Below are 140097 nucleotides of genomic sequence, written 5' to 3' on the forward strand. Positions count from 1 at the left end.
GTTCCCTGACCTCTGGGCCTTTACTGCCTGCATCTGTGGAGTGGAAGTGGTGACCACAGTCCTTCTTGGCTCACAGTCCCCCCGAAGGAGGTCATCAGAAATCGGTGGTGTGCCCTCCTCTGATGCAAGGACACACGGTCCCCTCCACTGGGAGCTGACGGAGGCTCTGGTGGGGGTGAGGGTTTGCTTCATCTTGCTCTGAGAGGCACAATGGGTTTTGGGACAGACAGGGTCCAGCCTGTTTGTGGGGCCTTCCAGGTCCCAGAGCTAAACAAGTCCGGGGTGGACAGTGGTCTGGAATGGTTCCCTCCGAGGGGGGGGCAACCCTGCCCCAGAGGGCGGGATGTAGACGTGGGGGAACCGCTCAGCTCTGCTGCGGCTGCCCCAGGAAGCAAGAGCTTCATCGCAGCAAGCCCGAGCCCGCAGCTGCACAGGAGGAGCGCTTCAAGGTTGAGTCCCTGGCGGTGGCGAAGAGGAAGTGAGCCGCCTGCAGCTGGGGCAGCAGGTGCCTGGGGCCCTCCGTGGCCGCACTCGGCTGGGATGACGGCGGGGTTTGTTTGTTTTGGAAGAGTCTGCACTTCTCTGGGCCAGCCCCCACACTGGCCCTTGTTCCCTCCCTGAGGATGGCCTCTGGGGCTCTAGCGGGTCTCCCGCTGCCCACTGTACTCTCCACGAGGTGATCCTCCCCTGGCCCCTGGCCCCCGGCCCCCCCCCCCCCCCCCCATGGCACCCAGGTGCCTGCAGGGACGGAGCGGCATGGAAGGACACACATAGCACTGAGACGGGGCAAGAACCTGGAACATGAGGCCCTGCTCCACTGCTCGGTGCTGCCCATCTGTGCACTTACCCCTGGCTGTGTACCGGGGATTCAGGACACCAGGCTGGGGAGCCCTCGGTCCTTGTGCAGGGAGAGTTGCTGCACAACTCAGGATGTCATCTCAGAACAAGACTGCCATAGACACAAAACCCAGCTGGCAGGCCAGGGTGCACAGATGGTGGGAGGTCACTGAAGGTGTGTGTGGGGGGACGCCCCAGCCGTCCAGGGTGACTGCTCTCAGCAGTGCAGAGAGCAGTGTGGGAGGCAAGACATGGACGCTCGCTGCATCTAGGTAAGAAAGGACAGCTGGGAGCTGGGGAGGCTCCTGGGGTCGTCACGTGGTGTGACAAGGGGTATACGGCCACGGAGACATCACCAGGAGACCAAATTCTAGAAACGTGGGGTCAGGGGGTGCGCTCATGGGCCCAGAGGGCATCTGGGGGAGGAAAGGGATCAGGCAAGAGCCAAGGGAGGGTTTCTCGGAGGTCCTCAAGCATGGCCAGCCCGGGACCGGCATGGCCAAGGGGTGAGGAAGGCAGAATCCAGCCTGCCATTCCAGGGCGGGGGCTGAGAGCACATGCTGGATAGAGCTCATAGGTTCAGCGGTGGCCGGAGGTGCATCAGAGTTGGAGAAGCGTTTCCTTTGGGAGGGAAGCAAGCGTTTGGCGCATGGCGGGTGGGGGGAGAGCGGCAAGGTAGGAGGGGTTGGGGGTGCAGGCAGGTCCCTAGGAAGAAGCTCCTCTGGTCAGCTGCTCGGCATAGGGGTGATGGCCGGCCCTGGAGGGGAGTGGCAGTGCGGCGCTGAAGCCACTTTCTTGTCAAAAAGCAGGCTTCCCCCACCTAATTCTGAATGTTTAAGAGAAAGATCATCATTGCTTCAGACCCACTCGGGGGTGTCCGGATCCGCCTGCCCCGTTTTGCCCACGTCTCCAACTAGACGTGGCTCGGCTCAGGGTGGAGGCAAGGTTGGGGCTCGGATTAGCCGGGGGGACCCGGGGCTTCTCTGGACACGTCTGCCCGTCTCTGAGGTGCAGGGGAGTGATGCTGTCCCTCCTTAGCCGGTGCCCCTGGGGCCCTGACTGGGGGGGCCTGGCAGGCCCTATAGTTTTGAGTGGGTCAGATCTGGGCGCACGCCTGTCCGAGGGCTCGGAAGGACAGTGAGTGGATCACAAGCTGACCGAGACTGGGCAGGTTGGAGCGCTCTGGCCTCAGCCACGGGAGTGTCAGTGTCCAGACCCAGGCAGGGTTCTCTGTGTCTCCCCACCATCCAGGGCACCGGCTCATGGCAGGAAGGAGCAGCTGCTGGCCAGGGGTGGGCAGCCCGTGTACTCGCCCAAGCCGGGGTGGTCTAAGTCCCCACGGTTTGTGTACGCAGGGAGGCCAGGTGCCTGGCCGCTGGGGGGTCCGGTGGTTCTCACGCACACACAGTGGGGCTCCTTGGCTCCTGGCTTGTACAGCTTCCGGGGGACCCCGACCCAGTCTCTGCTCACACCTCCACTGAGGACAGAACAAAGATGACGGCTTAGCAGAAGGAACTCGTGAGTCTCTGGGGGTGGTGAGCGGGGGAGGTCACCTGGCATTTTCCCAAGGCGGGGGTCTACGGTGTGCGTCCCCTGACCTTCCGTCTCTCCTGACTTCTTCCAGTGTCCCCTGCCGTGGGCAGAGTCTGCCACCCTGTCCTGGCGCTCCCAGGCCCTGCCCTGTGCCTTCTTAGGCCCCACACTGCTAACACCTGGGGAAGGCTCACCCCCGCTGGCCTGTGAGCGGCACCCTAGTGCCTCTCGCCCTCCCTCCCTCCCCCTCCCTCCACACCCAGTCCTGTCTGAACTCAGGCCTCCTTTGTCGCTTCCGCTTCCGCAGGGAGGTAAAACAACAGACGGGGCTAAGGCAGAGGGACAGGGTGGGCTCACTGGGACAGGGACGGCAGTGACGCCAGAGGGGGCCACCGAGCCTGGCAGACAGGCCCTCGGGTGGGCAGGCCAGGTTCCTTGAGCCCCTTTGTGGAGAGCAGGCCCTGTCTCTTCAGAACCGGAGAGAAACTTTCCTCCCGACCCTTCGGGCCTGCTCCCTGAGCTAGAGTGGAGAAAGCAGGACGGATCCAGGGCCTGGCCTGGGGAGAGCCGGCAGCTCCGGCTGTTGGTTCTTATCGCACAAGGGACCCACCTCCAGGAGAGCAAGGGGGCTCCGCATGGATGTGCACAGCTTACACCTCAGGGAGGCGCTCCCCGGCCCCTCTCGGGGAGCGCTGGGCTCGCACTTGAGGCCCTTCAAGCTTGCTGTGTGGGCCAGGGGGCCGGGGCCCTTCTTCTGCACCAAAGTTAAGGGGCCCAAAGGGCTTGATGATTCGGGCAGAAAACACTGGTTACTCCTTCAGCTCCCCAACAAGCCTGGACTAATCCCTGGGGCATCTGCCCTAACTGAGCTCCACTCGCAGATCTCTGCGGGAAAGGGCTTCTCGGAGACACTCGGCAGTTGCCGTGTTTCTAGAACATGGCTCGGGGCATCGAGCCAAGGCCAGCTCTGCCTCCTTGTCCCCTTGTGCCGCAGGCAGCCCCGATCTGTGTGGACCAGGAGTGACAGAGGCCTTGGATGGGTCACCAGGCCAAAGTGAGCTGCTCTACTTGGACCTTCTCATCCCCAGGCCGGGTCTCTGGGCAGTTCAAGCAAACCACACACACACCCGGGTTCCCCCCCAACCTCTCCTGGTTGTCAGGGACCCCAGAAGCCTTAGACACCGAGGCACTGTTAAGACCCGCTCCCCAGAGCACCTGTGCTCTGGAAGAGCCCACCTGGGTGGGCAGCTGGGCTATGGCATCACCGAGCCGGATAGGACAAGCCGCACAGATGCCTGCATACCTCTCAGGGGAGCACCAGAGCCGGCCACCCCTCCTGGAGCTCCACTCGGCGTTGCACGGTGGGAACGTCTGCTTCTCCTCCAGCGCCCGCCGGCTCGCCTCTGTGCCTCGGGAGATCATGGCCTCCACGTGGCTCAGTGCGGGGGTGGGGAGGCCATCCTCTCCATAGAACTTTCCTGTCACCCTTCCTGTAGGGATGGGAGAGCTGAGGTCAGGGTCACGGAGGGAGGGACACAGCACCTCACCCCCATGGTGAGGCCCAAGCTCCCAGGGTTTCGGGCTCCAGACTGAGAACCCTCGATGTCTGACAAGACCCTGCAGAGGTGGGCCTCCAGGTGCAGGCTCCCCCACATGGGGGCCTCCAACCCTTCCCATGTGCAGATGGCGCTTTCCCCGGGGGGCAGAGCTGCACGTGACTCCTTCCTCAGTGCTCCACGGTGCTGGAAGCACGCGAGACATGTTGCATTGACACACAAGGGACCGGCTCCTTGCGTCCAGGGCTCTGCTCACCCACCGTCCACTCCGGCAGGCCTCTCTGGGGTCTGCTCTAAAGGGGCCACAAAGCACCCCCACAACACTACTCAGTCCGTTTTACTTACACACAGCCCTATCTGGAATTGTGTGGCCGGTTTACTTGTTCACGAGTCTATTCCCCACCCCCAGCAAGGCCCCAGCGTTCAAAATAGCCCAGTGCAGAGCACTCGTGTTCCACACTTGTTAAGCCACACAGGGGGGATCAGGGCGCTAGCCCCAGCCTGTAGCCCGAATCGGTCTAGCAGAAACCTCCTCCCCGGAGGATCTGTATGTGCCTGGCGACAAAACGGTCATGCTAGGTTTTAGCCATGAGACCCACAGAGAGGCAGGAGTCCTAGAGGCAACAGAGAAAGAGCTGGAGAAGCCATGTCCTGAGAACGGGGTCAACCACTGGCAAGGGCTCCCAACCAACACCGTATCCAGAACACAGAGACTCATCTGCCTCCCATGTGCCTGAGGCTGGGTTCCGGCTGCCGAGTAGCCCTCCTGTCCTCACCATCGTGTGCGCGGGTAGTAAGCCCCCTCCCCCGACGGGGCTCTTCCAGGCCCGTGCAATCCTGCCCCCACCTGCCTCCTGCAGAACGAGCCCACAACTGTAGGACCCGCCCTCAGCTCCTCCCGGGTCCGGTCCCCATCGATCATCCATGGCAGGCATTCAAGTGCACGCCGACCCCGGTCCACAGCCCTCCCCTGACCACCTGCCTGCACGCATGCTAACCCTGACCAACCACGGCAGAGCTCCCCAAACGCCAGGAAGACATGCCTGGTCGGGCCGCCTGTGCCCACTCTCAGGGCTGTATTCTTATTCTCTGTGTTAGGAGTCCCTTTCCTTATTAACCTGGCAGTATTTCAAGCAACCTCCCGGGGAAAAGGGAGAAGCCAGCCTCCTGGAGGTCCCCAGAGTGCCCAGTCCCTCCAGTGCGCACGTGGCTGTGGCTCCAGAAATGACCTGGGACAGTCGGCTGGAAACACAGAAGGGGGTGTGCAGGCCGGGAGGACAGGAGCCAACCGAGTGTGTGCGCTGGGGACACACAGAGGACCGTGGAGGTTCTGGGCAGCTGGATGTGGAGGGAGCAGAGTAGCTGTACAAAGGCCAAGGTTCTCAGAAATGGAACCCAGGTGGTCAAGACACAGCAGCCGTCAGAGGCATTAGGGGCAGAGGAAGAGCATGTCCCACTGAGACCGCGGGGCTGGTGAGGGGCACTGACGATGCCCAGGAAGTCAGCCGCGACCACCTGGGCTCCAGAGAGGAAGAGGACCCAACAGCCTGATTTTAGGTGTTGACAAAGCACTCTAGTGTTTAGACTCTACCATGTCTTTAGGACACTGTGAGGTGTCTGTTTGGAACGTGACCCTGTCCCTGCTTACTCCTTGCTGGTGACCCACGTAGTGCTGGGCACAACTAGTTCAACGAATGTTTGGGAGGCCGCTCCTTCAGAATGGACACAGACTTAAGGCTGGGCTCCTGACAGGGCTAAATAAAACAGTGTTTATCAAAACCACCCACAAATGTAGGCTTCAAGCCTTCCTGACTGGGTGTGGAAGCCCGATGCCTGGGACCCAGCCAGGCTCCTGGAGCTGCTTGTCTGAGATGCTGCAGGCAACCCCTGGCCTGGGTGCCACAGAGGCCAAAGCAAACAGCCGGGCCATCTTCTCCCGAAATCACGAGGGAGGGAAACAAGTGTCCCGGACACTGCCTAGTGTAGACTCACGGCCACACTAACAACCAGAGTTTAAGGGGAAAATGCCATGGGTATTGTGTGGGTTTTAAACCTTGGTCCAATCTCCAAAGAACTCTAAGTCTTTTAAAAGACTGCAAAACCGGGCACCTGGGTGGCTCCGTCATTCGTTGAACATCTTCCTTTGTCTCAGGTCATGATCCCAAGGTCCTGGGATCGAGCCTGTATCAGGCTCCCTGCTCCACAGGAGCCTACTTCCTCCTCTCCTACTCCCCTGCTTGTGTTCCCTCTCTGGCTGTGTCTCTCTGTCAAATAAATACAATCCTTAAAAAACAAAAACAAAAACAAAAACAAAAACACCTATGAGACAACTGAATGGAATCTATGGAAATGACCCGTGGGATTACCTACCAACGAATTTGTAATTCTTCTCGTAGAATGAAAGCCAATTTTGAAGGGTCAGCACCTCCGAAAACGACAAGTCAGCTACGTCGTCCACCAGGCCCGCTTCGGAGTAGTCCCCAGTCACAAACGCCCTGGATGCGTCTCGGCCTGCAGGTGACAGGTTTCCAAACAGATGACCCTGTTGGTCACAGGCACCATACCAACTCAAGAGCCCATTTTCTGAGAAACATGTGGGAGCCCATACTCCCAATCTCCAAAAACAGCTACCCCCCTTGCTGGCGCAGATGCTCCTGGATCTGCAACATGCTGTGGTGCTTACCCCCGGCGTCGTGGCCACTCAGCAGTGCTTGGCACAGCTGATCATGCCCGCTTCCACGACACAACGCTCCTGGCCTCCCCCTCCCTCGTGGGCATGTCTTCTACAGCTTTCGGGCTCGATTCTTGCCCACCTCCCCTGCTCTAACTGTGCCCCCCCCAACAACAATCTCCTGTTCCAAAACCACCTCTAGGCCTGCGGTCGCCAGGTTGGTATCTTCGGTTCAGACTTCTGAGCTCCAGAGTGGTATGTCCCATCATCTATTCAACATCACCTAGATGTTCCACAAACGGGATGTTCACCCTCCACTAATCAGCACCCCAGCCCCAGGAAACCTGCATGTCTCTTAGAATTTCATAGCTCAGGAACTATCAACCAGATACTCAGTTCAGAAATGCAGTCTGCGACAGGGACACCTCCTTTAGCCCTCAGATCCCAGCAGTCCCCGAGTCCTTCAGGTTCCTAAGTAGCCACATCAGTCTGCCTTTCCGCATCTGCCACGAAGCAGGCCCGGCCCGCCACTGTCCCTCATCCAAACTACTACAGTAAACCCTAGTGGCTCTCCGTACGCTCTCTCCATACAACGTGGAGATTGGTATTTTAAACATGAACTGATGTCATTCTCTTGCTGAAAAATCCTCAGTGCCTTCCTCTGGCGCTGGAATGATGTCCAGATCCCTCAGCGGGCTACTCAGGGCCCTACAGCACTGGCCAGCAGCCTTGCCTTGCCATGTCAAGGGGGAGAGAGTGTCACCTGAAAAATGTCTATGTGCTATCTGGTGTGCCTTGAGCTTCCCTACTGAGCTGAAACCCAGGGTCACTTGATAGAATGGAGCGCTGAGTCCAATCAGAAGTTCCAAATTGTTCCCATTTCAAAATGTCTGAGCATCTCAATATTTCCTATAGAAATGGGGCCCTTGAAACACTACGCAGCAAGGAGAACTCTTATAATGATGGTGTCTAGAGCCAACAATGATGACAGCCATTTACGGCCAATAGCCAAGAGCTAATACTGGCTTTGTGACTCAGCAAGCACTGGACAGATGGGTGTGTGGCCAGTGGCGGCACAGGGCTTATAGTGAGGTCCTGCCAAGGTCAGATCAGACCTGATCTGAATGATCACAGCAGAAATGCTAGCCAATTCTTTTGGGCTGGAAAAAAAAATGTATCTAAAATCTGTATTTTCATTAACAATATGTATTTTTTACAGTTAGGAAAATCTTTTATGTGCTTACTCAGATTTACATATCTGATAAAAAAGATATTCCCTGACAGCTGGATAAATGGGTCAGTGATAATATTAACCACACGCTGTGCTCCTCTCCCTCCTCCACTCTTACGTTAGTGCCTCCCGTAACAGAAGTATTTCTTCCTCGTAACACCTGTCACAAAAATACTTCATTGGCTGTTGATGTCATAACTATGCACAGTCGGCCTTTTCTACTGGTCTGCAAGTTTTATCACGGCAGAGCACACACCGACACAGGACTGATTCCCCGGTGTCCGGCGGTGCTTCCTCTTTAGTAATTGTCAGTGAGGACCGGCTGAATGAAACCCATGCACTGACAGCCAGTCTTCAGTATGTCCATTCTCACTAATTACTTTCAATAATTCAAATGGGCAAAGAATAGTGTTTCCAACCAATGGTGCTTGGAGAACTGGGCAGCGACATGCAGAGAATGAAAACAGACCCCCACCTCACAACATATATAAAATTAACTCAAACAGATTAATGACATGAATGTATGAGCTCAACCGGTAAAACCCTTATTAGAAAACACAAGTGTAAATGTGTGTGCCCTTTGGTTAGGTGACGGTTTCTTAGCTAGGACACCAAAAACACAAGCTAACAAAGAAAAAAAATAAACTCGACCAAAATTTTAAAATTTTGTGCATTAAAGCACACTATAAAGAAAGGGAAAAGATAACCTACAGCAGGGAAGAAAATATTCACAAACCAGGGATCTGGTCAAGGTCAGTATCCAGAGTATATAAAGAACTCTCACAGCTCAATAATAAAAAGACAACCCAGCGAAAAAGTGGAAAAGGATTTGAACAGATATCTCTTCAAGGAAGACACACAGATGGTCAACAAGCACATCAAAAGATGCTCCAGGTCACAGCTATAAGGGAAACGCAAGTAATCAAAACCACAATGGGCTACTACACCAAACCCATTAAATGATATAATCGAAGACAGTTTGGCAAGAATGTGGAGACACTGAAACTCTACTACACTGATGGTGGGAGTACAGCCACATTAGGTAATAATTCGGCAGTGTCTCAAAAAGTGAAACCCAAGAGTTGCTACATGAAAACTGAAAACAGGCGTCCAAACAGAAATGTGCACACATGTTCACAGCAGAGTTTTCGTAGCAGGCGAAAAATGGAAATAGCTCAGATGTCCAGCAAATGGTGATGAAATATACAAAACGTGGCATACGCACGCATACAATGGAACATGACCTGGCCATAAAGCGGAACGCAGGACCGACCGGTGACTATACAGCCCCGATGAACTTTGCAAACGCCGCTAAGCGCAGGAAGCCAGACATGCGTGTGATTCTCCAAACAGGCAGATCATCACAACAGAGGGAAGCAGACAGTGGTTGCCAGGGGCTGGGGGTCGGGGCAGGGGTCAGAGGGAGTGGACAGTGACTGGTGATGGATATAGGGTTTCTTTCAGGGGTGACAGAAACTCGTGGAATTAGATGGGGCTGATGTTTGCACAACCTTCTGACTACATGGAGACATCCAGAATTATACGCTTTAAAAGGGTGGGTTCTACGTTGTGTGAATTACACCTTAACAGACCATGATCCAGACACCGGCAGCTGGAATGCACCTCTCTGCCTCCCTGCTGGGCTGTGCGGGTGGTGGGAGCATGGTCTTCTGGACCCTTAGCACCTGGCCAAAGACGGGTGGTGGCGGGGTCAGGACGTGGATGTTGAGTGAATGACGGGCACAGACAAACTTGGCAGACACTAGAGCGTGGCGCAAAGAGCAGTGACCCCGGGAATGAAAGGGCTCCCGCTCCCGCTTGTGCACCCTGCCACACAGCTGCAACTGGCCCTGACAGGGAGCGAGCCCTGACCCCAGGCCCAGCTCCCAGCTAGATCAGTGTGCCGCTGGGGTCAGTTCCTTCCTTGCTGGGCCGTATGAGGAGCCTGGCAGCATGGGCTGACCGGAATTCCTTCTCTGTCCAAATTCTCCCTGGAGCCAGGTGGTGCCTCGTATTTAGGGGACAGAGGCAGCGTCCCAACACCAACCCCCACCCCGGCTGGTGGTCCTGGTCCAGAGCTTATCAGCGAATCAGGTCCGACGCCGGCGGCGGGAGGACACGGACAGGAGACCTTCCACCGACCAGCGCTCCGGGCCTGCCACGCGCGCAGCTTCCCGGATCTGAGCGCCTGCAGGGGCGACCAGCCCCTCTCTGGCTCGGGCCTCAGCATCTCCAGTGGACACGAGAGCGTCCGTCTTAAAGCAAGGGCGAGTCCCACCCAGGGCACCGGTTTTTGGGGAGACCTGGGGAGCGCTAAAGGAAGGTGACTTGGGACAGGCACATCCTCGAGAGACGACTGGGGACGGGAGCAGGCTTCGGAGGGCGGGGACGCGGCGTCCTTCCCGGCGGCGCCCGAACCCCGCGGGGCGGCCCCAGCGGCAGGCGGGGAGGCCCGTCTCTCCAGCCGACGTCGCGGAGGGCGCTCGGGAAAAGCAGGGTGGGGCGAGGCGCGCCGGGCTGGCGAGACCCCGGAGGGCCCGAGGCGCGGAGCGGGGCCCCTCTCAGCCCGAGGGCCGGCCCGCTGGTACCTGCGAAGCCGCTATAGTGGGCCCCAGGCTCGTAATGCCTCCGGCCGGAGGACACATCGTAGACGCGGCCCAGCAACGCCAGGTAGAGGCCCGGGTCCCCGGGGCCGCCGCGGTAGCGGGCCAGCTCCTCGGGGACGAAGAGGCGAAGGCCAGCGCGGCCGCTCCACCAGCCCAGCCACCGGGCCGCCGCGGCCGCGGCCGCCGCGGCCGCGGCCAGGCCTAGCAGGAGCCCACGCCCGCCGCGCCGCAGCATTCGCACGGCAGACGGCCTCCGCGCCACCACTGCCAAGACAGCGGCGACGCAGGCGTGACGTTCCCGGCCGACGTCACCGGCGCGACGGCGTCGCGCCCCTGTCTGCGCCCCCCAGGGGACAAGGGGGGACTGAAGGGACACCTGCTTAGAAGAAAGACCACTCTCCGGGTCCATTCCCTGGCTTCGATTTTTTTCAGCGTAGGGAGTGAACGTGGAGAGACACCGAGTCTGCGACCGGCGAAGGCCCGGTCACGCCGGTTCCCGCCCCCAACAAAGATGGCGGCACAGGGGGCGGTCAGATGACGTAGACGTTAGGACCGACTGGACCTCTGGGAACTCGGGGTCCCACCCGCCGCCGCAGCCCTCCTCCCTCGCTGTCTTACGGCATTTGCCTGAGTCGGCCTGACGGCGCCTTTGCGACGCCAGTCCTCGCTTGACGGAGAGGAAGCCGGAAGTCGCCGCCGCCGTCGTCCCCTCCCCGTCCCCGCCCGCCGGGTGCAGCCGGAGGTTGACAGGTCGAGGCGGGGAGGCGGCGGCGGCGGCACAGCCGGACGCCCGACACGGAGACTCCATGGGGAACGCTCCGAGTCACAGCAGTGAAGACGAAGGGGCTGCCGCCGGGGGCGAGGGCTGGGGCCCGCACCAGAGCTGGGCGGCCGACTCGGGCACGGTCGCCGGCTCGGGCCCCGCGGCTCCGGCGCTGCCCCCCACCGCTGCGCTGCTGGAGCCGGCTCGACTGCGAGAGGCGGCGGCGGCGCTGCGGCCCGCTCCGCCCTGCGAGTCTCTGGTGTCCAGGCACCACGGCGCGCTGCTGCGCTGGCTGGAGGAGCGGCTGGGCCGCGGCGAGGAGTCCGTCACCCTGGAGCAGTTCCGGGAGCTGCTGGAGGCTCGCGGCGCCGGCTGCTCGGGCGAGCAGTTCGAGGAGGTGAGGACCGGCCGGCGACGGCGGGGCGGGGGCGGGGCGGTGTCTCTCGACGGGCGGGGCGGAACCCCGCGGGGTGCGCGGGCTCTGAGGACTGGAGCTTGCGGTGCTCGCGTCCTCTACTCCGCCGGACACGGCTGCGAGTCTCTACCCTCTCCTGGGGGTGCGGAAAGCCTAGACGGGGCCGTCCTTGGTTTGAGGAACTCGACAAGCCCTGGAGTCTTCGCAGGTCGTTGCAGTGCCGACGTTTGTGCTGCTGCCCCACGCGGCCCCGGCGGCCCGCGGGATCTTCCTTGTCGGGCTCCGGGGCGGAGGCCTAGGGATCGAGGGAGTGGCGGTGGAAGCCACTGTGTTGTACCGGCGGGAGGATTGTCCAGAGCGCCCTCTGAATCGGGCGTGGGCGCCCAGCGAGCGTGGGAGCAGGACAACCGGGCCTGGAGAGCTCGCCTTCTGAAACCCATTCTCACTACCCCGAAACTACCATTTCCAAAGTACACACTTGTTTCTGGGTAGTCCAGGAGCCGTGTTTTAGACTCATGGAAACCTCCGTGTAACCTGAAGCTGACGGGCAGGTGTCACCCGTCCTGCTAGGACTTGTAATGACCGAGGTTTGGGCACAGTCATTAGCATCATCTCTGTTGCATCATGAGCAGCAAATTGATATGGAAACAAAATATTCTTTTCTCAGAAGGGATGTTAGGAATTATGTGTACCTTTCATTTTACAGTGAAAAGAGAACTGCTCCAGGGTCTCCCACTGACTCGTTGGCAGCCCAAGCCCTAGCACTCTGCTCTCTTGGTTTGTTTGCTTCTTTGTCTTAGGTCCCACCGCCTCCTTCTTGGGAACCCATTTCTTTAACTCCACAGTGTTACAGCACATAGATGCTTAATTTGTGGGAGTGAGTAAGCCACGTAGAGTCTTCAGCGTCCGTGAAGGGTGCACTGAAGGTGCTTGTAATGCCATTAGAAAGTGATGTGCGCTTTACAAACAGAGGCTTTTAAAATATTTTAAGAATGTTTTTTGCATATAAATAGGGTTTGTATGTTTCTTATATTTTCTTTAAAAAGATACCGGTAAGACATCCCAGTTCTTGAAAATGGGGTCATACTCGTTAGTGAAGGGTCTCCATATGTATTTTTTCTTAATTCCAAGAGTCCGTGTAATACTTTCGTCTCTAGCTCTACATGTATTGAGAGAAAATGAAGTTGTGCTGGGAAGAGCTGTGTAGATCTGTTGAAGGAGTTGGCACGTTTCAGAATTGTCCAGAAGGCAATGGCGGGAACAGTATTTACATTGGAAATGTCTGACAGAAATAGAGCTACAAGCAGAGTTGACAGGAGTCCCATAATGTAAGGCCAGGAGTCCGTTTTAACAGTGTTTTATTTATTCACTTACAGAGAGAGGGAGAGTGAGAGAGCACAAGCAGAGCGGAGGGGCAGAGGGAGAAGCAGACTCCCCTCCGAGCAGGGAGACCTATGCAGGGCTCAATCCTGGGACCCTGAGATCATGATCTGAGCCAGAGTCAGACGCTTAACCCACTGTGCCACCCAAGCACCCAAGGCCAAGAAGTCCTTAAGGTGTGGTCCAGAAATCATGCGGGGTCTATGATATTGTTCATTGAGCAAATATTTGTTGGGCACACACTGATTACCGGGCACTTGGATGACAGTGGACAAAGCAGAGTCTTACTCTTAAATGGTGTGTCGTACTGAAGGGGACTCACGCGAACCCAGCAGTTATAGGCGTAGTGAGTATCAGCCAAAGGAAGGTGTAAGGAAAAATATAACAAGAGTATTTAACCTCACCTAGGAAGTCAAGGGAGACTTACCTGGAAAGTCGCATTTCAGCTCAGATCCAAAGAGTGATAGATAACATGGGAGGAGCAGAGGGTTAGCAGGGAGAGAAAATCTCACGCACATGTCCAAGTCCAGAGAGCAGAGAATTTGGAAGAAAGGTGTGATGTATTAGGCTTAGACAAAACTGCTGCAAGGGACAGAAAGGTCAGTGCATCAGTGGTTTAAATGGTAAACAAGCTTGGGGTGCCTGCCTTCAGCTCGGGTCGTGATCCCAGAATCCTGGGATGCAGTCCCACATCGGGCTCCCTGCTCAGCGGAGGAGCCTCCTTCTCTCTCTCCCGTTCCCCCTGCTTGTGTTCCCTCTCTCACTATTTCTCTCTGTCAAATAAATAAAATTTAAAAAAATAGTAAACCAGGGGCACCTGGGTGGCTCAGTGGGTTAATAATAAAGCCTCTGCCTTCGGCTCAGGTCATGATCCCAGGGTCCTGGGATCGAGCCCCGCATCGGGCTCTCTGCTCCGTGGAGAGCCTGCATCCTCCTCTCTCTCTCTCTGCCTGCCTCTCTGCCTGCTTGTGATCTCTGTCTGTCAAATTAAAAAAAAAAAAAATAGTAAACCAGCTTCTGGGTGCCTGGGGGGCTCAGTTGGTTAAGCGACTGCCTTCAGCTCGGGTCATGATCCCAGTGTCCTGCTTCTCCCTCTCAGTGTGCCTGCCTCTCCGCCCGCCTATGCTCTCTTTGTCAGGTAAATCAATAAGATCTTCAGAAGAAATAGTAAACAGCTTCTTATGAAAAAGTCCAGGTGGGCGGTCCAGGTTTGACGTGGCCTTCAGTCGTTCCCCTGGGGACCTGGCTCCATCGTTCTTGTGCTGTCCTCCTCCACAGGCGCTTTCCACCGAGTGACTGGAATGATTCCTTCAGCTGTCGCTTTGTGCATTACAGCCTCAGGAGAAGGAAATGGGAGGAGAGGGCCACACTGCCTTTCTTTCTTTCTTTTTTTTAAGATTTTATTTATTTGACACAGAGAGAGAGATCACAAGCAGGCAGAGAGGCAGGCAGAGAGAGAGGGGGAAACAGGCTCTCAGCTGAGCAGAGAGCCCGATGCGGGACTCGATCCCAGGACCCTGAGACCATGACCCGAGCCCAAGGCAGAGGCTTAACCCACTGAACCACCCAGGCGCCCCCACACCGCCTTTCTTAAGGGCAGAGCTCACCTCCCGTTGGCACAAGCCCGGCCACAGGGCCCCACTGAGCTGCAAGGGAAGCAGGGAACAACTTTTATTCCATGGCCATGGATTTAGCTGAGAAACAAGGTTGTGGTTACTGAGAAAGAGGAGAACAGATACCCGGTTCCAATTAGTGGTGTGACACACGTGGCTAGACCCCAGAACTCAAAGGAAGAGAGTGAAGCTGGAGGAGTGGGCACGAGTCAGGTCCTGGGGAGGCCTTGCAGCCTCTGTCATCTAGGAGTTTGCAAACCGGAGCTTTAAGCCAGATCCATGGTGCTGTGGCTGCCTTCTAGGGAGCCGGTTGGAGAGGGGCTAGCAGGGTCCAAGCAGGTCAGTTAGGAAGCTATTATGACAGTTTAGGTAAGAGACTGGATGGCTTGGGCTGGGGTGGTGGCAGCTAAAATGGCACCAACAATTTTTTTTAAGATTTTATTTTTTATTTTTTTTAAAGATTTTATTTATTTATTTGAGAGAGAGACAGTGAGAGAGAACATGAGCGAGGAGAAGGTCAGAGGGAGAAGCAGACTCTCTGTGGAGCTGGGAGCCTGATGTGGGACTCGATCCCGGGACTCCAGGATCATGACCTGAGCCAAAGGCAGCCGTCCAACCAACTGAGTCACCCAGGCGCCCCAAGATTTTATTTTTTAATTTGACAGATCACAAGTAGGCAGAGAGGCAGGCAGAGAGAGGGGGGGAGGCAGGCTCCCCGCCTAGCAGAGAGCCCGATGCGAGGCTCGATCCCAGGATCCCGGGATCATGACCTCAGCTGAAGACAGAGGCCTTAACCCACTGAGCCACCCAGGGGCCCTGGCACCAACAATTTTGAGAGTGATTTAGGAAGTAAAATAAGCAGTCCTTGAGACTTATGTGTGAGTAGAGAATTATAAGGGGAAAGGAATTGAGGATGGCTCCAACATTACTGGAAAGGTGATAGGGCTGATTATTGAGAATAGAAACTTTTTTAGGCAGGGAAGATCTGGAGAGACCAGATTTGGTCTGGTTTGGCTCTGGTTTGGCTATGCTGAGCTTAGTGTGTCCATGGGCAGCGACGTGGGGGTGTCGCAGACAGGGAGTCCGAGAGAACACTGCTTGAGATACAGTCATCTGTTCGCTGGGGTTCCGTGAGAAAGTAGCCCATCGGTTCTTCCCACTGTGAAGTGTGTGTGTGTGCTCCGTGAGAACTTGAGTCCCTTAGAGCTAGTCCGTGGACTGTTGAACATTGTTAAATCCGAGGTCGTGCAGCCACCATGACTAAAGAGATAGGTGGGAAGAGAAACCTGAGTGGTTGTCCCTTCCCCGCTGTGAAACACAGAGTCATCGTAGTCACACGTGTGGCAGAAACAAACCTTAAGGACTCAGAAGCCCAGCAGTAAGACCTGGTGACTTGGGAAAGTTGCAAGTTTGTATTTTCCTTCTGTAAAAATCCCTGGGGCCACCTAGAGGTGTGTCATAGGGTCTTAAGTACCCATACACTGAACTCACGAAATACATGCTGGGAGTTTTCTTCACACCTGCAGGGCTGTCTCCCCTCACTCTCTACAGTGTGTGCGGAGACTTGGTGTCTAGTGATTCGGGCCAGCTGTGCAAGGCTGGTGGGTGACCCCAGCTCCACAGTGAGGACGAGACTGAAGGCTCTGTAGAGTTCAGGGACTCAAATAGGATGGGAAAGTGAGTTCTGGTGCCAACACTCTAGCGGAGTCCTCTGACTCCAGGCCTTCCTCCTCTAGGGACCTGGTTCTCTGGGATTCTTTTTACTTAGTCTCATTTTTTTTTTTTTTTTTTTGTCTCAATTCTTTAATTTTCCTCTGCATGCTAAGGGAGACCTAGCAAGAATAATTCCAGTTTGAGAAAAAGCATTGTGTATTTTTCTTGAAGCCTGTTCCCCTTTAGTAGACCTGGTGTGGAAACGGTTAGGGGTGTGGCCTAGTACTAAAGTCTGGTGACCTGCCCTTGCTGCTGGTTAGCACTTGTTAGCTGAAAAGAGCAGGTCTGTCTCCACGTGAAGGCTTAGCCAGGGTTTAAAAAGCCATTTGGAAGAACTCGCAGTGGTTGTCCTATCTGTAAGCATGGAGAAATTATACGGGGAAATGTCCAAGAAGATAAGCATTAGCCATGGTTATGATTCTGTGCTCTAAAACAAGTGTGCCCTTGGATGTAAGTAAGCGGACATTTCTGTGTCTTAGTTAATTTTAATATAAGCTTGTGATGATGTGTTGTGATACTTTAAGTTTAAGGGTATAAGGGAGATGTTAATAAAACGCCTTCATAGTAGCAACTAAAACGACGATGTGTGTTTTTCCCTCCTTTCATTTTATGGTCCCCGGCGGTATACAGTATGACTATAATGCTAAGTGTTTCCAAGTTTCATATGCTGGTTCTTGGGCTCCAGATCCGTGTTGCCATCCATGTCCCCACGGCCATCTTGCCTTCATGTTCCCATGACTTAGTAGCTTGAGGTGGTACCCTAAAGAATTGCTGGACTTGTACTGTAGATCAAAGTCTGAAGCTTTATCATTTTATAGTGGAACATACCTTCTCTTCTGCTAGGTGTGGTCCATGGGGAAGGACTCTGGTTTGATCATAGGGAGCAGAATCTACTTGACCTTTATGCAGATGGGGAATAGAGTTAAAGTTAAATCCCTATCTGACAGCAGAGATTAGAGATTCCGTGTTTGTACTCTCAGTACGCTATGCCTCCAGAGACGTGTAGAGTCTTGGGCAGGAAAAGGTGCTGAACACGGGATGATGGCAGATGGCTTTCAGATGGGAATTTGAGAGAACTAGGTCTTCTTTTATTAATTTGCCGTACTGGCTCTGGTGCTTTGTCTGTGAAACTCACTGGGCTGCGCAGTGCGAGGGCAGGACCATCCCTGTCCCTTGCCCTCTTGCCTCCGCGCGGCTGTGTCTCCGGGCCAGGCCAGGCCAGCGCTCCGCCGCAGGGCCCGCAGGTTGGGTGAGCAGCCTGAGGACAGTCTCGTTCTCATTCTCCGGCCTTGTGCCCCATATCCAGTCTGCAACCGTGGAGGAGTAGGGGATTTTTTGATGTTTGAGGGAACAGTTAAATAGAGTTTTAGGAAAACTAGAAAAGGGTTTTAGTGTTTGGTTCAGAGGAAATTTAGAGGAAAAACACCATTTGTCATTATCGTGTCAAAGGTTTTAATCCTCTGGTTTAGAATGGCTCTGAGCCCAAGAACTATGCAAATAGAATTATGCGGATGTAATTCTCCACTCCTTGAAGACAGAGCCTGAGAGACTCCTGTCTGTGCAGTAAGGATAAAGCAGGTGCAGACATTGCTTGCCCGCAGCCCAGGGCCTTCAGAGACTCCCCAGTGCCTGAAGGACAAATACATATTCCTCAGAAGGGCCTAGAACCCCCGGGCTGGCCAGTCTCCCTGTCTAACCTCCTCTGCCTCTGTTTCCCTGTTCAAGCCCTGTGCCCACGCCAATGGGACACCTGCCTTGTCCTGTGTGTGGACCTTGTTTCTCTCAGTTCTTCAAGATTCCCTGCCTTGGCACCATCACCTGGTCAGGACCAAACCTTTCTCGTGCCGTGATTCTGAATAACTGGGTTTGGGCCCTCGTTGCCTGTTCTGTACACATCGCTTGGCACGTAGAGCGCACCACCTGATCTTGTCCTGCCCTTTGGCTGTGAGGCCCCCTGCCCAGCTGCCTGCTCTGCTCTGGCCCAGCAAGCGATGGCTGTGGATGGCGATGAGGCGGTGGGGGAGAGAAGGACTCTGGGTGAATTGGGGGTTATTTTGACCCTGTGTACTTCGCTGTGTCGGGGATGATGGTATTGGCTTCTTGTGGGGAAGAAGAGCTATAGAGGAAAGGCCACAGCCTTGTTTTACCTTTCCCTGATTTCCAACACACTGCTTCATCACGCACTGTCTTACTGTAGAAACTTCATTGGCTCCCCATTGCTTTTAGAATCAAACGGGAGGCTAAGCTTTAGGTCTGTGTAACTTTCCACTCTCAGCTCCTGGAGCATTTTAGCTGACTGAGCCCATTCGCAGTTTCTCCTGCACACGGGAATTTTGTCCTTGCCTCCCTTTGCCCCTGTAGCCCTTTGCTTCACCCTAAGCCCATTTCACTTTCAGGGACCGCAGGGGAGCCTTTAACAGTAGCATGGAGTTTGGGAAAGACTTCACCAAACCAGGGCCTGAGAGGCTAGAAGAATTTGCCAGGCAGAGGAAGGAGGGGATGCAGTGGAAAGGTGTAACACAGGAGCGCCTGGGGGGCTCCATCGTTTGAGCATCTGACTCTTGCTTTCGGTTCAGGTTGTGATTCCCACAGGGTCATGAGATCGAGCCCTGTGTGGGGCTCTGTGCTCAGTGTGGAGCCTGCTTGGGATTCTCTCTCTTCTCCTCCTCCCTCTGCCCCTCCTCCCCCCAGCCTGCTCACGTGTGTGCTCTCGCAGTGCAGACAAATTGGGGTGAAAGAGTGTGGCCGACTTTGGGAGTGCTGCTCCTTTGGGCTCTAGTCTACCATCTGAGTTGGGAAGGACCTTAGTAAGCATTGCATGCAGCCTCTCCCCTCCCGTTGCCCAGGAAAGGAGTCCCTTCTGTAATACCCTGGACAGCTCCCTGTTTCATAAGTCCTCCTGTCCCACTGTTCCTCTTTAGCCTGAGTTTCAGACTTGGGCTCTGGGGTCAGACTGTGCACAGGAAAATCTGGGTTCCACCATCTGCAGGCTGTGTGATTAGTCACACAGCTGCTCTGCGCCCCAGCCGTCCCCCAGGAAGGGTGAACATGGTGCTAGTCGTCACCTTGTACAGTTAGCATGAGGAGTCAAGGAACTCGTCCACGTGGAAGCCCTAGAACAGCGCCTGGCACGCCCCTCCTGCCCTGGGTGGTGTTCTTCTCTGTTCTAGCTCTGTGCCAGGAGTGTTCACTCTGTCTCCTGACAGCCCTTCCAGTGCTTGGACACCATGCAGCGTGGTCTCACAGATGGGTAAACTGAGACCTTAAGTAGAGAGGCAAAACTCTGGGCCAGCAAGTGGTAGAGCTGCGACCCGATCCAGACCTCTCACACGGCTTGTTTCTCCCAGGTTGAACCAGGGTGCAGCCTTTGTAGGAAGCCCGATGCGTGCGTTCTGCTGCTCTGTGCCCCGTTCTGGTTTGTGAGGGGTTTGGTACGTTCTCATGTGTACCATGGTCTTGATCCTACACGTGGTTAAGGACATTAAGTTGGAATGGTCTGAGCGCCATCCCGTGTTACGCTGCTTCTCTCGCATGCCGCGGCCAAGGGCCTGCCCTTGGGCGATGCTTCAGTGGTTACGGCATGGGTGGCGAGGCACGCAAATGGGCATGTTGGCGGAGGCCTGAGGCGGAGAAGAGGAGGGAGATGCAGCACAGAAGGTTGCTGCAGTCTCCGTGGAGGTGGTGTCAGCTCCGTGGAGATGGGCGGCCGTGCTCTGTTTCCAGAGAGCAGGAAGTCGACTTGCTTCCCTTTGCACAGTTAAGGCCAGACCTACTGTACGTAGTTGGGTTTGAGGCCCCCCTCCCCCCCCAGGCTGCAGAGCTGCAAACTGTTGGGACTCTCTTTAGTGAGGGCTACCTTGCATATTAAACATGAAACAGAAAAGAATGCAATAGAAGATGTCAGGGTACATTGTATCTAGTAAGAGAAAGTTTTACATTGTTTCAGGAGGCATGTTAGCATTATAGGCCCTGGGGCATGGCATGAAATATATTTCTTTTTCTTTTGTTTTGTTTTATTTTATTTTTGACAGAGAGAGCCGGCATGCTCTACACACAAGAGCCGGGGCTGTGGCAGAGGGAGAGGGAGAAGTGGGTTCCTCCCTGGGGCGGGATCCCAGGACCCTGGGATCAGGACCTGAGCAGAAGGCAGATACTTAACTGACTGAACCATGCCCCCAAAATGTATTTCTTTCTTTCTTTTTTTTAAAAAAAGATTTTATTTATTTATTTGAGTGACAGAGATAGTGAGATAGAGCGCAAACAGAGGAGAGGGGGAGGGTCAGAGGAAGAAGCAGGCTCCCTACGGAGCAGAGAGCCCAACTTGGGGTGACATTGGGCAACATGGGGCTTGATCCCAGAACCGCCGGGATTGGGACCTGTGCCAAAGGCAGATGCTTAACCACCTGAGTCACCCAGGCGCCCCCTTGAAATGTATTTCTTACAGTAGCTCAGCCAGTGACACTTGAGACACACTGCTCTGGGGTTATGTCAAACTGGAGGGTCCCAGAGGGGACAGCCAGCATGGGAATGATACTAAAGCCATAGTGGAGTGAGAACTGGTTGAGGGAGACTCGGGGCCTGTTGCCCGTGTTCAGTGATCCGTGGGCTGTTCTGGGGCACAGGGATCGGATGTGTTCTGAAGGGCCCCACAGGTGGTGACACTAGGGAGGCGCATTTCCATTCATTATATAGAGAAGAGAGTTCTTGCTGTCAGAACTGGTCAGAAGACATGAGCTTCCCATCACCAGTGTGTGTCACAGAGACACCGGAGAAGGAGTAAAGGCCTGTATGTGAAGAGATTGGTAGGTCCATTCCAGTTTGAGGGTTTAAGTAGATCTGGAATGATCAGTCTTTTCCAGTGGCCTCCTGGTACCCTTGCTAGGCAATGGGAGCCCCTCAGCCTGATGGGCCAGGCTCTCTGTCCTCTGGCTTCCACAGCCCTGCCTCCTGCTGCACCAGGAATGAGAGTCCGTGCGGTCTTGCCTGCTCTCTGTGTCCAGGCTTACATTCCGGCCCCTCTTCCTATGATGGCTGCCTCGTCTGCACACGCTCACAGATTCCTAGTTACTCGTCAAAACTCAGTGCAAGGGTGGTTTTTCTCAGGGCCACATTCCCCGAGTATCCCAGTCCTTTTTGGGCTTCTGGCCTCTGGAGCGTCTGTCAGCTTGTGGCACAGTGGCGCATGGTGTAGGATCCCAAGTCATACCACGATCACATCCTGATACCATGATTTACGGCTGCCAGCCTTGTGACCTCGAACAACATCCTTCGCCTCTCTGTTCCTCACTGGTAGAAGGGTAGCACCTACCTCGAGGGTCGCTGAGGAGAATACGAGTTGCTGCTCCCGGTGTGCGGCTTAGAGCTCTGCCTGGGGCTTGGTCTGTTAGCCACCCGGGTTGTTTATGCTCTAGCTGTGTTGTGGGGATGAGCACACGTCACATTGCTGCTGTTGGTTTGCAGATCTCTTTTCCAAGGCTGTGAGCATTTCGGAGGGCAAGGATGTGCCCTGTCGGTTTTCCCACGCATGGAGCCAGGCTCAGCTTCAGGGGCACAGTGTCCGCCTGTCAGAGAGGACTGAGTGTGCGCAGGAGCAGACCAGACTCCAGGAAGTCCTGCGAAATACACCAGCTGTTAAGTGTTGGATTTGAAAACCGGTACATTTCTTTAAGGACAATTTCCAGGCATCGGGAAATGATGTACTTATTTGGTGAAGCTATTAGCAATGCTGTTCTGATTTTTTTTGTTACACAGTATGTCTTTCTTTTTCTTTGTTTAAAAATTCTTTTTATTATATTCAGTAATTACTGACAGATCAATAGATTTTTTTTTTACAATTTTTAATGTACTTAGTTTTTTTTTTTTGTTGTTTGTTTGTTTGTTTTTATAAAGATTTCACCTATTTGAGAGAGGGAATAAGTGGCGAGGAGCAGAGGGGCAAGTGGACTTACTACTGAGCAGGGGGCCCAATGTGGGGCTGGACCCCAGGACCCTGAAATCATGACCCGAGCTGAAGGCAGAGGCTCAACTGAGCCACCTAGGTGCCCCCTTAGTGTAATTTAACTTAATTTAATGCTTTCTTTGAGACACAGAGAGAGAGAGAGAGACTGGGTGAAAGGAGGGGTAGGGTAGAGGGAGAGAGAGAATCTTTTTTTTTTTTTAAAGATTTTACTTATTTATTTGACAGAGAACACAAGTAGGCAGAGAGGCAAGCAGAGAGAGAGAGAGAGAAGCAGGCTCTGCACTGAGCAGAGAGCCCGATGCGGGGCTCAATCCCAGGACTCTGGGATCATGACCTGGGCTGAAGGCAGAGGCTTTAACCCGCTGAGCCACCCAGGCGCCCCGAGAGAGAGAATCTTAAACACACTCCATGCTGAGTGCAAAGCCTGATGTGGGGCTCAGTCACATGACTGAGATCATGACCTGAGCCAAAATCAAGAGTTGGATGCTTAACCGACTGAGCCCCATACGCGCCCCTCTGCTTGGCATTCTCCCTCTCCCCCTCTTCCCACTTGTCCCCTCTGTCTCTAAATAAATAGGTAAATCTTAAAAACAACAACAGCAGGGGCACCTGGGTAGCTCAGTGGGTTTAGCTCTGCTTTCAGCTCAGGTCATGATCTCAGGGTCCTGGGATCGAGCCCCACATTGGGCTCTCTGCTCGGGGGGTGGGGTGGGGGGAGGGGAGCCTGTTTCCTCCTCTCTTTCTGCCTGCTTCTCTGCCTACTTGTGATCTCTGTCAAATAAATATATAAATCCTTAAAAACAAAAACAAGAAACAACAACAACAGTAAGCCACCATGGGGCCATCCTATAGCTCCCCTCTGCAGCCTGCTGTTCTGTCTGTGGTCCTCACCCTTCTGTGTGGGTTCACTTTGGTCTCCTCTAGCCCCCAGGCCACGTTCACATTTTCCCATCATCCCAGAAATCTTGTAGGGTTGATGTATTCACTGCGTGAGATGTTCCCTTAGACAGGAGGAAGTATTACGCTACTTAAAAATGTCATGAAGCCACTCATCCAGTCTGTCCTGTGCTTGAAGTGGGCCCTCAGAATTGTTGATTTTCCTCATCGCTCATATGGCACAGAGCCTGTGTGACGCATGCCGAAAGCCGTGGCCTGCAGGGATGCATCACCCTTGGCTGCTACAGCTGGCTCTGAAGCGGGTTTCCTGCGCATCCCTGGGTGACATGGGTACGTGGCTCCGTCAGTTTTCAGTCGCACGCCTCATCCGTCTCCTTCCTGCCACGGAAGGGGAGGCCTTCGCTGACCTTCGCCTTCCTGTCCGTGCCGGCGTGCGCATGTCTCCCGTTCCCCTGGCAGATCCTTTCATATTGGTGTGTTGGGGAGAACAGGCGTGCCTGTCTGTATGTGGCTGAGCTGTGCAGCACCCCACGACTGTGGCCCCTGTCTCGTACAGCGTTGTGTTTTCTCTGAGGTTGACGACTAAGCGGGTGCTGTTCTTGTGCGCGATCTTCTGTCACTAATGGCGACTGCCGGCTTCCGGCCCGAGCCTGCCTCTCTCGCAGCACACTGGCTCTGCTCAGGCCCACGGCAGCTCCGAGAGGCTCATCTCAAGAGCCCCCAACCAGCTTCGTTCTGGTCCTGGTGTTCTTCAGGTTGTCAGCATCTCCAGCAACCGGGACCTCATTCTCTCTCTCGGTTGGACCCCAGTCTTCCCCTTTCTTGGCACGTTCTGTGTTTGCGCAGCCGCAGCCTCCAGGAGCTTTCCGAGTAAGGGAGCGTTAACTGGCTCCTGTTCTGAGAGCCTCGCTGGGTGAGAATGTCTTTTCCACAACTGCGCAGTAGGTGGTGTTTTGACTGTGTGTTAACTTCTGGGTGAGAGAGAGAGTCCCCCCCAGGATGCTGAAGGCCCTGCTCCTGTCCCAGCTTCCCTTATAACTGCTGAATCAGCCCTGATTCCCGACCTCTGACATGGACGTTGTGTCTTCCCCGTGGAAGCAGGAACTTCTCTTTCCCCTCCCTCTTACAAAATCTGATCACAATGTGCTTTAGTCCCTGGGGGGGGGGGGGTGTTCAGCCTCTACGGTGTCAACAGTCATGTCCTTCAGCTGCACGAAATTATCTTGGATCTTAAGAATGGTTATTTCTCTCCCTCCCATTTCTGTGTTTCCTTCTCTACCACTCACAGTGTTTGGATATTGGATTTCTGGATTGGTCTCTTGGTGGTTTTCGTCTTGCCTTGCCTGGTTCCCATGACTTTGTCTTTGTGCTCTACTCTCTGGACACTCTAGTCAATTTATCTTCCCAAATCCGCTGAGAGATTTTCATTTTTCTGTGATATTTTAACTTTCAGGAGCTTACGAAAGTGTTCTGAATAGACTGTTTTCAGTAGGAGTCTCTTGGTCTTTCATGACAATGCAGGGTCCCTTTTTATTAGGCGGTGTTGGTGGCAGCTCCCCAACTTTGAATATACCCAAACCCACAAGGTTGTACACTTTAAAAGGGTCATTTTTATGGTATGTGAATTATATGTCAGTAAGTTGGTATTAAAAATAGCTTTTAGGGCGCCTGGGTGGCTCGGTGGTTTAAAGCCACTGTCTTCGGCTTGGGTCATGATCCCAGGGTCCTGGAATCGAGCCCTGTATCGGGCTCTCTGCTCAGCAGGGAGCTTGCTTCTCCCTCTCTCTCTGCCTGCCTTTCTGCCTGCTTGTGATCTCTATCAAATAAATAAATAAAATCTTTAAAAAAATAGCTTTAAAAATATTTCTCTGAAGATATGAACGATAATCTTTTTCACATTTACTTCTCCTTTAACTTTCTTTTCTCTAAGTTGCTGTTTCTGTGTTTCCTCTTAGACCTTTCCTCAAATGTCCAGTGGTCCAGGAAGGGGACCTAAAGAGTGGGCGCTCCCTGCATCTGGTTGGTGACACTGAGCCTTGGTGTATGGTGAAGAGGTTGGGCCCTTCCGTGGGGAGCCCTCTGGTACCTCTGATACTACTGTACCTCTGGTACAGTGTCTCCAGGTCTGTCCTCAGGGCCTTGTCTGGTGCCAGTCTCTTGCCTGGAGGGTTGGCATCTCTGTCCGGCTGCTAGCATTCTGGGAGCCCTGGAGCAGGGGCAGGTCTTCCAACCCTACCTCTGTGGGCTCTAGTGCAGGCTTTTCCTCGTCTGGAGACTGTACCACTCTCTCTGAGGAATCAACCCCCAGGCTATTGAGTGGAGGGAGGGTCTGTGGATGTCTTACGTTTGTTTGTTTGTTTAATGGAAAATTTTAAACATAAGAAAGTTGAGGTAAGCTTAGAATGATCTCTCACATTTCAGTTCCAGCGCGTACAATTCCAGGCCAATTTTATCTCATCTACCCCCCACCACTTTCTCCTCCAAATTATTGTTAGTGCTTTTTCAGGATTTGATTTATATATTTGTCAAGGAGAGAGACAGACAGACAGACAGGCAGACAGACAGCACAAGCAGAGGGAGCAGCAGGCGGAGGGAGAAGCAGGCTCCTGCCAAGCAGGGAGCCCAACGCAGGGCAAGAATCCCGGACCCCGGGATCGTGACCTGAGCCAAAGGCAGACACCTAACCGACTGAGCCATCTAGATGCCCTTAACATCTTTTTAAAAAGAAATTAATTAATTTTTATTTTTTCGCTCTAATTTCTGTCTCATGACCTTCATTTTCGCTGACCCTTCTCGGGACAGCCCATCCCAGGCATCTGTTCCTCACCCTGCAGGCCTGTGCTCTGGTGCCCGTCCTCACAGGCCGTGTCTTCTCTCTGCCATGGTCTGTGTCTGCTGACCCCTTCCATGTCATTTCCTTTGGGTGTGGAGTCAGACCCAGCCCAGCTTCCTGACTGGGCCTAATCAGAGAAGAACAGGGTGATAGTTTCCCTCCTTTTGAACGTTATTCTTTGAGTAGTGTAGCCTTTGGTCCTGTCATGGTTTTGGATAATCCTGTTGGGTTGAGGAAGTGCCAGGGGAATGCTGTGTCCTTCCCTCACATGTTGCCCGAAGCTCTGTCTGGCCGCCTGCACATCCAGCCCTGGCTCATGGACCTGAGCATAGGGGTTTGCCGTGTCCCTAACGAGCACTGTGTTTGGAGGTCTGTGCTGGAAATCGGGGTGCTCGTGTCAGTCCTGAAGCCTTAGTGGGACATCTCCATGCTCCACAAATGAGGGAAATCGGGAAAGGGCAGGCATTCTGGGGGAGAGGGAGGATTACTTCGAGAAGAGGGTTGGAGACTGCCAAAGTGCTCCCTGCTGAGGGGTGTCTGTGAGCGAGCAGGTCAGCAGGAAGACACAAACCGCTGCTGCCGGAGGTACTGGGATCTGGGTGATGCGGCAGGTGTCCCCCTGGTGAGGAGAGTCCTGTAGAACGTGAGGGGGCCGGCCTGGGGCGCAGGGGAGGCGGCCGGCACACGATTGAGAGCATTCTGATGCGCTTCCTGCGTATTGGCTGCTGTTCTGATGCCACTTGGTCCAGACGGCGGCTGTGAGTTTGGAGCCCTGTGCTCCATCTTTCCGATCAAGGCGCTCGGGCTTCTGGAGGTAGAGGGATGTGTGGATGGTCACACAGCTGCTTAGTGACAGACCGCGGTTCAGACCGAATCCCACTCTGTACCCGGTTCCCCAGGCAGCCCCGTGCCGGAGGGAGCAAGCTCGACTGCGCCCGGAGGGCAGACACAGTTGGGCTGGAGGCAAATTTCCTGTTAGGTCCGTGTCTGAGGAGTGTTTGGAAGGAAAAGCCCCACTCACCCCGAGCTGCTACCCCCAGCCGGGTCCCTGGTGCAAGCGCTCTGTCCACTCTGTCACCTGCTGGAAGACGCCATGCTGCTGGCTTTCCCAAGTTATTTGGGGGAAGGAGACTGACCTCCTGTGAGAGAGGCGAGGTGAAAAAATTGTGTGTGTGGAGTAGCAGTTGTGTGCTTGTGTTTGGCTTCTGCGAGCGCAGTGAGTCACTGTCCTGAATCTGTTCTCCAGATGCTGGGAACGGACCCCATGCCCTGCTCCCACCAGGCGCGGTTTGGGAGCAGCCGCGATCACGGCTCATCTCTTACGTTGCAGGCCTTTGCCCAGTTCGACGCAGAGGGCGATGGCACTGTGGACGCCGAGAGCATGCTGGAGGCCCTCAAGCATTCCAGCGGCGCTAACCTCCAGGGCGAGCTGAGCCACACCATCCGGCAGCTGCAGGCCTGCTCCCTTGTCCCAGGTAAGGCCGGAGCGCGCTCGCGTGGCCCGTGAGCTCTGCCGTCCTCCGGCTATAACTGTGCAGGGCGAGGGCCCCGTGCGGTGCGTGGGCTTCTCCCGCTGTCCCCAGAGGCACGTAAACCGACTCACTCCTGCGTCATCGTCTCCTTGCATCCCCAGTACCTTGACGCTTGGGCAGCTCTGCCATTTTCATGAACTTCTGTCGTGAGAGGGTCTCTCTGTTTCACTCCCTCAAGAGACTGTCCCTGGCCCCAGTTCTCTGTGCATCCTGAATTTGTCTTTTGCCTCATGCATCACTGTAATTAATTAATGACCCACTTGTCTGTAAATGTCTGTCTTTCCTCCTGTACTGTGTGCTCCGTGAGGACAGCGGCCTTGTCTTTCTGCCATGTCCTCACATGTTACACGTCTTTGATATATGGTAGGCACCCAGTGGGTTTTTTTGTTTGTTTGTTTCATTAGTCAGCTGTCACTCTGAAATTTAAGTGATAATACAAGTAGTGTACAAATTAAGCAATACTTCTACATTATATCTATGAAAAACTTGTGTTTTTGTCTGGTTTCTTCTGGGGACTCAGAAGACAGAATCCAAGTTAGATCATCCTCCTTTCTTGTCCGTTATGACTCGTTAGAAAACAAACAGAAAAGACTTCCCCCAAGTCTACAAGTGTGTCTGAGCTCCAGGAAAAGCCACTTCGCTGCTCCTCTCCCCTTTCAGGCTGGCTTACGGGCACCTTGGTTGCAGGAACGTGTGTTGTAGGTTATGATGGACCACGAGTTTAAAGAAATTGTTTTATCATGGTAAGCTGGGCTAGCCTGTCCCTAGGGACTGGTTTCCTTATCCCTCTTTCTAACTGAGATTGGGACTTGTCCTTTTGTCACCCCACTGTGCTGGCGTTCAGTGCTTGCTGGACTTGTGTGACCTCCCACGGGCAGAGTCTGTATTCTCATGGGCGTCCCGAGCACACGGGGTGCCATCAGCCATGCCTTCACGTGACAGTGGTGCTGCTGTGGGGTCTGCCAGTGGGAGGAGAGCTGTGTGAGGAGGCTGAGGGGTGCCACGGCTTCTGAGTCACGGGGACTTGGACCCGGTGTCTCCAGGCTGTGCTGGGGGTGCTTCCGGCACACGGCTTCTCCTCAGCCTCCTGTTCTGTCTTGAAAATCAATGTGAAGTCTCCTTCTCAAGTACAACCTGTTTGTTTCATGTGTAATTCCTCCTGGTGCTGCTTTGATGGGTGTCGGCTCTGTGGAAGTTCATCCCAGTGCACTTACGCTGCAGGTGCAGACCACGAGGGGAGTTTAAACAGAGAGACTTGGTGTGTTTGGTGTTTTCGTAGGGTTAGGTGGGTTAATGCCAGACCAAGGGCAGCTGGGAGAGCTCGTCTTGAACTTTGGGTGGGTCAGCACGGGCAGGAAGTGTTGAGCCCAGGGTCTGGGCAGTGGCCGAGGGCTGGACAGAGCAGGCAGACCCCAGGGAGCTGCCGTGGAGAGGACGTGGGGGCACCGGAGGAGCCCTGGGGGCAGAGCCTTGTGCCTTGTGAGATGCCCCCCGGGAAGTATGGTCAGGGCGGTGGCTGCGTCATCATTATCGTGTCTCCTGTAGCTTAGTTAAAAGCAGTGACACGTTGACTTCCTAATGGGATAAACTTGATTCCTAGTCCACCTAGTTGGTGTCTCAGTGCTTACACGTTTAAAGCTTGGATTGAAGCAAATGTAGTGTAAGTTTTCTAAAATTCCACTAAACTAAACTAAATTTTTTTTTTCAAGATTTTATTTTGAGGGGTGCCTGGGGGGCTCATTGCATTAAACCTGCTGCCTTCGGCTCAGGTCATGGTCTCAGGGTCCTGGGGTCAGGCCCTGATCGGGCTCTCTGCTCGGCGGGGAGCCAGCTTCCTCTTCTCTCTCTGCCTGCCTCTCTTCCTACTTGTGATCTCTGTCAAATTTTATTTTGAAGTAATCTCAACAACCCACCGTGGGGCTTGGACTCACAGTCCTTGGGTCAAGGGGCTCATGGTCCACCAAACGAGCCAGCCAGGTACCCCAAAATAAATGCTTAAATTGGGGTTACCACTGGCTCATTTCTTTTTTTGTCTTTTTTTCTTTTTTTTCCTTACATAGGCTCCGTGCCCAACATGGAGCCCAGTGTGGGACTTGAACTCATGACCCCGAGGTCAAGACCTGAGCTGAGATCCTCAGGAGTCAGCCACTTAAGTGACTGAGCCACCCAGACACACCAGCCACGGGTTCATTTCTTAAAACTTGTTTAGATTTTTAAATGATTAAAGCTGAGAATATCAGTGAAGATTCTTAATGGCTGCTTTTAATTCAGCCAATTCAGAGAGGCCACCAGGACGGGAGTGTGGAACACTGCTGTGGTGGGTTCCTGTAAACACCAGACATGGGTTTTGTCTTCCCAGGTTTCATCGACATCTTCTCAGAGTCCAAGGAGGGGCTGGGTGTGCACGCGTCCCTGATCCTGCGCTTCCTGCACCGCAACCGGCTCTCCGGCACAGCCGTGCCCTGCCCCATGCTGGACCACTGCGCCAACGTGTGTGCCATGAGGGCCTCTGTTCTCAAGGAGTCCTTGGACCAGCTGCTCCAGAGGGAGAAGGGTGCGTGCATGCGTGCGCTGGGGGCTCCTGAACACGGTCTGTGAGTTGTAGGAGCTAGCACTCTTCCTGCCTTTGGCTCTGGAAACTAGCCTGCCTGCCTGTCCTCCTTCCCTCCCTTCCTCCTCCCTCCTTCCTTCCCGCCTTCCTTCTCTCCTTCCGATTCCTTCCTTCCTTCCCACAACTGGCTTCTCTTCATTCTCTCAGATGTGACTTAGGGAGGCCTTCCCTCAGTACCCACCTAATTAACGCCCCCATTCCCCACTGTGGTCACCATCACCTTTGTAGGTTTAATGGTCTAAATGGCACTACTTGAAGTTGTAAAATTATGATTTCTCTATGTGTCTACCTTGTTCATGTCATTATCCTTAGCACTTGGAGCTGGGCCACATAGTAGGTACTCTGTGAGTCGTTGAGTCACTGAGGAAAGCCACTACACGCAGTGTGGACTCACTCAGAAGTCCGTGGAATATAGTTGAGTCCGGAAACAGACCCACGTGTGTGTGGGAGTAGAGTACCGGAGAGAGTCGGCGTAACAAATGGTGGAAAGGCGAATTAGTCAACAAGTGGGGTCAGGGCAACTGGCCAGCCATTTGGAGAGAAAAATAAAACCAGACTCTTATTAACCCATTCCATTCATGGAAACAAATTTCAGGTGGATTGGAAAGTCCCACTGTAAAGAGACTTGAAGTGTGGAAGAGAGTAGCCACACCCTGCCCAGCTCCTGGCACAGGGAACTCGCCAAGCAGGATGTGAGACTCAGAAACCATTGGATATGAAGAAGTTAGATTTTATGAAAGTTCTGTAGAACAGAAACTCAAAGCACAGTCAAAAGTCTAATGGTGTTCTAGGGAACAGAAATTTGTTTTCTAATGTGTGATGACAGACTGCATTCTTTGCTAACTCTGAGCTTGGGCACTTAATAACTCTCTGTGCCTTGGTTTTCTCATCTCTGGACTGAATTAGTACATTGAAGACGTCTAGAGACGTGCCCGGCTCACAGTACGCAGCACCTGTCACGAGCGTGTGTATGTGTCTTATAACCTACAAACCAGCGAGAAGGCTTGCAACCTGGCAGAAAGTAGATGAAGGTAGGACCGGGCCGCTCTCCAGAACACAAGTGGCCTACTAAGTCTCCCACATATTTAAAGAAATGCCCATTCAAACTGTAAGAAACCATTTTCTTCTCTTAGTGTGGCTTGCAAATATATCAGTGATTTAAGTATTTTCCCATAGAGCAACCCTCGGACACTTCTGCCTTATAAAGTTTCTTTGGAAGGAGATTTTAAGGAATATTTATTTTTCCAGGGCCAAACTATCAAGGGTATTTATGTTAGATATTTTAAATGACCTTTTTTTTCGCCTTTGTGAAAGAGATGTCACGTGATAGCATCTGGTTTCCCTGCAGAGAGTCCTGGAGAGCTAACCGGAAGCCCGGAGATGGATAAACTCAAGTCAGTAGCGAAGTGTTACGCTTACATAGAAACCTCGTCAAACCCTGCTGACATCGACAAGATGACAAATGGAGAAACGTCATCGTACTGGCAGTCGGATGGCAGTGCCCGCTCGCACTGGATCCGGTGGGTGCTAGCACAGGAGTTGTGCAGAGTGCGAGTGGCTCCTGCTTGCCCTCTCTTACCCCGACAGCATGCTCACAGATCACTCTGAATTTTAGAGTATTTTCTACTTAACTGCCTGGTTGTTTCTGTATTGTAAATGACTGTCTGTGGAGATGCTTTAAGAATCAAGCAAAAAGGGGGCGTCTGGGCGGCTCAGTGGGTTAGGCCTCTACCTTCAGCTCGGGTGGTGATCTCAGGGCCCTGGGATCGAGGCCCACATCAGGCTCTCTGCTCAGCAGGGAGCCTGCTTCCTCCTCTCTCTTTGTCTGCCTCTCTGCCTACTTGTGATCTCTGTAAATAAAATCTTAAAAAAAAAAAAAAGGCAAAAGGAATTGCATAAAATCATGCTACCTGGTTCGTGTATTCATAAACATGGATAATTTTTTTACTTGGCATTTTAAGGGAGAAATAGTATTTTTTTAAAAATTTTTATTTATTTATTTATTTTTTAAATAAACATATAATGTATTTTTATCCCCAGGGGTACAGGTCTGTGAATCGCCAGGTTTACACACTTCACAGTACTCACCATGGCACATACCCTTCCCAATGTCCATAACCCCACCCCTCTCTCCCGGCCCCCTTCCCCCAGCAACCCTCAGTTTGTTTTGTGAGATTAAGAGTTACTTATGGTTTGTCTCCCTCCCAATCCCATCTTGTTTCATTTCTTCTTCTCCTACCCCCTTAACCCCCCATGTTGCATCTCCACTTCTTCATATCAGGGAGATCATATGATAGTTGTCTTTCTCCCATTGACTTATTTCTTCGCTAAGCATGATACCCTCTAGTTCCATCCACGTTGTCGAAAAAGAAATTTCATTTCTTTTGATGGCTGCATAGTATTCCATTGTGTATATATACCACATCTTCTTGATCCATTCATCTGTTGATGGACATCTAGGTTCTTTCCATAGTTTGGCTATTGTGGACATTGCTGCTATAAAGTCGGGTGCACGTGTCCCTTCGGATCACTGTGTTTGTATCTTTAGGGTAAATACCCAGTAGTGCAATTGCTGGGTCATAGGGCAGTTCTATTTTCAACATTTTGAGGAACCTCCATGCTGTTTTCCAGAGTGGCTGCACCAGCTTGCATTCCCACCAACAGTGTAGGAGGGTTCCCCTTTCTCCACATCCTCGCCAGCATCTGTCATTTCCTGACTTGTTAATTTTAGCCATTCTGACTGGTATGAGGTGATAGCTCATTGAGGTTTTGATTTGTATTTCCCTGATGCCGAGTGATGTGGAGCACTTTTTCATGTGTCTGTTGGCCATCTGGATGTCTTCTTTGCAGAAGTATCTGTTCATGTCTTCTGCCCATTTCTTGATTGGATTATTTGTTCTTCGGGCGTTGAGTTTGCTAAGTTCTTTATGGATTTTGGACACTAGCCCTTTATCTGATATGTCGTTTGCAAATATCTTCTCCCATTCTGTCAGTTGTCTTTTGGTTTTGTTAACTGTTTCCTTTGCTGTGCAAAAGCTTTTGATCTTGATGAAATCCCAATAGTTCATTTTTGCCCTAAAAAATAGTATTTGACTGATATCTCATCATACTGATCTCAGATTTTTTTCACTAATTTCCCAGGAAGATTAATTACCACAGTGGGCAAGTACTTTTCTTGTGTCGGATGTGATTTTACTTCTTTTTTCTTTTTAAGATTTTATTCATTTATTTGACAGAGGGAGAGAGATCACAAGTAGCAGAGAGGCAGGCAGAGAGAGGAAGGGAAGCAGGCTCCCTGCTGAGCAGAGAGCCCGCTGTGGGGCTCAATCCCAGGACCCTGAGATCAATACCTGATCACGACCAGAGGCTTAACCCACTGAGCCACCCAGGTGCCCCAGAAGTGATTTTACTTCTTAAGGTCCTTTCTGTGCATGAAGAAAATCTGTCTGCTTCTGTCTTGACCAGTTTGGCAGAGGAGGAGGGAAGGGGATGGATGAGCAGGAACCCTGGGGTGGAGCCGGGGGCGGTGACCTGGTGATTCTGGAAGTTCTGAAGCTGCCTTCTACAGTTTCTCCGGCCTCTTGAGAGGACGGGCTAATTTCAGTTCGTAGAGATAGAAATAATTGTCTCGTTCTCTCATGGAGAGTATCTGTGACCTTTTGCCATCTAATTTATAGAAACTCAGTATATTGAGTTCTTTGGATGAGGTTTAGGATTTGCTTCTTGGAGGTACAGCGATTTTTTTAGGGTGTTCCTAGTATGCTTTCCTGCCTACTGATAGCTTAAAAGGAAATATAAGATTAACCTTGAACTGGAAGAAATTCAAGAGACAGAAAGGTTGGAAGGACTTTTCTAGTTGGCTGTTTTTAGGAGAGGTGGTCTTTGACGATATCAAATACAAGACCTTGGAGATGGGACTTGTGGATGCTGGCAGTTTCGATCTGTATAAACACTTGTCGTTTGTGCTCCCTGTGTTTTCCAGCTTAAAAATGAAGCCAGACGTTGTGCTTCGACACTTGTCCATAGCGGTGGCTGCCACTGACCAGAGCTACATGCCGCAGCAGGTGACAGTAGCCGTGGGGAGGAGTGCCAGTGATCTGCAGGACGTTCGCGACGTGCACATTCCCAGCAATGTCACCGGCTACGTGACACTGCTGGAGAACGCCAACATCAGTCAGCTCTGTGAGTCTACCACGAGGCAGCCTGCCTGCTGATCGGGGGGCTGGGGGGCAAGGAAGGGGCCCTTGTCAACGGGAAGGCCTCTGCAGTGGGGAGACTCTCAGGTTTCGTTTGGAGCTTGGATTTGCTTCTTGTCGTGCACATGGAGTAGCCATTATGTCATCGGTGCGCTGTTGTAGAAAGTTATGGAAACCCTTCTAAATTAAAAATACTCGATTCTTGTTTCCTTACTGGAAAATTAGAAAAATATAGATAAACAGAAACTATTCAGATTCCCACTACCCAGGGATTGTCACTGTGAATGTTAGTGTGGTCCTTCCAGATCTTTACTTGTTAGGGTGTGTGTGGGTACACATGCATGCATGCGCACACACACACACATCTTCAAATGTAGGGTTGTGCATACGTATTCACAAAATGTAATTTATTTGTATACGTATTTACAAAATGGTGAAATTCTTTCCATGCTATTTTGTAAATTTTTTAGCACGTTGTCACACCGTGTGTTGTTACACACCGTTGTTTAGCGATGTAAGAACTTGCCTCAACTTTAACCAGCCCTTTATTCCTGGACATTTAGCTTGTTTCCATTTTTGTACTATAATAACCTTACTTCACACCTGGCATTTTGGAAATAATCACAATTCTGTGATTTCCTTCCAGGCTTTTTTCATTCAGGGAGCTGGGATGCTTCATGTTTTGTCTCATTTCTCCTAATGCTTTCCTGGGCCAAAGGAAGTATTCTTACTTTGCTCAGAGGAACTGAGGCCTGGGGAAGTAGAGTCTTTGTGTCTCGTCCCTAGGCAAAACAGTGGTTCAGCTTTTGGAGTAGATGCTTTCTGTCTCACACTGTGACGCTCCTTTCTCTCAGTTGTGTCCTTTTTAGCTTGTCACCTTCTCCTCTCCAACCCAAATAAGACATTGTGACAGCTCTCACAAGTGAGTCATGCCTGTGTTGTCATCTCTTTGGACTTGATTATTAAAAGTAAATTCTCACCACAGCCGTGTGATAGCGACTCTTTAAATCGAAATTTCAGAACCTTAGCACAAATTCTAGAAATTTTCTTACCATGTATTGAATCAGAATTTAAAAAATGATCTTTGTGTTTAATTCTCAGGATGCATAAATTCCTATGAAACTTTGTGGTGGACAGGGTTAAGTCACCCCTAAGTTTACCTTCATTTCGTCGATGCTTTTCTGACAAGTCTATTGTATGCTAGCTGCATTGTACACGTTATTTATTTCTGGCATCAGAGTATATCTCAAAATTTTCTTTTCAAAATGTGAATTACTATTTTGCTTTTAGTTGGGAGCCTAGCATTTGCAGAACTGAAGACGTTAATCCAATACTGAATTTGTTGTTTGCGCTTGACAGATGTCCAGATTAACATAAAACGTTGTCTTAGCGATGGATGTGACACTAGAATTCATGGTCTGAGGGCTGTTGGCTTTCAGAGAGTTAAGAAGTCTGGGGTCTCGGTGTCAGATGCTTCTGCAATCTGGTACTGGTCTCTGCTGACCTCTCTGGTGACGGCGTCCATGGAGACAAACCCTGCCTTTGTCCAGACGGTGCTGCACAACACGCAGTAAGTCACTCTCTCTGCTTTCCCACCCGTCCAGGTGCCCTCACTGTTCTCTCCCCCTGCAGAGCCCCGGGTGCCCTGGTGTTTCCTATCTGTGCTTTTGCCTCTAGCCTGGGGAGAGGGTCATGCGTGTTGTTCTGCTCCCCCCCTCCCCGCGGGGGCACAGTTGCTTACGTTCAGGGAGCACTTTGGAGCAGGAACAACCCCTTCAGAAGCTGGGCATTACTTACCTCCCCCTGTTGTGAAGCAGACATGTAAGACTTAGCCCTGTGTTGCAGACGAGGGCTGTGACACTCCTGGCAGCACACCGCTGGGCTGGGCGGGGATGTGCCAGCGTGAACCCCGGCCCTGGAACTCCAGAAACTCAAGGAAACCTTCTCTAAGATACTCAGAAAATTCATTTGTAAATGTAGATCACCTTCAAAAATAAAAATTAAAAAAGCAAAAGTAAATTAAAATTTAAAAATAACATTAAAAAATTAAAATTAAATTAAAATTTAAATTATTAAAAAAATTAAAAATTTAAAAATAAGAAGCCTGACGGCAAAAAGTCCCAGTTGGAACAAACATGGCAGGAAGCAGTGATGTACAACTTTCAAAGCGAGGAAGTACCCGTACCGTGTTAAAGTTCGGTCACCGAGAGAGCGATTACCATAGTGGTCCTCTGGACGACTTCGAGAGTGAGTCCTTCAGCCAGAAGCTCTGCGGGCAGTACTACGTGGGAGGTCATGTTACTCCTTACTCTGTCTTGCTTCCTGCTTAAAAACTTTTTTCAAAAATCAACGAGAAACTTAGAGAAATACCACAAGTATGACGCAAACAACTCTCATTTCCTTCCGAGCCTGTTGACGGTATTCTGCACACCTGGTGCCCTGTTGTCCCAGAGACTCAAGGTGTATTTCCTGTCCGCAAGAAGTTCGCTGCAGCCAGCAGGGTCAGGAAGTTTTCAGTGATGCGCAGTGCCGCCTTCTGCTCCTTGGGTTCCGTTTGGGTCCTGTAAGCTGTCCCTGTAGCTGAAGGACCCAGGCCGTGCTTGGCATTTGCCCCGTCTGCTTAGTCTCCTTCAGTATAGACCAGTTCCTCTGTCTTTCTTGACCGTCAGGACTTTGACAGTTTGACATCTGAAAGTTACAGGGTTAGTTATCTTCAGGAATATCGTTCGGTTTCGGTTCATCTGATGTTGCCTGATGATTCGGTGTAGGTTTGTGTCTTTGGCAGGAGTATCACGGAAGCGATGGTCTGTTCTCCTGCACCCCATCGGGGGCGCAAGACGTTAGCCTGTCCTCTTACTAGTGCGGCTCGTGTCAGCTTTGATCCCTTGAAGCAAGGGGCGTCTGCCAGAGTTTCCACCGTAGTGGGTTTTTTTGTTGTGGCGATTAGTAAGTGTCTCGTGAGGAGGTGCTTCGAGACTGTAAGCGCCCTCTGCATTCTCAGACTTTGTATTGGTGTGGACTCATGATGCCGCGTTAGTCACGGGCTTGTAATGTCACAGTGTTGATGTGTAGTTGGCTCGGATTTGGCCAGTAGGAACCCCTTTGGTCTGGCTCTGTGTCCTTTTGACATGTCCTTGGCAATGTGGTACACTTCCTCACTTTCTTCGAGAACAACAAGATACTGCGGGCCACCTCGAACGCTCCCTGCCCCAGTCCTGGATCCCCTGCTGTCTCAGGGAGCCGCCGCCCCATTGGGCGGGGAATGGGAGCTCGACAGGAAACACACGGGCCCCTGGCTCCTCTCAGGCCTCCTGAGTAGACCCCACGGGAAAGGGCACCTTTGTCTATAAGTAGTGTGCACGTGTGTGTGTACATGACCCACATTCACACCCGTGGTCATTTCTGTGTCTGTGGTGCTGAGACTTCTAGGCTTTGGCCTGACCCTCCCACCTCTAATCCTGCACGACAGCATTGGACAGTGTTGGCAGACAGTGGCAGTGCTCATTCTCAGTTTCCTCTCTTTGTGTTTGAGCCTCCCTTCTCGGATAATGACAAAACTGCCGCCCATCCTCCCTACTTACCCATGTAACCCGCCTCCATCTCCCCTTCCCTTGCCTGGACACCCTCCACCCCGACTCCCGCAGTCACTGTGGCTGTCCTTGGGCATGTGCCCTGCTTGTTGGGTCCCCTTACTGAGTGCCAGGTGCCTTGCTCAGTGCTCACCTTCCCTGCCAGGCTGTCCCTTTGTTCCCATGCCTTTCTCATGCCCCTCGGTGCCCTCCCCTCAGACACACATGAGTGCCTGCCTTGTACAGCCCTCCTTTATGGACTGAATTCTCAGGAAGGGACGGAAGAAGAGCTTTCTACCTTAATTTTGTAAAGATAGGCCAAGTTTGTTGAGCAATGGATATGTTTAAAGTTTATATTTCTAAATGGTTATAATTATTAATCTGCAGTTATGTCTTCACTTCTAATATTTAAATATCAGGGATCTAAAACTACTGTAAGTTTTTTTGAAGAAAATCAATGAGGAAAAATAAAAAGAATATTATGAAACAAAAGTGTTGTATCAGTAAAAATAAGTCTGGTAAATTGCTGTGTGCTCACGTGCGTTGGGCCTCCCGGAGCAGCTGCCTTTCTGTGCGGCTGCGCGGGTCCTGGCAGAGTGGGGAGGTGCGTGAGAGGGAGAGGGTGACACCACGTTGGCCTTGCCACGTCTCTGTGTCGGGGTGAGAGGAGTACCGTTGAGGGGTTCTCATGACTGGTACCTGGAGTGGACTGCCGGCTGTAGTGCCTTGACTTCCTTTTGCATGCCTTCGTGTTGTTTGTGGTGTGCTCACTCAGGAGAACTTTCAGGGGATTCGGAGAGATCAGCGTAAGAGCAGGTGAGAGAAGAGAAGCCCTGAAGCAGACATTAAGGTAGAGAGGCAGGAAACGCAGGGAGGGGCAGAAGTCCTGACTGGTATTCCTGTTCAGGAGGGAAGAGAACCGATGGCCTGTCTTGAGGTGCCATGGATCTTAAGAGGGGACATGGACATGAGCTTCTTACTGGGCCAAACACTGCTCTGCCTCTAGGGTCACGTTTTCTAGGAACTCTGGGGTTTCTTTCTGTCAGGGATGTGTGTCTTCTGCCCACCCTGCATGAAATGAAGACGAGATCCCGAAGGCTGGACTAAGTCTCTGTGGAGGGAGGTGGGCTCTTAAAAGAGAGAGTAAATGAAAAAGAAGGAAACTCCACGGACTGACTTGGCACTGTGACTCCTGGGGGAGGGCCTGGTTTGACATCATGTCCCAGGCTCTCTGCGGGGACACTGTATTCATGAGGGACTGATCCCAGCAGGTGTCTGATGGTTTGGTGTTCATCGAGCAGTATTTTTTTTTTTTTTTTAAGATTTTTTTTTTTTTTTTTTTTTTTTGTCAGAGAGAGAGAGAGCGAGCACAGGCAGACAGAGTGGCAGGCAGAGTCAGAAGGAGAAGCAGGCTCCCTGCGGAGCAAGGAGCCCGATGTGGGACTCGATCCCAGGACGCTGGGATCATGACCTGAGCCGAAGGCAGCTGCTTAACCAACTGAGCCACCCAGGCGTCCCCATCAAGCAGTATTAAGTCAGGGTTTTGCCTGGTCGGTTCTGACTTTCTGTCTCACACTTGCAGGAAGGCACTGCAGCACATGCCTCCGCTCTCCCTCTCACCAGGATCTACAGATTTCTCTACTTTCCTGTCTCCCAACGTTCTAGAAGAAGTGGACAGCTTCCTCATACGGATAACTAGGTAAAGTCAAGGTTGATGAGATGGGGCTTGTAGGGGGTAGAGGGTCTATATGCTTGTTAAGTCTTTAAAAACATTTTTCTAAATCTTCTACAGATCAGCACTAAACATGGCTCATGTTTAGTGACTGAAGAGAAGGTGAAACCATGGTTCAGCCCTCTGAGCTCCATTATGTAGCCACACCACCTGACCTTAGGGGGCGAGTGGGGGGGTCCTCTGATGCAGCCGGAACAGGTGTCTCAGAGACCCCAGTGCAGAAGCTGTCGGCTTCCTGGGAGCCCCAGCCCGTGGCCTCTCCGGGCACCCGTGTGCCTCTCTGCATAGGGACAAGCCGTGGTCTGTGGGCCTTGGTGAGGCTCCTTAGTCCGGCTTGCCAGATGTGCTGCTTGCTGTGGCGACAGCTCTGTTCTGTGTCCACCGCGCCCCGTGTCGGGGCACAGGCCTGGTCCCGAGACCCCAGGACAGTGTCAGGAGTTTCAGTGCGATGTGTTTAATGAGCGACAGAAGAGTAGAGTCTGTCTGGCGCAGGTTGCTCCTGCCTGGGGGAGTGAGCCCTCGAGCCCCTGGCCCCCTGGCATTGTTAGCAGCAGGGCCTTACCATAGTGGCTCCTTCACTTGTGGCATCTGTGTTTGCTTTATAAAGCTAGGCTGGTTGAAACTGATGCTATTAGCGTTGTTTACTAGTTATAGGTTAATAATGGCGCAGAGGGGAGGATTTAATGTCCTCGTCCTCTGGGTTGATTTCGTTTTCCTGTAGGTTATCTTGAGGATTTTGAGCGAGTATTTGTGACCCAGGTAGAGAAAGCATCAGATAGGTGGATCTCACTAATGGTGGTCAGTTACGTGGGCGTGGGGCTGCCTGGATTTCCTCACGTCTTTAAGAAGTGAGACGTTCTTCCTCTTTGTTTCCAGCTGCTGCTCGACTCCTGAGGTGGAGCTAACCCTTCTGGCCTTTGCACTGGCAAGAGGAAGTGTTGCCAAAGTGCTGAGCTCTTTGTGCACCATCAGCGAGCACCTGGACACGCAGTACGATGCCTCGTCCCTCATCGCCTCCATGGCGTCTGTCAGGCAGAGCCTGCTGCTTAAATACGGTAAATGAGCGGGCGCGACAGATAGGCGCTGACACCGTCGCAAACCTGGCATCTTCTCACCTCCTCGGGCGGTTCGCACCAACCCCGTGATTCCGGGCCGAACATATCCTCTCCTCCAGGGGCCAGCAGGGAGAAGGGGGCTGTGGGCTCCTTGACGGCATTATCAGAAGAGGGCCTGAGTGTCCTCTAGGCTGTACTTCCAGGATTTGCTGGGCAGACCACGTGGGCTCTGTGGTCAGCCGGTCACCAGCCATCCTCAATGAGGTGCAGGTGCGTCTCTGCACAGCAGGAGGCTGGGAAGTTGGAGTCCCTCCTTTCTGGTTGGGGTGGGGGGGACCTGACCCAGACACGGCACTAAGATCCTGGTGTGAGACTGCTCCCTGTGCGGCCTGTGTGCCCAACCCCGCTTTCCTGCCTGGGCCCGGCCACCGTCCCCTTTGCACTTTCCTGCTGACTCAGGATGGGCCCCCAACCCTCGTCAGCTGGTATGTGAGCAACAACTCTTGTGCCATCCCGGCCTCTTGCGCCGACGTGTCTGTCCAGAGTACAGTACTGGGTCCTGTCTCCTTCTGCCCCCCTCCTCATAGGGGCAGACTGTGCTATTTCTGCCACGATATTGGTACCTTTGCCTAATACAACTTAATGATTCATTTTATGTTTAGTATTTAAGGTCAGGTAATTGACGTCTTATAAATCTAGTTTGCCCCCTAAATTTGAAAATGTCACTTTTTGGTGGGGTAGGGAGCTCATAACAGGCACAGCTGGTTGGGAGGGATCTGTGGTGTTTGGAAGATACCCTCCAGGAAAGTTATCAGTTCAGATGAGCAGCTGTTTGGGCAGGAATACTGGAGAGGGGAGGGACCGGGACGGAATGTTTGTACAGGCAGTGTTGTGGATTGGGTTATAGGTTAATGGGTATTCATTATAGTATCAGTAACATGAAGGAAGAAGGAAAAGCTTTCAAGTCGTTGTAGCAAATGGTACTTTCTAAAAATCTTGAAACTTTCAAAATTTATCTGCAGGTATATTAAAGAAACAAGACCTAAGACCTAAGATACTACATATATTTGAATGCAATTGTAAAAAAAAAAAAAAAAAACAACAAAAAAACCAAAAACGCAGCTGTAATAAAATTAGCTATTGGCTCCAGAACAGGGTTTCGGGGCTCCCTCTCCCAGACATGTTGAATGTGTGGTATCAGTCTGTCTTATAGTGTGTTTTGTTTCTGAGGAGTGGTTAGTCTGGAGTCCTCCGCTTGGACTCACGTAGGGACATAAAACTGCTTGGTCTCATCAGGAGAGCAGAGAAGGATGGTGCCTGCTTCTCTGTTTCAGCTGGAAGCTGGTGCGTTTCCCTTCGGCCGCGCTGCCCACCTGTTCTCCAGTCCCACGGACGTGCCTGATAGTTTTATTTTTCACGCTGCGCCACCTTAAGGCTCTCATTCTCTCTTCACTTTGACCAGGTAAACCTCTTCAGCTGATCCTTCAGGCCTGCGATGTCAAAGGGAAAGAAGAGAAGTCAGGCCCAGAAAACCTCCTGGTGGAGCCGTGGACCAGAGATGGTGAGTGGTCGGTCCATGTGCGTGCGGGGAGTGGGGAGGCCGTGGCATGCGGGGCCGTGGGCTGCACAGCAGGTCGGCCCGCATGGCTGTGGCTCTTGAATCATCTGCCCACTCTCCTTATCGCGGCCTTGTCCTCCACTGGGTGTCGGTCACCCCTAACGACTGCTGAGTGCTGGAGAGCTCTAGGTTCTGGAAAGTAAGGACTCTTCCTTTTGGAAGATAAAAAGTTATTGCTTTTATATTCAGATCATCTTTCCGTGGTGTTACCCTAAAGCATTAAGAAACGCAGCAGATCCGAGGCGGGATACTGCTGGAAAGGAGGGTATTTCTCTGCGGGACGCCTCTGGATCAGGCATGTCTGAAGAAACCTCCCTGCTCGCGGGCTGTTGGCATGGTAGCTGCCGAGGTGCTGTCCTGTGCAGTAGTGGGCCCTTTCCCTCATCGGGGGTCTGTCTCTTTCTCCTCCATCTTGCTGGCCGGCCAGTTTGTCTCCTGCACGCGCCGCCTTGCGCTCGCTGCCCTGCTTAGGACGTTGCCGATGCAGCCCAGGAAGGGGAGTCTTCTGGCCGTTACCGAGCGTTGGCCGGGCTTGCCCGGCCTTGGATTTGCTTTCTCCTTGGCCTTCCTCACAGCGGTGCAGGCCACATATGTTCTCGGTGGTCACCTCTTCTCTGTTGTGTCCCCTGCATTCGTGCTTCTCCCCGAGGCACCTCCTCTGCCTGCGTACCTCGCCTGCCGTGGACTGTCACGCAGGTCCCTCTTGCTGTGGTCCTCTCCACGCAGTGAAGCCTCCGTGGGGACGTTCCCTTCCCCGTGTCCCTCCCCTGTCCCACTGAGGACCGCTAAGGGCCATGCAGGCCACGCACTGCCCACCATGGCACAGGGCACACGGGGAGCTCTCTGCATGGGGAGGCTTCACGTTCCCCAAGTGCCGGGAGGTGCCCATTCTGGAGAGGCCACCGGCTGCCGAGGGAGCCCGCACTTGGCCCTCCGGAGTGCCGGCGGTCCTGTCCACTGCTTGCCAGGGATGCTGGTGCTGCCTGGAGACTGACGGCGTGCATTTGTCCAGTTCTGCAGCTCTGCGATAGGTTATTCTCTTCGCTGTCATTTTGAGAGAGTAAACTGGGGGGAATGGTACCCAAACAGATGGAGCGTGAGGGCATCCCAGGAGCCGCTGCATGTTTTTTATCAAGGATGGGAAGAGCCAGTTCTGTGCTTACCTTTCAGGCTTTGTGGGTTTATTTTCGCCTTTAGAGAACCTTTCGGGTGTGTGTTGGTGGCAGGGCTGCTGAAAGAGAGTCTGGTTCTCTTGAGGCCATTGTGGTTTAGCTGCTGCGAGCTGCGGGTCGGTGGCCACCCACGTATGCACACGTGGTCCCTGCCGAGCGGCCGGGTCCTGCCGCAGCTGCTCTGCCGTGAGTTTCTTGTGCATTTCGTGTTCTTGGTTTCGGTGACATGTTCTGCATGTTGCTGTGTGGAGGTTCCAGTTCAGACAGTTCTGCTGACAGAGTTTGGTGCATCGGACGCGGGCGTGGTCTTCCGGGCTCGCACGGACGGGCAGGTTGCAGGCGTTCCTGTCTCCAGGACAGCGGCATGGGCATGTGTGTGAGTTCTGTCACCTGAAGGGGCGCGGAAGAGAAAGGCAGCCTGGGTCTAGCAGCAGACCTCTTTGTGAGTTACTGAAGGATAATTAACAACAACAAAAGAGGAAAACCTTGACTTTCATACAAATGAAAGACGAATAGTTACACTTTTATTTATGTCGTTGATTCGTGAGGGCCCAGTAAGGTGTTACGAATAGTTCACGGGAGAATTCATAAGATACATACAGACCAACAAGAATGCCAGCAGGAGTCCACAGAGAGACATAAAACTGACCAACACTCGAGTGTGGTTCATGGAGCCATGAGATCGCTCACAAGCAATGAGCGCTGGAGGTAGCCCGCAGAGTGTGCCCACGGAACACCCATTTCAGAGTCTCGCACAGGCTTTCCTGACACTGTTCCAGAAGCCTCATCATCCCTCTGTCATGCTCCAGGCTTGTGTCCTCTGTCAGCAGTCGGGCATCAGGCACGGTTTTAGGAATGGCACAAAAAGATAACTGGTTGTCTGGTCTTATGTCTGTTCAAATTTAAGTCACAGTCTTTATCAACTGTGTTCTTGATCGTTAGAGCAGGGCTGCTGGTGTGGTTGAGGAGACCGTCCCTAGCCATGGTCTGTTACCTGGGCCTTGGCAGTGAGCTCGCACCTATGCAGAGGGGATATCTCTTTTTGCTTTTATGAAAATACCAGGCAGACTAGTTCCCCGCCACCACATGCAAAAGATCTGGTGTGCTTGGTTGGTCTTAGTTCTTCGGGTTATGACACATGGGTCGGCTGTCCTCACCTCAGTGTCTCCTTTTGCAGGGTTTCTTACAGAGACTGGGAAGACCAGAGCAAGTACCATTTTTTCTACAGGAACCGAATCTGCATTCCAAGTTACACAGATCAGAATTATGGTAATTCTCATACTCACTTCTTTAAGCAACGTTACTGCTATTTTTAAAGACAGGGTTCCATTTCAGAGTCTGTGTCCCTGGTTTGCATTGCATGTGTGGTGACTGTTCTGTGCCAGGCCTGTAGCAGAGGGCTGGGACACAGAGATGAGGAGATTGTTGTCCGGGGACGTGTGACTAGAAGGCACTGCTTCTTAGGAAGCAGTTCTTTTGTTTTCCCGACTTAATGAACTCAAAATATCATTTTGCTGGTTTGAATTTGCTTCAAGGTCTATGAATTTAACTGTATTACTTGGAAACACAGCTGCCACAGGAGTTTTGTACCTTCCGTGTTTTTAGGTTCGACGTGGTGGCATTGGTGCCCAGTGTGGGTTGGTGTTTGCCTATAACTCCTCTTCTGATAAATTCCATGCAGAAGAACACTTCAAGAGGTTTGAAAAATATGACAAATGGAAGCTTCAGGAATTCAGGCAATTTGTAAAAAGCAGGTAAGGAACAGAATCAAAATTTTTATAGTTAATAAGGCTATAAGCATTTTCTTATGGCAAAATATGCTCACGTCTCTATAGACAGGTGCCCCTTGCCTATCCCCAGTGGCCATGAGGAATCACTGATTCCTGGCAACACCCATGAATATGTGTTTTAAGATCTGCCCCAAGCTCCCTCCTCCTAAGCATGCTTTCACTGGAGGTATTTTAAGCATCTATTCTGCATGGGGCCTGATGCTCGCCACAGAAGAGATGCAGGGAACAAGTGGGTACAGTCGCTGCTCTGTGGCGCTCACTGTCTACTCAGACCAGCAATGTCACAGAGTGGTTAGCACTGGGCAAGGGTCGGGGCTCGGGGAGGAAAGACCCTGGAGGGAATGTTGTTTGGGTTAAGAGCTAAGGAGGGTGTTCAGTTAAAGGGGAGATCCTGAGTAGAGAGCACAGCAGACCTGAGCCCTCGTAGGTGAGCTGTGGCAGGCTCGGGGGCACGCAGGTGCCTGAAGTCACCGCGAGGGGGAGAGTGCTGGGACGTGGAACTAGAGGTCCGGCAAGTGGCCCGCTCACTAAAGGTCTTTGTGTCTCTGGCTCAGGGCGAGAACTGTATCCTTTAAGCAAGGTTGGGTGGCCAGTGTAGTGTTGAGGAGCGTAGAGGAGGAGAACATGGCAGCCAGATGTGTGTTTTACAGGTGCTGGTCTGGATCATGCTATGTGCAGTGTGGCTGGGGGAGAGCCAGCATGGAGGCAGAATGGAAAGGGAGGAGGTTGTCAGAGGCCTAGGTCCCCTTAGCCAGAGCAGCACGGGCAGTGGTGGAGAGCTGGTAACTGACAGACGTTTCTGAGAGTAGAGCAGAGAAGGAGGGGTGGTGGAGGCTTTGGGGAGGCCTGGGATTTTGGCTGGGCCAGGTGGGGACACTGGAAGGGCCCTTCTCTGATAGAAACTAGCTTGGGAAAGCAGTCTGTGGGAAGCCGATGAGCTCAGTGTTGGTCCTGTTGGATTTGAGGTCTAGGAAGACTTGGTGATACTTGGCAGCTCCTTGGGAGAGTGCATTGAAGCTGGAAGAGGTACTGAAGGTACCAGTAGGAGAGATGTTTGAAGGATAATTGAAGTGAGTTCTGGAAGAGGATGTGGGCTGGGAAGAGAAGAGAGACATTGTAGATCAGCATGCTGAGAGGCACCAGCATTTAAAGGGCGACAGAATAAAAAGGAAGCTGAGAAACAGCCAGTAGGGCAACAGGAAGGCCCCCGTGTGTCATCATGAAGCCGAGGGGGTGACAGTAAAGGAAGTAGGGAGTGGGCAGGGGGATCGGGTGTTACCCAGGCTCGTTTGGATTAAGTCTGCAAGTGGACCTCTCAGATTCAGCCCCAGAGCTCACTGGTGAGCCTTGGGCAGCGTGGTCTCCCGTGTTCACAGTAGCGGGTTAAAACTCACCGAGCAGAACCCTGGAGTTGCTGATTGTGCTGCTGTCTGCGGGGACGGGAGCTGGAGTTAACGGTGGCCTTCACATCTGGCACCCGGTTCTGTGCTGCTGTGGCCTTGCACCCGGTGCCATACCACTGAGCTTGGCTGTGTACGCGTGTCCCCGGTTCTGCTTCAGTAGTTCTGGGTGGAGACCCTTACCCAGAGTTGGGGTCTCTCAGGTGAATGCTGGTCCCCACACACGGACCACACCAAGTAGTACAGGTCTGGAGTAGTTCCCTCTCTGCTGGGCGTGCACTGGTGGCCCTTAGTCTCCAGGACGTTCCTCCCAGTGGAGAGCCTGCTGCCCCTCTGCCGAAGGTCACAGCAAGTCAGCGGAAGTCTATGTCTGTGATTGCAGCCCTGCACGTGAACTGGAACAAATCTCCTTCATTCCTAGAGTCTTCCTCCCCACTATTCTATGTGCCTTCTTAAAAGATCCTTTTTTTCTAAAAAAGATTTTATTTATTTATTTGAGAGAGAGAGAGAGAGTGAGAGGGAGCAGGAGCAGCAGGCAGAGGGGGAAGCAGCCTTTCCGCTGAGCACAGAGCCTGACGGGGGCTCCATCCCCCGACCCCAGGATTATGACCTGAGCAGAAGGCAGGCGTTCAAACCACTGAGCCCCCCCAGGTGCCCCTAATATATCCTCTTTTTTTTTTTTTTTTTTAATGGTAACTAGAGATTACACTTGTTTTTAAGCAGCTCTGTCCCATTCTTGGGACATATTACGATGAATTTTTTCTCTTAACCCTGTTAAATAAGATCTTTCACATTTTATGTAGGATTTTCTTCTAACCAGATGTAGGTCTCTTCACTCCTCACTTAGTGGTTTTAGCTCTGGTTCCGGCCTGAGCTACTCTGAAATCCTGATTTGCTTGGCCTGCATGTTACCAGTGTCTCTCCAGTTTCGAAATCAAGAGGTTAATGTACGTGTGTCTGTCTTCTCCCATTTTTTTCTGTCTTCTGTCCTTCTGGCCGGTCATTGCTCAGTTGGCACGCTCCCGAGCCAGCTGACTGGCGCTGTCCATGCTCAAGAGGACGGACACTGAGTTCTCTTTTCTGTCTTCTGTGTGCTGTGGGGCGTAGTCAACAGGTTGTCTCTCTGTGCTCTCAAATGCCTGGCCATCTGTCTCTCCCTCTCCAGAACTTTCCCAAAGGCTGCCGCAGAGTGAATTCAGAAATCCTCAAACACGGTGTTGATGAAACTCATTGACATGGTTTTGGGTTAAGGCAGAATACCTTCTGTCCTCTTGGTTTTAGGGTTAATTATGTCATGAAAGACCGATGCCAAGAAAATCTTAAGTCAAAAAGAGAACATTTTTTTCTCCCCGTTACAGAACCTACTCTGGATCCTTAGTCTTCTCCCTCTTGCCACAAATGCCCGCGTGTGCTTCTCCACGCAGAGTACTCACGTGATGCTAGCTGTCCCACAGACTAGGTCTTGGGAAGTTCCAGGAGTGTTACTTGAAAGACTGCCTTTTTCTCCTTGGGTTATTGACTTCCTGAAAAGGGAGTACAACTCAAGTGTCTAATTTTTATTTAATTAATTAATTAAAGATTTTATTTATTTACTTGAGAGAGAAACAGTGAGAGAGAGCATGAACGAGGAGAAGGTCAGAGAGAGAAGCAGACTCCCCATGGAGCTGGGAGTCCGATGCGGGACTCGATCCCGGGACTCCAGGATCATGACCTGAGCCGAAGGCAGTCGTCCAACCATCTGAGCCACCCAGGCGTCCCTCAAGTGTCTAATTTTTAAGAAGAAGTAGCTGGAGTTGTCCTTCTTTACCCTTGAGGCTGAGACGCTTTCCTGGAAGCACCTTTTCAGGAACAGGAAAAAGTGAGGAGGCTGACGTCCCCTTTTGAAGCTCCAGGATCTGAAAGTCCCCTGGCTCTTCCCCTTCAGTTGTAGCAAGTGCGCTGAACCTCGGGCTGGGTGTATGCGTAGTGGCCACAGCTGGGGAAAGAATGGAACCTCTCTGTCCTTGGGATCTTTCCAGAAGCTTATGGTGGCTGTTGTTTCTCATTTATGAGTCGCTCTTCTGAGATGTCTTGGTTTCCTGTCTCGTTCTTCAGACATGTTATCTGGAGAAGCAAACTTTCTCTTTAGTTCCCGGATTCTGTTTGGAGCTGATACTTGTTCCCATGTTGGTGCCAAGGAGGCTGAGGAGCGGGGAGAAATGGCCAGAAGCCACTTCCACACCCGGGACCCGACTGCTCGCGGCAGGTTCAATGCCACGCGGATGGCGCCTGAGTTGTTAGGCCCCTGAGAATTTGGGAAGAGGACTGTGTTTTGAGATTTCCATGTGTTTGCAGGGCTGGTTGCCCCTCTGAGGAGCTCGGAGAGGATGACCCCGTTGGCTGGTTTGAGCTGGAAGAAGAGTGGGATGAAGCAGACGTGAAGTTGCGGCAGTGCAGAGTAGCCCAGGTAAGCCATGCGGAGTTGCGGCTGCCCCACGTGGCTGCTCCCCGCTCCGGCTCCGGCTCTGGCTCCGGCTCCGGCTCCGGCCCTGGCCCTGGCCCTGGCCCTGCCTGTGGCGCGGCTCGTATGCGCCGGGGCCGGGACCATCGGAGCCTGGGGTCCCGTGACGGACGCCACCATCCAGGGACACAGGGGGCTGTGACCATCCAGGGGAAGTGTGCCTCCCCGGGCCTTAGGCCAGTGGGACAGGTTTCCCAGGAAAGGGGGTGTGCTGCCGAGCACTGGAAGCCCGTGATGGCGCCGTTGCCCGCAGCCCGGCTAGGTCATGGGGGGCAGGACAGCCGTGGTGGGGGGTGGGGGGGAGCACCCTGGCCCGAGGGCATGAGTGCTATGCCTCCGTGGCTGGGAGGGCAGTCGCTTCTGTCTGGGCCACGTTTCTCTCAGCCTTCGTGTCAGCCTCAGTGAGCAGCTTCAGTGAGAGAAGCAGGAGCTGCCCTCAGGGTTGGAGGGAGGAGACGCTCAGGAAGTGCTTCCGCGTCTGGGCCGTGGGGTCTGGATGGCACCCGGCTGAGCAGCTTCCGCTGCGAGAAGTGTGGAGTTGGCTTGGCAGGCGGCCTGCAGGGTGGCTCTGGCCTCCAGCAGACGGCGCAGGGCCTTGGGCTGTGGGTCAATGGGGGCTTTGAGAGGGTTCTTCAGGGCACGTGCTGACCGCTCTCACTCTCTGCTTGATTTCTGTTCCACAACAACGGGGCTGCACAGCAGATGTACTTCTCGGATTCATGGTGTCTTGGCCCGTGTTTGCTCTGAACAGGGTGTGGTGCCACTTCTCTCACTGGGACCGGTCCCAAACCCTGACTCGTCAGCACGAGTGTTTTTCTTCCTGTTTGTCGAGATGTTGGGCTTCCTTTTGGGCCCCCATGCTAGACAGAGTGGGACCTAATAGATCATTGAAGTCACGGGGGACCGTCCCAGAAAGGCCTGTATCTCCTTCCGTTTGTAGTCCGGCTTCTGAGTCCCTCTCCCTGAATGTCCCCATCCTTCTAGTACCTGATGGTGAAGTTCCTGTGCACGCGCCAGGAGTCGGCGGAGCGCTTGGGCGTGCAGGGCCTCAGCATCAGCGGGTATCTGCGGCCAGTGAGCGCGGAAGCAGAGCAGCCTGCTGTCTGCACCCTCTGCAGGAAGGACGGGGAAGACAGCATCTGTGGGGCCACCCTGCTCCTCAGGACACTTCAGTTTACTCAGCAGCTCGCCCATGACCTGGTACCTTGTTCCCGTGGGGCACTTTAATGGTGGTGTTGAGGGAGACGCCCGTGCAGGGGCATGTGTGCTGCGGGCATGGTGGTGCTGGGATGGCGTGGGGAGAGCCGGGGCGGGAGGTGCTGGGCATCCGTGGTGTCAGTCACCGGAGGACGTGTGGTCGTCACAGTGATGCTTCCCACAGTGATGCTTGCCCACAGACCTTGGAGACCCCCGCGTGGTGCCTGGTGGTGGTCTGGGGACAACGAGTAAGCTTGTGAGATTTCCAACTCCCTTAAGTCCTGGGAAGTTTATTTCCAAGGTCCGGGCAATTGTGTTTGCTCACTAACGGTACCAGGATGTCAGGGTTTGAAACCGTCTGTGGTCCAGACACTGACTTGTGCAGTCACTCGTACAGTCACTAGTAAGAACGCAGTGACCGCTCACTCTGGGGAGGACTCTAGCCACCATCTCCGTAGAGAGCACACCACTCAGCTTAGGGGTTAGTGGGGCCTCTCGCCCTCCCATGGTGCTGGTGTTGCTGAGACCCAGTTTAACTTCGGTCTGTTTGGTCTTTGTTACTCAAGCTCTCCTGTTCCAGCAGGAAACATAAACGGGGCTGGGGGAGGGGAGGTGGGGTGCCGCAGAGCCGCGGGGGCTCTGGGGCAGCATCAACGCGGGCGGGGGTCCAAGCACACTGCTGTGTCGTCTCGCTGGTGCCCTGGTGCGGTGTATGGAGTTGGGAGTCTCTGTGTGGTGCGTGTGCGTCTGTGCACGTCTGTTCTCACCTCTGCGTGCGCACGTACACATGCCCTGTGGAAAGTGCCACACTGGGCAGGGTTGTTCGCGCGCTTCCAGGCTGGGGAGCGTCCGTGTCAGCCGTGTGGGAAGCCTACGCCCATTCCCATCAAACGGTAAATGAGCCATCCCAATATTTCTCTAAATGCATTTTCAATGTTATTTTTTCTGATTTTTATAATTTTTTAGGTGCAGCAGAAGGAAAGTGGCTTAAAATACAAATCTTTTCTGGACTTCGCGGGTCTTGATTTGCAAATCTTCTGGAATTTTTACAGTAAATTAAAGCAAAAGTAGGTCAGACTTTATTATAAGGTGATAATCATATAAACAAAACTGAAAAAGCTATTTTTTATATTCCAAATAGTCCATTTTTTTTTCTAAGATTCTTTGACGTCTCCCTGGTTTATACTGTTCTCGTTTGAGAAAACTGGTTATCGTTAAAGACAGCGCCTCACGTTTCTGTAACATACTTTGGGCATTGTTTCTGCAAACATTTTGTCAGGTCAAGCATTGGGGTGTGCCCTCATTTTATAGGTGGAAAAGTAGGGTCGAAAACACATGTCCTTGGCGCACTGTGGGCAGACTCAGGCAGGGTGTGAGGTTCTTTCCATTCTGCCTCTTTTCCTCTCCTTGGCCTTCTTTTGACTGGGCCTGCTGTGTAGACTAGAGTCCTTTTTAGACTGCTTAGGAGGGAAAAAGCAACCTGCCGTTCAATGCTCTGGTGTGCTTGCCTTTCTGTAGCCCGAGGGAAGAATGCATCTGTGCCCAAACCCTGCTTCTGCGTCTCCTCCAGAGCTGCTTCTCCGTGCTGCAGAGGGATGGGCCAGCTGCCTGCCCGCAAGCAAAGGCTCCCCGGCAGAGTCCTGCAGGGGCCATGGCCGCCAAGGAGCTCCACACACATTTATGTGACGGTAGGGATTGGGCTGGCCTTTACTTTTTTTTTTTAAAGATTTTATTTGTCTATTTAACAGAGAGAGAGAGCCAGGAGAGCAGAAGCGGGGGGAGGGGCAGAGGGAGAAGGAGAGGCAGACTTCCCACAGAGCAGGGAGCCAGGGAGCCTGATGCGGGGCCCCATCCCAGGACCCTGGGATCATGAACTGAGCCGAAGGCAGACACTGAACTCACTGAGCCCCACAGGGGCCCCTGGGCTTTTCTTGAATGTGACCCTGTGCTGGTAGCCTGCCAGGCCTCTTGCTGTAAGAACAGGGACTCTGTGCTCATGCAAGCCCAGGAGAGGGGTCACTGCTTGGGTAAATGAGGGTTTCCTTGGATTTTCTTTTGATTCATTATTTTGAGTTCAGGATTTAGTCTCTCACTAGTGAGTCTTCCTTTTCTTTCTTTTCTCTCTCTCTCTCTCTCTCTTTTTTTTTTTTTTTTTAAAGATTTTATTTATTTATTTGACAGAGAGAGAGAGAGAGCATGAGAGAGGGAACACAAGCACAGGGAGGGGAGAGGGGGAAGCAGGCTTCCCGCAGAGCAGGGAACCCGATGCTGGGCTCTGTCCCAGTGATGAGGGAGCACGAGGCTGGCTGAAGACAAAGCAAAAGCTGGCGCCTTGTACCCCCCCCATCCGACTTCATCACCAGGACCCGAGCATCATGACCTGAGCTGAAGGCAAACGCTTAACAACTGAGCCACCCAGGCGCCCCTTCCTCCTGGTTTCTGACCACAGGCTTGTCACACTGATAGTGATGACTGTCACACTCTTCAGTCCTCACTGTAGTGAAGACACTGGGACAGGAGGGAGGGGAGAGAATAAGCACGTGGCCACGTGGAATGACTGTCCAGGCTTTGCCCGGTTGCGGCTCAGAAGGGCGGGGAAATAATGAAATGAAAACTGGTACATATGGCCCTTCCGTCGGTGCAGTGCATTTCCTTGTGCTGCCGTACATAGGCCCTCGCTGTGCGGCGGGGTGGCTAGTCGCGGGCTGGCAAGTGCGGGTACCGATGTTGTGAGTGGGGTGAGGGATGTGACGCTGATGCCGTTGTTCGTTCCTGGCAGTGGTGGACAGGGTGGACGGAGACTCTGCACCCATGGAAACGTTAAAACAAGAAGTCAGGAATACCCTTCTCAATGGGGCTGCCGTCTTCTTTCCTGACCGACAGAGCCGGCGGGACCATCTCTTTGCCATGATGGTAATCACTCACGTCGGGAATCTGGAGGGATAGCAGTTAGGGTTCCCTCTTTCCTTTGCGTCTCCTTGGTTTCGGTGTTCCGGGTGTGCATCTGCTGCTGATCCTAACCCAGCCGCCTCAGGGCCCCATGCGGCACCCCTGCCCTTAAGGAGAGGGAGGCTCTCATGTAGCCTGTTGTCTCACAAAGTGGGATATTGTCTCCTCCATCCTCTTCAGGATTTCCCTGCAGCCAAGCATTCTTTTCAACAGTTGTCGCTTCTTTGTTATGGGGAAGTCTAAAACAAACACAAAACTAGAGGAAATCTGATGCCCTGCCCCATCCTCCTTACGTGCTCCCCAGGTTGGGCACTTGTAAACTGGGGCTCCTCTTGTTTCATTGGTGATCTGCCTTATCCACTCTCTCTCTACCCGCCCGGCTCCCCCCTCCTATGATTTCAAAGGAAATCCCTGACCAGGTGTCTGAGACCCAGGTGTCTCAGATTCTCCCTGCAGGGAACTGCAGCCCTCACCGACCTGTTCCCCTTGCACTCAGACGTCAAGAGTGGCCGGTGAAAAGTGCTCTCAAGGTTTATGAGCAGTGTGTTACCAAGTGGAATATCCCGTACAAAGATCCAGATTTTTAGTCCTCAAGGTAGTATTTCTGTGGGAAAATGAGTGTGATACAGGGGGAAACAGATCCATGACAATGTGAGAACAAAAATTTCTCTCTCTGATCAGGCTCTTTGGTCAGCACGGGGTCTGCTCATCCCTCTCTCTGCGGTCCCCCTCCAGGTGCACATGCATGGGCGCGTGCTCTCTCTCTCTCAAAGTATTAAAAAAAAAAAAAAACTTAAAAAAATTTCTCTGAGCAATGCTGAACACATGTAGGCCAGAGAGCTCCAGAGTTCCCAGTGCTTCAGAGGTGGCATGACACACGGAAACATAAAAGAGTGGCAAGGAAGCAGACTTACAGGTCAGGCTTTCTTGTAAACATTGTAAGAAAAGCCTAACGAAACATTTGTAAACTGGTCCGGTAAAATCCAAAGTGCTGACTGACTGGGAGTTACCCTAGGAATACAAGGGTGGTTTAATGTTAGAAAATTAGTAAGTGAGGTTAGAGGAAAAAGTTATGTCAGTAAATACAGAAAACATTTAAGTAAGATTAAATTCTGATGAAGATTAAAACTATAAAACCATTAGCAAACTCAGAGCAGAAAGGAACTCCCCCAACCTTCTGGAGGGCGTGTGCCCCAGACTTTTAACAATATGCTGGATGGTGGACCCTAGAAGCATCCCTTTCAGAATAAGGAGGAAGACATGGACGCTCACCGGCCGCTGCTTCTCGGGAGGTCGTCAGAGGGTCTGGCCAGTGCGGTAGGACAAGGAAGAGAGATTTTAATCATAATCGGAAAGGATAAGATAAATAATTCTTTATAGGTGATAGAATTATAGATTGTTTTTTATTGTCTGTAGACAAGCAAGTAGTAGAATTATTGGTAGGAGCTTAGTGAAGAAAATAGATCCAGCATTTTAAAAAAGCATTTTTATTTTTTATTTTTTTCAAGATTTTATTTATTTAACAGAGATAGATCACAAGTAGGCAGAGCAGCAGGCAGAGAGAGAGGGAAGCAGGCTCCCTGCTGAGCAGAAAGCCTGATGTGGGGCTTGATCCCAGGACCTTGGGGTCATGATGAGCTGAAGGCAAAGGCTTTAACTTAACATTGAGCCACCCAGGCGCCCATAAAAAGGCATTTATAAATGCAGCAACTAATTAGCAAATGTAGTAAAGTTTTTATGGGGTGCATAGAAAGAAAGAAAGGAGGGAACAAAAGCACCAAATATGGTCTCTGGAGCCAGGGGACTATAGTCCAGCTGGGGACACCGGCCACAGGGAGAAGCCGCAGAGTGTTATGGGGCCAAGTCCTAGGGTCAGGTGACTGCGGATGGTTTTGGGGATGAGGCAGGATCTTACGCTGTTTTCATCTGTCTGCAAAATTTGCATGTCAGCCTGAAGGGCCAGTTTCCACCCAGACTCTTGACCTTGGACAGCATCTGCTGGCCTGACCCACTGGACTGTGGGCAGGACTCCCATCTTCCTTGTTTACTGGCAGCATTTGCCAGGCCACTCGCAGTGACTTGCTTTGCTCGAGTGTGTCCCGCACATAGAAGTGGCAGATGACACGTGACCTCTTGAATGGCATTGCCATCCATTTGCAGCCCCGTCGCTTTCCCTTCACCCGTCCCTATGGACGGCGGTGGTGGGGCTCCGTTTTCCCTTTCCACGCTGACGAACGGAAGGCGCATCTTGCGTCTCCCACCCTCCTGAGCCAGGCAGGGCCCTGGGTCTTCACTGCTCTGGAGACCCCCTCCAGCACCTTGCCTGACAGTTGGTGTTCAGCATGTTTATTGCATTAAGAGAGGGATCCTAAAGTGGCCCAGTAGCCTCGTCAAGAGATGTGATTCCTACAACTGTGACTTTAGGCTGCTCTGGCTTATGTCGGGAAAGCTTAGGTCCGATTTCAGAGCTGAGAGAATACTCGAGAGAAATGCGCTGTTCCTGCCCTTTGCTCTCGCGTTGTGCCCAGGGATGAGAAGCGCCCCGCCTGCCACATGTTCGCATCGCGAGTTCTCGCGGGAAAGCCTGGCTGTGGGAGCTTTAGCAGTGCCCTGCAGTGAGCCTGCCGTCTTCTGTTGCAACGGGGAGCCGGCTCCTGCCAGCACCGGGCCAGGCCTAGTGGCGCGCTGCGGAGCGTGTGCTAGCACCGTGCTCGGGAATGGGCCAGTGGCCCTTCGTGCTGCCCGGGCTCTGGGATGCCGTGGAACAGGTGTCTGACCATGCACTTCATTGTTTTCTAGAAGCACGTCACCGAGCAGGAGCACAAGCAGTCCCTGCAGCTCACTTTCCGTTCGCTGTGCGCCTATTTTAGGTGAGTTCCTGGCACTTTCTGCCCTCCGTCGCTCCCATGTTCGCGAGGTTTGCTTTAGCTTTCTGTCCCCTCTGCTCAGCCAGATTCCTGGAGGGAGAGGCCACTGGTCAGAGGAATGGGTCAGGTGGTGGTGGGGCGATGACCTTATCAGGAATTTGAGCCACGGCCTAGTCCTCCATTGGGGGCAGCACCCACTGAGGAGCTCCAAGTGCTCCCATTTCTTGGTGATGCTGAGGTCAAAGACGTGGACTGAAGCCGGAGGAGCTGGGCGTCCTGTACTCAGGTCTGAGAACCCAGAAGCACAGAGCGGGAGTTGAGCCAGGGCAGTGTGCCGGGAGGGGGCGACTCGGAGATCTGTGCGTGCTTAGCTGGAGGAGCAGCTAGTGGCCCTGTAGGCGGCCCTCCTGGAGGCCCAGGCTCTTGAAGAAGGGAGGGAACGCGGGGCCCAAGTTCCTGTTGACATGTGAGGCCGTATCTAGAGTGGGGCAGACTCAGAGGGCTGCGAGTGGGTCTGCATTCGAGGATCGGGGCAACGAAAGAGCCTCGGAGCTCATTAGGGGAGCTTCTGAAGACATGAATGTGCAGCCTGGACTGTGCAGTTAGCCCCTGTGAGATCAGGGGTCTTTCTTGCTGGTGGTCACAGTGATAGAGTCACCAGACTGACTCCTCAGACTCTCTGCTCAAGACTTGAGTTGTATGGCCTGAGCTTACTCAGGACATGGGGGACGGACGGACAGCGGCCCAGACCCAGCTGGGACCTGCCTTTTTCCTGACCCAGACTCCTCCACAACGCGCAGAACTAGCACTGAAATCCTGCATCCTTTTCTGAAAACTTTTAAGACAAAAGCATGAAGGTGCTGTGCCTGAAACAACATGTCGTGACAGACTTTTGTCCTTTCAGTGATAAGGATCCAGGTGGCCTCCTGCTCTTGCCTGAGAAGGGTGACGTGGCCGACCTGAACAACCCTGAAGTACTAGCGGTCACAAGCACCCTCCTGTCCATCGCTGCCCGAGAGGTAACTGGTGGCTGCTCCGCTCCCCTCCTACCCGGTGATCGCCGCCCCCATTGTCCTGGTCCCCTTCACCTCCCCTCACCTCGTGACCCGGTGATGGCGGGCACCACCCCCATTGGCCTCATTCACAGTGTGGTGTATCTTTGTCCCGGGGCTGTTCCAGATGGTCACTGACAGTCCCCAGCCTGCCGTGGCTCCTGATCCCCGGCTCCTGGGGCCAGTCCTGTGCTAGTCAGCGAGCCATCCATGTGTAGACGTGCTTGTTGAGACTTCCCTCGCGAAGGAGGTCTTTGCCATGTCCCCTGGGGTGCAGTCCGTGAGCCCAGCACTTAGGCCTGTGTCTGTGGAGGGAGGGAGTTCCGTGGAAAACTGCTTTAGTTTTTTTAAAAATTTAAGATGCCTTAGGAAACGCACATGCTAATCAAGTCTGAGAAGATAGTCTCTCTTGTGTATGCTAGTGATACTTTCAAATTTTCACTTTGTTTTTTTCAACATGAAGGATTCTGTTTCTCACAGTGTCGTCCACCTGTCAAGTGTGGTGTTTGGGCAGAAATTTGGGTTTCTAGGTCCCAGCCCAGGCTCCTGCCTTAGAGCCTCTTGGGACAGGATTATGAGTCTGTGTGACACCGCACACCCTGGGACTCTGACGCGACAGGACCCCATGACTAGGGGACCAAGGACTGCTCTCTGGACAGAACATGGACTGGGGTATGGGGCGTGATGTGGGCCAGGCCAGTCCACACGCCAGAAGCGTGGAGTGACGGAGACTTTATGGTAGTGTCTTCTGTGGCCGAACTGGAGTGTCTTTCCGCCCTTTACTTGGGTTCTCCCGTCAGTGCTCCGCTGTTTTGGGTCGCTGCCAGAGCCACAGTTCCATCCGCTCCTGGCTGCTCTGCACGCAGGGAGACAGCTTTGAGAGTGCCAGGCTCTCATTAACCGGGATCACCCCGTGGGCTGGCCCTTGCACACCTAGTATGACTTCCAGTCCAGGGTCGTCTCTGTCCCACTCGGATGCCCGCATCCTCGGTCGCTGCTGTCACATTCATGTTCTCTGGCTGCCTCCTGCCTGCCTTCTGTCTCATTTCCAGACTGTCTGGCCCATCTCTGTCTTCCCTGAAGCCCTTCCTCCAGCCGGCTGCTCATCCGTATTTGCTCTGAGCCCTGGTGGCCGCACCCCACTCCCATCTGCCTCTATTCCTGTCACCGCCTGTGCTCACGCTTGTGCAGAAAGCCAGGGACAAGATGGGGAGGGCCAGTATTTGAAGAGGAGAAGGGCCGGGGGTGGTCTTGGAACATGTGACTTCATTCTAGGACTTGAGATGGCGGGAGCTCCTGGACACTCAGGAGCTGAGTCAGTGCTGGGACTGGTATGGCCACTGAGGGAGAGCCGAGAGCTGAAATGCCCACTGTACCACAGGCCTTCCCCCGCAGAGGCAGCCGCCCTTGTGAGGTGTACACCGATCTTTCCTGTCTGGCTTTTCCTGTGCAGCAGGCTTGTTTGGCCTGGTCCCATGGCACACATCCGAAACATACCGTTTCTGAGGCTTGTCCACATGGACATGCACAATGCAGTTGATCTCTTGTCGCTGGTGTGCGGGACTCCCCTCGGGAACTTGCCACTGTGTATCCCGGTTACTTTGGAGGGCCAGTGGGATTGTTTCTAGGTGGGGGCAACTATGTGGAGATTGTGGGACGGACATAGCTTGTGGTATCTTTGTGCAGGAATTTACTCCTTGAGGTCAGGTGAGAACAGAGCTGATAGCTGGAGAGCCACCGAGGGGCAGAAAATGACTTTTCAGGTGGGATAGGTGTGATGTCAGGCTCCGGGGAAGGGCCCAGAGAGAAACGGGGTTTGCAGGCGTAAGAGAGAGGGGGTCGCTGGTAGGACGAGACCCCAAGGGGACAGAAGGGGAGGCTGCTGACGGTGAAAACCATGCGGGAAGCCTCTGGAGAGCGGGAGGGTGAGAGAGGGGCTTTCACCTGCCTTTTCTCTCGGTCACATTTGAAACGCGGACAGCTCTGGGCCGGGGATGGCTGCCGTGCCCGGGTGCCTGTGCCCATGTCCTGTGCTCTGCCCCTGCCGTGAAAACGTCCTCTGTCTGCTTCTCACAGTGTGAACTGCTGGTGCTCACGGGTGCCCAAGGGGAGGCTGGCTCCGTGCTGCTGTCCCTGTTCTGGGCCGTCCAGGGCAGCCTGCTCTCCTGGTGCTTCCTGCAGCTGAAGAGCGCCGACCCCGCAGCCAGAGGCCGTGCCGCCGACCTGCTGGAGCAGTGTGAGTGCCGGCCACGCCGTCCCACCCCCGCCAGAGCACAGGGCTGCTTGGGCCTTGCCGCTCTCTTCGGAGCCTCGTGCACGGAGTGCCCAGAGGGTTTTCTGTCCCGGGTGGCAGATTAGTCTGTCTCTGGGTGGTGGTTCCTTCCTCATCTAGGGTTCTGTGGCCTGTCTTTTTGCCCAGAGTGCTGTGAGTGTGTGGTGTGCCCAGCGCTCCCGCCTTGGGGCCCTCTGTCACACAGCAGGTGACACCACACTGTACAGCAGAGTCCGTCATCTGGGCTTTCGTCAAGGCACCCAAACGGGAGAGGCTTGAACTTGTGAAATCTCTGGTGTATGGGGCCACTGCTGTGGTCTTTGCACACCCCGAAAATGCTCTTGTTCATGTCCCAGAAACCTGCAGACAATGATGTGACCTTCCCCAGGTTCTGAGAAATACGCGTGTGGCACGTGGACTCCCAGCAGTGTGACAGGACTGCTGACGGGGCCCAGGGCTGGCTCCTGCGGTTTGGCCTGAGGCCTGGCCTCCTGAGACGGGCCCGTTGTGAGCAGAGCGAGACTTCACCCTGGCTGCTGGGCTGCTCAGCCAAGAACCACCTCATCCCAAAGTAGCAAAGACCGAAATCTGCCTTTCAGAGCGATCCTTGCCTGAGATCTGCACTGCCTTTCCTCCCAGAGGAAAACATACCCGTGGCACTCGGTGGCCTTTTGATGTGGAATTCTTATCACTGCACCTGAGACCCTCTCCGGTTTTGTCCTTCATGATGACCGAGCAAAGGATGTGGGTCCCGCACATGATACTAACTGCTGTCTCTATGTTTCGGCAGATGTGAGGCAGTTTCTGGCAAGCTTGAGAGTGATTTTGGAATCCCTCTTGTCACAGCACAGTGGAAAAACCATCGTAGAAAAGTTATGTAACTCGGTGTTTTCGATGGCAGCTCGTCAACTGGTAAGACACGGTGAGGGTCTCTGGAAAGGGGGTTTTGTAAGCTGCAGCCCCAGCAGAGTCCGAGGAGGGTACTGAGGGCCTCATCGATCTCCTTCAGGTCATCTTCCTGCTGGACTTCTGTGCGTTGGACATCCCCCACTGCACGCTGCTACGCGAGTTCAGCACGCTGACGGGGCTGCTGAGGCGGCTCTGTGCCGACCCAGAAGGGCTGCTCGATAAGGTAACCGGGGTGGGTGCCGGCGCTCATGCTGCAGCCTCTGAGAGTGCCGGAACCACCGGGGGGACCCACCTCCAAAGGCCTCCACGCAACGTGGTATCAGTGGTTCGCGGATGAAGGTGCGTGGTGGCCTGGGGACTGGGCATGGCCCACATGGCCAGGAGGCTGTATGCGGGCGGTCCGTTCTCACAGCCCAGAGCTTGTGTAGAACCCGGTAGGTGAATGACCAGATTGGAGTCCAGAAGAGACACGACGTGTTGAAAGGCAGATTCGAAGGTTGGGTATTTAACAGAATTTTCTCCCTGTTTAACTTTATGGGACACAGAGATTTGCACTTTCTTCTTTGAGTCCCGGAACAACTCTGTGGGAGTAGAAAGGGCATACGTTATAAAGCTTATTTTAAAGGTGAAAAAGCAAAGACTAAAAAATGGAGAGAGACTAGAGGATGGGCTCAGATTTGCCGAGGTCCCCAATTCAATGTTTCTTCTCACTGGAAATTCATGCGAGTAGTGACTTGCAGGAAAACAGGCTAATCTTGTACTGAAAACACACATGTCCTCTGCTAAGGGCTAGAGGCACGCTGACCTGTCCGCAGGTGGAACACGGGGCTCTCTGTAGCCCATGCGACTGTGTGTGTCCGGTGCCTGGGCCGTCTGTCTGGGGCCCAGGTGCACAGCTTTCCGTGTGGCAGGACACAGAGTGACCGGCACTTGGTTTCTTGACTCATTTGTGTGTGTAGCTCGACGCAGAGACGTGGCAGCAGGAGTGTCCCGTGGTGTTACATACCTGGACAAAGGAGTCTGCCCACAACTATGAAAACAACTGCCACGAGGTGTCTGTTTTTGTGAGCCCGGGGGCAACCTACTTTGAGGTGGAGTTTGATGAGCGGTGTGAGACGGAGAAAAGGTAAGACTCCATGGTCTTCTCCTAAGCGACAGCGGGTTAAAATGAGAGAAGGAGAGTGATGGAGATTATGCCTTCCCAGGTATGATTATCTGGAATTCACTGACGCCAGAGGAGGAAAAACACGCTATGACACCAAGGTCGGCACCGAGAAGTGGCCCAAGGTGAGTGGCGCTCCCAGAAGGAGTGACGTGCGCACTTCTGCTCCGATTCCCTCCTGGTCAGGGCCTGGGGGTCTGGAAGCGAAGCACTTCCCCTGCACCTCTGTGAAAGGAAGGGCTCTGCAGACCTGGCAGTGACAGCCAGCCACCTGTCCTGTAGATCAGGGTGCTTCAGCACCCAGCCTGCTCATCACTTGATGGGTTATTTCTAGCTGCTTGGGTGCTGCAGAGACTGGACGGCCTGGGAGGTCTCCTAATTCACAGTCTGGTTCTTCACAGCACAGTTTGCCTCTCCCTGGTTTCTGTCACATTGTCTGGTGTGTGTGGGGCTAGGGATCCAGGAAGGCCCAGAGCCCGTGGTGAAAGCCGGCAGTGCCCACCAGAGGACTGCGTGGTCTCTGGGGCAGGCGAAGTGCTGCTTCCCCCCATTGGCGTGCTCTCTGGTGATCTCAGTGGGGAGCACGAGCACCGTTTCTGGATGAGCAGGCAGTGGGCAGATGGGCGTCCGAGGTCTAGAAACCTACCACCGTTGCTTCTTCACGCAGTGCAGTCATGGACTTTGTGTTTCAGTCACCCCTCCAGTCACCTGGGCAGGTGTGATGAGACTGGAGGGCGAGGATAGACACCGATGTTGGATACAAGTGTCTGAGTCTTAAAGAATGTTCGCCCCAAAGGGGTATTTTCTCAACCGTGTTTGACCTCATGGCTTTTGTGCTTGTGTCTAGAAAGTGACCTTTAAGGCTGGCCCCCGGCTGCAGTTCCTCTTCCACTCCGACAGCAGCAACAATGAGTGGGGCTACAAGTTCACCGTCACTGCCTACGGCCTGCCTGATGTGGCCGTGTCCTGGGCGCTGGACTTGCAGCTGCTCGTTTCCCGACTGATGGGACGCCTGGCCGCCCAGTGCATGGCGCTCAAGTCCGTGCACCGTGAGTCCCTTGCGTGTCGGCTCCACACGAGGGCGGGTGCGGGTGTGACGGTGTCCGTCCTTGCGGGCCTGTAGACCACACCAGGCCGCAGCCAGGGCCGCTCAGTGCCAGGCCATCAGGTACTTTCGAGGTGAACTTGGGTGCACGTCCCAGTGGGACTGAGGATGCCTGGGCTGGAGAGCAGCTTTGGAGGCTTCTTGTTTGTGAAACTCGGAAGGCAGAAATAGAGTAAATTAGCCATGTATCGTTTAACCACGTGAATATTTATGTCACATGCAGGAACGTGGACTTTGTCTTAAAGGGATTTTTTCAATTTTGTTATTAAATGCATCGAAGGAACGAGAATTACAGAATAAAACTTCCTAGTATGTTTTATTTCTGTTTCCTTTCCTGAGTTTTTCTGACTGTCAAAGGAAATATCATAGAAGTTACATGATGGAGAGAGATGAAGGAGAAAAGTCATTCCTAGTCCTAACGCCCAGAGAGAACTGTGATTAACATGCTAACGTATTCCCGTCTAGACTTTTTCTCATGCCTGTTCGTAAACACATCTGGCTGGGTATTTAATTCTTTTTTTTTTCAAACTTAACTTTGCAAATTGTGAACATTTCCCCCATTAGATACTTGGCCATGGTCTCCAGCTCTTCCCTGGCCGTGGTCTCAGCTCACTTCGCCTCCTGCCCTGGCAGGTCCATAGGTGCGAGCGAGCGAGGCTGCCCGTGGCAGGGCCGCGCCCCAAGGTGCTCTTGTGGGGGTGCATCCGGGGTGCGTGTCCGTCACGTAGCACAGCTCCGTGCTGGGAAATGGGGGGGGGTCCCCGGCACATCCTCAGAACACCCCCGTGGTCGAAACCTTGTCTTGGCCAGCCCCCAGTCTCTCGGTGTCATGGGAGAGACACAGCGCGCTCACCAGCCTCCTTCTCTTTCCAGAGTTCGGGAGTGACATGGTGGTGCCTCCCGCAAAAATGGCTTCGGTCCTGAACTCCCCGCTATGGAAACCTGTCTTCAGGCATCAGCTGAGTCCAGAGTTGGGATTAGCAGCAAGCTGGCCCACTCCCCCGCACCAGGATAGTAAGGAGGTATTTACTTGCGCCGTCTTTCTCCCGGGAACAGAGTGTTTGCTGATAGCTTCTGCTTCCTCTGTGAGCCCTGCTATCGGCGTCCTCACCCCTGCTCAGCCGTTAGCGGCCCGACGTCAGGGGCCATCCCTTGTTCCCGTGGTGTCCACTCTGAGGGCCCTGGGGGCCAGCGAGTCATGTGGTTGGTGCTCGGGAACTCTGGCCGAGTCCCTTCACGAGCCGGTAGATTGTGTCTCTGCAGCCGCTGAGCCAGACGTCTGAGTCAACGGTTTGTGCGCACTCCGTGCTCTCTGTGGAAGAGCGGCCTATTACCTGGGCTTGCGATGACTCCCGAGCTGGGCACGTCTGCCTGTTGTCTCTCACCGTCCCCCTTGCCTCCGTCTCTGCTCCATCCCTTGCCCACGTCACCGTGGGCGGCTGAGAATCCTGGGGCTCTTCCTCGGCCTTCCCCTGACCTCTGTTAGACCAGGCTCCTTCAGAGCTTGTCTTCCACCGGCTCCCTGACAGCCCGCTGTCCTCTCCTCACCTCCAGCCGCGGCCCTGCCTCCTCAGTGGGCCTCGCCTGTTCTTCCTTCCTTACAGTGGAGGAGTTTTGGCTTTCTCCCCGTCCCCACAGCCCACCAAGACCGTCCCGTCTTCTCTCTTTGGCTGTCACATCTGTGCACAACCTCCCCAAACATCAGTCCATAGTCCTGGTGCTTCTCCAGTCTCCACTCCTGTGTCCCCATCCTTCCGTTAGGTGGTTCCTTGTCAGTGTCCCAGCTCCACTCAGGAGTGGACGTGCCCTTCCCCTGGCTGCTTGCTGCTCTCACTGTCATTATTGTTTCCCTTGGCACAGAGCCATGGCTCCCCGTCTTGTTCTCACATCTCCCACCTGGTCCACCACCATTCCCGTGGACTGTCCTGGGGTGTTCACCTCCTCCCACCTCCTCCGTCTGCATCTTTCTCCAGGCTCTCATCCTGCACGTGCCCTGGCACACTGGGACCTACCAGGTTTTTTGGTTTTTTTAGAAGATTTTATTTATGTATTTATTTATTAAAGAGAGAGAGAGTGCACGTACAAGCAGGCAGAGTGGCAGGCAGAGGCAGAAAGAGAAGCAGGTTTCCTGCTCAGCAGAGAGCCCAATGCCAGACTCGATCCCAGGACCCTGGGATGCTGACCGGAGCCAAAGGCAGTGGCTTAACCCACTGAGCCACCCAGGTGTCCCTACCAGGGTTTTTTAGCTACTAAATTACCTTGTTATTCCATGGCCAGACACCATTATTGGCTCCCGTTGCCCACAGAGTGGGATCCAGGCTCCTCATCGGGCCAGGCAAGGCTCTGTCTGGGCTTCTCTCACGGCATGTCTCTACCCCTCAGCCGCTCCCCAGCTGAGACTTCACGTCTGCTGGCAGTTTTGTTCCTCAGGGGCCGGAGGAGTCTTCAGAGTCCAGTCCAGAGCCCACACCCTCCAGCAAGCTTCCCTTCTCACCTCAGCCTGTCGGGAGCTTTCCTGGGGGCTCCTGGGTGCCCCTTCCTGGCATTTGGCACTCGATCACCTTTCCGTCCATGGTGGTGCTTGTGTTCGTGTGCTCAGGGTTTTACTTGTTTAAAAGCCGCGTTTCTGTCTGGTTTGCGCAGTGGCGTGAAGCTTTCTGTTCTATCCTACTTTGTTCTGGTCAGTGTTGGGTGGACTTGGTCGTGTGAAGGCCTGCGTTCAACACGATGTGTTCTTGTTGTTTTGTTCCAGGTCAAGAATATCCCCGACGATCCCTGCCACCACTTTCTTCTTGAGTTTGCACAGTCAGACCCTGCCCAGAACTTCTGTGGGCCATTTTCAGAACTTTTCAAAGGATTCATACAGGCATGTAGAAAACAGGCCCCAAAGACAGATATAGTTGCTGGTTCCACTATTGATCAAGCTGTGAACGCCACCTTTGCTGCTCTGGTGTGTCGTACTCCAGGCTTGTATGAGAAGCTGCAGAAATATGGTAACTTATATTACAGGGAATATTTCTGATCTGAAGGCCAGTTGCTAAGCTTTAAGAAAGCCTATCTTACGGGAACATTTCTAAGCATTTTGAAGTACAAACATGTTTCTACAACTGTAGACCTGCTCTGTTTAAGTCCCACTCTGCCAGTCGGAAGATCCGTGACCTGTTTATAGTTACACAACTGTCATGTGTACAAGTAGCCTTGAGTTTCCTAATCAGCAGGTCACTTCTTTCTCCAAAATCCTCATGGAAAACTGCCAAGAAGTTTAAGGGAAGGAGGCCCTAACTTGGGTTATAGTCTTGGGCAAGAACTCGAAGTCATGTGGCTTCAGGTTCGTCAGACAAGCTCTCTGCATGTTCGTCCCCTTATCCGTAAACTCGGGAGTCGAGAGCTCCGACATCCTGAGAAATGCTGGTCAGACCCCGAGTTGTGTGGGTAATTCAGGGTGCTGATGACCAAGGAGGGAAATGTATTCACTCTTGTCTTTAGACTTAAAGCATTTGTAGCTTTTGGAGGCCTCCTGATTGGTTGCCTGCTCATCGCCATCTCTGTTCCTCGCGTCCCCCGCCCTGCATTCCGCCCCCCACCAACCCGCAGTGCCGGCTGTGTCCTGTGAGTGTAGCCAGCAGCCGCTGGGACCCGGACCCGTGGGAGGGAGGGGGCTCTCTCCCCCCATAATCTCTCAAGGGAAAAGTGTTTCACGCCCTCCGTAAAGAGGAGCTAGGCCTTTCCCCAGCACTTCAGCTGCGAGTGTGTTGCTTTCATGGTGCACATGAGCTGAGCAGGGACCGTGCTTCCCCCGGTAGAGCAGGCCTCGGACGGCTGCTGCTCTTAGTCAGTGCTCTGAGGACAATCGCTGCTGCCCTGTATGACCCGGTTCTTCAGACCTCACGGTGCAGGGTTTATTTCCTGACTCTAGAACATCTGTTAATCCTTCCTCAGTTCTTACTGTTTCCTTGAAGAAGCTGCTCAAATAAGTAAAACCTCCATTGGCAGTGGGTGGTTTTGTGAAAACAGGTGTCCTGTGGAAGACTATCTCTGCTAGGGGGTGGGGGACCAGGTGACCTGCCAGGTTAAAAAAAAATCCAATATGTTTTCGTAATCAAATGGTAATAAGAGAGCTGGACAGTCTTGTTTACCTGTAGGAACTCTGAGTGGATGAAAGGCTCGAACTAAAAGCTGAGAAACAGAGTTTCTGGCTGATTGCAGGATCCCCAGCTTCTTTTCAGATGGTACTCAGACAGCACATCCCTATTTCAGGAGAGGCACAGTCTGATGGGAACTGGATACAGGTCACTTCCGGAACAACCTTGCCCTGGGTTGGAAGTACAGCTGGTTTCTGTTCTCTGGGCGCTGTTCCTTGGGTCCTGCTGAGCAGGCGAGCTCCTTGAAGGAGGGGCTTGTCTTGCTGAACTGCTCATCTTTGTTTAAAAATGGCCCACCTTTTTGTATTAGAGATACGTGGGTGGAGTTTTTCAACTGGGTGGTGCGCTGCCTAAGGGCAGAGCCAGGTCTGTGGTTCTCTACAGTGTTCCCGGTGTTACCAGTGCCAGAGGAGCCCGGTGATGCAGCCCGCATGTGCCCCGAGCCCTCAGCTGTCTGCCAGCTCCGGGACAGCCCCTCGCTGTTCTGGTCTGTGATCCTCTGGTTCTTACAAGCCAAGAAAGGAGCAGCCTCCTAGGTCTTTCTTTGAAACAGACAACTTCTTTGTGATTTTTCTAATTATGAAAATATTATCCGTTCATGTGGAAACTTACAAAGTACAGGAAACCTTAAAATACCAGTTATAATCTCACAAGTTCAAGAAGACATCTGTTAACATTTTTCCGTGTATCTATCTGGCCCTTTTATCTAGGCATATTCATATGGCATATGTATCTGTATATGTATCATATATGTCATGTATGTACACAGATTTCTAATAAGTGTTGTTAAGTAGGTAATTTTGTACTTATACTGTTTCAAAACTCTTTTTTTTCACTTAAAATTTATACCATGAACTTTTTTCATCTTAGTAGTTATTTTTACTTACTTTTAATACTTTTTATTTTACTTTTAATATTTTTGGTATTTTACTTTCATATGTTTATTTTAAATATTTTACTCAATTTAATACTATGTCCATTTCAGATGTTGTTCACTTAAAAAAATGACTTTGTGGTAACACAGAGAACCCACTACTGGTGTTTATGGGTTAATGGCCTGCCCCTCCCCCACACCCACTTACCTGCAAGGTCTGAGCATCAGGAGAAAGACCTTTCTCTGTGTGAGGACAGTTAGAAGCTACTTTGTGCTTAACGCTGCAGTACCGAATTGAGTTGACTGGGTATAATCTCATCATCTCTCCTCTCCCCAGTAAAAAGTGGGGGCAGCACAGCCCTGAGCGAGGAGTTTGCCCAGGTCTATTGCTTGGCAGACGGCATTCGAATATGGATGGTAAGATTTTCTTTGCATGTGGTTTGTATGTGCTGTGAATTTTCCCACTGATGAGGTTCTAGATTATAGGTGAGGTCAGTGGAGTGAGGTCCGGAACCAATGACCAGGAAAGGATTCTTGAGATATCTTTGGTGCAGAATGGTGGTTTATTAAATCACGGGGACAGGACCAGTGGGCAGGAAGAGCTGCTGCCCTGGGGTTGTGAGGGGTGGCAGTTCTGTACCATGGGGGTGGGGGGAGGTAAGGAAAGGGAGGTTTCAGTGGGACTTCCATATGCTAAAGAGGACCCACAAGATACCGGAGGCCTTGCCAATGCCAAGGTTGTTCTGCCCTCCAGCAAGGAACTCACATTAAGATGAGTGGGAGATTCCAAGAATGTCACCTATGTCCCACCCAGGAGTGGCGGGGGGAGGGGGGGTTGGTTTGCAATGTGTCAGCCTTTTGCTTTGTCCTCAGCCAGCCTTCTGTTCTTTGTTACCACCATGGGTTCACGTAGTTAAGGGAAGCAGCTCTCTAGTCTGTTTGTTTTTACTAAAGTTCAGTGACATGAAAAGCGCTAAAATAATGTAGAATCCTTCACGTCCTTCTGTGGGGAGTGCTGAGCGTGTCCGTGAGCCCCTAACAGCCTCAGTAACCCCAGGGCCACTCCGTGGGGCCTCTTGGCCTGGATGGCCACTGATGGCTGTAGATGGTGGCGAGGCCGCGTTCCACAGGGAAGGCTTCCCGCACTGGAGAACGGTGGTTCCCTGGCCTTGTACATGGTAGCAACGTCTGTGAGTGGGAGGCCGGGCAGTGAGACTGAGAGCAGGAGACCAGCCGGTTCTTTGATGAGCATGGCAGCTGCCCCTCGGCGTAGAGTGGGCAGGTTCTGTGGCTGGTGTGAGTGGTCCGTAGTGTGGTGGACTCCAGGACCCTTCCCACGTTCCCGACTTGGGGACTTGCTGGGCCGTGGAAGCCTGAGCCAGACTGGGGAGAATGGCCTGGAGTTGGGAGTGGGCAGTGGGCAGCAGTGAATTTGTTCTGGGACATGCTGAGCGTGGGGACACACAGGTGGCTTGAGACACTGAGTTGGAGGAGTCTGTGAACCTCAAACCATCTAGCACACATGTCAGACCAGAGATGCAGGTAGCTTCAGAACACTGGTGCCAGGATTTGTCTAATGCATGAGATAACCCAGGAACCAAAGGGGCTCGGCCAGGCTCCACAGCAGTTAGAACGTAGTGATGGCAGTGACTTGCTGGATAGGTGGATGGAGACAAAACGAACAGATCCTATCCAGAAAAATTAAACGGTGTTGTCTTCTAGATGGTGCGAGGAGGGTCACGACAGTGTGCTGTGAGAAACCAAGGCAGTAGTAGCGGTGTAAGAAAATGAGTGATAAAGTCGCTACCATATGCGCTCGAAGGGGAAGGGTTGGACAGTTGACCTGTTTCTGGTTTAGTGTAGGACAGACTGCTGACGGCTGGACAACGTGCCAGCCTCTCTCCCAGACGTGGTTGTCTGCTTGGGCTTTCAGCACCGTGGCCTGTGCTGGCCCTTGGGGCACTGTTCTCTGCCTGGCCGGTTCAGCATCACATAGAAGTGTCCCCGCCCAGGGTAGCACCGAGATCGAGTTTTGGTCCAACTTGTGCAGGAAACTGGGTGTGTAGCCTTAGCAAGCCATTCACTTCTGTAGCCTGCACTGCCTTGTCTGTGCTGGGCCGGCTTCGGGCAAGGGCCCCCAGCTCCAGAGCTGTACATTCTGCTTGAAGAGTTTGTTTCTTTATTTGAGAGAGAGGGAGGGAGCATGCACATGCACAAGCATGGGGGCGGGGGAGGAGCAGAGGGAGAGGAGAAGTGGACTCGTGCTGAGCACGGAGCCTGATGCAGCTCTCGGGACACTAAGAACATGACCTGAGTGGAAATCAAGAGTTGGACGCTTAACCCACTGAGCCAGCCGTGTGTTCCACGACTCTTAAAGTAGTGGGATCAGGGGTACGCCACCTGCCCAAACAGCACACAGTTGAAGAGAAGACAGTGCTGTGGATACACCATTAGCTTCCAAGCCTGGGTTGCTTCTGGGACCAACAGAAACAGCTGTGCCCTCCAGATTTGGACGATGACGGTGCGGTCGTTTGTGGTGGTGTGCTGGGTGCGTGTGATTATAGCTTGGTGAGGCTGCCCCTGCAGCCCTGCCTGGATGCTGTAACCGTGTGGCTCGCATTGTCCCTGCAGCTGGAGATGAAGCAGAAGTCCCTGATGACGCTGGGGGATGAGGCAGAAGGAAGGCGTGGGTCAGAAGCTGCTGAGGTGAACCCCGAGGGCCTGGGTGAGTGTGCTCAGCCTTCTGCGGACGCATGCTGGGAAGCTGGAGACCCGTCTGCGAGATGATTGTGCTTATTTATTTGAGTGAGAGAATGTGGGCGAGCGAAAGAGAGAAGGAGTAGGGGGAGAGGCAGAGGCAGAGGCAGACTCCCCGCTGAGCAGGGAGCCCTACACGGGCCTCAATCCCAGGACCTGGGGACCATGACCCAAGCCGAAGGCAGACGCTTCACCGACTGAGCCACCCAGGTGCCCTTTTTAATTTTCTTAAAAGGTTATTATTATATATATATATATTTTTTAAGAGGGAGTGAGAGAGAATCAGAGAGCACAAGAACAGGGTGAGGGGCAGAGGGAGAAGTATATCACTTTATTAATGGAGGTATTTCTTGTCCTAAATTGTAGAGTTTAAGGAGATTATTTTCTCTCTGAAAGTAAATAAGTTGAATTTTGACTTTTTTTCCATTACCTTCTTTGCTTTCTGCATTCAGCAAAAGAGTGTATTCAGAAGAGTCTCCTGTTACTAAGATTTTTGCCCGTGGGAGTGAGTTCAAAGGAAAGCTGTGACGGGCTGGTGGCTGCAGATGAAACAGATCACCTCCAGCCACGGGACAGGCGTCCGAGGACGAGCTCTGTGGTCGAGGAGCATTTCCGGGCTTCCGTGTCGCCTGTGGAAGTGGGCACCCCTGCTGCGGGCGACGGGGGTCCTGGCTCAGATGTGCAGCCGAAGCTGCCACCCAGCAGCGGGCCCACTGCTGCCGACCTGTCCTCTGCCACCACCGAAGAGCCCTTGTCACCTTCTGCCCCCGCCCGGCGGCCTCCCTTCGCCCGAGGACGACTCCGACTGCTCTCCTTCCGGTCTGTGGAGGAGGCCAGGCCAGCGCCCACTGTGAAGGAGAAGTACCCCGTGCTGAAGGACGTGCTCGACTTCATCAAGGACCAGTCCCTCTCCCACGACAGGTGAGCCGCCATCCCTCCTGGTGCCCAGGCCAGGCCGGGCTCCTACGCACCGCAGGGAGTGAGGAGGTTCTGGGGGGGCAGACTAAGATCTGTGTCAGTGCATGCCAGACAAAACAGGGTGACTACGCTTGCCTTTTAAAGAAGCATTTTGTGACTGAAGATTTGTACATTATTAGGTCTCAGTAACGTACGCGAAGATTTTAAAAAAAGGAGCATTGGTTTCCGTAGCCATCATTTATAAATGTGTCTCATATTAATCCTGGGAGAAACTTAGGATTTGAGGTTTTCTGACAAAATTGTTGGCGGGCCTGCGTCTCTGGAAGGATTGCATGTCTTCATGATTTCCTGTGTTGAGAATTAAAGCTTTGTCTCTGCGGGGCAGTAAAAATACCAGAGTTCCGTTCTAACTAGTGAGTGTGTGAGCGTGGGGGGTCGGGCTTCGGGTTGGGCCTCGAGCTGGCTGAGCGGGGGCCGACAGGGCCCGGACCCCCTCCGGACCGGCATTCCTGCCGTCACCCTCGTGCTGCTCGTGCTTTCTCGCTGCCCCTGACTCGACCTCTGTCTTCAGCGTTGTGAAGGTTCTTGCCTTAAGGAAGGCCCAGGCACAGAGTGTCCTTGAGGTCCTGAGGATCATTCAGTACTGCTTGGAGTCCCTCGGACAGCCCCACTGCTTCCACCCGCCATATGTGCTCTTCCTGCTGGAGCTGCTGACCTGCCAGAAGGAGTTTACCAAGTGAGTAACCCACCCCGCACCCACGTGCGAGGAAGATAGGTATGGGTCGCTTTAAGGAGACCCAAGTCATCTTTCATTAGTAACTGTTATTTCGGGGTGGGGTGTAAATGCTTATTTTTGGTCAGTACTCTTGCCCTAAGGAGAAATGGGTTCTTTCTATAGTAAGCAATACCAGAAACCTGTTTATTCCCCCTGGTGAGTTTATCAGCTTTTTTTTTTTTTTTTACCAGGGAGGACTGTGTTCCCTGTGTCCCCACGCCTGCCCGCTGGCTTCTGGAAGCTGTGAGCTAGATTGGATTTTTGTTCACAGTGAGGACATTAATCTGAGTACCTCACAAGGTGGTTCCGGTAGCCAGTTAGCTGCTGTTGCCTGAGTGTTGGCGCCAGGCCCCGATCTAGGAGATGGGTGTGCAGCTGTGGACGAGGCAGACAAGAGTCTTCTTCTAATGGTGCTTTTATCTTTTCTTTCATTTTAAGATTTTATTTTTTGAGAGAAAGAGAGTGTGCATGTGCGCACACAAGTTGGGGAGCAGCAGGCAGAGGCAGAGGAAGAAGCAGACTCCCTCACTGAGCAGAGAGCCTGATGGGGGGCCCGATCCCAGGACCCGGGGATCCTAACCTGAGCTGAAAGCAGACACGTAACGCACTGAGCCCCCCCAGGCGCCCCTGCTGGAGCTTGTATTGTGTTGAGGAAAAACAGATGATAAAGGAGATGCGTCCATTCCTCCATTTGCTTACTGTATCCATCCCAGGCACGACGGCTTCATGCACAGTGATGTAGTCTGGGGGTCAGGGAATGGCGCTGAGAAGTCAGCCTGCGAACCAGGAGATGAGTAACCAGTGAGCTCAGAGGGAGGCCCACTGAAGGCCGAAGGAGCAGCGCAGAGGCCCTAGGGTGAGGGCTTGGCCCCAGGAACAGCGCGAAAACTGGCGTGCCTGAGTGGGGGGGAATGGCAGGAGAGCAACAGAGGAAGTGATTTGGGGCTCGGAGGATGCCAGACTTTGTAGGGCAGGGTTTCAGGTGTTTGGATTTTGTTCTGAGCTGTAGGTGGGAGAACCTGGGGAGCCCCAGGCCCAGGAGGAGCACACTGTCTTACGCTTATGCAAGTCACATCTGACCACTCCAGGGGAAAGTGTGGGTGGACACAGAGCAGTCCGGAGACGGTGCGGCCGGCCAGGTGGGAGGCGGCAGGCTCCAGAGCCTGCAGTGGTCCTGGAGATGGAGAGAAGGGAGGGCACTCGGGATCTGCTCTGGAGATGGAGCTGCCGGGACGCACCTGGGGATGGGGTGCGGAGAATGAGCAGAAGGGACCGCAGTGCGGGAGCTGCTGGGTCTTGGCTCCACAGTTGGTGGATCATGGTGGATTTTACTGAGGGGAAGAGAATGGAAGAAACAGATTGGGGTGAGAAATCAGATGTTGCTTTGGTGTGTTAAGTTTGACCTGCCTTTCTCACATCCAAGTAAAGGCATCCAGCACGTCAAGGTAAGGGTCTGAGGTTCTAGAAAGAAGCCAGGGCTGGGGCTAGAGTAGGGATGCTGTTAGCACATAGACCGTGTTTACAGCCATGAGACTGGATGACCAAGAAACATGCAGAGACAGATAAGAACGGGCTCGGGACTGAGCCCGAGGGTCACCTCTTCATTCAGAGCTCAGGCAGTGGAGGAGGGGTCAGCTAAGGAGGTCAAGCAGGAGAGGCCATCCAGAGGGAAACCCAGGGCATGATGGGGTCTTCGAAGCCAAGAGAAGAATGTGTCCATTGCGTCCAACGCTGATGTGGGGCCACAGAAGCCCATGCTGGATTTGTCTGGGGGCCGAAAGCCTGGCTGGACTGAGTTGAGAGGAAAATTGGGTGGGAGGTCCAAGGTAGGGAGAGACCACAACCATTTCAAGAACCTTGGCCTTAAAGGGGAGCAGAGGAAAAGGCAGAATTGCCTGAGACATGGGCTCTGCTGAGGGTTTTAGGATAAGGCGCTGGCGCGTTTCATACGTTGGCAGGCTGGCGTCCGTCCCAATCACACTGGACACAGGAGGAGAGGGTCCATCACACGGCAGGGGCTGCCGCAGAGGGTCGGTTTGGGCAGAGCCAGGGAGGTCATGCGGGAGCCGCGTGGTGCTGATGGACGTGCGGGCCGGTCAGGTGGTGCCGGGACGGGGGACGCTGTGGTTTTTCTGTCCTTGTCCTCAGCCAGGCATGAAGGGTTAGGGGAAGCCGTGGCAGTTTGAGGAGAGGCATGAGGGATTGAAGTCGTAGTGTGAGGTGAGAAGGCTGGTCTGACTGGCTGCTCGAGTGCAGCTCGGAGCCTCGTGGTCCTGAGTGGAGAGCGACGCTCGTCAGCCTGATGTGCAGTGCCCCCACTACGCCGCGCTGTTCTGAGGGCGCCGCGAGCTCTCTCAGGCCAGTCTGTGGAAGGAGAGGCGGCAGGGAGTTGGCGGTCGCCCGGGTGAGAGGACGGTGAGGGCCACGGGGTCTCAGCGCGGCTACCACACATGAGGCAGCCTTATGGGTTGGGGCTTCTGGGGATGGAGACCGCTGCTATGGGGTCGGAGGCAGAGCAGGCTGCTCTCGAGTCCAGGTCTCGGGAGTCCTGCTGTCCCTGTAGTGATGATCTCAGAGGAGTGCCCGTCCGGCTGGAGGGACTGTGACAGGGACACCTGGGAGTCGTTCCTGTGGACCCTGAAGGCTCCCAGGGCACAAGGATTGAGGTGGGAGGGGCCGCGGGCTTGGTGCTGGGCTCATCGGTTTGGGGGGCCAGGGCCAAGGGGCCTGGCTGAAGTGAGCAGCGAAGGTCGGGGGGCGGCCCCGATGAGCTACAGAGGAGGAATGCTCGCCTGCCTGCACCCTGGCCCCGGCAGGCGACTCCTCGACTCCTCGCTGCCACGCCATTGCCCCCCGAGCCCCGGGCTCTCAGTGCGTTCTTCCACAGCGCGCTGGGCACAGGAAGGGCGTCCAGACCGCATAGGCGCTGCCGGCCGGCAGAGATGTGACCCCGCTCCCCTCTGTGTGCAGCTACTTCGTGCACTTGGAGGGCTGCGGTGCGCGCCTGCACAAGGAGGTTCGCGACACTTACTACCAGTTTGTCCTGCTGCTGGTCGAGGCGGTGAAAGGGTTTCACAGCATACACGACAGGTACTGTACCGCGTTTGCGTGTCTCCACGTGCACTCCGTGTTTGCTGACTTTGGAAGTGCACGTCCTGGGTGAGCGTGTGGACGCCCACGGTGAGAGGGCGAGCAGTGATACGGACGTCACCCCCCAGTACCGGTTGCATGCGTGGACTTACTCGGACATGTCCCAGTCCTTTTCCTGTGTGCTCTGTCCTTTCTCAAGGGGGCAGTTCCTGCTTTGCGTAAGCACAGATGACCTGTCCTTTTCAGCTTCTTGCGCATTGCGTGCACCTTTAAGACGTGTGTGAAGCCGTTCCCCAGCGCCATCCCGCGCAGGTGATTTTGGCAGGAGCCTGAAATCAGGCGGTCTCCTTCTCTGTCTGCGCCGAAGGAATGACCTGTGCTAATTTGGGGCCGGCTGCTTACTGGACATGATTTTTACGCTCTTTGACCATAAAGTACCCTGCGGCAGGTGTGGCGTCATGCTTCTGGGACTCTTGCCCTTGGAGGAGGGCTTGTGTGGGGTGTGAGCTCACCTGGAGACACACCGGATTCCCACTTACCTTCTGTGTCATCCCGGCGGCTGGGGACGGCGACTTTGGTAACGCTCAGCTTCCTGGGGTCCTTAGGTCCTTGCTGCCTGCCTTGTCCTGTGTGCAGACGGCCTTGCTGCATTTTCTGGATATGGGCTGGGAACCCGGCGATCTCGCCTTCTTTGTGGACATTCAGTTGCCGCATCTCCTCATGAAGATGTCACAAGAAAATATAAGCGTCCACGACAGTGTGATCAGGTAAGATCCCAGTCCCACACCCCGCAGTGCCTGGAGCAGAGGGGTTCAGGGCCCGGATGCTGGCGTTAGCCTCCCCGTAGTGCATCCCGGCTCTGCCATAGCCCAGCCGGAGGACTTTGGGCTGCTCATTTGAGCCCACTGTGCCTCCGTTTCCTCCTTCTTAGGCCTGGAGGACAGTAATGGGTACCTACCTCCTCAGATTGTTGTGAAGGGTAAATGAGTTGTGTTTCTCAGGGTTGGTAACAGTGCCTGGTGCATGGAAGTGTGTGGAGGTGGTGGTGGTGGTGGTGGGCTTGTGAGGACGAGGATCCTCAACATTTTTGGAGACCCTAGTCTACCTTTCTGAATCGGAGAATCCTTTTCTTTATTTTTTGGTTCTGTGTGTATGGGCCTTTAGCCATTGTAACCTCTTGCACGTTATAAGGACTTAAGATATGAGAAAAATCAGCATGTGGGTTTTCTTTCCTTTCCACTTAAAATGCGTGTCTCTCCACCCTGCTCAAGTCCACTGGTGTGCATAGAGAAGAAAGAATGAGACAGGGAAAGGAAGGCATGGGGAGAGAACCAGAAGTTAGTGACTCAGTGTTGGCACAGGCTTCACTTTCTCAGACATTCTGGGCATCCTGGAAGCGGAGCTAGACCTGCACCTGTCTCCTTATGTCCCAGATGCTGGCATTGCCCTCTGTGCGCGGACACAGCCAGGGTGGGTGTACGAGCCTGCGCCTAGGCCCTGTAGTTCTGGAGGACCCCTCCAGCCACCCCTTGTTCCTCAGCGCCCAGCCCAGAGCTGAGTGCAAGGAGGCCTGGCGGCAGTCTGTCGGGGGACTCAGGAGTCAACAAGTGTGTGTGTGTGTTGGTTGGTAAATAGTTTGCATTTGTGGTTGAGCAGATCCTTTCACATTTAAAATTCTGGTTGCTACAATGAACTATGAACCAGAATCATGGGAATTTGTGACTTTGCATCTGAAAGGAGCCCCAGAGATGATCTGTATGAAGCTATTTAGAATGAGACTGAGGGCCAGGGCTTAGTGTGTGTGTGTGGGGGGTCCGGGCTGAAGAGCAGCTGGTGGGAGAGCCAGTCCCTGGGGCTCCTGGCTCTCTGGCGTGCTGGGACCACCTGTCACTGAGGTTCACTAGGATGCGTGGATGTGGGGAATTACACCCCTAGGTATAGCCTTTCAGCCTCTAGTTCCTCAGCCATTGTAGTCTGCTCTGGAAAGGGCGTCTCCCTCTTACTGGAACGTTCTGTCAGCAGCCCCACAGATCCTCTGCACCAAATGCACATCCTCCCCACAGAGGTTCAGAAATGTTCCATCTGTGAGACCCGTAGGGCAAAAAGAGTGTGTTACCCAGCTCTCCCTAGATTATTGGGAAAGGTGCTCTTTTCTCTCTCTGTGTCCTCCTTTCAGCCAGTGGAGTGAAGATGATGAGCTTACCGATGCCAAGCAGAATTCAGAATGGATGGACGAGTGTCAGGACGGCATGTTTGAGGCCTGGTATGAAAAAATAGCCCAGGAAGAGCCGGAGAAGCAGAGGAAAGTAAGCCCTCTCAGTGGGGTGATTGGAAGTGACTGGGAGTGTGGAGAGGAGCGTCTGCAGGGGGGATGCCAGTGGACTGTGTCCAGGGGAGGTCCGGTGGCAGTGCGCAGCCTGGAAGGCAGCTGTCTCCGACTCTGCTCTGGAGACCGGGGTGGGGAGTGGGGGGCCTGAACCCCGTACTGGCCGGACTCCGAGCGCGCGGCTCCCTCCTGTAGAGCTAGACTCTCCGAGCGTGGGCTCGTGGCGCTGAAGTGGAACAGGAGGCGCCGGCGTATTAATTTACGGTGAGAGAGAGAGTTGCTGAAGGCCTGGGCTCCGGCGTCCTTGGGTAGAACGCTCTCTTCCTGTAGGCGAGTAACGTGGAGCCCCGTATCCATCCCAGGCTGTCCGCAGAGCACGGGAACCGCCACGTGCACACACAGCCCGAGTCTCGTGGTTCAGACCCCCAGAGGCTCCGAGCAGTTAGACTGCCATGTCCATCCCCACACGAGGTGTTGCCCCGACACCACCATATGGTGCATCTCCTGCCTCAGAGTCATTCCTTTTGTTAGCAACGCATGCCTCCTGTGTGCCAGCAACTTGGCTCCCGGAGCACCTCCGCTGTGCTCGGACGGGGCGTTTTCCTCTCTGGTGCACTAGTGTCTCCCCGGGGGCTGATGGGGCCTGTCCGCTTGGTTGGCTATGGTCCCGCCGCTTAGTGAGTCGTTGCCCATCTTCCGGGCTGTGTGGAGGACCTGCACCTAGGCCTGCCGCTACCTTCCATGAAGCTTGCTTGCTCAGGGCGGCACTCTTGCTGTCCCCCAAAAGGTTTCCCCTTTAAGTGCCAGCGAAAACAGTGCTCTTGAGGCAGCGTCTCTGTGTCTTTGAGCGCTGCCCTGTCTGGCTGAGTGTCCGAGCTAGAGATCTGGGTGTTGCTCTCGAGCACTGCTTTCTGCGACCCTGCATCTGCTCCGCGTCCACTCCATCCCCGAGGTGCCACTCCTCTGTCTCCTTCATGCCTCTCGGGCATGCCTGCCTTTCTCTGCCCTCTTACTCACAGTGCCATGTCACCCTGAGCCCGTCGTGGGGCCGCTGTGACAGCCCCTCTCATGTCTGGTCTCCCTGAATGTGGTCTTGCCTCCTTCAGTCCATTCTCCATCAGTAGCCAGAGGAACTTTCTACAATGCTCAAGAGTGATCATGTGATCCAGTTTTCCCCTGCTCTGTGCTGCCTTCTACACCCAGGACCTGAGTTACTGCCAGTCCTAGGGGCCACCATCCTGGCTTCTCGTTGCCTTGTGTAGAACGTGCTACGAGTTTTGTCTGGTGTGCCTACTGCCCTTACCCAGACCCATTGGTACCTGTCTGCCCTCAGGTCTCAACATGGAGTCACCTCCGGGACCTTCCTGACTGCTGCTGGTGCCTCGCAGGGTTTTCTCAGCCCCTGACTCGGTTATCAGAGCAGCTGCCCTCTGCGTGGTCACTTGAGGGGATTCCCGCGTTGACACCGAGCGATACCCTCTTCTCACCCTGGCCCAGGGCCGCGTGGAGTGGGTGGTGAAGTGTAAGGTGACTGATGGGTCGTGGCCGTGTCGGAGTGTCTTGGCTAATGGCCTACATTTCACCCTACAGATGCACATGTTCATTGCTCGCTACTGTGACCTGCTCAACGTGGACATCTCGTGTGATGGCTGTGACGAGATTGCGCCCTGGCACCGCTACCGATGTCTGCAGTGCAGCGACATGGATCTCTGCAAGACCTGCTTCCTAGGTGCGTACTGTGCCCAAGGGACCCTCGGGCCGGGCCCCGGGCCCATGTCATTTGTTTGCCTGCTGCTCGGGGAGGTACTGCCCGGGCTGCTCTCCGTCTGCTGCGGAGAAGTCCCAGGTACCCGCGCCCTGGTGTCTAACGTCCCTCTGCCCACCACCCTGCTGGGTGTCGGGACTCTGTGCACAAACGGGTGCCGAAGGGCCCTTCAGCTGAGTTCCAGAGGGTGGTTCTCTCTGGACCAGGCAGAGTGTACAAGGAGTCCGAGGCCCCGCACAAAAGCAGACCTCGGAACTTTTGACCGATCTTGGCGTGTCAGTGTTGAGGTGTGGCGGGTAGGTAGTCGTGAGTAGGCTGAGTGCTGTGTGTGCGTGGCCCGGTTGGGAAAGATCCAGCACCCGTCTGGGCAGTGCCCCAGGACAAGGGTGTGCGTGCTGAGTTACGGAGGTGGGATATGGAGTGTTCTAGAAAAGTTTGGGAGAGGTAACCTTCGCTGTGGAGGGAAGCTGGGCGAGGAGGTGGAAGGCGTGATGTGGATTGGTCCCTGAAGAAAGTCAGAGCTGGGGGGTGTAAAGGCCATGCATCCCCTTCTGGCACGGAACCCGTCTGTGGACGGAGGCCTGAGTATCGCTGGTGTGTCCAGGTCAAAGTGCTCAGACCGCCGGGGCCCACAGCTGGGCTCTGGGGCAGTTGGCTGAGGCCCTTGAGCGGACCTGTACATAGTGGGGTGGTGACATCCTCAGAGAGCTGCTGCAGAAAGGAGGCTCTGGCCTCCCAGGAGCTCCCTCAGGGAGTCGGTCACAGCAGTGACCAGGTTCTCGGCAGCCGGAGCAGAAGTGGGCCCGGTGCGAGGAGTGGGCGGCAGGTGCAGAGCTCTGTTAGGCTGGGACCACATGGGGCACAAGCACGGTTCCTCCCTCACGGGGTTTGAGGTAGTGGAGTCTGCTTTCCTCTGTGATTCTGGAATGAAGAGGTAAGAACAAAACCCTGGTCACTCCTCAGTGTTGGTTGAGAGGAACACACAGCAGATGCCTGATGTTTGTCAGAGTGCAGGTTGCATGGGAGGCAGCTCATCCATGGGCACGTGGACTTGTTTCTGCCAGATGGTGGTCGTGCTGGGAACTGGTGGTACGTCCCGTCACACTCAGTGGCGCTGGGAGACGGTGGCGGTCCACGCTACCATGGCTGAGCAGTTGTGTGCTCAGAGCCCCTGGGCAGAGCGCCCTGGTCTCCAGACAGTGCCTATGGCCCTTGACGTCCTGAGCTGTAACCTGGCAGAGCCTTGCTTCTGGGTCGGTGCGTGTTTGGAAGTGAGCACCGCTGAGAGCCTGCGCCCAAGCCACCTCAGCCTTGTGTTCTTTTCTAGGCGGGGTGAAGCCCGAGGGCCATGGAGACGACCACGAGATGGTCAGCATGGAGTTCACCTGTGACCACTGCCAGGGTTTGATCATCGGCAGGAGGATGAACTGTAATGTGTGTGATGACTTTGATCTCTGCTACGGGTGCTACGCGGCAAAGAAATACTCCTATGGGTACGCTCTTGTGACTTTCGGCCGCAGGACACTGTCTGGGCATGCGTGCGTGTGTGCGTGTGTGCGAGTGTGTGTGTGTGTGTGTGTTGTGTGTGTGTGGTGAAAGCCTTTTGGCTCTAACAGATTTCAGACGTACCCACAGCTCAGGAGATGAGGACCCGGAACCCCTGTATAGTCGTTATCCAGACTCAACAGCTATGAAAATTTTGCTCTGCGTGATTAACATGTTCTTTTTTCCTCTTTGCTAAAGGGCTTTAAAGCAAATCGCAGACTTTCGGTCGTTTTCCTTGTACATACTGCGTGGCCACCTCTAAAAACGATGAGCATTTTTTCACATTACCAAAGTGGTATTGTCATACTGGCAGAATTCCACAGTGAGGAATCCCCCCTGCCCCCACCAGTTTCTGTAGACAGTGTTTTGCCTGTTGGTGGTGGGGTGTGTGTGTGTGTGAAACCTTGCAGCGCTAGTCCATTGTTTTTGTTGGTTCATTCCTCTGTGTTGAGATGTTCAGTTCTCCCAGCCTCGGAGGTCCCTGCACACTGTGGGACCACGCACACCGCCGAGGCCCGGCTTTCTTCACGCCCTCACGGAGGCTAGTCGGCCATGAACACATCTTGCCTTTGCAGCCACTTGCCCACGCACAGCGTCACGGCCCACCCGATGGTGACCATCCGCATCAGCGACCGGCAGAGGCTCATCCAGCCGTACGTCCACAACTACGCCTGGCTGCTGTTCGCTGCCCTGGCACTCTACAGCGCACACCTGGCCAGCGGGGAGGACGCGGCTGGGGAGAGGCTGGGCCCCCGGGAGCACAGCAGCGCCAGCGCCCTGCGCAGCCAATGCCTGCAGCTCGCTGGGGACTGTCTGATGCAGGCCCACCAGGGAAAAGGTACTGTCCTCCCGCGGGGACTGGCCAGCCCCGCTGCTCGTGCTGGAAGGAGACACCGTTTCTGCTTCCGGGCAGCCTGGCCCGCTTCCTGCAGCAGGCGCTCCCCTGCCTGCGAGCCATGCCAGATGCCCGCCTGTGTCTGAGACGAGCTGTGGCGCAGAAATGCATTTAGTTTCTCTAAGATAGTCACACGACGGTCAAAAAGAAAAAGTAATGGGTCGCCTGGGTGGCTCAGTGGGTTAAGCTGCTGCCTTCGGCTCAGGTCATGATCTCAGGGTCCTGGGATCGAGTCCCACATCGGGCTCTCTGCTCAGCAGGGAGCCTGCTTCCTCCTCTCTCTCTCTGTCTGCCTCTCTGCCTACTTGTGATCTCTCTCTGTCAAATAAATAATAAAACCTTTAAAAAAAAAAAAAAAGAAAAAGTAATAACTAACGCTCTTAATGTCTGTGGATGTGGAATTTGGTATTTGATCCTGGCGGTCTTAGCTTTGCCAGAGGAACGTCATTTTTACCTGGGGTGCAGGTTTGTTCCACATAACCGCGTTCTCTGTGAGAGAGCTAGAGTCCGTGGAACTAGAGTCGTTTGACGAAATATTGCAACATCTTTGACTTTCCCGGGGGAGCGTAGTGTGCATGCGGCACTTCGGAGCTGTTTGAGTCCCTCTCAAAGTACGGGGCTCCCTGTTCCAGGATGGTGGGGACATGAGGCCCGTGTGGGGCCACACATGGGCGGTGCCAGAGCTCCCAGGCTCGCCAGTGGGGACATAGACATGGAGTTGTCGGGGGCCGCTATGGAATTGTCCTGTTAGGGTTTCTGAGTGGACAGTCCTCTTGTGTCCTGGGTTTCTGCTGCTCCCGAAGCACGTGTGTTCTCGGTCCTCAGACGTCTGGTGCCTGACGCCAGGAGCCAAGGAGATGTAGACAGCCAGGGAGGGTTCTACTGGGAGTGCGTTGGTTTGCTTTGTGGAAATCCAGCCATCTCTCCATGTAGGGATTTACGGCATTTTCACAAAATGACCTCATTCTAAAGTCTGTGACCGCTCTCTCGCTGCCCACATAGGTCTGAAAACTCTGTGTCTTCTCGGTATACTGCCGGATGGGGAATCTGGTCCAGACCGCTGGGCCCCACCTGTCACTGTGCCCAGCCGTGCACTGGAGGAGGACAGAGCTGTCCGCGCTGTGGAGGACCCGTTGCACGCAGGCCCTTCTGTGCTCTGCCATGTACGTCTGTGTGTGTTACTGCGCAGGATGGGGAGCCATGTGCAGGGCGGTGAGGCTAGGGCCACGGACTCGTGGCCTGGACTGTGGGCTCCAGTCCCTGCTCTGTCAGGTCCTCGGCATGTGACTGCCGTCCTTTCACTCTACTTTCCCATCTGTGAGGTGGGCTGAACACTGGTACCTCTTCCATGAGGTGTCGTGTTCCGCAGCGAGCGTCTGTGCATAAAATGCTTAAACAGTGTCTGTTGTATGTTCCCCGCCAGCGTCAACCGCTCCTGTTACCGCCTTCTGGTGGGATTACAGGAAGGAAGATCCTGTACCCCAGGAGATTAGTTCCTGGCCCATGGCGCACACTGTATATGCGAAGCTTTTATTTTCTCAGAGAGAGTATGTGTGCGTGGGGGTCAGGGGAGGTCGGGGAGGGAGACGGACTCCCAGGTAGACTCCATGCCCAGCGCTGAGTCTGATGCAGGGATTGATCTCACAACCCTGAGATCACAACCTGAGCCGAGACCTAGAGCCAGATGCTTTACTGGCTGAGCCCCCCAAGTGCTCCGGAGTTCTTATAGTGGGCAGCAGGCAGGTAATCCCGAGTGCTTTCTGCCTACCCAACAGACAACGGTGGTTTGCACACACCTGCGGAAGTGGAAGAAAAGCCTTCCTTCCTGCATGCGGGTGCCGCCTGTGAGCACAGTTTTAAAGTTGGCTTTGTGCTAGAGCACAGCGTGGCTTCTGGGAGGCCGCCTCCGAGGCTTGAGGTGGTGCTGCGGGCACCCCTGCCTTGGCCTGAGGAGTGGCCCATGTTTCCGTCCCCTGTCTCTGTCACGTTGGCTAGTTCATGGATCCCCCATGTGGTACTGGTGGCTCACTGGGATCCCGTTGTGCTTAGGGGAAGACAGAGGCAGAGATGGCTGGCGACAACTGGAGACTTGTGCCAGCCTCATTCAGCCAGAGAGGCAGCACTGGCCTCAGCCCAGTCCCACGTGCTGCCGTCCTGACCACAAGACCCCTTGTCCGGGCGGCACTCTAACTACCCACACACGGTGGTGGCAGGGAGGACATTGTCAGCAGAGGCAGCCATCGCCCCTGAGCCTGGACACAGTGCTGTCGCCCTCCGAGCCCCTAGCATATCTGCTGCCCGGGAGCACTCTGCTCCCCGTGTGTCCACTTAGATCAGCTCGGACCCCAGCAACCGGGGTGGCTTGTCTCGCTCCGTGGGTTGAAAGCTCAGTCTGTAGCACACACGACTCTTGATCTCGGGCTTGTGGGTTCGAAGTCCATCTTGGCGTAGAGCTTATTTAAGAATAAAATCTTCTGGGGTGCCTGGGGGCTCAGTCGTTAAGTGTTTGCCTTCGGCTCAAGTCAGGACTCCAGGGTCCTGGGGTCAAGCCCTGCATCGGGCTTTCTGCTTAGCAGAGAACCTGCTTCTCCCTCTGCCCCTCCCCCTGCTTCTGCTCTCTCTCTCATTCTCTCTCTCTGTCTCAAATGAATAAAAAAATAAAAAATAAAATCTTTAAAATCTGCTACTTTTCAGGAAGTATTTTGATGCTGAAACTGTCCCATGTTTGGCCAGTGGAAGCTTCTTCTGCCTGCCTTCTGCATCCTGATCTGCCTTTTCCTTTGAGCATTTCCTCAGTTTTTCTTGCAGAAAGAGGTTTCAGGCTCATCATGGAGACTTTCCCTGGCCCAAGGGCTGTCATCCTGCCAACCTGGGCACCTCACTGCCCAACTCTCAAGCCTAAGAAAGCTTCCCCACTCCAGCAGGAGTCCCTTTAACAAAGCTCCTTGCCAAAATAAAGCTCCCACAGGTGTGGGCCGGCTCAGTAAGCTAGAAAGAGCTCCACGCCTTTGCTGTTTTCTTCTTCCCGGGAGAACTTTCCGTACGTGGTTTCTAAAGGCTAAGTGGAAGATAGTAGAGTATTGTCTCGGGGGTTGTGGGTGACGGGACTGCAGGCTGTGCCGCAGGGGCATTTCGAGATGCCTGGAGAATGGATACAGTGACTAGTGTCTTAGTAGAGCATAGATTTGTCATCGGAAATGAGGGACATTATCTTGTGGAATTTAAAAGTAATTTAGTCTATAAAGACTGGCCAATGATTATGCAAATTGTATCACAGCAGTAATGAGGCAACTTTTGTAGAAGAAACCTAAATTCCTTTACCTTTTGTTTCCAGGGCAAGAGAGATGGTCCAGAGGAAGTCGGGCCTTTAGACAGCAAGCAGGCAAGTAAGGCAGACGAAGAAGGCGTGTCATTGGCGAAGGGTCCTCTGTGCCAGACTCAGGCTTCCAACTCACCTGCGGATGGAGGCACAGCTCCCAGGCGTCCAGGTGGAGACTCGCATCATGACCTTGATCTCTTTTTTGTCTTAGATCGCACACAGACCCATCCCTCAGCGGTCTGTGGCACACAGCCTGAAATTGGCTCACAGCCGCGAGAAATCGCGGTTTCTCAGCTTTGTATCTGACAGTAGTGATCACGCTTCGAAAGTTGCCTTTCCTTCACTTTTCCTGCTTTCCTACCTCGTTATTCCTGAGTTTTCTGAGTGCCTTCTGTGTGCCAAGCACCGTGCTGGGCTATGGGAGTGCGACAGGGACCAAGTCAGACAGACGTGTAGCTCCTGCCCTCATGGAGCCTGCAGTCTGGGGGGGAGGGTGTGGACCAAGCTACGGGTAACTGTAGGCTGGAATGTGACTCTGTCCACAGGAGAGGGGTGGGTGGGTGCAGGTGGCGATGGTGTCTAACGGGAACGGACGGCATCCCCAGAAAGCCTTGTGAAGGTTGGGCTGCGAGGGACTTTAGCTGCGCCAGGATCCGCTGTGGGAAGGGCTTTCTGGGCAGAGGGAACAGCACGAGAGAAGATCCCAGAGTGGGAAACGCCCAGGAAAACACAGGGGAGAGTCCATTCACAGGCACGAAGGGGTGGCGCCCTGGGGGGGCTCTGGGTCGCTGTGCTCTGGGGGCCCGGAGCTCCCTGTCAGGCTAGCAGTGTTGCGCTCAGAGCTGTGTTTCAGGGAGATGGAGGAGCCCAGAGAGGGAGGTGCTAGAGCGTGTGCTCCTCAGGGCAGCCTGGGAGGCAGCTTCTGTCCCAGCCGCCTGCTCTGTGAGGGAGGCAGAGCCGAGCACCTGGCCTCCTGCCCCATGTGCGGCCGGTTCTCAGAAGGGACCGATGGCCCTCTGTGTAGCGCGTGTTCTTCTGCCTTCTGGGCGGCAGTCTGGCCACCCTGGGCAGGCCCAGTCTGCACTGGTCCACGCCAGCCTCGGCATCCTGGTCCGGATGGACTCGGTTCCTCCCTCGGATGCTCCCCGGGCCCCTGCCGTGCTCCAGCTGTGGCTGTGGGTGCTTCGGGTATGCCTGCACCCAGGAGGGGGGCACATCATGGAAACCAATGGGTGGCTGTGTGGGCACTAAAGGTGGCTGGGAGGCTGAAGAGCAGGTCGGTGGGGAGGGGCGAGTTGGGAGGCCGGGGTGGGGCTCCGCATTCACCTCCGATGGTCATGGTCACCCTCCTGGAGCGGGGCGGGTTCAGCAATGCGCCGGGGTGTTCTCCGGCAGTGCGGGGACAGGCCGCAGTAGACTTGCCTGTTTGCTCACGCAGAGAAGCTGGCAACATCTGGAGGTGTGATGTTTTCCCTCACAGATGCTGAAAATGCGGGCGTGTTGTCTCAGAAGCCCCTCGAGGAGAAAGCGGTTCCTGCAAGCCCCGAACAGGTGTTTGCTGAGTGCTCCCAGAAGAGGATTCTGGGGTTGCTAGCGGCCATGTTACCTCCCTTAAAGTTGGTATGAGACAAATGGTGTTTTCTTTTTTGGAAGAGGGTGGTGGTATTTGTGGAAAAAATGTGTTTTTTGGAAAGCTGTGTACTGAAACCACGTGTTCATATCACCTGTGTGTCCCCGAGAGAAGCATAATCAGTGAGAGGTTGGGTCAGAGGGTGATGCCTGGAGTGTCTGTTTCCACCTGATTGTGCGTGGCTGCCGATGAAGGATACGGTGCGGGCCCTTCGGCCCCGGCCAGGTTTAACCAGGATGTGGACTGACACGGCGTTGACCGGGGTGCTCCCGTGGACCCTGTGGTGAACTGGCATCTCTCCCTCTCTCGGCAGGACCCCACGGTGCCCGTGATGCCCCTGGAGCACGTCCTCCCACTCATGTTCCAGGTTGTCATCTCAAACGCAGGCCACCTGAACGAGACCTACCACCTCACACTGGGGCTCCTCGGCCAGCTGATCGCCCGCCTCTCACCAGCAGAGGTGGATGCCGCGGTGGTGACGGTCCTCTCCGCCGAGCATGCCCTGTTTGCCTCAGGGGACAGTTCCGTTGTGCCTGATGGCTGGAAGACCACACACCTGCTCTTCAGCCTGGGGGCGGTGTGTCTGGACAGGTAGTGCCTGCGCTCTGTGCCCCCATGGTGTTCGTTGCTTTAAGCTCCTGGTCCGGCTGCTGATTGAGTTCAGTGTGCCATTGTCTAGGCCGCTCTTGGGAGAACAGCATTCGTTTTACTAGCAAAGTTGTCAGCTGACGCTGAAATTATCCGTGAAACCCACCTCAAAACAGCTGTGTGGTCCTGCAGTGTCTGCTGCTTGAATTCTCGATGATGTTCATTCTGATGGTTTTTTCCTGGTGCAGTAAGCATAGGCTTTGGGGTAGAAGAAATTAGGGCTATTTTTGGTATAAAGTAACTTGACCAGAACACCAAATTTGAAAAACGGAAGTGGAGAAAAAAGTCACCCCACCTGCACCATCTTTTTTTTTTTTTTTTAAGATTTTATTTATTTGAGAGAGTGAGAGTGTGTAAGCAGGGTAATGGGAGACAGCCCAGCAGACTCCATGCTTAGCGTGCAGCCCAATGTGGGGCTCGATCCCACGACCCCAGGGTTCTGACCAACGGAGCCGCCAGGGGCCTGCACCTGGTGCTGTTTGAATATGTTTCCCTCCAGTCTTTTTTCTGTGCTCAAACATGAGTGTGCACAAGTGTGTACGTGTGTGTGACCCTTTATAGAGATTCTGTTTTCAGCTCTAACTGTATGCTGAGTGTGGAGGTTCCCCGAGGTGTCATTCTGAGAGTTGTCAGATGAGTGGGTGTGTGGCTCTGGGGCACAGGTGTGTGTGGTTCTCAGTGCTGCGTGGGGGGCCTGCTGGGGCGAGCGTGAGCCTCGGCCCTACTGCCTCACGGAGTTCTTGCCTTCCAGCCGCGTGGGCTTGGACTGGGCGTGCTCCATGGCGGAGATCCTGCGCTCGCTCAGTGGTACGCCCCAGTGGCGGGACGTCATCGCCACCTTCACAGACCACTGTGTCAAGCAGCTGCCTTTCCAGCTGAAGCACACCAACGTCTTCACCCTCCTGGTGCTGGTCGGCTTCCCGCAGGTACACGGCTCCGAAGCTGGGCCACACCTCCCGGTCCCATGGCCTCCCTGCCCTCCGTGTGCACAGCGGGGGCTCGGCACATGTCTCTGGGAGGGTGTTTTCTTTCACCACATCGTTTGCATTTACAGTATTGGTGTATTTCCAAGATCGTGGGATGGTTTGTTTGACTGTGTTCTTAGCAGTTTAGCTGTTCGTTTTATCAGCCAGTAGTTTGAGTAACAGGTCCCTAAGTTACTGAGTCACACATGACTTGAGAGTGCCCTTGTTCCCCAGTTGGCATTCATCTCGCTCTCATTTCTGATCCTCGTGTCTCATGGTTGGGACAGAGAGGACCGTGAGAACATGGCTTCCTCCGGCAAGTGTGTAAACCGCCGATGCACCAGGCCTTGGACTCAGGAGTGCCCGTCCTTGCACACTGTTGAAGTCGGCGGCACAAGCAGAGGGGGCTGGGCTCGTTTCCACCAGAGGGTCTGGTCAGGGGTCTGTGTGCTCCTGAGTTGCCTTCCTGGTCGCTGTCACATTCTAGGTTCTCTGCGTGGGCACCCGCTGTGTGTATATGGATAACGCCAATGAGCCACATAACGTCATCGTCCTGAAGCACTTCACAGAGAAGAACAGGGCTGTGATCGTTGATGTCAAAACCCGGAAGAGGAAAACAGGTCCTAAGCCTCATTGTTTTGAAGAACAGGAGGAAACTGTCAGATCTCTGCGTGGCCCTGCATGTGTTGTTTTAAAAAAACAAGTTTTAATGGCCTGAGCTGCTTTTCCCTTATCTCTAAAGTGATGTGGTGGGATTAGGGTAAATTGGAAGGCCCTGGCCATGCCTCAGTTTGTATATATGGCTCCCAGGTTCTGGGGGCACCTTTAGGGTCTGAACAGTTAATGTTGTTGTGGGCTGGTGTTTTGTTTTCTGATGGGCCATCTAAGTATATGATGGAGTCAGCTACATGAGTGCAAAATAACTCAGAGTAATTGTGCTGCCATTCATGTCACTTTCATCGTGCTTGATCAGTAGAACAGCGAAATTACATCTAAGTGCCAACCCCAGAAGAGCCTGGAGTAGGTCACCATACGTGCCCTGTTCTGCTTCCGAAACCCTGTGCTCATTCAGTGTCAGCATTAGGCTCCGTCTGTGCCATGGTTGTGTGTGCCGTGAGGGACCATCAAGGGTCTCCTTTTCCCTCTTGGTCTTTTCTCTTTGCTGCATGTCAACATTCCACTGTTTCAGATGAGACTGGTTCTCCACGGAATTATCCCGGCACCTTTGTTGGAGACTAGTTGACCCACGTGTGTGTGTGTGTGTGTGTGTGAGTGTATTTATGGGTTCTGTCATATTAGATTAATCTGTATATTTGTCCTTACTCGAGTACCACATTCTCTGACCATTTATAGATTCATGCTAAGTCTCCAAATCAGGTTCTCCAACTTCGTTACTTTTCCGTCAGCACTGTTTTGGCTGGTCTAGTTTCTCTGCTTTTCTGTGTAAATTTTAGAATCAGCTTGTCAGTTCCTATAGTTCCCTCAGAACCACTGAGTCTGTATGTCTGTTTGGAGAGAAATGACATCATAACACGACCCGTGAGCACTGTATATGTCTCCCTTTATTTAGGGATTAAATTGAGGTCTCTGATTCCTCTTCATCCGGAGTGGGTAGCAGCAGCTTTCTCTCGTTCCTGGATTTGGTACCTTGTGTCTTCTCTCGTTTGTCTCCTAGACGGTCTCAGAAGAGACTCATCAGTGTATTTTTTTTTTTTTTTTTGAAGATTTTAGTTATGTATTTAAGATAGAGTGAGAAAGAGAGAGAGTGAGTTGAGGGCAGAGAAAGAGAGAGAAGCAGGCTTCCCACTGAGCAGGGAGCCTGATGTGGGCTTTGATCCCAGGACCCTGGGATCGTGACCTGAGCTGAAGGCAGTCGCTTCACCACTTGAGCCACCCAGGTGCCCCCTGGATGCTCTCACTTTAACCTGTAAGTGTTTTTCCGTTTAAAGTGGATTTCTTGTCGATGGCATGTAGTGGAATTTTCTTTTTTAATTCAGGTTGACATTGACGATCTCTGCTTTTTCATTGAGATGTTTAGACTACTTAGCTTTAATGCAATTATGAAGAGGATTTAGTTTAAATATGCTATTTTCCCGATTGCTTTCTATTTGCCTCATTTGTTGTTCCTTTTTTCCTACTGCTTTTGGATTGAAGTTTTGTTCTGTTTTTATGACTCTATTTATTTCCACAGTTGATTTTTAACTTTATCTCTTAATTTTTTAGTGGTTGCTTTAGGGTTTATAATATTCACCTTTAACTCGTCATTGTCTACCTTTAAACAGTATTCTATCACTTAACATACAGTGAGGGAAACATAGATTTCATATTTCTGTCCCACCATCCTTATGCTACTACTGTCACACATTTTACTTCTATGTGTTATAAACCTCAAAATAATACATTATTTATTTCTGCTTTAAAAAGTCAGATGTTTTGGGTCCCCTGGGGTGTTGCAGTGGGTTAAGCATCTGACTCTTAGTTTGGGCTCAGGTCATGGTCTCAGGGTCATGGGATCAAGCCCTGTGTTGGGCTCTGTGCTCAGCAGGGAGTCTGCTTATACACTCCCTCTCCCTCCTCTGCGCCCCCACCCCTGGCTTGTCTGTGTGCGCACACCCTCTTTCTCGCTCTCCCTCAAAGAAATCCTTAAAAAAAAAAAAAAAGAACTCTTGTTTAAAAAATAAAAAATAATACAAATAAGAAGATACTTTAAGAAAGGTTTTAAAGTGAGAAAGCTTTGCTCTCATACTTATTGTTCCTGGTGGTCTTTGTTCCTGTGCGTAGGTGCAGGTGTCGTCCTGCTACCATCTTGCTTCGGCCTGAAGAACTCTGGAACATTTCTTGCCTCGCAGTCTCCTGCTATAGGCTTTGGTCGGTGTGTCCTACCAAACCAAAAAAAATATTTATTTTGACTTTATCTTTGAAAGATGACTTTGCCGCCTACAAAATTCTAGGCCAAGAGTCCCTTCTTTGAGTCTTTTAAGGTTTTTGATCCATTTTCTTGTGGTTTACATGGTTACAGCTGCAGCGTTTGCTGTCGTTCTCTTGTCTTCAAATGCGTCTTTTTCCCGCTGGCTGCTTTTAAGAACTGCTCCTTAGTCACCTAGTCACTTAGGGTTAGCATTTTGTTCAGGGTTTGCCTCGGCATGAGTTTCTTGTTTCTTCTTCTTGGGGGTTATTGAGCAGGGCTGTCTGTGTTGGGGTTTGCGGCTCTTCCTTCAGTAAGGCACGCCACGGGGGAAGAGATGTGGCTGCTGGGAGCGTTAACTGTCCATGCCTTTGTCTTCCTGCCTGCCTGCACGCCGCAGTGAAGGACTACCAGCTGGTGCAGAAGGGGCAGGAGTGCAGCGGCTCTCAGGCCCAGCTGAGCCAGTACGCCCAGCACTTGGCCTTCATCGCCAGTCACCTTCTGCAGACCAGCGTGGACAGCCACTGTCCTGAGGCCGTGGAAGCTACCTGGGTCCTGTCCCTCGCCCTCAAAGGACTCTACAAAACGCTGAAGGTAATGGTGACCTTCTTCCCCTTGCAGATGAGCCACTGTGATGGGACGTCTGTGGGGCTCATACTGCAGGCGGGTGCCGTCTAATCGCGATGGACGGCTAACCAAAGGCTCTGGATTATTTTTGGGAGTGGTTGAGGTCTTGCATGAGGATAACTAAGGAGGAAACAGAATTTTCCCAGTAGTTGGCTCTTTGTATTTTTTTAGTACTATTTCATGGAACCGCATGTTTACCTGATGGGCATGTGACCTTGGAAGGCGGGAGGAAACCGGATGGGACAGTTTCTCACTCCCCTCTGAGCCAGGGCAAGAGGGAATGGAGGACAGAGGGGCCCGGCTTGTTAGGGGACTTAGAGCGACAGGCTTGACGGTTGGGGCGGGAGGAGCTGGGTGATGAAAGCTGGCGTGCAGACCAGAAGCCGTGACCTGTGGGGAAGATAGTTCTTCTGCTAGCTGAGGGGCCTGACAGGAGGAAAGCGATCACTTTTTAGGACGATGTTCCCCAAAGAAGTAGCCATGAAAAAAGGGTTTCTTATAAAAGTTGGTGACTCCCTGGACTTGGGCAGAACTGCCCAGGAGGCCACAGAAGGACTGAGGCAGCACAAGGGGTCCGCACAGATGGCAGCTCTGGGCCCGCCCTGAGTGCTCTTGCTGAGGGGACCGAGGCCACGCAGCTGCTGTTTGTTGCCTCCGAGGCACTTACCACAGTCTGTTCTCGTTTTAGTTGTTTAGTTATAGTAGCAAAGAGAAAACAAACTCCCCAAGGGCACAGACCGTTTCTGTCTTGGAGTCCCTGTTTTCATGACTGTTGGTTGAGCACCAGGAGCCACGTGGAACTCCGTGGCACTGATCTCGAGAGGTGGGGCTTGCAGTCTGGCCTTCCAGAGAGCCTCATGGGCCCACGAGGAGGAGGACTGCCGAATCAGAAACAGCCTGTCTGAGGAGGTGGAGTATGAGGCGGTAGATGAGGAGTCTGGACAGGGCGATGCAGCCTCGGGAGCCAGGCCCAGGAGGAGTGAGGCTGTCAGCGATAGCAAGAGCACCTCTGGGCCTTCAGGATCCTGCGGAAGATGGGTGTGAGGCCAGAGAACTGGGCAGGCCGTCTGTGGCGCCCCATCTGCCAGGAGTCGGGACGTAGGATGTGGTCTGACGAGCGCTGGGGGAGCTCATTCATGTAGGACAAAGCCCACGGTGTCCTGGGCTCCAGAAAGGCTTGCCAGGGCTGAGTTGGGGAGTGGACAGGCTCAGGTTGGGGCTGAGGTTCAGGGTGTCATCCTTCCTGTGACTCTGGAATTTTCCCCATGTGGTGACCTTGGGCCATAGGCTGAGCCTGGGCTCTGAAAGAGCCTTGCTTCTCCCCACGGGGCCTGTGCCTTCTGCCTGGGAGGCGGCTGTGGGTCATTGCTCTTCTGTTTGGCAGGCTCACGGTTTCGAAGAGACTCACGCGACCTTCCTTCAGACGGATTTGCTGAAGCTCCTGGTGAAAAAGTGCAGCAAAGGGACCGGTTTCAGTAAAACGTGGCTCCTGCGGGACCTGGAGGTATGGGTGCGCTGCCCGCGGCAGGCCTCCCGCTTGGGAGCGACCCCTGCAGTAGCCGGGACGGGCTCTACCCTGAGCTCACCCATTCTGGGCAGGCGTTGGAACCGTGTCTTCGGTTTGCGTCCCCTGCTGGAAACAGGGATATTACAGCTGCCCTCCCCGTCAGGGAGAGGATGCATTTGCTGTTTGCTCAGAGAACACGGGAGGACAAATAGTTTATGGAAACACGCGGCTGACCGTTACCTCACGGTGATAAAATGTATCCTGGAATTATTATTTCCCTTTGACACTCCTTTGAGCTAAAATCTGTTTCTGAGTTTGTCCTTGGTTATGTTTATTTTACGTAGCATTTTAGTCCATCATTTTCATCTCACTACATTGCTTCTGGGCCACAGATTTTTCTCGGTGGGATCGCTGAGGTTCCGTGTCGAGTGTGTGTACTGTGTGCTGGCCTTGGGTCTGGGAGAGGCTGCTGCCATGCTCAGGGAGGGCAGCCGGCTGTGCTCTGTCACACAGAGGCCAGTGTGCAAAGAGCCCGTCCTCTGGCGTCCTGTGAGGGGTTGGCCAGCTTTCGGGAAATGGTGCTGAAATATAGTATGGGAAAGCCCGGAGAGCATCTGGGCTCTCATTCTGAGGAAAACCTTTTACATTTTAAAGTAAAATTTGGGGCTCCTGGGTGGCTCAGTGGGTTAAGCCGCTGCCTTCGGCTCAGGTCATGATCTCAGGGTCCTGGGATTGAGCCCCGCATCGGGCTCTCTGCTCAGTGGGGAGCCTGCTTCCTCCTCTTTCTCTGCCTGCCTCTCTGCCTGCTTGTGATCTCTCTCTGTCAAATAAATAAATAAAATCTTTAAAAAAAAAAAAGTAAAATTTAATTTTTTTAATCATTCAAATAACAGAACTACATTGCAGAAAATGTGAAATATAGAAAAGGAAGAAAACTTCAAATTCCACCGCATGAACACAACCACCATTAGTATTTTCTGTACGGCCTTATTCTAGTTGTTTCCGTCGACGTCACTGGCACACGTGTAAACACAGATGGTGCCGTGCGTGTGGCACTCAGACGCCATGGGCCTGTGCGGCGGCTGCTGCCCTGAGTCGCTGGGTGGTTTCATGACCCCAGCGTAGTGGCTGCCAGGGACACACGAAGGTGGATGTCAGCTTTATCGAGCGTAACAGGCTCGATGTTACTCCTGAAAGGGGTGCTGCTGGCTGGGGCACAGTCAGCAGACGTTGTTCTAGCTCCTTTCCCTCACCAAAACGTGAGGTGATCCCAGCCTAGGTCGTCCGCCCCAAGGCGTGTGTCTTAGTATGTCTTCAATTCCAGGCAAATGGAGCATGTTCTCGTGTTTTTTGTTACTAATTTTACTTTCTTTTTGAGAATGCTTGCATCTATTATAAAAGGTCAAATACCTTGTACCATTTGAGGGTTAAAGATCAGTGTGATGTTCTCATCCACGGAACCCGCAGCCCTGTCCTGCCTGGTTTTCTGTCTATAGATTCTGTCCATCATGCTGTACTCCTCGAAGAAGGAGAGCCACACCTCGGCCGAGCACACAGCCCTGGAGCGAGACGAGCGAGGGGACCCCGAGGACGAAGTAGAGGGCATGGTCAGCAGCCCCACCGAGCCGGAGCAGAAGAAGCTGGACCCTCTGGAGAGCCTGGACGAGCCCACCCGAATATGTTTCTTGGTGAGTTCTGGGGCCCTGCGGAAACCATGGGGCGGGTTCTCCTGGGCTCGCACCGAGTGTTTGCCTCCATGTGAAAGTGCCTCAGTCTGACGTGCTGAGAGGTCATTTCTTGAAGACTCAGTCTGAATCATGCAGAATCGACCCAGAGTGGAGACACCCTCACGGCCGTCGTTTTTAAGCTCTTTGGCCCTACAGCGTTGGATTGTCTCTCCGGTGACACGAGCACAAGCACTTTTGCTCGTCCTTTGAGCCCTTAGCTGCCGGGCGTCTCCTGTGACTTCTGAGATGCGTTCTCTGATGTCCCTTGGGGATACTCGCTTCCTGGAGCACGGACCGCAGGGAGGAGAGGCAGAGAGTTGGGCGGGGATCAGAGGAGCAGGCGTGTGTCTGGCCCATGGTGCCGGTGCTTGGAGTTGCGTGCGTGGCAGTGGCTCCGGCGGTGGGTGGTGGTGTGGATGTTAGCATAGCGTGTGGCTGCCGGGGCTACCGTGCCGTGTTTTCCTGTGAATTTATGATCGCAGAGCAGATTCCGCAGTCCGTCTCTTAGGGTTGATGATTCAGAAATTACACCCTGTGGTAACTTGAGAAAATAACCCTTTTATCCCTTTTGAGCCCCGTCTCTCCTGTGCTTCCTCCCGTGGCCTCCAGATGGCGCATGACGCGCTCCGTGCCCCGCTGCACGTCCTCCGGGCCATCTACGAGCTGCAGATGAAAAGGACTGACTCCTTCTTCCTGGAGGTTCAGAAGAGGTGAGGGGCGCAGAGCTGCGGCACATGTGTGGCCAGCAGTGGAGCGCGGGGGGGAGAGCATGGGGGCCGGGCAGGGCCGTGATGGCCTCCCGCCAGCGCGTGCTGGGCAGACTCAGGCCAGGCCGACCCCTGGACCTGGTTCTCAGTTCTTTGTGCAGTGCCGTGAACACCGGCCCCGTCCCGCTACATGCATCCTCTCTGAGCTGTGCTGCGTGTCCCTCTGGGAGTGGACATCAAGCGGACACCAGGGCTTCTCTCATACGTCGTCCTGGGCCCTGCGGCCAGAGTGCTATTTGCACGTTATCTTCATGGATTTCCCCAAGGGTTATCACCAAGTTAACAACACTCCCTCCTCTGGGCCGGGAAGCTCGGCCTAGTGCTTGGGCCCAGCTCCCGAATGTTGTGGACCGTCACTGGCCACATTCATCTCCCCCTGTCATGTGCTTGTTTTTGACTTCTTCTAACTTACATGCAGTTCCAATTCAACTTTTCTTTGAAAAAGCTGTTTTTCTGCACTTCTCATACGTTGCCTCAAATCCTTTGTGAAATGAAGGAGGGCACAGTCTAAGCAGCTGTGACTAAGACACCCGGAATCAGTGGGTCAAGGAAGATAGAATTGTTTCTCCTCTTGGGACCGTCCAGGGTGGGTAGGCAGCTCTGCTCTGGGAAGGACCCTGTCTCCCCAAGGGATTGTCTTCCTGTTTGTTGTCACCCATACCCCCAGCCCTGTGGAGTGGCGGAGAGTAGGAGGAGGAGGACACCCTGAACCCAGCTGCTTGAGGGAAGGTTCACCGGCCTCCTGTGGCGGAGGACCTAGTTGCATCATGCTGTCTAGCTGAGGAGGGGCTGGGTATCCCGTTGAGGCTTCCAGGAGCTCTGTTTCTGAGATCCCGAGGGACAGTTGGCGTCCTCTGCCCCCAGGGCGTATGTGCACGTCTGCCTGCGCAAGTCAGTGAGTGCTCCGCGTCTGGGTTGCAGACTACGGGGCGATAATGTCACCGCAGAACAGTAACAGGACAGTAGCGCGGAGAGGCCTTTCCGCCAGGCTTCACTGCGTGCCGAGCTCTTCACTTTCTGTGATGTGTGTGCCCAGCCTTGTGCCCCTTCTCCCCAGGTTCGACGGGGATGAGCTCACCACGGACGAAAGGATTCGGACCCTGGCTCAGAGGTGGCAGCCCAGTGGGGGTCTGAGGCTGGAGGAGCAGAGTGCCAAAGCCGTGGACACAGACATGATTATCTTACCATGCTTGGTGGGTGGCCTTCACCTTAAACGCAAAACACCTGCCCCTTGACCTCGCCCCCACCCCGTGCTGAGGGGCAGGCAGTGGTAATGGTGGTCTTGGGTTTGCAGGCCCGGCCCGCACGCTGTGAGCAGGCCACAGCCGAGTCGAACCCCGTGAGCCAGAAGCTCATCGCCAGCACGGAGAGTGAGCTGCGGCAGAGCTACGCCAAGCAGCGGCGCAGCAAGAGTGCTGCCCTCCTGCACAAGGAGCTGAACAGCAAGAGCAAGCGGGCCGCCCGCAACTACCTGTTCCGCGTCAACGAGGCCACAGCCGTGCTGTACGCCCGCCACGTGCTGGCCTCCTTGCTTGCCGATTGGCCGGGACACGTGCCAGTGAGTGAGGACACCCTGGAACTCAGTGGCCCGGCCCACATGACCTATATCCTGGACATGTTCATGCAGCTGGAAGAAAAGCATCAGTGGGAAAAGGTAGGTGATTGTTAGCAGGCCGGGCTGGGCACCGCCCATGTGGTTCCTCCTCGGCCCCCGCCTCCACGTTTGAACCTTTTTCCTCTGGCGGGGGCCTCCCTGGAGGGGGTCACCTGTGGTGGCGTGCAGCTCCCCAACACCTGTGAGGGCAGCAGACACCAGGCAGGGGTGCAGCAGACCTGGTGTGCAGAGGTGCTTGACACTGTGGTCCCCGGAGCCTGACTGTGCGCTTGGCCTGGCCTGTCTCTTCTCGTCTAGTGCCAGGTCCAGGGGACACGGGGAATTGCAGCTGACTGGCCTGTCCTCATGGTACAGGGACCGTCCAGGGAGTTTGGGGCTTATTTCTGGAGTGTCTGTCCCGGGGTGTTGCACCTGTCTTGAGGAAGTATACTCAGAGGCCCCAACCTTCAGAAGGCAGCTGTGGGCTCTGCAGCCTAACCCCACATTCCAGTCTGCTTTTCCAGGCCTCTGGTTCTATTTTTTTTCTTCTTTTTAAGATCTTATTTATTTATTTGACAGACAGAGGTCACAAGTAGCAGAGAGGCAGGCAGAGAGAGATGGGGAAGCAGGGTCCCCGCTGAGCAGAGAGCCCGATGCGGGGCTCAATCCCAGGACCCTGGGATCACGACCCGAGCTGAAGGCAGAGGCTTTAACCCACTGAGCCACCCAGGCGTCCCTGGTTCTATTCTTAAGTCAAATCTCCAACGTCATCTTTGAGAATAGGGCCGGGGTGGCGATTCCCAGGGTGAATGCACCCAGAGGAGCCACACAGCAGAACACAGCCAGGTCTGGGCGGGGTGGGAGGGGCGGCATGGGGAAGCCATGGGCGCCGCCTCCGGCTGAGCTACCATGTTTCATCACCCCCTTCCAGCTTGCAAGGGCAAAGATCTTGAGTCACATTTACTGCCACCTTTTTCATCCCTGTCCCCTTGGCACCCCCACACATGGTGCACCCTCCTGCACGCTCATGCACACATGGTGCACCCACACTGCCGCAGCTGTTCCCCGTTTGGAAGTGCCTCCTTGGCCCACGTCCCCTTGTTCGGTCCTTGTTTCTCTGTGCGTCCCTCCCCTGCTTGGCTTGGGACTCTAAGGGCCCGGGACCACCTCTGATGAGTTCTGGTGGCTTCTCAGCATGCCCAGAAGTAGGGTTTCCAGGGCAGACTGAGGCGGGGGTGTCCCGGTCCCCGTGGTAAGAGGTGGCTGGAGGAGTGCGCTCCAGGGGTGGGGCCGGGACCAGGGGGAAGCCAGCACCTTTGTGGGCCTCGGGTTGGAATGGACGTGTCCTTCCTCCCGCCCCTGGGCTCTGACGCTCCATGCCTCACGTCTTGCCAGATTCTGCGGAAGGTGCTCCAGGGCTGCCGAGGGAGCATGCTGGGGACCATGGCCCTGGCTGCGTGCCAGTTCATGGAGGAGCCTGGCATGGAGGTGCAAGTCAGGGAGTCGAAACACCCCTATAACAATAACACCAACTTTGAGGTACGTCCAGGGTGCCCGGCAGGCTGGACCTGTGAGGGCTGCTGAGAACCTCCTCTGCACCGGCGGTGGCTGCCTCCCCCGCGCAGCACTCGCTCTAAGCGGCCGTCCGCCTCCCCAGACCCTGGGAGTCCCCACACCCTAGTCTTCCGACCTGTGAGGAGGAGTTCACTTCTCCTGCGGTGAGGTCCTCACAGGGAATCCCCAGCATCTTGGACAGTGGGTCCGCATGAGGGCCTGGGCTCGGTCCCGGCTGCACTGGCTCCCGATGACGTGGCCGCGCCATGGAGGCCCCCGCCCTTCATCTTATTACCCAGGCTTGTGCTCCCCATCCCCCTTGTCTTAGAGGTGCTGGACGGGGCACCAGAGGAGCCCTCAGGAATGACAGAAATGTCCCTCCCCAGGACAAAGTCCACATCCCTGGTGCCATCTACCTGTCGGTCAAATTCGACCCGCAGTGCAGCACAGAGGAGGGCTGCGACGAGCTGGCCATGGCCAGCAGTAGCGACTTCCAGCAGGACCGACACACCTTCAGTGGGTCACAGCAGAAGTGGAAGGATTTTGAGCTCCCAGGTAGTGGCCATGTCCTCGCTCCCCTAGACTCCATGGAGCATTGAAACTTAGTCCTTGGAAGAAGGATGTTGTGGGAGGGCGTCACCCCGGGTTCAGCCTTCTTCCTCAGGAGCGTGGGACTTCCTTTGGCTGCCGTGTCCTGAGCTGTTTCTGACTCTTGTGTGGCCAGGAGACACTCTGTACTACCGCTTCACCTCGGACATGAGCAACACGGAGTGGGGCTACAAATTCACTGTGACGGCGGGACACCTGGGGCGGTTCCAGACAGGTGTGTGCGTTCCTCTCGCCGTCCTCAGGCTCTTCTGGGTGGGACCCTCTGGGATTTAACTGATGTTTGTTAAAGTCAAGGCAGGCACTTTTCTCTGCGACTTGCACACACATCGCTGAGTGTGCTGGGGCAGCCAGTGGTCAGCGTGAGTGGACAGATGGAAGAGCCACCTGTGGGTCCTGCAGAAGACACTTCTTAGATTTCACAGGGCATGTTACAAAAAGGAGAAACTGAAATGTCCCGTGTTGCTCTTATAAAAGGCATCATTTGGGCAACATTTGTATGGTCATAGTCGTTTTGGTCTGTTTATGAAAACTCAAGCAGCTTGTGTTTCTAAAATGTCCATGTTTTGTGGGTGTGGGCCAGGGTTCGAGATTTTGAAGCAGATGCTGTCAGAAGAAAGAGTCGTTCCGCACCTGCCCCTGGCCAAAATTTGGGAGTGGCTGGTGGGTGTGGCTTGTCGCCAGACTGGGCATCAGCGGTTGAAAGCCATCCACCTGCTCCTGAGGATTGTCCGATGCTGCACCCACAGGTGAGCTGCCCTCCCTGGGTCCTGTGTGGGGGTTCCGCGCTGTGAGGACCTTCTTCCACGCTGGGGCTCGTCACTTCTCTGTCTGTGCTGTCTGATGGAAAGAAGCTTCTGATTTTAATAGCTTCTGGTTCTTTACCAATCTTTTTTTTAAATTTTTTTTTATTTTAACAATAGTGCTTTTGTTGTCCTGTTTAGGAAGTGTTCGCTGTGCTCTGTCTTGGGGTCGCAACATTATTTCCTGTGTTCTCCAAGCTCGTTGTCTCTGTCACATCTAGCTTACGTTCCACCCTGAATGCGTTCTGTTCATGATGTCCGGTGTCAGGTTGGGATTAGTCATTGGGCTTGAGTCTCTGCCCAACCCCACAGACCACCTTTCCCTCACATCACTCTACCGGGTCACCTTTGTCCCCAAGAAGGTGTCCACACACCCGTGCATCTGTTTCTGGTCTCCTGTGTAGCCCCCGTCTGTTTGGTTCCTCCTGCCGGGGCCACTTTAGTACTGTATCACTGAAAAAATTGTAATATATCTGAAGCGTAGAAGGGGGTGGTTTCACGGATGTCCACGCTATGAAAGATCCCCCATCGGGTTAGTTAATGCACCGAACACCTCACGTGGTTGCCTCTGTCGTGTGGGATGGCCCCGGGGTCTCCCCTCTTGCTGAAACTGGCTTTTCAGCAAATTTCTGTTAAATGATGCAGCGTTGGACGCCACTGTCAGCTGTCATCACCATATTGTGTGTTAGACCCTCAGACCTCCTTCATCTCACAGCTGGAGCATTTGCTCTCTGACCGGCCTCTCCCCGCCTCCCTAACCCCACGCCCCGGTGACCATTCATTCTGCTCTCCGTGTTGACGAGTTTGATTGGTTGGTTTTGGTTTCCACGTGGAGGTAAGATCACCTGGGGTTTGCCTCTCTTGGGCTCATTCTACCGAGCCTAATGCCATCCGGGCCCATCAGTGTTGTTGCGAACGGCGGGGTCTCCTTCATCTCATGGTGAAGAACGGTCTGTTGTGCGTGTAGGTGCACCATGTAGGCTGTATCCACTCTTCCCGCAGGAGACACTGTGTGTTTCCATACCTTGGCTGTTGAGAACGTTTGTGTGCAGGTATCTTTGAGGTAATGATTCGTGGGCTTTGGCTGTAAACCCAGGAGTGGGATTGCTGGATTGTTCAGTAGTTGTGGTTTTAATGACTCGAGGAACCGCCATCTTGGTCTCCACAGTGGCCACAGCCGCTTGCGTCCCCACCAGCGACGCACCAGAGTTCTCCTTTCTCCGTGTCCTCCCTAACAGCTGTCATCGCCTATCTTTTCGATGATAGACGTCCTCACACATGCGAAGCAATATCTCGTTCTGGCTTCAATTTCCTGATGATGAGTGATGTGAGCCCCTGTCTTCTCATGTGTCTTTTGGCCATCTGCACATCTTCTTTGCGAAAATGTCTGTTCAGGTCCTAGGGCCATATTTTAATTGGGTTCTTTAGGTTCATTTGAAATCAAGTCATATGAGTTCCTTGTGTGTTTTGGGTATTAACCACTTATCGGATGTGGTTTACAAGTACTTTCTCCCATTCCGTAGATCGCCTTTTCGTTTGTTGATGGTTTCCTTTGCTTTGCAGCTTTTTAGTTTGATGTAGTCCCACTTAATTCTTGCTTTTGTGTCAAATTTTAAAAAACTCGTAGCCAAGACCAATGCCAAGGAGCTTAGCCTTTATGTTTTCTTGTAGGAGTTTTGCAGCTGGAGGTCTCTCATTCAGGTCTTTAATCACTTTTGTATTGATTCTGTGTGTGGTATGAGGGAGGGATCCAGCCTTGCTTGAGGCTATCCGGCTTGTCCCACACATTTGGTGAGGAGACCGTCCTTTCCTCATTGTGTATTCTTGGCACCTTTGTCAGAATTAATGGTCCGTATACGCCTGTGTGTACTTCTGGGCTCCCTGTCGTGTTCATCAGTCTTTCTGCCTGTTTTTATTCTGGTGCCATATGGTTTGGATTACCGTAACTCTGTATTAGGGTTGGAAATCAGAGCGTGAGGCCTCCAGGTGTGCTCTGATGATTGGTTCGAGTACTCGGGGCCTCCTGTAGTTCCACATGGACTTTATGGCTGTTTTCCTGTTTCTGTGAAATGCTGTGGGGATTTGTATGGAGCTCCGTGGACGCTGTATCTTGCTGTGGGCAGCAGCCGTTGGCACCGGTGGTCTTCCGGCCATGACCATGGATCATGCTTTTACACTTCCCTGTGTTTTCTCTAGTTTCTCTCGTCAGCATTCCATAGTTTGCCGTGGATAGACCATTTTTACCTCTTTGTTAATATTTATTTCTAAATGTTTTATTCTTTTTTATCCCATCATAAATGGGTTTGTTTCCTAATACTCCTTCTGATAGTTCGTTGCTAATGTGTAGAAGTGCAGCGGGTCTTTCCGCCTTGGCTTCTGCCCTGTGACTTCACTGCATCTTCTAGTGCTAATGTTGCTTCTCTGGGGCCTTTGGGGTCTCTGGCTAGGCTGTTGTCTGCACACGGTCTGTTGTATGCCTGTTCCAATGCAGATGCCCTCTCGTGTCTGTTTCCTGCCTCTTCGCTCCGGCCAGAACTTCTGGTACCTCGGAGTGTCCCTGAGCCACATGCTTTTGTCCACACATACAGGCACACGCCTCCTCTCGCCAGATGGGGTTTTGGCTCTTTGGCTCATTGAGCCCCTGACCCACAGCCGTGAAGTCCTGGTGTCTGTCCCCTGCAGCCCTCGTGGCCCCGCTCTGGGGCACGTCTCACAGGGTTCCGTGTAGGCAGTCTGCACAACGCTCCCTTTGGTTTATCCCTAGGTGGTTGATGGTTTTGATGCTGTTGTAACTGTTGTTTTAGAATTCTTATTTCTTGGGGCGCCTGAGTGGCTCAGTGGGTTAAGCCTCTGCCTTCGGCTCAGGTCATGATCTCAAGAGTTCTGGGATCCAGCCCTGCATTGGGCTCTCTGCTCAGCAGGGAGCCTGCATAAAATAAAAAAAAAAAAAAAAAAAAAGAATTCTTATTTCTTAACTGTTTCTGCTCATATATAATTAATTTCTATGTATTTCCTTTGTGTGCAGGGACCGTGCTCTGTTTGTTAACTTTAAGTGTGCATGTGGATTATTCAGAGCACAGTCATGCTCTTGGCAAAGAAGGGGTTTTAGTTCTTCCTCTCGGTCCTTAGAAGCTTCCTCCCCTCCTTTTGCAGGACCTTGCACAGAGTACTGAACAGACGTGGGGATTATAGACGCGTCACCTTGCTCCTCAGCTTGGAGGGCAGGTGTTGGCAACCAAGTCACACACGTCCTCCGCACACTCACAGCCCTGCCTGTCAGGGTTCAGTGCCCTCCAGCATTTACTTTTTGAGAGAGCGAGGGAGAGGGAGCATGTGGGTGGGGGCGGGGGTAGGGGACGGGTGTGCAGAGGGATCCTGAGCAGCCTCCACGCCCAGTGCAGAGCCTGAAGGGGGCGCTCCACCTTGCAGTCCCTGGATCATGACCGGAGCCAAAATCAGGAGTCAGATGCTTGTGCGGCTGAGCCACTCGGCCCCTCCCCAGACACCCCAGACAAGCCCAGGGTCCCAGTCAGAATGGACGGATGATGCCTCAGCAGCAGGGCCTCTGTGTAGTCTGACAGAGAGGAGTCGGCCGCTGCCAGCCGGGGGGTGTGGGGGGTAAGCGGACTGTGGTTGCTGTTGTCACTGGGTCCCTATGTGTGGAGGTCGCTTCGCCCGCAGGGGCTCAGTTCTGTTCCTGTGAGAGCTGCTTGCACCGAGAAGTGCCCGGTTGAGTGATAGGTTTGAAACTGTCTTCAGACGGCGGGGCCCTTCCTGGCCACATTGTCGGGGCGCTTGCACGGTCGCTGGCCTTCCTCAGTCCTGGGGTGAGACTGCACAGGCAGAGGGGAAGGCAGCCCTGGGGCGGGGTAGGAGTATGAGCCACGCAGGTGCATGGACGTCCCTCCCAGTGGTGACCCGGAAGGTCTACAGAACTGTCTCCAGAAATCAAACCGTGCGTTCCCCTTGCTCCGCAGGAAGACTTACTGTTCTGGGAGAAAGTTGGACATTAAAGAGAAAAGGCAAAATTTAAGATTATGAATGCATAAAGTCATATAGTGAGGCCCAGAATATTATTTGCTTTATTAACTTTTCTTCTCTGAAGGAGGTTGAAGTGGAATGAAAAGCACATCTTACCCCTGAGTCAGAAACGTTCGTCTCTCACCCGAGGCCTCTGGAATTATAAGGGCTCTGGCAGAGCTCCCTCGTTAGCCCATTTCTTGTGTTTTATGAGGCTAAGATTGGAATATTGCTTATCACTGTCTTTTAAATCTTCTCTTGTGCTCTGTTGAAGCAACAAACATTGCAGAAAATCTAGGAAATTTGGGGCGCCTGGGTAGCTCAGTCAGTGAAGTGTCTGCCTTCAGCTCAGCTCATGATCCTAGGGTCCTGGGATCGCGTCCCATGTCCAGCTCGCTGCTTGGCAGGGACCCTGCTTCTCCCTCCCCCTGCGTGACGCTTCCTCTGCTCCTGCGTCTCTCCTGTGCTCCTTCTCTCTCTTTCTACCTCTCAAATAAATAAAATCTTAAAAAAAAAAGAAAACCTAGGGAACCGACAAGGACAGCCATGGAAAACATTTTCTGTGTTTGTTCACTGTTGCTTTTGACATGGGCACACGATACTATACACGCAGTTGGGTTTAGTTTTCTTTTGTACGCGTGGTTTTACGTGCTGCTTTTTTCCACATAACGTCCATCTCGAGGGTTTCCCGCCGCCGTGGGAGGTTCTTCACAGCGCCCAGTTTAAAGACAGGCGTGATTGACGTGACAGCTCCAGGGTCTCCCGCTTCCGGGGATTCTGCCCCTTTCCTTCTCTGCCGCTGGGGAGTATTTTGGGGGATGGTAGTGACTTTGCTGGATGTGGGGGAGTCCGTCAGCTGGCTTCTGTCTCCCGTCTGCCACCGCCCCCACAGTGACCTCTGTGACCTTGCGCTGCTGAAGCCGCTGTGGCAGCTCTTCACGCACATGGAGTACAGCCGGCTGGAGGACGTGACGCAGCCTGGCATCCTGCTGCCCCTGCACCGCGCCCTCACCGAGCTGTTCTTCGTCACGGAGAACCGAGCCCAGGTGAGGTCCTGCTGGTGCTTCCTCTGCTGCCCGAGGGCGGGGGTGTGGCCTAAAGTCCAGGTCCTCACCTCTGTGTGCCCTCCCCTGGGGAGACCTAGAGTCAGGGAGGGAGGAAGTGCTTTCTGTTAGTCCTGGACAGTAGGGAATCCTGGAAAATGAAATGGGTGGGTTCTTCTTTCTCCGTGAGCAGAGTGGGCGGCCGAATGTAGGCGAAAGGCCGTCTTTTCAGAATTCCTTAGCTTACCGTCATTTTCTCATGAGGAAATGGACACAGAGCGCCCCTGCAACCAGGTGTGGGGTTCCTCCTGGTCCAGCCCCATCCGCCACTCCTGAGGGAAGGCCTGCCGTGAGGTGCCTGGAGGAGCGAGACTTTGTGGCTGCAGGCGGGTGTCCCCGAGTGCTAATCTGGTGACGCGGTGTCTCTTCCCTCTCCCCAGGAGCTCGGCCTGCTGCAGGATTACCTGCTGGCCTTAACCACAGACGACCACCTTCTCCGCTGCGCAGCACAGGTACCCTCTCCCCGCTGGAGCCAGCCGGCCCCACCCCCCAGCCCCCCAGCCTCCAGGGTCCACACGGAGCTCTGTCCCCGCCCTGTCCCTCTGCTTCTGAGAGTTGTTGGGCCCATTCTGAGAGCTGTTGGACCCATTCGTAGGAGCGGCTCATGTAAGACCGTGGGCCTGGAGAGGCCAGCAAGACGCCGGCCAGAATTTGTGTCTGAAACCAAAACAGCAGGCGCTTTAACTCGAGCACTGGGCTGAGGGCTCCGTAGTTCGATTTCAGGCACTTTCGGATGTGACTTTCTCCCATGGCAGGAGAGCCCCTGAGGTTTGGGCCCAGGGTCCTTCACACTTTGAAGTTACTGAGGATCTCCAAAAGCTTATATTGGTGGGTTCTACACAAACACCAGCTCGTTTTAAGAAATAACAAACTCAGTCCATGTTAATGTGAATAACACATTCTGTGAGAAACAGCTGTATTTTCCAAAATACAATCATTCTTGAGGCAGATGGCAGTGATTTGCATCTGCCAGGGCCGGCGCCCCAGCTGCCTCTGGGGGACTCCGCGGTGCCCTTGGGAGCGTGAGGGGAAGAAGGCAGAATAACGTCTTAGCATCACTGCGACAGTGTTTGTCACGTCGCAGACTCCCTGAGAGGGTCTCGGGAACCCCAGGCCCAGACCACACGTTGACAGCCTTAGACTCAAGGTGCCCTCGCGTACCCTCGAGCTTGTGGCCCAGCCCTCTGGTGCTGGGCAGATGGGGCACTGCACTTGGACGAGTGGGAGGTTCACCCAGGGTCGCGCGGAGTGGGCATTGGTTCCTGGCAAGTCCACTTCGTGAACACGTGGTCGCCTTGCCGGGAAGACGCAGGAATCCCCCTTCAACTTAGATGCATTCACACGCATTCTCCAGAGACCCGCAGGCAGAGTAGAAACCCCCTTCTCTCCTCACAGACCCCTGCCTGCCCTGCCACCACCGCCCCTGGTTTCCTGACACACAGCGACAACTTGAGACATGACCTGTGGCACCATGAGCTCTGTGTCATGTACCCGTGGGCGCCTCCCTCTTGCCTATCCCCATGTCCTGTCTCCTTGCCTGTGGCTCGTGCTGACCCTCCCCACGGCATGTCCTCTGTGCCGGACCAGTACTCTGCCTCCTCCTCCCCTAGCCTCCCCTGTTCTTGCTGCGCTGAGCTCACACCGCGGCCTCGGCCTGGCTCCAGGGTACCCCCTCCCGGCACCCTCCCACGCTTGGCCTAGCACTGTTCGTTTCTCCCCTTCTCCTCCTCCTCTGTGTTCTTTCCCTTCTCCGAAGAGCTTGCCCAGATGCCCTGCGGCCCATGTCCTCCGGGCACACCGAGCCCACCAGCATCACACCTGCCCCTCTCTCGGGGTAGTAGTCACGTTTCTGCCCTGTGTTTGCAGTTCTCATGGAGTCTTGAGTGACTGTTTCTCACTCTGGGCTGGTGCCCCGGGTGAGGGCACCCCATCATGAGCACCCCATTCTTTTATTTTAAAATAAAAGAATTTTATTTGAGTTATTCTTACAAAGGTTGTTGCAATATGAAAGTCATTTGTTTGATAGAAATATCAAGCTGTCTTGTCAAACACACTAAGTAACCCAAAAATATATTTCAGAGCTCACAGAGCTTAAAAAGAGCAAAGATTATATGCAACCAGACAAAACCTATTTCTGCATTTCCTATTTCTTGCTCAGACTGCTCTGCTTACCAGACTGTCACTAAACATCTTGAGGAAGTGCAGGGATCATTTTGTTTGGAATCTTAGACACATCAGAACACATAATATTTACAAAGAAACTTTTACAGATACATTAATTGAAAAGATAGCATCCAGAAATGTAATCTTGAAAACCCCTTTTCTTGCCAATTGATCACGATGCAAGATGAGATGTTAATCAAACAGCCCTTTAGCTGTCTTGAATTTCCATACACTTAATGTGTACTCCAGAAACCTCTGCTAAACCATTAGCCAAGTATCAACATTATTGGTACTCAGCCGAGGTGCTCAGCCGAGGGTCTTATCCAGTCCACACTTAACAAATGAGCACACGACTGGTTCTCCTTCCACAGGCTCTGCAGAACATTGCTGCCATCAGCCTGGCCATCAACTACCCGAACAAGGCGACCGGCCTCTGGAACGTCGAGTGCTAGCCTTTGCTGTGGCCTGCACAGAAAGGGGGCGTCTGTCCACAAGCGCTCACACGGACATCTGAACTCATTCAGGAAAACGCCCGGCCCCCCTTGAGCTCCCACTCCCATTCCTAGCAGATGCCAGGCAGCCTGCGTCCAAGCAGCGGCCGCGTGCGTCACACGCTCGCGCCGGCACGACCACGGCATGTGGGAGCGAGTGCCACAGGGCTGCTCAGAGGGTCAGCCCAGGAAGGTCTGAAGGAGCCTCTCTGGAAAGGGTTCTGTCTCTGGAGCTGCTGCACGTGGCCTTCCTGTGAAGCCGGAGTTGGCCCCAAGCTGCCTTCCTCAGGAGGACCTGGAGCGGCAGCCTGGCCTGGGAGCTCTTCTTGCGGTCTTGCATCTGGAGACTGGGCAGCCCCAACCAAAGCCGGGGAGAGCTCGTCCTGGCCACCTGCTGGTGCCCACATGGCCGTCTCACGGAAGTCCTCAGTGAGCAGGTGTCCGTGGTCACAGCCGGTGGGCTGCCCGTGGGCATCGCTCTCGCTCCGACTCCCCGCACGTCTGCGTTTCGTTGTTTTCTCCTGTTTCAGTTTCCGCCTGACATTCTCAGAACAGAATCACGTGACTCCCTTGTGAGGCCTCCAGGGGGCCCAATGGAACAGTCATCCAGGGGACACGCTGCTTTTGGGAAAGCTTCTGTACTTAAAGACTCGAAGTGTTATCAGATGGATCTTATTTTAGAAGTAAAAAAAAAACCAAAAAAAAACAAAAAAAACCCAAACCAAAAACCAAACAGAGAATATATGATGATTTTATTTCTTATCTGAGGTCCCGGTAGTCCATCACTTTGACCCCTGGGACTCTGTGTGCTTGCCTGGCTGTTGGTCCGCCGTCACAGCATCTGTTTGAGTGAATGCCGTTTCTGCTCTCCCTTTTAGGATGCTGGTCTCTCCCTGAAGTGCTGAAGACTCTCCTTCCAAAGCCAGGCTTTGGAATGTGAGGCTGGGAGGGCATGCGGGCCGTGGACGAGCTTCTGTGGGACTTGTTGGTGTGAAGAGCGCCTCAGGCCATTTCAGGATGGCGTGTGGGCCGGAGTGCTTCCCCCCACACGGGGCCCACGGAAGGCTCCTCACAGCCAGGCCCATGCTGAGCGGGTCTGCACTGGCATGTGACTGCTGTCTGCGGGTGCCTGGGTGGGAAGGGCCCAAGGCTACAGGTCTCAGGAGGGTCTTCCTGGAGAAGCACTTCTGCATCAGTGGGACGAGGGGCGGCGGCTCCTGCAGCCAGCCCTAGAGCTCGGTTCTCAGGTCCCCAAGCTGCACGAGGAGCCGTCCTGGGAGGGGCTGTCCAAAGGAGACCGGGGAAGGGGTTAGGTCTTGAGACTTGGTGACCTCAGGCCCGAGGCCCTGGGCCCGCTCTGGTCCCCCATGGTGTCGGGATGCAAACAGGTGGGCACTGTGGTGCTGTAGAAACCCATTCTCGTCTTCCACTCTGCCTGCCGCCCCAGAGAAGTCCCCACGTCCGTACCGCTCAGACCCGGCGGGTCTCGCAGGGCAGAGGGAGGTCACAGAGCCGGTGGTGGGGCCCCAGCTCTGCCAAGGGGGGACCTGGAAGACAGGACCGTGCATCACCACTTCATCTTGCTGCCATCCACAGCCCTCATGACCTGGACTGCTGACCAGGCCAGACAGCCAGGGTGGGGCATGCCTATGGGGGCAGGACCACCAACTTGGCTCTCTGTCCCTGGGAGGCCGACTTTGTAAACGCCGGCCTCTACCCGCTGCTGTCTGCCTTCGCCCTGGCTATTCTGGTCTCTCTGCCCACCCTGCACAGAGCGAGCCCAGGTCCCGCCTGGCATGCAGCTGCTGCTCTCCCCTGCTCCCCGCCCCACGCCGGCTGCCCTACATCGCACCTGCCTCGACTCCCGGCTGCCCCAAGAAGCCGACGCCTCCAAGACTAGCCTCCCTTTGATCCTTCCCGGAGGCAGACTTGCCAGGCAGGAGCTAAAAGCGGCGAGAATAAAGGTGTCGCGAAAACATGTGCCTGATCCATAAAGAGATTCCGACCCAAACCCTATAGATTGTACGAACGGACATTGCTCGCACTGGGAGGGGTGACTTGGTTTCATCACCGTTTTTAATTTGTTTTCTTACGGGTTTACGATTTTGAATTTTTCTTATTTGTTTGAAAGAAAGAATTTTGATTATATCAAGCTGAGTGAGTTCAGCCTGTAAAAAGGATGTTAAGTTTTGGGTAAATGTGCAAATGAAGAGAAATATATTATACAAATTCTATATAAAAACAGTACAGCTGTGTGTGGGCTGTTTTCCGCCTTGCCTTGCCTTTTCCTCTGTCTCTCCCAAGCCCAAGGGGCTGGAATCGCTGGGATCACAAGGCCTTGGAGTTGGTGGGAATCCCGGACAGGGACCATGTGCTCCTGCACTGCCGGCTCCTGGGAGGTCTGCCGCCACATGGTGTCCCCTAGGTCATCCTCAACGGCTGGATGTGGCCCCAGGCCCTGCACAGCTCACAGTGAGACAGGGCTCCGGTCTAGGCTGCTGCTCCTCCCGGCCCGCCTCTGTCTAAATGTGGGGCCGCCGCCTGCCCGTCCTGGGGTCTTGGCTTCCCCCCCTTCCCAGTCTTGCTGGCGTCTCTAGTTTGCCAGTCATCGTTCTCCCTCCTCTCTGGGAGCCGACTGCTGGGAATTAGGGAGACATTCTGGTGGGGGCTGGATGTCATGGACCTTCCGGGCCCATTTGCCGCAGCCGGAAGCATCTGACCCGTCTTCCCAGAGCCCCACACAGCCTTGGGGAATCGGGGTGGCAGCTGGGACCCAGCGTCAGCCCTCCGCATCCCCTGAGGCCAGAGCGAGCCTTGGCAGAACGGGGTGCCCCCGCCCCCGCGGCCCCCATCTTGGCTCTCTCCTTCCTCACCGTGTCACTTCGCTCTGAGTAGTCGGTCCAGGGCCCTCCTGAGCCCTACACTGTGCTTCGGTTGGACGCGGAGAGCAGGAGCAGAGGTACGGAAGGTCATGCTGAAGGTCATCCGCTGACAGCAACCCAGGAGTGAAGAGCCGAAGGCCTCAGAGGCAATTTGAAGTGGAGCCTTGAGAGCGAAGGGAAACAATCAGCCTCCTGCTGTGATCTAGTCCCGCTGGCCGCTGGCCGAGTCCCCTCGTTTCTGTTTGCCAGGAATTTAGGGCAGGAAAAAATACTTCAGCACAATTTTCCTCACTTTTAAACTGTATCATAAAAAATATATCAGAAACCCCAGGATATGTCTTGTTCTTTTTCACCTTTGCCATGCATACCTACTGTTACTGTCCCTGTTTCTGGCCACCAGAAGCCTAAAAAGGTCAGGGTCTAGAACTCTGATGTCGGGGAAGATCTGGAGCATCACTGCTTTGGGCAAGGTACCAGTACATGAGGAAAAGCTTAGAAATTTGTTCCTCTAAGTGCCACTAGAAGAAAGACCTCAATTTAGAAGCAGGCACACTAAGGAATCAGCAAGAAGACCCTGAGAGACTCTTAACTGTGAGAAACCCATTGAGAGTGGCTGGAGGGGAGAGGGTGGGGGCTGGGGCACCTGGGTGGTGGGCACGGAGGGGGCACGTGATGTGATGAGCACTGGGTGGTACACGCAACTGATTAATCACGGACCTCTACCTCTGAAACGAATGATACACTCTATGTTAAGTGATTGAATTTAAATAAAATAAGTAAAAAAAGAACCTGCTAGAAAGATATATAAAAATAATGACCATTTTTATGGAATGTTGGCAAAATCCAAATGAAATATAAAGGGATATGCTCTTATTTTTCTGTCTCAAAGCCTAGAATGTAAATAAAAGAGCATGCCAAACTTGGAATGTAGGTTTGCAAAGTGTTAAAAAAAATTACTGATTTGGGGGGAAGACAACACATTTCAACCAGGAATCCATGATTAAAATTCTCCAGTAAATCTCTCCCAGCTGAAAAAAATAATAATTTTTTCAAGGTCTATTTGTGTGGATACACGAGTTTTTTTTTTTTTTTTTTTAACATTTTATTTATTTGACAGAGATCACAAGTAGGCTGAGAGGCAGGCAGAGAGAAAGGAAGAAGCAGGCTCCCCGTTGAGCAGAGAGCCCGATGCGGGGCTCAATCCCAGGACCCTGGGATCATGACCTGAGCTGAAGGCAGAGGCTCAACCCACTGAGCCCCACAGGTACCCCAAGTTATTGTTGTTTTTAATCAAGTATTATTGATGGTTTAGTTTCAAGTGTACAGTGTAATAATTCAACAATTCTATTTCTCAGTACTCTTCAAGAGAAGTGCACTCTTAATTGCATTGTGGCTTGAAAGCAGCCACAGACCATGCATGACTAATGTTCCAGACACAGTGGTTGAGAGAATACGGAAGGGAGGTCCCATTTGGCCCATAGTTGCCCACACCCCAGATCTGCAACATGATGGATGATGGGGGAGAGGGCTCTTCCTTTCCAGTGGCAGAGTGGGAGGACACTGGGATTTATCCTGCCTGACCCTGGATCCTGCACTGGAAAGGATACAATCACTATCAGCTCTTCCCTGCACTGGGAAGAGCTGATAGTGAGATTGACCAACAGTTAAGGCCTCAGGACCCCACCTCCTGCCAGTTTCTCTGTCGGCCTCGAGCTTCCACAACATGTTTGTCTGTGGTTGAATTCCATGTAGGCATTCTTTGGCTGAGTAAGGCCCTGTTACCAGGCAGTATATCTTGCGGGGTATATCCCACACAGGTGGTCATCTTATTCAGGCCAAGACTACGAGCACATTGCGAGTGCTCCTGAGTTAGCAGAAGATCTAGCATGTGGGGGCTTCAGGACGAGTCTGCTTCAGCCCTCAGTAATGGTAGGGAACACCTAGCTTCCTGGGCCCTCTGTGGCACTGGCACGGGTCTGGCCAAGCCCACTTCTGCAGTCGTGATGGAAAAGCCCCTGGCCTGGGTGACCCACCCCATCCTTGGCTCTGCAGGCTGAGACTTGAGGTTCCTCTCACCTCATCGGCTGGGACCAGGTGACATGCCTATGGATGAGCCAATCCCTGGAGGCAGGGAGTGGAGCCATGGAGATTGGCACAAGTTGTTAGGACGTCTGTTGTAATGACTCTTCTAATGGCCATGCAGGCAAGATCTGGGACACATCTGTTAATAGAATGAATATTAATTTCTGATAGTAACTGGGTCCAAGGTGCTGGCTTAGCACCTAGTACCTCAGACTCAGGACCTCGGTGCTACTGTACTGCTCTGCAGAGACAATGGCTGAGAATGAGCAAAGTGGATGGAAATGGGTATGGAGTGCACAAGGGAAGGTGTGTGTGTGTGTGTGTAGGGGGTTTGGGATAATAGCTCTGCTCAAGCTGTATCTCTGATTTACCTAGGTTCAAGAAGTGCGGGGAATCCGTGGTGTTTCACTGTCCATCATTTTGCAGACGAAGAACATGCCTGTGCATGGAGTTTGGCAAGACTCATCCCAAGTCTTCTCTTGCTGGTGCGGAAGTCAGGGAGAGCAGCACCCTCCATCCACTCGGATCGGCGTGAGAGGCTGAGTGCTCTCAAGAAAGTGTCTGGCTTTCGCAGGGTTCACTGTGAGCCTGCACAGAGGACTGACGAGGATGGCGTCTTGGAAGAACGCGGTGCCCCGTGTGATCCTGGGAAGAGGACAGACCCGGGTCCACAGTAGAGCTACTTCGTGGGAGTGGGGGTGATCTGCAGCCTCCGCTTCATGAGATGTCTGTCCTTTATTGAGTTCTGGGTGTGCTTCCTGCGACTGTGTCCTAATGGCTGGGATTTCCAAGAGGTGGGATTTTTTTGGCTTCACTGTAAGAGTTAGTCCACCAGGAGTGGACAAGTCCCCTTCCGCTGCTGAGAAGTGTGTCCATAGTGGTTGGAGAGTGTGATACAAGCCTAGAGGTCAATGGTGAGGTCGTTACAGCGGTCAGCAGGCTATTGTTATTGATGATTTTTATGGGTGAATTCCCTAGGATGAGAGATTAGATCTCATGGTTAGGGATCCTCATTAAGTGCCCATAAAGGGTGCTTGTTCTGAGGTTCATATTCGATATCATTTTATTGCTTCTAATATCCCTCCTTCTACTTGGTATTCCAATGAGCAGTGCATTACAACATTGCCTGCATTTTACCCATGTGTTGATGCATATTTGAGAGAGGAACCTGTCAGGGCTTCCACAAATTGTACACTGGAACATCCAAATAATAAAATTTTATTTTTGACACAAAGTAGGAAGTATCCTGCTGTGATTCCTACTTTAAATCAGGGGAGGGGCCCTCTTTCAGTACTGGTAATGAGGACCATAGGCCTTCCTAGGGAACATTATCAGATTCTATTGGAGACTTGGTCGTTATTATTGTGGGAGAATCAGAAGTCGACCAGTTATTCATCTCCTGTTTCATTTTCCATAAATAGTTCCACAATATTTGGTTTCACACCTCTACCATTGTGAAATCATCCCAACTTTGGCAGTTGCTCGCCCTTCTCTGCCAAGGATTTGTTTGAGCCAAGACAAAAGCTGGTTCTGGGTGACTGGGAGACTCTAGGACCAGAATGCTGTCAGTAGGGAGTTACTGGGAGCCTAAATTCCAAACCAGCTCCTGACACCCAGATGAAATACATTCCAGATTTAGAAACTTCCAATAAAAATTTTGGGTCCATGATGACAACTGAAGAAAATGTGTCATCCCTAAACCTAACCTTAACCCCTAACATTAACACTGAAAACTAGCCTGACCTTAAAGCCCAAACTGGAACCCTGAATCTTAAACCTGAAATGGAACACGAAGCCTGGACTCTGAAACTGAGCCCTGGATCCAAGCCTTGAACCAGGAACCCAAACCCTACCAGAACTCTGAGCCATGAACCTTGAGCCCAAATCCCAGCATGAACCCGACCCCAAATTTGACCTTGGACTTTATCCCCTAAGCCCTGAGTCTTAAACCCTAAATCATAAACCTAAAGCCCTAAACTCTAACTGTTCCCTTGCCCCTCACTGTAAATCCTCACCCTGACCGTAAACCCAAAGCCTGATCTAGAACTCTGACTGGAACCTGACCCTGAACCCAGACCCAAACCCCTTCACCACAATTCATTTATGCATGCACCACTGATGGATATTTACAGCTTCTACCTTTTGGTTCTTTTGAACAGTGTTTGGGTTGGGGGCTGGGTTTAGGCTCTTGGATTGGGTCAGGCCCAGGCTTGAGAGCAAGTTGGGGTCAGTGTGTGGGTCTGGTCAGGGCCAGGGTCATGTTCAGTGCCACCGTTTGGGTCAGGGACTGTTGTCATTCCACACTGTTTCTAATTCATTGCTCCGGAGCTATTTTTGGAGATGTTGGGGCATCTTGGGCTCCATATTGCTGCAATTTCCAGAATGAAATGGCTTCAGTGGGACCCCGGGAGGGAGCAGGTGCTTCCACTGAAGGATGAGCTCCCCAGTTCTGCAGTGCCCCCCAACGCCTGCAGAGAGCGCCAGACCGCAGCTCCGCCCCGAGCCTGGCCCGCGCAGCCGCAGCTGGGACAGGTGGCAGCCTCAGGACCCGCTGTGGAGGCTTCTGGAGGTTGTGCGGTTCTCCCTCGCTGACAGGACTGCTGTGGAGGACAGTGGGGCCCCGTCCACGCTGACAGGACCCGCTGTGGAGTACGTGGGGCTGCATCCACGCTGACAGTTCTGCTGTGGAGAACGTGGGGCCGCGTCCACGTTGACAGGACCGCTGTGGAGGCTTCCGGAGGTTGTGCGGCCACTCCCACGCTGACAGGACCGCTGTGGAGGACAGTGGGGCCGTATTCACGCTGACAGGACCCGCTGTGGAGGACGTGGGGCGGCGTCCACGCTGACAGAACCGCTGTAGAGGACGCGGAGCGGCGTCCACGCTGACAGCCGTCCAGCCCCCTCAGGACCCGCGGCTGGAGAAGGTGAGCGGAAGACGCCGGAGCGGGGACTGCCCAGGGAGCGCATGCTCGCAGGACCCCCGGAGGAAGGGCGTGCTGTGTAGACGGTGGGGCTTCCGTGGCTTTGTGTGCGGCGCGGTGGCCTCCCGCGGGGCTGAGAGCTGGGCTATGGCCCCCCCGCTCCGGGCTCGGATGCGCCCCGGGTCGCGGCTGTGTCCGTGCGCCGCAGACTCGACTCCTGCGGCTCCTCAGACGGTCAGTGGTCCGGGCACGGCTGTCCCCTCGGGGCTCGCGCTCACCCCGCCCCGCCCGCCTCTGCCCCACACGTCCTTCCCGCGTCCACACCCGCCGCGGGGCTCGCCGGAGTCTGGGCGTTCGGAGCGACGGCGGACTGTGTAGACGGCGGCGGGGACAGCGGGTGTTTCCTGAGCCCCGAGCGTCTCCTGTCCCCGCGCGACCCCTCCGTGTTCGTCGTGAGCGGCGCCGGCTGTGAGAGGACAGTCCTGTCCCCCCCCCCCCCCCCGGGTCGGGGCTCCCCGTGTCTCGTTCTTCCGAACGTGGCGGCGGACGAGGCTGCTCCGAGGTTCTCTGCGCGGGTCGCTCGGGGCCACGGACACGCCGTGGACTCTCGGACACTGAGGCGTGAGTGCGTCCGCTCGTCGCCTCGCGCTGCGGCCCCGGCTCTGGGCGGCTCCACCCGCGCGTCTGGGGGCGGCGGGCGGCGTCCGGGCAGCGAACCACGTCCCTGCGGCCGGCGCTGGAAGCGCGGAGCGACCGCGACCTCACCGAGGAGGCGGCGGCTGGAAAGGCCGGTTCCGGTAGGACGAGAGGCCGGGCTCAGGGGACGGGGACGCTCCGGCGGAGCTGCGGGGACGGCGACTTCCTGCGGGACGTGAACCGCCGCTTCCCCGCGGGCTGGGACGGGGGCGTCTCACCCGCGTCTGCTCCGTCGCTCCCGGGACGGACGCCTAGCACCAGTCGCTCCCTTCCCGCCGCCGCTCCGGCTCCCCGGCCGCCGTCCCGAGGCCCGACCCGCTTCCTCACGGCTCCGACCCGGCTGTGGGGGCGCCGCGGGGACCTGGGGCCCCGAGTCCCGCCGAGTCTGCTGCGCCCAGACTCGGCCCCGACTCAGTCCTCCCGCGGGTCTCCGGCCGGCCGCTGCCTCTTGCAAGGGCGAGTGGCCCGTCCACGCGGCTGACCTGCAGCCGGCGGGCTCGGCCTCCCTCCCGGAGTCCGACGTCGTCTCTGCTCCTGTGACATGGTGCCGCGGGGGTGTTGGGAAGGGTCGCGTACTCTGCGGTGACCTTGGATCTGCGGGACCCTGTCCCCGTCCCACAGAGACGCGTCATCCCCGCACGCAGACCCCCAACTGTTGCTTCCTAACCAGGCCTGCCGCGTCGCACCGGCTGCTTTGGGGCGTGTTAACCCAAACAGCGACACTGTCCCGCGGAACCCCCACGGAACCCCAGGTGAGGAAACCCTGACAGCGCCCGCAGTGGCACCCGGACCGCAGGCCCACTTCAGCGGCCGCCGCCTGCTTCCCCGTCCGAGATGTCATCTCCGGTCCCGTCCCGTTTTCTCCTTCCGGAGCCGCTCGGAGACTCCCCTGTGTGCACAACCCGGATGGGTTTAAGGGGCACAGAGGGCTCCAGTCTGAGTGGCATTGCCATAGCGTTATGTCACTGGAGCCGTTTTCGGGGTCCATGCCCGTGGTGACATGCGTCATCCTTCGTGTTTTCACGGTGACTAAACATGACAACACGGACTGCTTCAGACACGGCAGGTGGCAGTTCCGCAACCTCAGCCGAGGTCACATGCTCGCATGTCATTCTCCAGAATGTTCTCGTTCTCCCCGAGGGGGACTGTATACACGAAACACCGACTCCCAGTTCCGTTCCCCTCGGCCCCGAAGCCGCCTCCGACTGTGTATCCCAGACGCCTCCTGCGAGTGGGGTCCTAGTGTCTGTCCTTCTGTGAACACCAGCGTCCCCCCTTGTCCCCGATCTCCAAGTGGAGCCGGCAGCTTTCAGACGTGTGCGTGGTGTTTGCTGTAGATTTATGGAAAAAATTACCCCTTATTCCTACTTTCGTGAGTGTTTATATCCTCAACAGACATCGGATTTTGGTTAACATTTTCTGCATCACTTAATAGGACCACATGGTTTTACTTAAACATTCATTGTGGTATGCAACATTGTTTCACTCTATTGAACAACCCTGGAGACGTTTGTGAAGAGACACTTGCTTATGGCGCACAATGTATTCATGAGCTCTTGGTTTTGCAATATTCCTGATCAGGCTCCTTACATTTATTTTAAGAAAGGTATAGGAATGTATTTCGCTGATTTTGTGATGATTTCATTGGGGTTGGTATTAGTGGTTAGGATGGGGGTTAGGGTTAGGGTTAGGGGTTAGGGTTATCATTGCCTTAGGGTTAGGGTCTCCCTGTCCTCACCTACACAGAGCCCATTCTCCTCCAGTAACCAGAGTGATCATTTTGGAACATAACCTTTGGGCCTATCTGTGGTTTGCTCCCCTCCTGCCAACCCCCCCAGCCTTACCTCTCCTACGGGGACCCTCTGTTCTGTGGGCACTGAGGAGTGTGGTTTCCCACAGGTGCCTCAGGCTTGGATCCAAGCCTTTGCATATGCTATGCCTCTGCCAGCAGCACTGTTGTCTCCTCCTGCTTCACATCTGGCTTGCTTTCCCATTGGCTGAGCCTTGGTTTGCCCCCTGATGACCTGGCTCATGCCTGCTGGGTATGTGTGAGCTTTCCCCCCACTTAAATGTAGGGCTGCATGGGTTTCCAACCTTCTAAGCTTTAGGGTCCCCTTTGTAAGATGGGATACTGTTGGCCCCCATCTCTGGGAGCAAAAGGTAGGGAGGCCCCATGGGCAGACTCACTCAGGACAGGCTGGGAGAGTGACTGTTGCTTAAAGCAGCCCAGAGCCTGCCCCCTTGAAGAAGGTGTACATGTTCACAGCCCCCAGCTCTGGGGTCCTGCTGCCAGCCTCTGTCAGTGAACCTCTTCACACCCTGTCCCCTGTCCCTATAGCTTCCTGGACCTGTTCTTGAAGGCATTGGAGAAGCCCCTCATGGTGGGACACAGGGTCACCTGCTACATCTTCACTGACCAGCTGGCTTCCGGGCCCTTGTGCCCCCACCCCTGCCCCCAGGAGGGCTGGAGGGTGGTGGTCCTAGAGGTCTATGGTGCCCCGCACTGGCAGGCTGTGTCCATGCAGCACATGGTGATGGTCAGCTGCTTCTGCGAGCAGCACTTCCTCCACGAGGTGGAGGACTTGGTGTGCAGGCGTAGACCTGAAGTTCTGTGACCACATGGGTGTGGAGATCCTGTCCCCCCTCTTTGGGGCACCCTGTACCCCAGTTTCTACTGGGCAGCCTGCAAGGAATTTAGCTACGAGTGCCAGCCATAGTCCCAGGCTTACATCCCCAGGGATCAGGGCAACATTTACTACATGGGGGCCTTTTTTAGGGTATTGGTGGTGGAGTTTCACTGACTGACCTTGGCCCGTCACCATGCAATGGGGGTCAGCCTGGCCAATGGGATGGAGGCCATGTGGCATGACAAGAGCCACCTGAGCAGGTACCTGCTGGACCACAAACTCACCAAGATGCTATCCCTGGAAGACCCATGGGAGCTGCAGTGGCTGGGCTGTCCCCTGGAGGACCTGTAAGACCCACAGCTGCTGGACTGTCCTGGAGGACCTGCAGGACCTGCAGATGCTGGGCTGTCCCTGCCACGCTGTCCCCTGGAGGACCTGTGGGACCCGCAGCCGCTGGGCTACCCACTCCCACCTCCCCCATCATGGAGAAGCTGAGATACATGGCTGTGCCCAAGAATCGTCTGGACACCAGGAACATGTGAGGGGCTGCCCCCATTTCCATCAGGAAATGCTGCCAGTGCAGCCATCAGAGCAGGTTCCTTCTTCTGTCGCCTTGAGGGAGACTGTGAGGCCCAGATGTCCAGGGCCCCCAGCCACACCTGCATATGGGAGACCTGCCCGGGGACACAAGTTCCTCTCTTTGTGGTCACATTTTGATAACTTCTGGGTCACTGGCAGCCTCCTCCCCTGCCAGTCACTACCAGCCTGCAGCACGGGAGGGTAGATACCCCGATGACCTCCAGCCCTGGGGGCAGAGCCAATGCGGGTGGGGTGTGGTCTTCCAGTTGGCTTGAGCACCAGGCCTCCACCGTGCTCACTCTCCTGAGGGCTCAGTGTACTATGTCCTCCCTCAGGCTCCCTAGGCCCAGGTCGTCCTCTGCTCAGGGAACAGACCATCTGGACCTTCTGGACTCATGCTTCCACGCCCATGACATGGGCATAGGCTGGCCTCACGGACTTGTCGGAGGAGACCCAGTGTAGGAAGATGCAGGCCACTGCATGGGAGATGCCAACTGACCCCAGAGGGAGCACCCAGGCCTTGCACAAAGCACCAGCACAGGATCTGGACACCAGGCCCTAGGGCATGGGGAATCTGGGTGGGGGAGGCCCTGGTCAGGGGTAGGAGTCCATGGAAATGTCCCAGAAGAGGCAGGAGACAAAGCAGGCAACAGGACTGAGCTTCCCCAGGAGGTCGATGGAAGAGTCAGAGCATCACGGAGACCTTTGGGTAAACTCAGAGGTCTTGGAGAGGTTGGCTGAAATGCTGTCATTCAGTCAGAAAAGTTGTATCACAAACCCCCAGTCAACAATGAATGAGTTACTCTTTGTTGCTTCTAGAAATCAGTGTGTATGGGCCATTAGAACTCACACTGCATGATGTCTAGGATATATTTACTTTTCATCATTTTTCAGGACTAGATTTTTCTTGAGGAAATGCTAAGCCTGTGTCTTTCCATTATTTTCTTTGTGAAATGGGCCTCTGTTTTCAGGAGCAGATTCCTGGTACTCATCACCATTGTAAGCCCTGAGGACTGCCCCCTGTCACCTCCCATGGTGGATATGACCACATGGGTTGAGGGGGCTCACTGATGAAGCCCCAGTGCTCAGTACAGAGCAGGGACCCCAGATCCTCCGCTGAATGAGGGAGGGCGTGAGGGAAGATGGGAGTGAGGGAAAGAGGGAGGGAGGGAGGCAGAGAGGCAAGAGGATGGAGTCGGGGAAGGAAGGGGAGGCAGAGGGGAAGGGGAGGGGGAGCGAATGATGGAGTGAATAAATGAGGTAGGGAGGGAGGGAGTGAACCCGCAGAAGCCATTCTGTACATCAGGAGCCATTATTTTGGGTGAGGTCTGAGGGAATCACAGCTCGGGCCCTAAATGGTGGCTTGGGGCACGTCCATCTGTCCTCCCAGTGCTGACCTTCCTTCTCCTTGGCCCTGCTCTCCCCTGGATCCTCTTCACCTCCTCCTCAATTCTGGATGTTCCCAGGAGCAGGGTGGCAGGAATGGGGTCTCAGGAGGGCCTACCCTGTGCCCCCGACAACACTGAGATAGTAGCTACAGGACATTCTGTCATGAGGACTGGGATGAGAATCCCATCCATCTCCTTGGGCATGAACATTGTTCCATTCCCTGCTGTCTCCACCACTGCTGTGCCAACTACTACTGAAAATACATCTGTGAAAAACCAAGCCAGAGCTTCTGGGGGTGAGTCCCAGGCTGAGCACTGCTAGGTGATAGGTGCACCTGTGGCCTGGGATGGGTGCCACTCACTGTTGTCCCAGACAGGGGTGCCTGTCACCCTTCTCTCCAGGGGAACTGCATTGGACCTCTGCTTCCTCATGTTCTCCCCAGGGCTGCTGCTCCCCAGACCAGACACCTGCTGGTTTGAAGGTGACCAGCACTGCTTCCATAGGGTTTCCTTTGCCTGAGTCATTCCCCGGGAGCTCCTGCATCTCCTGACACATACTCCCTGTGTGCCTCTCCTCCCCCTTGAACTTGCATGTTTGGTCTCTGTCCCTGTGGGACCCAGTGACTTGGAGCATGGATCAGAGCGGAACCATGGGAAACCTTTCTCTGGCCTTGGGTTGTAAGTGATGCTTTTGCCCTATGTGGTGTGTCTTCCAGTTTTCTTCTTTTCCCCAGTTTCTGTGTGAATCATAGGTGGAAACAGCCATGTCCTGTCTGGGGTCAGACTGTGGTGTCCCGGCAGGAACAGGGGTCTTGGCCCCAAGATTTTGCCCATAATTCCTAAAAGGACTCCCATGATTAAATCTCATCTGTAATCCATTGAGCATTTCAACATCAAATAAGGGAAATTCTATGTCAAACAGAGAAAAAAAACAAGTGCCCTTTGAAAATAGTTGGGCAGACACAAAGGCACGTATCGAGTGATTCCACTTCCAGAAACCTCCAGAACATACAGGAACAGAAAGAGAAAGCAGCTTAAGGGTTGTGAGGGGCCAGGCTGGGGGAGCAATGGGCAGGGAGGGCTTGGGCTCAGGGTCTCCTTTGGGGAAGGAGATATCCTGCAGCGATGTTCTGTGGTGTGGTGGCACAGCGCTGGGAATGTACTTCATGCTCACGAAGTGTTCAAGTGAAAACAAGTAATTTTATTTAAAATAAATAATAGACCGCATACAGGACATGGAAAGCTACTATAATAGTGAATATGTACCAGAGAGAGAACATGGGGTGGGGATGAAACATTCTGGGGGAACGTCGGGGTCAGGGGTTGGAACTGAGGGTAATTGTACAGGGAGCCCTTCCCGCAGAGTTGTGGGCTCTGAATGTTGCTCTGGGAGCCCCACAGGAGCAGGTGTAGGAGCAGGGGTTGGGATCAGGGCGGGGACAGGGTCCGCAGTAGTGGCCAGTGCAGGATCCAGAGCAGGAGCTGGGTCAGAGGCAGGAACAGGAGCACAGGCAAGGGCAGGGATAGGAGCAGGAACAAGGGGTAGAGGCTGGGTCTGGGGTGGGAACAGAGGCATAGGCAGGGGCAGGGGAATGGGGCAGTAGTCCTGGCAGGGGCAGGGGAAGGGGAAGGGTTGGGGGCAGTTGAAGGGGAAGAAGCAGGGGCAGTGTCTGGCTCTGGGGCAGGAACAGGGGCACAGGGAGGGGCCGGGGAAGGGGTGGGACCAAGGGAGGATCTGGGTCAGGGGCCAGAACAGCAGCACAGGCAAGGGCAGGGGAAATGGGAGTAGCTCTGGCAGGGGCAGGGGAAGGGGGAGCGGCAGGAGCAGGTGTGGGGGCAGGAGCAGGAGCAGGAGCAGGAGCAGGAGCCAGCTCTCCCTGGACAGCATCAGCATCTCCGTGGGCAGGCGCCAGGTCACCTATTGGCTCCTGATCTCCTGCCGAAGTGTCTCCAGTCACCACGTCCCCCTCCGGAGTTGCTGAAGTTGGGAGTGGGTCTAGCTCCTCTGCTGGAGTAGCTGTGAGAGGAGAGGAGGTCACTCGTGGGCCTGCCTCTCCCTGTGGCTTTGCAGAGACAGGGCCTCCCGGAGAAGCCACAGCCACGAAGGAACCCTCACCGGGACATCTCCCCGACTGCAGTCCATCCCCTGGGTGCTCTCAGTTAAGGCGTTGCTCCTGGCCCCACACCAGCCCGTGGGGGTTTCTCCCTGTGGGGCACAGCACCAACTCCTCCCCACACAGCCACAGGCACCCAATCCTAGCCTTCTCACCCTCGGACTTGGCCTCCGTGGGCCCCGTATCCAGGACTGCAGTCCGATGGGGGCAGTGGTCTGGGAGGTACTGGAGGCCTTCCCAGGACCAGGGACTCCTGGGTCAGGGAGGAGTGCGTGTCTGCCCACCTCCTTCCTATTTCATCCGTGACCTGCAAAGACAGAGACAGTAAGTGTGCAAGAGGCATCAGAGCCCTGCCCGGCCATACCCACCATCCTCCTGCCCAGTCCTTCAGCTTCTCCCGGATCACACGCAGACCTGTGCATGCACAGCCCTGCACCTGGGTCAGTGACTCGTCCCTGAAGGGTCTCAGGATAAACCCTGGGCAGAAGGGTGCAGCCTGCACACCCCGTCCCACCTAGCCAGCCTTAACCTGGGGTGTGAACATGACCTGCCCACCAGACATCTGACCCCTCATCAGTCTGCTCCTGCTCGAGGCGTCTCCACCCCCGATGAGCTCTCTTTACACACACACACACACACACACACACACACACACACACACGGGGAGGAGACCTGGGGCTACACAGGTCGATCAGAAGGAGCGGGGCTGGCTGACTCTGAGCCTCCCGGTGTCACCTTTTGATTCTTCTGGCCAAATGGCCAGAGGCATTGGGGAGCCCTGACACGACCTCCGCAGTGAGGGGAAGTGTTTGGTGGGTGAGCTCTCCTCTCTCTGCATCTTCTGGACTTCGGTAGGCAACACAAGAACATCTTGCTTGAGGATCTCCAAAGAAATGAGCTGGGCAGGGGGTTGTCTCTGGAATGTAGATCCCTGGATACGTGGGTTCCAAATTCTGTTGGGCTCCGTTGTCAGGGAAATGAAGTCACCACTGCCTGGGGGCTCCTTACCTGACTTCCTCCTCACACCAGAGCTCCCTGAGGGCCCCCCACCCCAAACTGCTCAAGGCTCACCCTCTGCCCCATGCCCTATTTATACAGTGACACCCACACAGCCTCCCCACAGCCCCTGGGAGGCCTGGGTGCAGCTGTAGTCCCTGCTGTGAGGACACAGAGCTGAGTTCAGACTGGGCTCCTGCCCCTGCCCAGGACTGTGTCTCCAGACACACCCTGTGGCTCTCAGGGCCTCCCCAGTCTCCCTGTCTGCACATTGGGGGTGTTCTGGCTTCTACTTCTAGGGGTGTCACCAGGGGTGGGACCTCTACATACATTCCACACTCTATACAGGAGGCTGGTGCGCACACTTGGCAATGCACAGGTGAGCCAGGGGCTGGGCGGAACATGGACCACAGCCCAGAGGGGCCTGGACCTGCTGTGGGATCCAGGCAAAGCCACCCTCCTCCTGCCTGTGTCCCATCACCTGTGGGAAGGTTGCAGTGAATGGATTCTGACCTTGGTGACACAGACTTCCAGGGGCTTCCATTAGGTTTAGGCCCAAGGGTCTCATCTGTGCCCAAGTGCTGGGCAGTCCCCACAGTGGTTCCCGGGCATTCTTAAATCCTGGTCACACATCCCTGTGGAGTCTCTCCCCCAGGGTACATGGCCTGTGTGACTGTGAGAATGGGACAAAATGTTTGGATATAAGTTCCAAGCTGATTGAGGAAAGTCTGTGACTTCTCCTGGTTTCCTCTCTCCCGTGTTCAGTCTCTATCTCTGTCTCTGTCTCTGTTTTTGTGTGTCTCACAGGAGCAGGATCTGTGGGCTCCAGGGGCGATGGGAGAAACCTCAGAAGCCTCCCTTGTCCCTGTTTCCCTCTCCTCTGCTGGTGCTTGGTTCCTTCTTAAGGCCGCCTCACCCTGAGCAGAGCACTGACTCTGGAACCTCTTCCAAATGGGGACCCTGAGGCTGCACCAAAAAGGTCCTGACCTTGATCCCCAGACCAGTAGGTCTAGTGCTCTGCCACATTCTGCAAGCCCACAATGTCAGCCCCCCAAGCCTCCAGGCTGTCCTCTGCTCAGAAGGACCTCGGGGGAGTACAAAGCATTTTCCCAAGACTGGGAGCACAGTGGGTCAGGACTGGAGATTCAAGGCCAACAGGCTCTTCTACAAGCCTGTGGGAGCCTAGGGATACCCTGTTTCTATGGCCCAATTGATAGAAGAGTAAGGGGAGACCTTTTGTGTTGTAGCCCTGTCCACACTGAGGGGTATCTCTTCCTACTTCCAGTAGTCCAGGGTGGTGATGGACACCAGACCCCAGACCCTGTCCTCACCCAGTACCTTGGCAAAGCCCCTGGGCCTCTTGGAGACCCTTGACCCTCAGCCTGTCCTGTCTCCCCTCCCCATGTTTTGGATCTTGGTCCTTTCCAGGAGTCCTGATGCCCCTGACCCCATGGCCGAGCTGTCTCCAACCTCTTTCTTCTTTCCCCCTTGTCACTCACCTTATTACCAAGGTGTACTCCCCTTCTGACCCCTAGCTGGGCAGTCAGAGTGGTGTGTGTGTGTGTAAGCACGTATGCCTCTACCTGTCAGGGGATGCCCAAGGTCATGTCCCCACATGGGACGGGGTGGGTAGCTATCCCCGAGGATCTGAGGGGCTCTCACCCTCAAAGCAAACCTCATGGGAGGGTCGGGGATGGCCTAGGACTGGACAGAAGCTCTGCTCCTTGGACTCTGTACCCATCTTTTGTCCTGGGCCAGTCCCTGCCTCTCTTGACCCCAGGTTCCCAACTGTCCCTGAGGATTGGACATGGAAATGCTTGAACTTAGCTGTTCCTCCAGGGGTAGGTGGAGGGGGAGGAAAGGTGCACCAGGCACACAGATCTCCATTCCAAGAAGGCCAGATGTGCACAGGAGACCTGTACACAGCACCGGTACCATGACACAGCCTTGCGGTGGATGTGTACATGACCTATAGCTCCGTACCTGACTGGTCCCCCATGTTCCCTCACCACTGCCAAGTGCTCTGTGACCCTGAAGTCTGCTGAGCACCAGACCCATGCCTACCCTGGGAAGCAAGGCTCAGGGTGCAAGGCTGGGTGGGTTGGACATCTGGCGATGCAAAGGTCACCGAGTACCCCCCACCCAGCTGGCCTGGAATTCAGACTCCCTCCCAGGGTCCAGCTAAACGCAGGGTTGAGCCAGAGGACTTGGAGACATCAGTGGAGGCCAATTGAGGATCAATCAATGGAGGGCAGGGAGAAGACCAGTCCGCCCCTTCCAGTTCTCCTCTCCTCCTCCTGCTTTGTCTTCCTGGTTGTATCCTGGGACAGAGGTCTAGCCTGTCCCTGGATTCAGCCCTGGCTAGAGTCAGAGGGGTGGGAAGGAGGACAGGGAGGAGGGGGCCACCATCAGGATGCCCGAGTGTGGGGGCGTTGTTACCTTAATGAGGGACCCTCTGGGAATTCATGGATTTCAGCCCTTTTTAGACATGAGCAGTGGCCCCAGGACTCAGCTCCTGCTCCATCCCTCACACTCCATGAGAGCCTGCATTTCCCCCAGCCCAGTCCTTGTCTGCAGCCAGTCCTCCCTCCAGCCCCAGGAAATTCAGCTGTTCCTGGAGGCTTCAAACTCATTACAAGTTGGAGCCGAGCCAGCCCTATGGGGCCTGGTTTTAGGTCCTGGAGTCCCACAGTGAGGAGAGGTTATGTGGGGCAGGAGCAGGGAGAGGGCAGAGTGGACTCTCCCTGGGAGCCATGGCTCCCTGGTCTGCACAGACCCTGTTGTGTGCTGGCCCCCAGGGCACCCAGACTCCAGCTCCCAGGCAGGCTCTTGGAGGGAGACAAGAGTGTGGCTTGTGCTAGCTCAGACTGGCACTCTGTCCTGTAGCTACAGCCTATCCAGCCAGCTGGACTCCCTCTCCTAGTTGGTCAGCAACACCCTTAGAACCAAGAACAGCCCATCATCCAGCTCAGGGACCAGTGTGTGGCCGGGCAGGCAGGGGAGAGCTTGGTCTGGGCTCAGGGAATCCCTGGCTGGGCTAATGGTGGCTGGGGAAGCCTGGCATTCCAGCCCCTCTGCTGAGCAGCACTGTGACTGGAGCCATTTGCCTCCCCTCTCTGGGCCTCACTCTCCACCTCTGTGCAATGCAGTGATTCTGAATGATCAATCACTCCTATGGCAGGAACATATGGGATGCTGGTGATTGACCTGTGGTGGGCACAGAACCTGGATTGCAGAGTGCTGTGGGGGATGGTGAACAGTGTTGCCAGTGAGCACTCCTCCTCCCAAAGCCATTCAGCCCTTCCACGCAGCCACCAGGCCCCTGGGAGACCACACTCCTGACAGCAGGTCCCCATGTGTGGCTCTTCTTCAGCAGTGGGACAGGGTGGGGACCTTGGGACATGGGATCAGCCCTTCACTCTGAGGGCAGGAGAGCAAGGAAGACTTTCCCTGGGGTCCCCCAAGGCCACGTAAGAGGGCCGGTGTGCCGCTTCCAGTTGGCGATGAGAGAAGAATTAGGCACAAACAAGTCAGCTGCAAGAGATTGGGAGCAAGAGACAACAGTCGAAAAGGACTGCTGCCATGAGCAGCTCCACAGTCTCACTTTTATTGGATAGAAAATAGCCAACAGAAGGATTGATGAAGGTCAAACGTTTGTCACGTCTTGCAGGCCAGCAAGGAGGAGGATCAAATTTATAGTTAAACAAGCACATTCAAAAGACTCATCTAACTAACAACGGGCACTTTTGGGAAGAGAAAGGAGCGATAATGGATAAGGGAAGCAGGAGGTTTTTGTTCCCCCCTGAGCGAGCCGGGCATCCCCAGCTGCCCAGCTTCACGGTCGTACGTCGTCCTTCTCCCCAAAGACCTGTTGCCAGTGTATGTATTTCTTAAGGCCATATCTAAATGTGCTTGGTAACTAGTAAAATCCTCCAGGGGTTACAGTTTGTAGTGAGTACGAACCTTTAATAAATAAAGTGTAATAAATAAATGAATGAATAAATAAATAATATGTAGTAAGTGCAAACCCCTACTAAATGAAAAACAGGAACAAATTGCAAACTAACCACATAGCAAGTAAGTCTAGACCATATGCGTGTAGTGATAACAAACTAACCTCATAGCAAATACCACATAGCAAGTAAGCCTAGACCATATGCGTGTAGTGATAAGATTAGCGCGGAGTAACAAGTTGTAAATATTTTAACTTGTGCGAAATATCATAAACAAAAACATGTTTACGACGTGTGTATGTTTTTGGTGTGTAAGCATAAGAAAAATAAGTGATGTAATATGTTTATGAAGGAGACTTAGCACAATAAAGAGGCATCTGGTTGGACTGAGGTGAAGCGAGTTGCCTGTCAGGAGGACATCATCGCCGTGTTACTGACGCCCCGACAGTTTCGTTGCCAACCACTCGCTGCTTCTCAGTCTCAACTTCTGCGGTGACCTCTCTGTCTAGATTGTGAGGCGACGTCTCCTTCTCCGTGACAACGTCAGCGGACCGTGACCAGGCCATGATAGTGGTGCGGACCTCGTCCCAATAAAGATCAAGTGAGTTACATCATATCCATCTCTCTATCTCTTCTTTACACATTGCGACCTCCTGGCGGGACACAGGGGTTTTGCTTGCGACACAGTTTAAGTAACAAATTATTCTGAGGGGCAGCAGCACTGGTGGCTACCTCCAAGCAGGACACTGAAATTCTGCTTCTGTTAGAACCTGAGCACTGGGGTTTGGTTCTTTCCCTTGCTGGGCTGACAAGACACACACGCTATCCATGACTCCTCCTCGAATGAAGAGCTCTCGCAGGGTCCTGGGCATCCTGGACTTAGGAAGGGGGTGGGACCAGTCCTCTCTCTGGCTCCTGAAGGAGACCTGTCCTCTCAAAGACAGGATTGTTTCTACTCATGATCCTGAGCCAGGATGGGAGACAGCCCCTTACGGCTCCTGACTCTGGGGCTGAGGGGGCCTTTCTCAGGCACAGCAAAGCCCACTGAAAGTGGGGGCTTCAGAAAACATATGCCTGGACCAGGTTCTGCCCCAGGGTGGTGGCTGCCTTCTCCAGCTCTGGAGAAAGAGGGACATCCTCTGCTTCTCTGGGCGTGGGGTCCTCTGATCCATGAACAGGCACTGGAGGGTTTCGAGTCTGACTCTGGAAGTGCACCAGTGGGTCAATCATTATCCACACATGAACATGGACAACATTCTAAAGAAGGGAGGGAGGAGTCAAGATGGCAGAGAAGTAGGAGGCTGAGACTACTTCAGCAAGCAGGAGATCAGCTAGATTGCTTATCTAAAGATTGCAAACACCTGCAAATCCATTGGCAGATTGAAGAGAACAGCAATTCTAGAAAGAAAAACAACCACTTTCTGAAAGGTAGGACTGGCGGAGCAGTGAATCCAAAGCGACGGGAAGATAGACCCCGGGGGGAGGGGCCGGCTCCCGGCAAGCGGCAGAACAATGGAGCACAAAATCAGGACTTTTAAAAGTCTGTTCCACTGAGGGACATTGCTCCAGAGGCTAAACCGGGGCGAAGCCCACGCGGGGTCAGCGTGGCCTCAGGTCCCGCAGGGTCACAGAAGGATCGGGGGTGTCTGAGTGTCGCAGAGCTTGCAGGTATTAGAACGGGAAAGCCGGCTACAGAGACAGAGCCGAACAGTGAGCTCTCAGCTTGGGGTTACCTTGAACCGGCCACAGGCTTGGTGAGCTCGGAGCGCGGCTGGAGGTCAGGCAGACGGGAGTTATTGGGTGCTGTTCTCTGAGGGCACACTGAGGAGTGGGGCCCCGGGCTCTCGACTCCTCCGGGCGGAGACCAGGAGGCCGCCATTTGTATTCCCGTCCTCCGGAACTCTACGGAAAGCACTCAGGGAAAAAAAGCTCCTGAAAGCAAACCCGAGCGGATTACTCACCCTGGCCCCTGATAAGGGCGGTGCAATTCCACCTGGGGCAAAGACACTTGAGAATCACTACAACAGGCCCCTCCCCCAGAAGATCAACAAGAAATCCAGCCAAGACCAAATTCACCTACCAAGGAGTGCAGTTTCAATACCAAGGAGAGCAGCAGAATTCCAGAGGAGGAGAAAGCAAAGCATGGAACTCATGGCTTTCTCCCTGTGATTTTTTAGTCTTGCAGTTAATTTTTTTTCATTTTTTTCCCTCTTTTTCTGCTAAATTTTTTTTTAATTTTTACCCTTGTCTTTTTTAACGTTTTTAAACTAGTTTATCTAACATATATTTTTTCTTTTTTATACTTTTCTTTATTCATTTTCTTTTTTTTTAATTCTTTTTTTTCTTTTTCTTTCTTTCTTTTCAAACCTCTTTTTATCCCCTTTCTCCCCCCTCATGATTTGGGATCTCTTCTGATTTGGTTAAAGCATATTTTCCTGGGGTTGTTACCACCATTTTAGTATTTTACTTGCTCCTTCATATACTCTTAGCTGGACAAAATGACAAGGCGGAAAAATTCACCACAAAAAAAAGAACAGGAGGCAGTACCGAAGGCTAGGGACCTAATCAATACAGACATTGGTAATATGCCAGATCTAGAGTTCAGAATGACAATTCTCAACGTTCTAGCTGGGCTCAAAAAAGACATGGAAGATATTAGAGAAACCCTCTCCGGAGATATAAAAGCCCTTTCTGGAGAAATAAAAGAACTAAAATCTAACCAAGTTGAAATCAAAAAAGCTATTAATGAGGTGCAATAAAAAATGGAGGCTCTCACTGCTAGGATAAATGAGGCAGAAAAAAGAATTAGTGATATAGAAGACCAAATGACAGAGAATAAAGAAGCTGAGCAAAAGAGGGACAAACAGCTACTGGACCACGAGGGGAGAATTCGAGAGATAAGTGACACCATAAGATGAAACAACATTAGAATAATTGGGATTCCAGAAGAAGAAGAAAGAGAGAGGGGAGCAGAAGGTATACTGGAGAGAATTATTGGGGAGAATTTCCCCAATATGGCAAAGGGAATGAGCATCAAAATTCAGGAGGTTCAGAGAATGCCCCTCAAAATCAATAAGAATAGGCCCACACCCCGTCACCTAATAGTAAAATTTACAAGACTTAGTGACAAAGAGAAAATCCTGAAAGCAGCCCGGGAAAAGAAGTCTGTAACATACAATGGTAAAAGTATTAGATTGGCAGCTGACTTATCCACAGAGACCTGGCAGGCCGGAAAGAGCTGGCATGATATTTTCAGAGCACTAAACGAGAAAAATATGCAGCCAAGAATACTATATCCAGCTAGGCTATCATTGAAAATAGAAGGAGAGAGTAAAAGCTTCCAGGACAAACAAAAACTGAAAGAATTTGCAAACACCAAACCAGCTCTACAGGAAATATTGAAAGGGGTCCTCTAAGCAAAGAGAGAGCCTACAAGAGGTAGATCAGAAAGGAAAAGAGACAATATACAGTAACAGTCACCTTATAGGCAATACAATGGCACTAAATTCATATCTTTCAATAGTTACCCTGAATGTGAATGGGCTAAATGCCCGAATCAAAAGACACAGGGTATCAGAATGGATAAAAAAACAAAACCCATCTATATGTTGCCTCCAAGAAACTCATTTTAAGCCCAAGGACACCTCCAGATTTAAAGTGAGGGGGCGGAAAAGAATTTACCATGCTAATGGACATCAGAAGAAAGCAGGAGTGGCAATCCTTATATCAGATCAATTAGATTTTAAGCCAAAGACTATAATAATAGATGAGGAAGGACACTATATCATACTCAAAGGGTCTGTCCAACAAGAAGACCTAACAATTTTAAATATCTATGCCCCCAACGTGGGAGCAGCCAACTATATAAACCAATTAATAACAAAATCAAAGAAACACATCAACAATAATACAATAATAGTAGGGGACTTTAACACTCCCCTCACTGAAATGGACAGATCATCCAAGCAAAAGATCAACAAGGAAATAAAGGCCTTAAACGACACACTGGACCAGATGGAAATCACAGATATATTCAGAACATTTCATCCCAAAGCAACAGAATACACATTCTTCTCTAGTGCACATGGAACATTCTCCAGAATAGATCACATCCTTGGTCCTAAATCAGGACGCAACCAGTATCAAAAGATTGGGATCATTCCCTGCATATTTTCAGACCACAATGCTCTAAAGCTAGAACTCAACCACAAAAGGAAGTTTGAAAAGAACCCAAATACATGGAGACTAAGCAGCATCCTTCTAAAGAATGAATGGGTCAACCGGGAAATTAAAGAAGAATTGAAAAAAATCATGGAAACAAATGACAATGAAAATACAACGGTTCAAAATCTGTGGGACAAAACAAAGGCAGTCCTGAGAGGAAAATATATAGCGGTACAAGCCTTTCTCAAGAAACAAGAAAGGTCTCAGGTACACAACCTAAACCTACACCTAAAGGAGCTGGAGAAAGAACAAGAAAGAAACCCTAAGCCCAGCAGGAGAAGAGAAATCATAAAGATCAGAGCAGAAATCAATGAAATAGAAACCAAAAAAACAATAGAGCAAATCAACGAAACTAGAAGCTAGTTCTTTGAAAGAATTAATAAAATTGATAAACCCCTGGCCCGACTTATTAAAAAGAAAAGAGAAAGGACCCAAATAAATAAAATCATGAATGAAAGAGGAGAGATCACAACTAACACCAAAGAAATACAAACTATTATAAGAACATACTATGAGCAACTCTACGCCAACAAAATTGACAATCTGGAAGAAATGGATGCATTCCTAGAAACATATAAACTACCACAACTGAACCAGGAAGAAGTAGAAAGCCTGAACAGACCCATAACCACTAAGGAGATTGAAACAGTCATTAAAAATCTCCAAACAAACAAAAGCCCAGGGCCAGTCGGCTTCCTGGGGAAATTCTACCAAACATTTAAAGAAGAACTAATTCCTATTCTCCTGAAATTGTTCCAAAAAATAGAAATGGAAGGAAAACTTCCAAACTCATTTTATGAGGCCAGCATCACCTTGATCCCAAAACCAGACAAGGATCCCACCAAAAAAGAGAGCTATAGACCAATATCCTTGATGAACACAGATGCAAAAATACTCAACAAAATACTAGCCAATCAGATTCAACAGTACATTAAAAGGATTATTCACCACGACCGAATGGGATTTATTCCAAAGCTGCAAGGTTGGTTCAACACCCGCAAATCAGTCAATGTGATACAACACATCAATAAAAGTAAGAACAAGAACCATATGATACTCTCAATAGATGCTGAAAAAGCATTTGACAAAGTACAGCATCCCTTCCTGATCAAAACTCTTCAAAGTGTAGGGATAGAGGGGACATACCTCAATATCATCAAAGCCATCTATGAAAAACCCACCGCAAATATCATTCTCAATGGAAAAAACTGAAAGCTTTTCCGCTAAGGTCAGGAACACGGCAGGGATGTCCATTATCACCACTGCTATTCAACATAGTACTAGAGGTCCTAGCCTCAGCAATCAGACAACAAAAGGAAATTAAAGGCATCCAAATCGGCAAAGAAGAAGTCAAATTATCACTCTTCGCAGATGATATGATACTATATGTGGAAAACCCAAAAGACTCCACTCCAAAACTGCTAGAACTTATACAGGAATTCAGTAAAGTGTCAGGATATAAAATCAATGCACAGAAATCAGTTGCATTTCTCTATACCAACAGCAAGACAGAAGAAAGAGAAATTAAGGAGTCCATCCCATTTTTAATTGCACCCAAAACCATAAGATACCTAGGAATAAACCTAACCAAAGAGGCACAGAATCTATACTCAGAAAACTATAAAGTTCTCATGAAAGAAATTGAGGAAGACACAAAGAAATGGAAAAATGTTCCATGCTCCTGGATTGGAAGAATAAATATTGTGAAAATGTCTATGCTACCTAAAGCAATCTACACATTTAATGCAATTCCTATCAAAGTACCATCCATCTTTTTCAAAGAAATGGAACAAATAACCCTAAAATTTATATGGAACCAGAAAAGACCTCGAATAGCCAAAGGGATATTGAAAAAGAAATCCAACGTTGGTGGCATCACAATTCCGGACTTCAAGCTCTATTACAAAGCTGTCATCATCAGGACAGCATGGTACTGGCACAAAAACAGACACATAGATCAATGGAACAGAATAGAGAGCCCAGAAATAGACCTTCAACTCTACAGTCAACTAATCTTCGACAAAGCAGGAAAGAATGTCCAATGGAAAAAAGACAGCCTCTTCATTCAATAAATGGTGCTGGGAAAATTGGACAGCCACATGCAGAAAAATGAAATTGGACCATTTTCTTACTCCACACACAAAAATAGACTCAAAATGGATGAAGGACCTCAATGTGTGAAAGGAATCCATCAAAATCCTTGAGAACACAGGTAGCAACCTCTTCGACCTCAGCCGCAGCAACATCTTCCTAGGAACAACGCCAAAGGCAAGGGAAGCAAGGGCAAAAATGAGCTATTGGGATTTCATCAAGATCAAAAGCTTTTGCACAGCAAAGGAAACAGTTAACAAAATCAAAAGACAACTGACAGAATGGGAGAAGATATTTGCAAACGACATATCAGATAAAGGACTAGTGTCCAGAATCTATAAAGAACTTAGCAAACTCAACACCCAAAGAACAAATAATCCAATCAAGAAATGGACAGAGGACATGAACAGACATTTCTGCAAAGAAGACATCCAGATGGCCAACAGACACATGAAAAAGTGCTCCATATCACTAGGCATCAGGGAAATACAAATCAAAACCACAATGAGATATCACCTCACACCAGTCAGAATGGCTAAAATCAACAAGTCAGGAAATGACAGATGCTGGCGAGGATGCGGAGAAAGGGGAACCCTCCTACACTGTTGGTGGGAATGCAAGCTGGTGCAGCCACTCTGGAAAACAGCATGGAGGTTCCTCAAAATGTTGAAAATAGAACTGCCCTATGACCCAGCAATTGCACTATTGGGTATTTACCCTAAAGATACAAACGTAGTGATTCAAAGGGGTACATGCACCCAAATGTTTATAGCAGCAATGTCCACAATAGCCAAACTATGGAAAGAACCTAGATGTCCATCAACAGATGAATGGATAAAGAAGATGTGGTATATATACACAATGGAATACTATGCAGCCATCAAAAGAAATGAAATCTTGCCATTTGCGACAACATGGATGAAACTAGAGTGTATCATGCTTAGTGAAATAAGTCAAGCAGAGAAAGACAACTATCATATGATCTCCCTGATATGAGGAAGTGGTGATGCAACATGGGGGCTTAAGTGGGTAGGAGAAGAATAAATGAAAGAAGATGGGATTGGGAGGGAGACAAACCATAAGTGACTCTTAATCTCACAAAACAAACTGAGGGTTGCTGGGGGGAGGGGGTTTGGGAGAAGGGGGTGGGATTATGGACATTGGGGAGGGTATGTGCTTTGGTGAGTGCTGTGAAGTGTGTAAACCTGGTGATTCACAGACCTGTACCCCTGGGGATAAAAATATATGTTTATAAAAAATAAAAAAATTAAAAAAAAAGATTGCAACTTACTGGTAGCAAAGGTTTAACTGTAATAAACAAACAAACAAAAAATAAGAGAAACATGTTTTCTCTCCTAATAGGATTTTTAAAATGTGAAATTGATGGGTTGTTTAATATAAAGAATGCTGAAAATATTATGGAAGCTGCAAGATCAAATTTGGACCCTGTTAGATAACACTAGACCATCATTTTAGTTTTCTCAAAGGAAGTTTGTCAATGATTTTTCATTTATTATTAAGTAAATATTAGTAAATATTAAGTAAATATATGTGTTTAATAAGAAGAATAATGTGTTTTATAAGTTGGAACAAACAGGCAACTTCTGCGACTGATTAATACATAATTAATACATAATTTGATAAATTTATGCTAATATCGGCAAACAATATTGATATATATTAAGATTGAATAACAAGCATAAGAACAGTGAATTAATTTGGAGTATATTATAAAAATAAACCATTTCCATGTCACAAAAATATCCTAACAAGTTTAGGCTTTCTTTTTATTAATTCATATGAATTGGTATTATTCTTCAAGTGTTATTTTTTTCTAAGCTCTTTCAGAAAACTTTTTAATAAAATGTTATCACCTAAAAATATATATGCTGCAATTGATCTGAATGCTGAATCTATTTGAATTTGTTTCTAGTCCAGTGTCCATGAATAATAAGCTATATCTCTAAAAAAATTTTTTTAAAGAAAACTGGATCTCACTATAGATTTTCTTCAACATCAAAGAGAACAAAATCGCACATATCTTAGCAGGAAAATAGAAGTTGCTAGACAGCTATATAATATCAAAATTTAGTACATGTATTACACATAAATCCCATAACTTAGAAGTAATAGTAAACTAAATCAGAATGCTAGTAGTCTGTGTTTGAGTATCAAATATAATAAATTCATGTCTAGCAAATAATGAATAATAAATTCGTTAATTAATAAAGCATCTCTCTCCTCACATATTTTACCATTGACCTTTCTGAAGTGTTGTTTATGTAGCTTCTTTTTTAATTTTAAAATATTAATTTCTTTCTAAATGTATAATATGCTGATAAATCACTATCAAAATGCATTTGGAAGATTAAAATACAATTGAATCACTTGTGTGGTTTATTTTTCAAATAATTTTAGATCATTTTGCTGAGGACAAGAAAATATTTTAAAGATTTCATATTGGTTCTGTACCAAGTTAACCCAAACCTAAAGGCTTGAAACAGCACATACTTATTATCATACAGTTCTGCAGATCAGAAGCCACAGTGCATCTCACCAGCTACATTTATCTTTGAAACCTCTAAGGGAGAATCCATTTTCTTGTCTTTTCCAGCTTTAGAAAGAATTTCTAGGTTTGTGGCCTTTTTCTTGAAAATTGAACCCAGCAAAGGTCTGTGGGTTCTTATGATGCCAGCTCTATTACCCACTCTTCCTCTCTTGTCTTCTGGGTTTAGGTGTATTCAGATAATCCAAATAATCTCTTTACTTTGAAATTGTTTGTTTAACATTCCTGGTTCAAAGAGTGACCTTAATTTCCCTTTTCTTTTTTCTATTCACTTATTGTTGGGTTTTATTTTATTTTATTCTATTTTATTTCATTTTTAAAAATTTATTTAAACTTAACAACAACAACAACAACAAAAATTCATTCTTCCTCTACATCTCCCTTCCTGTACCTCCTCCTCTGGCAACCACCAGTCTGTTCTCTGTATACACAGCTTGAGCTTGGCTGGCTGCCTGCCTGCCTTCCTTCCTACTTTCCTTCCTTCCTGCCTGCCTTCTCTCTCTCCTTCTTCCTTACCTCCCTCCCTCTGTACTTCCTTCCTTCCTTCCTTCCTTTTATTCTCATTCCACATACAAGCATTACTCAGAGGTGTTGCAGGTTTAGTTTCAAACCACCACAATAAAGTGAACATTACAGTAATGAGAGTCAAATTTTTTTTTAATTTTCCAGTGCATATAAAAGTTATATTTATACTATACTCTCCTAAGTGTGAAATAATGTTATATCTAAAAGTGTAGGTATCTTAATTAAAATACTTTTTTTGGGTAAAAAACTGCTGTCATCTGAGCTTTCAGTGACTCAGTCTTTTGCTGGTGGAGGTCTTGCTTCCTCGTTGATATCTGCTAACTAATTAGAGTGGTGGCTACTAAAGGCTTGGATGGTTAGGGCTATTTCTCAAATGAAGAAAATAATGAACTTCACTCTGTACTGTTCTTTATTCTTTCCTACATTTCCATACTTTTACCAAAGAGCATTACTATCATTCTGTTTGAAAATTCATATCATCTAGTGTTTGTTAGAGATAGTTTCTTTTGGGGCACCTGTGTGGCTCAGTGGGTTAAGCCTCTGCCTTCGGCGAGGATCCTGATCTCAGGGTCCTGGGATGGAGCCCTGCAGAATCCTGTAGAGCCCTTCATCAGACTCTCTGCTCAGCAGGGAGCCTGCTCACCTCCCCACCTGCCTTTCTGCCTACTTGTGATCTCTGTCAATAAATAAATAAAATATTTTAAAAAGTCATGCTCTTAAAGATATCTTATTATATCTTATTAAAGATAGTTTCTTTCAATATTTGTATAAACAAATCATTATTTTGCTTTCAGTTTTAATGGTTTTTTGGGAGGGAGGGCTACAGAATTATAATTCAAGGGGTATTTTCTCAGAACTACAAAAAGTTTGTTTACTTTGTCTTTCCCATTAATTCCGTTTTCCATCAAAGCTGTCAGCCTTATGGCTGATTTGTTGAAAATAGTGTGTCACTTTGACTTCTGATTTCTTTTAAAGTTTTCTCCTTGTCTTTGACTTTCAGCAATTCTGCTGTTATTTTCCTGGACATGGCTTTCTTTGTGTATTTTTATGCTTGTGGTTTATAGCATTGTTTAAATTGTGTTTTGATGTGTCTGATCACTATCAATATTTTTGTCCGTTAGCTTTTAAAATATTGTTTCTAATTCTCTTTCTCTCTTCTTCCCCACCTCTCTCTCTCTCTCTCATTACCTTTCCATTGCTCATGATACATAACTCTCAAATTTCCCATAAGATATCTTCATTGTGTGCCATATATCATATGCTAACTTTGGATTTTTTCCGTTATTTTCTCAAATGCTTCAATCATCATTTTTTTCTGATCTATCATCTATCTATCTTTACTTATCACCTTTTTAGCTATGACTAAACTGTTATGAAACCTATATATAAAATTCTCAGTATGCTAAGGTCTTTCTTATTACAATAATGATCATTAGATTACCTACATATAGTTTAATTTATCTTGTACTCTAGTCTATGTACATATTAAATATACATGAAATCTCCAGTTTCTTGTGAATTTGTCTTTATTTTCTGCTTTTGTCTTCTAACTTGGGTTTATAAATCATGGGTTTATTTTTCCCTGCAGTATTTGGTAATTTTTAAAAATTTATTTCTTTTCAGCATAACAGAGTTCATTGTTTATGCACCACACCCCAGTGCTCCATGCAATACATGCTCTCCATAATACCCATCACCTGGCTCCCTCAACCCCCCACCCCCCACCCCTTCAAAACCCTCAGATTATTTTTCAGAGTCCATAGTCTCTCATGGTTCATCTCCCCTTCCAATTTCCCTCATCTCCCTTCTCACCATCTCCCCATGTCCTCCATGTTATTTGTTATGCTCCACAAATAAGTGAAGCCATATGATAATTGACTCTCTCTGCTTGGCTTATTTCGCTCAGCATAATCTCTTCCAGTCCCGTCCAGTATTTGGTAAATTTTTAATAGATGCCACATCATGTATGAAAAGTCTACAGAAAATTTGAGATCTACATGGCATTGTTTCTCTAAAAGGGATTTCCTGTTGCTTCAGACCAACAAACACATATAGTATATATAAGATATTTATATATTTGTATATTTATATAGAGAATATATAATCCATTTATATTTATACTTTAAATTATATTGTTCATCCTTCCATATCAGACCATCTGGATTTTTAAAATTTTTATTGCACATAAATACAAATTTACATGTAGTAAATATAGTACAGAGCATTTTAGAGTATACTTTAC

General features: G+C 52.7%; 2 protein-coding genes and 1 pseudogene across 4 annotated transcripts; 2 read left to right on the forward strand and 1 right to left on the reverse strand.

The window, feature by feature from the left end:
- Window positions 1-1656: 1656 nt before the first annotated feature.
- On the reverse strand, window positions 1657-10699 carry LOC131817088 (neuferricin). 2 transcript variants are annotated; one of them, XM_059150496.1, is made up of 4 exons: window positions 10417-10699; window positions 6297-6437; window positions 3674-3860; window positions 1657-2314 (listed from the first exon to the last, which is right to left on the reverse strand). In XM_059150496.1, the coding sequence occupies exons 1-4, from the start codon at window positions 10667-10669 to the stop codon at window positions 2098-2100; spliced, it is 798 nt and encodes a 265-aa protein (XP_059006479.1). In that variant the 5' UTR covers window positions 10670-10699; the 3' UTR covers window positions 1657-2097. The 2 variants fall into 2 exon arrangements, with proteins under 2 accessions (XP_059006479.1, XP_059006480.1); XM_059150497.1 differs by lacking the exon at window positions 10417-10699 and adding an exon at window positions 6794-6881.
- Window positions 10700-10842: 143 nt separating this feature from the next.
- Window positions 10843-110458, forward strand: ZZEF1 (zinc finger ZZ-type and EF-hand domain containing 1). Of its 2 annotated transcripts, none has more exons than XM_059150491.1 (55): window positions 10843-11594; window positions 27338-27482; window positions 29899-30093; window positions 31499-31670; window positions 34133-34332; window positions 35706-35916; window positions 39498-39614; window positions 40524-40702; window positions 42165-42263; window positions 44670-44761; window positions 45098-45246; window positions 49017-49128; window positions 50167-50382; window positions 51346-51446; window positions 51898-52067; window positions 53159-53292; window positions 56128-56198; window positions 57100-57214; window positions 59324-59483; window positions 60310-60431; window positions 60529-60651; window positions 61388-61554; window positions 61634-61715; window positions 62438-62639; window positions 63569-63717; window positions 65448-65688; window positions 68049-68128; window positions 70343-70436; window positions 70921-71389; window positions 71958-72122; window positions 75132-75251; window positions 75857-76018; window positions 77428-77557; window positions 79168-79306; window positions 80670-80835; window positions 81463-81725; window positions 82785-82945; window positions 85117-85270; window positions 86582-86721; window positions 87045-87322; window positions 88131-88305; window positions 88832-88964; window positions 91650-91843; window positions 93261-93380; window positions 94880-95071; window positions 95684-95820; window positions 96935-97070; window positions 97172-97531; window positions 98867-99010; window positions 99412-99580; window positions 99750-99848; window positions 100215-100380; window positions 105347-105500; window positions 105938-106009; window positions 108092-110458. In XM_059150491.1, exons 1-55 carry the CDS (start codon window positions 11241-11243, stop codon window positions 108170-108172), a joined length of 8931 nt encoding a protein of 2976 aa, XP_059006474.1. In that variant the 5' UTR covers window positions 10843-11240; the 3' UTR covers window positions 108173-110458. The 2 variants fall into 2 exon arrangements, with proteins under 2 accessions (XP_059006474.1, XP_059006476.1); XM_059150493.1 differs by having other exon boundaries at window positions 10844-11594; window positions 95720-95820.
- An 8649-nt stretch (window positions 110459-119107) lies between these two features.
- LOC131815660 (histo-blood group ABO system transferase 2-like) lies at window positions 119108-120115 on the forward strand (annotated as a pseudogene).
- The last annotated feature ends 19982 nt before the right edge of the window (window positions 120116-140097 follow it).

The sequence above is a fragment of the Mustela lutreola genome, chromosome 15 (assembly GCF_030435805.1).
Source record: "Mustela lutreola isolate mMusLut2 chromosome 15, mMusLut2.pri, whole genome shotgun sequence".
Classification (NCBI taxonomy): Eukaryota; Metazoa; Chordata; class Mammalia; order Carnivora; family Mustelidae; genus Mustela; species Mustela lutreola.

Bases quoted from the DNA above. Each gene is read 5' to 3' on its own strand.
- LOC131817088 (XM_059150496.1), bottom strand. From the start codon at position 10,669: ATGCTGCGGCGCGGCGGGCGTGGGCTCCTGCTAGGCCTGGCCGCGGCC. The intron at 3,861-6,296 runs GTAGGTAATCCC...CCATCCCTACAG, and splicing joins GAAGAATTACAAATTCGTTG to GAAGGGTGACAGGAAAGTTC. The intron at 2,315-3,673 runs GTATGCAGGCAT...TTCTGTCCTCAG, and splicing joins CTCTGGTGCTCCCCTGAGAG to TGGAGGTGTGAGCAGAGACT.
- ZZEF1 (XM_059150491.1), top strand. From the start codon at position 11,241: ATGGGGAACGCTCCGAGTCACAGCAGTGAAGACGAAGGGGCTGCCGCC. The intron at 76,019-77,427 runs GTAAGATCCCAG...TCCTCCTTTCAG, and splicing joins GTCCACGACAGTGTGATCAG to CCAGTGGAGTGAAGATGATG. The intron at 106,010-108,091 runs GTACCCTCTCCC...CTCCTTCCACAG, and splicing joins TTCTCCGCTGCGCAGCACAG to GCTCTGCAGAACATTGCTGC.